At 37.0% G+C, this 144,179-nt stretch overlaps 2 protein-coding genes across 11 annotated transcripts; one reads left to right on the forward strand and one right to left on the reverse strand.

Annotated features, from left to right (window-relative positions):
* Positions 1 to 34,008: 34,008 nt before the first annotated feature.
* Positions 34,009 to 46,876, reverse strand: CEP44 (centrosomal protein 44). Of its 8 annotated transcripts, none has more exons than XM_038135317.1 (11): positions 46,748 to 46,876; positions 45,079 to 45,186; positions 44,333 to 44,480; positions 43,225 to 43,371; positions 42,259 to 42,366; positions 40,709 to 40,852; positions 40,139 to 40,348; positions 37,613 to 37,682; positions 35,611 to 35,738; positions 35,321 to 35,358; positions 34,009 to 34,524 (listed from the first exon to the last, which is right to left on the reverse strand). In XM_038135317.1, the coding sequence occupies exons 2-11, from the start codon at positions 45,165 to 45,167 to the stop codon at positions 34,416 to 34,418; spliced, it is 1,191 nt and encodes a 396-aa protein (XP_037991245.1). In that variant the 5' UTR covers positions 45,168 to 45,186; positions 46,748 to 46,876; the 3' UTR covers positions 34,009 to 34,415. The 8 variants fall into 8 exon arrangements, with proteins under 8 accessions (XP_037991245.1, XP_037991248.1, XP_037991242.1 ...); XM_038135320.1 differs by having other exon boundaries at positions 45,079 to 45,178; positions 46,748 to 46,875; XM_038135314.1 differs by having other exon boundaries at positions 45,079 to 45,221; positions 46,748 to 46,875.
* FBXO8 (F-box protein 8) lies at positions 46,799 to 66,385 on the forward strand. Of its 3 annotated transcripts, none has more exons than XM_038135325.1 (6): positions 46,799 to 47,091; positions 48,893 to 49,232; positions 51,417 to 51,543; positions 58,315 to 58,433; positions 59,880 to 60,076; positions 60,799 to 66,385. In XM_038135325.1, exons 2-6 carry the CDS (start codon positions 48,904 to 48,906, stop codon positions 60,984 to 60,986), a joined length of 960 nt encoding a protein of 319 aa, XP_037991253.1. In that variant the 5' UTR covers positions 46,799 to 47,091; positions 48,893 to 48,903; the 3' UTR covers positions 60,987 to 66,385. The 3 variants fall into 3 exon arrangements, with proteins under 3 accessions (XP_037991253.1, XP_037991251.1, XP_037991252.1); XM_038135323.1 differs by having other exon boundaries at positions 46,923 to 47,091; positions 48,896 to 49,232; XM_038135324.1 differs by lacking the exon at positions 46,799 to 47,091 and adding an exon at positions 47,446 to 47,583 and having other exon boundaries at positions 48,896 to 49,232.
* Positions 66,386 to 144,179: the final 77,794 nt, after the last annotated feature.

Raw genomic sequence — 144,179 nt, forward strand, 5'->3', positions numbered from 1 at the left:
TGTTCTTTAGTCCTTTGGCTTTGATGTTACATGAAAATTCTTGACCTCCTAGTGTATTTCCAAGAGAACATCTCATTTCTCCATCACATCACAAGTTCCCATCTCTTACTCAATTTTATTGCCTAACGATAGAAGACCGTTCTTTTTCCCAGGCAGAAGACACATTTCTAGTGCAAGATTGCCAGTGGCAGCATACAGAAACAAATTGTACCAGGTTTCTACTCTACAACCACCCTCAAGATATATCAGTGATGTTCAAATTATGCAACCTATTTGGCCATCATAAAAATTCTGAATTTATTAGATATTATTACACAACTTTCTATGGAATGTACTAGCAATATCAAAGTAGATTCCCTCACACTCTCTGCTTTATTAGTGAACCTGGTGCTGCTTCCTAGCATCGGACAACATAATTTGGAAGTCATGGAGACCTTCCAAAAATGCACATAATTTTTAAGGCATGATGTGAAATGAACCAAAAGGACAATTTAAATTTTTCCCACAGCCCTAGTACTCTGCTTACCTGTAAGAAGTCATGGCTTCTTCAAAGTAATCTCAAATTTGATTTGAAAAAGAAATCTGAAAAGCAGCTTTTTCAATGTGAATGTTGAGTATTTCCACTGGGAAAGCTGAAAAGAAAATTAAGCATTAAATAAGTTTAAATAAGCTTTAAAATAACATCATCCTTTGCAAACTCATGTAACTTTCTCCATCAAAAGCTTCAGAAATATTATTCATCGATATCTGATGTCAAGTGGATAAAATTTCTGGAGAAAAAAAATCATAGTTTTCAAAGAGTGTTAGGAAAAGTTACAGTGAAAAAGTGTTCTTGTATTGAGTGAGAAATAAGCAACCTAATAGAAGGATTTAGGTGAAACTTTGGAGAGAGTTTTAATTTAGCAGTTCACCTTAATACCAGTTTATGTTCCTCTTTTTGTTGGGTATTTTCATACCAAATGATTAAAACAGTAATACAGGATTTCAAAGTTAACTTTTCTCCTTATCTTTTGCATCCAGTCCTTCTGTGGCACTCCAGAAAAACCTAGGCAGACCCTACTGGGTTAGATCACCCAGCATATCTCCACACAGACTGGACTTTCCAGACAAGATTGTTTGTTCTACAAAAATCTACCATGTTGGGATTTCCACAACTCCTACCAAATGTCCCTTCATAGATTTCACTCTCAAGAAGATTTCGTACATTCAAATCTGAATTTTATTTTACAGACTCCATCCTGTTGTACTGGATTCCAGCTCAGTGGATTATACTAAATAATTCCTCATTGTTGCACCTGAACTAATAGTATCTGGACAGAGATGCAGGCCATGTCACAGCTGAGTGTCAAAAAAACAGAGATAGGAAAGAGAGAGGCCACCAAGTGCTCTAAAAGTAAAGGACAATTTCTCACAGTTAGTGTGAGATACTCTGGGAACCAGCACAGCAATGCAAACTTCCAAAATAACTGACACTGCCAACTCTTCTGTTTAATAAATAATTAGTAACTGACTAATGTACTTTAAATTTCCAAACTAATAGCACTGTGAAGACTTATTTCACAACAGAAGGAGGGGGAGTATCACGTTTACATCCTTTTCATGTGGCAGTATCATTTTATGCAGAACTAGATGAATAAAAATAGACCATATAAAAAGAATTTGAGCAGCACTGTTCAGTCTTACAGGATGCTGGATATCTACATTTTTTTCTCTGTAAGTATTTTGATTAATTCAGGATTCCCACAAAGGAGAGTCTTACTATGAATCACCACGAGTCTGGCTTTCACAAGGCCACAGGAATGTTCCCACTCTGAAATGCACATTTAATTGGGAGGCATTAGTCTACCGTTTAGAGTAGAAAAAAAACACAATAGACTCCATCTGCCTGAGAGCTCAGTATTAAATTGTCTTGCAATTTTCTGATCCTTTCCCTACCTTACTAGGAATCTGATATATCTTCAGCATAAAGAAAACTGGATTCTCATTTCTCCACCTGTTCTTCTTTCCCTTATTTCTTGCTCCATGTTCAACAATGTGGACTTTGTTGTGTGTATATAGATGTTCTTAATTATTGTCTGAGAACTGTTTATCCAGAAATCCTAAAATGGTTACAGTTTTTCCCATGAAATTATTCAAGATGCAACCTTTCCTCCAAGGAAGGTTTCCACCCCTACACAGAAGTGTAGTGGCACCTGGCAAACCCCGTTATTTCCAGATCATGAATGGGTTAAACTTTAATTTGTTATGATGGAGGCCAGTAGTGTAGAGTCATCCCACAATGAAAAGAAACACCACATTGCAACACAAAGGTCTCTGAACACACTGTACAATCGTCAGTGGATATCACGTCAATGCTAATTAAACAGACTTGAGTTCTTTTGTAAGAAGGTATGGAGAAAGATGCCTCAACCTGGGAAAACTGCATAGCTCCCTTGAGTAACATAAGGTTTTAGGAAGTATCTGATTTATATAACACTTACCAGTTCTACCTGAGAAAAAGAGAAGTGTTACGTGTGTGCATTCCAGTCTGAAAGAGAAAGAAAGTTAATCTGCTTGAATGCCACTGAAGTAACATGTAATAACTAGATAGTGTGAGAAATAAAAAATAAAGTACTTGTACAAAGTAGTTCATCTTCTAAGGTAGAAAGATTCCTAGTGCCTGTGGTGGATAGAAATTCACTAATACTACACATTATTGCAACAATACAACTCTCTTTTCTGAAGAGTTGTTAGACAGGACAAAACTATTGATTTCATAAAACCTGCAGCACAACAAAAAGGTAGCAATCACTCCACTGATCACAAAAGTATTGTTTTACATTTCTTTAAAAAAAATAATATTTACATGTTCTTAATTCCATCTGTCTCACAGATAATTCTACTGTGTTATCTTGTGGTAGCTACTCAAATGCTGTCTGAATATTTTCCATGCAAACAGATGTATTCATTGAAGCCAAGGTGTACCCACTTTTGAATAGGTAAGAAGGGCAGATCAAAAAACTCTTCACATGCAGCACAATACTCTCAAGTTCATTAGGAGAGAAATAGAAAAGGCCTTGACTCTGTGTAAGCACTGCTCAGCAATAATAAAAACAGTCCTGTGTTATCAACACTGTTTTGGTCACAAATACTAAGCATAGCACTACACAAGCTACTGTGAAGATCATTAACTCTATCCCAGCCAAAACCAGTACACTCACAAATATCAACAAAGTAGTGATCACAATATATAAAAATTTTTAGTCAGATATAGGTCAAATATGCAAGAGTCATCCCAAATCCATTTATTAATAAGGCTGTTACAATCCATGAAAAGGGGAAAAAAAATTAAGAGGAGGGGTAGAAGCAGCCTCTGAAATCACTATCTATTCAACATTTTTCACTTAAAGAAAGTAAAACATCAAATTCTAAAGGCAGGTGTGTACTTTACAGTAATTTTTAATTATTTTTTCATGTGAAAGCAGGCACACACAGACACAATCCAAACAGCTATCTCAAGGTTTCAAGCCAATCCTTTATTTTTTTTGAGAGAACTACTGAACATTTAACAGTGCACATGTTGAATTTGAGATATGTGAGCACAGAAAGAGATGACAAATTGCAAAATTATTTCTGAATATTTTCACCTTTGTACAGGAGAATTCTGTTCAAGAAGACAAATAGGAAAGCTGAGAAAAATGTTGGACATTTTGTGTGTGAATGGTAGTCTCAAAGGAGGTACAAAGTCAGTGAGAAACCGATAATGAAGAAGAGGAATTGGAATGAAAATTACAGGGTTTTTTCCCTCTTGATTAAAAAAACGCCAAAACCATAGCTTAAGAGCATGTATTGAAGATTAATTTTACAGACACTCGGATGACCGGAGTGTATTTTTGTTAAGGAAAGTGCCTGTCATATCTTTTTTTGTGCAGTAGGTGTGGGCCAATTTAAATGCCTGATACTAAAAAAAATTAATAAATAATTTTCAAAAAATCAAGGACATGAACAAGCATGGCCAGTAAAAGTATCATCTGTGTTTTCTCTCCTGCTTCTGTTTCTAAAAGAAAGATAAGTTATTAGTGGCCACCACGGTCTGAGGCACTGCACAGGCAACAAAAGCAGCAGTTGTACATTCATTAAATACAACAGGAAAAGATGACAGTTTGTGACACATCAGACTAGCTCTCACTCTGAGCAATGTGTTGGGAGGAACGGAATTCCCGAGGGCAGAAAGCTCTCTATCACACTGGATACCAATGGGAGTTTATCACTCTCAAATGGGAGTTTATCACTCTCAAGTGATACTCTCAGGTCTGACTCCAACCTGTGTCTTTCCTTTGACCAGACAAAACCAGTCCAAACACATGCAGGGACTAGAAAACATAAATGCTCTCTTGCAAGTGGCCACACCAGCAAGGAAGTCAGAGACATTGCCTGACAGCTGTGAAAAGTAAGCAGCACACTGTTTTTCACCTGAAGCAAGTGAGCTCTCCATGAGCTGAGCCCATGGTCAATAGATGGGTACAATTCAGCATTTTATTGTGAAGATGGCTTCAGGGATGCAGGGGGTTCAGAGTGACTGTCACAGAAGGCAAAATAGTATGAGGTCCCAATTAAAATGATTTGTCAGAGATGCAAGAGCAAGCACATCCACTATGTGGAGAGCAAATTCATTCTACAGTCCAGTGAATCTACATCAGAGTGACTTTTGTGTTATCTGAGTCATTTGCCACTTTAAATACTATAAATTAATGTAGCTGTTGTTCATATGCACTTAGCATTCAGAAATTTGAGGAAATACCCAGCAAATCTCAAGTGCAAAAGATCAGCACTAAAGTCTGTAAAAAAAATCTGCCGCAGTAGCAAAACCAGTGAGGTTTTTTTGCTGTATCTTGACAGTAGACAGCGCCGATATCTACAGCAGTGACAAATCAACATGCATAAGTCATTGATTATAAAACTGCTGCTAGTATGACATTCTCAGTTCCTCATGCTGCTTCCTCAGTATCTACAGCGAGTGCTGGTATGCTGCAAACAAAACTGAAAATGTCTATTAATGTTTATTAGCAGCTTCTCTTTATTTCAAAGGATGAATCATCTCTTGGCTCCCTGAAACTCTGAGTTAATCTTAGCCACTCCTGCACTGACTCATACTCACTATTATTATTATTATTATTATTATTGTTATTGTTAATATTATTGTGAGGAGTGCAGTGAGATACTCCAGTCCATACTACTAGTGCCATAACACGTGTGATTCATTCAGGGCATATTGCTAGTGAACACAGTATGATTCCAGGATGTACAGGAAAATGGAAAAGAAAAATCTGAAATATTAAATATATTTGTTAAAGGATTAACAACCAGACAAGACACTTGATAGCTCTCAACAATATATTGCTGTTGAGTCATTGAGATTGAATTAGAAAATAAGAGCCCAACAAAGTTCTAAGGAAACAGAGAAGGAAATCATTCATTTGCAAGCAGGACATAATCAGCCAGGAGCTTCCTCATTTGTTCTCTTTCTTTAAGACAAACAAGGGGAAACACACTGTGACCTTTAGAGATCATTTTCATCATTCCATTTTCTCCAGATTTTTGAAGGACATATTATAACTGTGTGCATACCTGGTAATAAAGAATGATGCTATGAGCCTACCCTACCATATATGAGAGGTGCTCATGATAAGATCCAGAGCAAGTCAGGATTGTCAGGGCTTCACACCAGTCTTTACAACTCCAGAACTACCTTACTAAAAACATGTAAAATAACAGGTGCTATTCCTTAGACCCGTTAGTTAAACACCGCTTTGCTTAGGATTTCAGGAACCACAGAAGCAAAAAATGCAGTAGCATGATCCCTTAATGGGCTATTTAGCTTCAGGTTACAAATCTCCTGCTGCGACTCCCATCAAAGTACATCACTCTCAACAGGTACAAAATATCCATGGCACAGATAACACAGCCACAACTCCTACCCAGCTCTAATGATTACACGGTCTACTGCCTCTGCTCTAAACTAACATCCCACTCCTGCAGAGATGGTTTCTTGGGTTTGCTGATATTTTTTGTGTTGGGATTTTTTCTTTGTTTTGTTTTTTGTTTTTTTTTAATTTGAGTGACATTTACATTTCCTGTTCCTCACGCTAAATTTTGCCACTAGGAAACTGAAAAGAGAATAATACATGGGTCCATCAATCCACAGGCTGGGGAAGCCATCTGAATTCAAACATAATCCTGAGCTTACTTAGACTGCAATGCACAAACCCCTTGGAAGCGTTATTCTAATTGAAGTGTCCTGAATATGAAAAATAACCAAATAAAATAACACAAGTCAAAAATTTGCTACTGAATTTAACAACAAGTCTGATTACCAGCCCTGATGGTTTGCCTGCATTATATACATTCAACATTCACAAACATAGCTATTGGAGAGGATGAACCTAATTTCTAGTAACTATCCCTCTTCCCTCTTGCGGTGAAAAGCAGAATTTATTTTATTCCAAGTAATTACCTTTATTAAGTCTGATGTCCTGTTCTGTGCAAGGACCATATGCATATTCTCTCATGCTCTAGATCACTCAATAGTCATAGAACCATTTAGGTTGGAAAAGACCTTTAAGAACATCTATTCCAGTCTTTAACGCAGCACTTCCAAGTCCACCACTAAACCATGACCCCGAGCACCACATCTACATTTCTTTTAAATACTTCTGGGGATGGTGACTCAACCATTACCCTGGGCAGCCTGTTCCAATGTTTTTGGTGAGGAAATTTTTCCTCATATCCAACCTAAACCTCCCCTGACACAACTTGAGGCCATTTCCTCTTGTTCTGTAGCTGATTACCTGGGAGAAGAGACTGACCACCACCTGGCTACAACCTTCTTTCGGGTAATTGTAGAGAGTGATGCCTTTTTCCTCTACCCCATATACCATGTCCCCTTTTTGAAAAGGCTCTCTAAGCCTTCATTCTTATCATTTTGTTCCAGTGCCTACTTTTTTAAACCATTCTGATGCCTCTTCCTTCTACTTACCGGTGTTTAAAAGTAATTTGCTTTTGTCCTTTGAAATTCATGTCATCAAAGCTCTTGGAGCTACTTGTCTGGGTTTTGTAATCCAAAATTCCTTTTACAAGCTCTTGAGACTGAAATGATTCTTTCCTTAGAGCACATAGCTTTCCCCTTCAATTTTTTTCATTCTGATGAAGCTTTTGTCATATGAGCAAATGAGAACATTTGAAGATAAATGAGGTAAATCTGGATTTACTCAATTTATCTGCCTTACTAATCTTAAAATTTGAAAATAAAACACATTTCTTGTGGTTTGTTTATCTTTTCCATCTAACTGCACAAAGCCAATAAAAATCTGTTCAGTCAAACTGAGCAAGAATTGAGGTGACCTTGACAATGGATCTGTAACAATTTTTTGACATAGATAACAATGGTTTTACTGACAAGACATTTAACTTGTGTGCAGTAATTCTCTGTAAGTGATAAAATACATCACTATCAGTGTTGAATGAGATATGAAAGGACAGCTTTAAGTCTGATTAAATTCAGTGGCCTATTTTAGCACACATAACTATGCAGGACTTGCACTTGAATGCTCTATGAAGTATTGACACCGATGTGATGAAGTAGTGTGTTCTGAAATAGAGAAAACTGAGAATCAAGCAGGCTGGCATTAAGCGTGCCAAGAAATTGGCACACTTTGTGACTCACCTCCAGGACGGGGCCTCATTGACCCAATAAGCTAAATGAGACAAATTGCTTTCAGGAAAAAAGTCTGTTCTGAAGGCAATCAAAAAAATTAATTTCCCACACAAAGTTCATATCAGCTCTTTCATCAAAATGCTGAGAAATAACTGAAAATCTCCTAGTATTTAACATTAATTCTCTCATCCTGACTTTTATACACAATACTGAAGCTCAACCCTTTCTGCGCCATTTCTCTATGTAAACAGTTTGCTCTGAATAATAAATAATCCTGTCTCCAACTTTTATATCATTTTTAATATAAAATCTGCTCCTTTTAAAGCTTTCACTAGGCAATGAAAGCTACCTCATTTTGCGCAGTATTCTCTGGTCTTAATTAAATTTAATTTTTCCTGTATTTAATTTATAAATTTTAATTATTTTCACTGGCTTACATACACTGGAATGCAAGGTATATGCTATGTATCATGCTTGATGTGTCATGTTTGGTTTGGCTAGCAATTTTTCACCAGGTAAACTCAATGTGGGTTTCTTATCTCTATGTATCTTCAATTGTAAATTCCTCAGGGCAGCGACTGAGACCTCAAAGGTAAATTTCAAGGTACTGAAATCTATTAAACAAACATTTGTACTTAAACTGTACAGTAAATTTCCATGACTTCACTGACAAACATATTACCAAATGCTTTTCAGTACAATAATTGTCAGTCAACTAATGAAATTCCTGAATATCAGAAGCTGATATAAATAGAAGAAGCATATTGAAACTGTATGATAACCTAGATAATGTAACACAAATCTTTCTGGGCACCAAAATAATAAACATTTATGCACAAAACCACTGGTTGTTTGGATTAATCAAGCTAATTTTATCTTCCATATGCTATCAAGTTGTTCTTTTCATCCTCAGTACAGTTGTGGAGACATCTAATACACAAACCAGCTGTATTGCTAATCAGTAACATACCTGTGTAAAGCACTAAAAGCCTCAACACTTCCCTGAAACCCACACAGACTTGATTGTGCCAGCCAGATAAGAAATAGGCCAAGAGGACAAAGATAAACTTGTTAGGCCTCCAAGACTGTAGAATAGATTTTGTGCACAGCTACAACACGGCGAGGTATTCAACAGAGATAAACACCATTACATTTTACATGGTGATGAAAGATGGTTCCTTTTTACTGAAGAACCCCTCCGTTTTTTTCCACTTCCCCATGGCTGTAATCAAATCAAGTTGTCGGAAGCCTAAGTCTTCACATTCTGGGTTTTCATTATTGCTACCCTCAACTTGGAACAAACCAACAAATTAATGGGATTTTAAAAAACAATTGAGTTTGTTACACTGCCAGATTGCATTGTGTAGCAATCATCTGGTTTGAATCTGGTTTGAATGCGATACATTCCTCAAAAAAAAAAAAAAAATCCAAGAAACCTTCTATCACTTTTACTTCAATGATAATTTTACAAAATGAAATCAAAAGAAATTGTACACTAGAGATTAAATGCGCTCTTAATGCCCTATTTGGAAAATGAACACTGACTGTGTTGTTTGTTGTTTGACCTTTATTCTTTTTCCAGCCTTTTCAAGTACTTGGGTAAACAGGTGGGGGGAGCTTATTTTATTTAAATTCCAGAAAATTAAATAACTTGTATTTTACAAATCAGATCACTTAACAGTGAATGCTCAAGCACTGTGTTAAAGCCAGCTGGAGCACTTATGAGTGAAAAAATTTTATTATATTGAATAGAGAAAGATATTACCAACTTAATTCCATAAAACCCAAGGAAGAGTTTCAAATCACAATTTCTATTATTTAAGAGCATCCTACCTTGCCTTTAAGCTTGTAACATGGACAGCAGTAATAACAAGTAGAGGACTGAATGCATTATGAGGCCTTTAAGAATCCACACACGGATAAATGGGTATCCAAGGAAAGGACCACAGGTCTCTACACACAGAAATTCTGACTATACAATAACGCACAGAAGTCTGTTTTCAAATTTTTGGTGAATGAAATTCAGCCAAAAAACTAGCATTAACTCTCCAGCTTACAAGATTCAACTTTATCAGATGTTTTCAAAACATAATATGCTCATTGCTTAGAGTGGTTTTGTTGTCTAACCACAAAACAAACAGCAAGAAAACAGTTAAATATATTTTAAATAAATTATGCTAAAACCCAGTGGTAATGGAAGTTACTGAAATTCTGTGTAACCCAGAATCTGACACACGACTAATAACTACACTAATACAACATTTAGTAATTACTTTGTAGTCATAAATGGCTAACTGACCACTAATCCTCTCTTGGGTTTTTCAGAACTATTTAACTCAGGAACGTTTAAAAAATGCACCTACACTGCCATCTTGTGGAAAGTATCTATTTTCCATTGATTGGCTTACCTGGATGAAACACCCCCTCTAAAGGAAATTTCCTTTCCTTTTAGTACACTGCTCTTACCTATCAGACAGGTAAACATTTTTATTTTTTAAATAGGTTAGGACAGTATCAGTTTAACTCCAACTAATTTTTCAACGTAACATAAAAATGATGAGACGGATTTTGCACCAAATTAGCACTTCTAAGATCAACTCAGATAAAACCAGCAACTCAGAGAGAAAAAAAATCATAGTACAGTGAATGCAGCTGTGACCAATTGGAATGTTCTCATTTTCCAGAACCCTATTTGTAAAATCCCCCTTTCAAACACATCCTCCCACCTACAATTTAAACAACACCTCTCAGCATCTCAAATAATGCCCCCAACAACACCTGTACATTTCTCACCCTTGGAGGAGCTGTCACTGAGCAGAATTCTTGGTCAGAGTGGGAATAGCTCCACTGCAAACATGAAGGAAGCATTTCATCACCCTTTACAGATTAAAACCTACTTCCATTCTACTGTAGGCTGTAAGAACCACAAGGCATGTGTTTTTCACTCAGGGGTGGTAAATATATATTAATCAGTTCCAAATGGTGTTATATCAGATAGACTCAGAAAAAGAACAACTTGTTTAATTTTTATTTTCATTATTTTTTATATTGAGATTGATGATCTTGTAGGGACCATCCATTAAAGTTAAAAAAGCAAAATACTGTAACACAGGATAGAAAACTGTGCAGCACGAACACTAACAGCAGCAAAACTACAGCTGGAATCAAGTCTGAAGTTTTGCAAGTGTGCTCTGATGCCTTTTTTTTCGGCTGTGAGTTTGATGTATTTAAAAAACATGTATTCCAGTCTTCCCCATTTTTATCTGGACCTTCTCCATCTTCAAGCAATCTTCCTAAATATGCTCCCTTATCCCTCTCTACCACACTTCCACAGACCACTATGAATGTGAATATGTCTCGGTGCACATTATATTCCCCAAACAGTCATAAAAATATATATTGGCACTCTTGTGCTCATGAAGATTATATAGCATTTTATTAAGAGAGTGTTCCTCCATGGTCCTCAGCAGGAAAACTATTGAATTCTAAGATCCTGAATGCCACAAAAGAGAAAATTTTGGTCCTGTTTGCCCCAAAAACACAAACAAGCCAACTTTTGTCCATCCTCATGCATGGAGCAGATAAGATTACTGCCCAAAGTGGGGTGGGAGAAATGGAAGATGTTTTACTTGAGGGAAAATTGCAACAAACAATAAAACCCTCCTTAGTTATGATGAACCATATGAGAGCCAATTAATAGGCCTACCCAGACCAGAGATAATATTTACTTCTAGAAAAGCAGAGAGATCTTCTCTGTTAGTAAGCAGAGAGTTCAAGTATGTAGCATAACAATTAGCTGCTATGACATAGTACTTTATGACATTAACAGTGAAAAAGAGACCTTAAAATCTTAATAAAATCCTGCCCACCTCAGTGTGATAGACTTCAGAATGAGAAAAACAACAATAAATTTTCTGACTGAAAGCTGTCAAGGCTTTTATAGTCAGAGTTGAATGTAAAATTAAAGTTAGAATCATCCTTATGACATATAGGAGGACCACATGCCTGGAGACAGGTGAAATTCCCAATCAAAAAAAATCCAGCTGTTTTTTATTTCAAACACACATTTAAAAACCAAAAACAAAACCCAAGAAACACCCAAGCAGTTCTCTATCCACAGCTGCTGGTTCAATAGGGAACTTCAATGAATCCATTTCTTTCACAGCTGCTGAGCTGAGCTGGAGCTTGTATTAGCAACAAGCACAATTCTATCAAAAATATTCTGTTTTTATCCTGCAAATATAAGATCATCTTCTGCATAGCCTATTAAGTTGGCCTGCCTGTTAAATTTGTATGTCTGTTAAAATGGAGAAGTTGATGTGCTTTGAAACCAAGTGGAAAGGTAAAACTTTTGCTTCCAAAGACAAGTACTACATTAAAGTTTTTAAAAACTGTAAAGCTGCTTAAATGTTTTTATTATAAGAAATCTCTAAATGGTTACTTATCTAGGGATGTGAATTAGTCTCTACACATCCTGGTCTTCTTCCAGTGACTTCTCTCCTCAGGCTCTTCTACAAGGGCAGCTGCAGCACCACGTTCTGGCCCAAGTCAAAAATTCTCATCTCCCCTGCAGCAGATCCAGTTGTGAGAAACCATAACAAAATTATAAGAAGGTTTTATGCAATAGGTTTACTTGCTTAAATAAATATTATTCAATTAATAATATGTAAATATTGTATAGCATGAAGTTATTTTTTCAGAGACATTTTGGGGAATGTATTGTGGTCCAAAATAAGTCAATACCCAAAACAGCCTGGGATTTTTGGCACGAGAGAGGAAAGTGAAGTGGAACTAGATTGTGGGGGAGTTTCAAGTGAAGAAAGAATCAATCAAGGTAGAAATGGGAGAAATTCTGAACCAACCTGTTTATTAAATTTCAGTAAATGGTAACAAATTAATTAATAGAAACATCCAATCTTTTGAAACAATGTATAAATGTATATCAATACATTTGGTCCAAGACCAAATATACTTTGTGTACCTTAACATGCCAGCTCTCTCTGTTTTGTCTTGACCAATGTATAGCATGCTTTAATATTGTACCTAAAAAAGTATTCATCAAATAATTTCCACTTCAAACACAGGACTTGGCACTATATAAGTAAGTAAGGAACATATGTGTAGCATACCAGCACAGAAAATGGTAGGTCTGCAAATCTGCACCATCCTCCTGATGGCCATTATTATTGTATAAGCCCAGTATTCATACATAAATATTTGAAGATATACTTTTATTGCCTTAAATCTGAACATCAGAAATCACTTTAATATTTCAGAGCTCTCAACTCAGTGTGTTTGAAAGGACCACGTCTCCATGAGCTGTTCAATAAGGATTTGATGTTAGTTCACAATTTCTGTGTATTATTTAAACATCCACCTTTAGGGGATTTTGTGCCCCTTTCCCCCAGAGTATACTTGCATAATTTCTCACAGATTCTTGGGAACTCATAAAAGTTTTATATATGCATGTCAAGATAAAAACACTTTCAGGTAAGTGAAAGTAGGGCCTGCTCTGAAAAGCTGTAGACATCGAGAGCTAAGCATTTCTGGGCTGTTCAAAGACCTTGACTTTGCATTTATTCCTATATGTATTTCAGGAAAATTCCTATGTGTTGCTTATATTAATAGAAAAATTATACATTCAATATCTTCAGCGCTATACTCTTGGACATTGAACAGCTTTTCAGAATGCAGAAACCAGAAACCTTCTTTAAAAGATTTATTTTTTTTTAAGCATTCCTCCTAAAAGTTCACTTTTGCTCTGATGAGGTTGATAAATATATCTTAAGCCTTCCAATTCTCTTAAATATTAAATGACTGTGGTGCCCTTTTAAGGAGAATTTGTACTGTTTATCCTGAGTCAGTGATTAGTGAACAAGACAATATCAGCACAGAGTTCAGTGGAGCAGTGTCAGCCCTTAAAACAGCAGTTATTCCTGCCTTTTCTGAGACTTCTAAATTAAAATTATTTTATTGGCAGTTTTCTCACAAAAGTTTCATTTTTGCACATTAAAAAAAATGCTTAAAATGTTCAAAACATTCATCAATAGTATAATTAAGTATATCCCACAATGTTAATTTATTTAGACGCCATTCAAAAGACATAAGATCAGAGTATTTCAAGAGTATTTAGTGCGCCTTAAATATTTAAAGTAACCAAGACAAAAGTTTTTAGACTGAAGTGTTTATTCTTCAAATATATTATTCTTTAGTCTTTCTACATATGCAAATTTATTTATCTGTTTATTTCTCTTCTTTACAGTATAGCCTGAAAAAACACAGAGAGCTGTGAATGAAAAGACAAGAGACCGAGCAGAAGTGATAATTCTGAATCACAATCAATACCCCTGAAAAAAGATTTTCTAGTGCCTCCCACCCTTTTAAATTTGGTTAAAATTTCTTGAGGTGTCCAGAAAATGTGTCAAAATACATTTATGTGTCTGTATCCCCAAAAGAAATTACAAATGTTCACTGTCTTGCTAATGGTCTTCTTTTGAGCCAAGGATATGCTCATGCAGTAGTGATACATATCAGATAAAAATATTGCATAAAAAAATAAACTAGTTTAATTAAGGATAGTACAAGAGCGCTGAAAATTTGAAGAAAATCCAGCAAGTCATCTCCTCAAATAAGAGGAATTTTAATTAATATACCCTTACATACCATTAACTTACTATGCAAGGAATGACCTGTCTTAGAGTTTTTTACACATAATAAAAGAAGGAGTTAAATCTGTGAGTATTGGTACTTAAACATCCCTATAAACTTGTGCAAGGCTGAGACGGCTATAAAAACTTCATTCATCACTAATAAATCACTCCCTTTCTTTATCTTAATAGCACCAGCATAAAACCAAATGATAACAGTTCCTGTCCAGATTTACAGTGATGTAACTGAGGTCAGCACTTGGATCCATATGTTTTAGTGTGTGCTTATTTCTATGCATACTTAAAACTATCAACCACACAGACCTAAAGAGGCTGCAAACAAAAGAGAGTAAAGTTCCACTTATAATTTGTCTGTATGCCCAATACAAAGCATCTGGGAACAAACAGAGAGACAGGTCTCTCTATAGCAGAGCTTGTTGGAACTTTATATTTAAAGCCATATACTGAGCAGGGGGAAAGGAAGTGCACAGTATAATACAAAATGACAAACTGACTTTCACAGCTGTCCTGCTCTGCCTCTGAACAGGCAAGTGACACTAGACTGCAAAACAAAGAGAGATGTGCGATTTCAAGAGGTCTGGGGAATAGAAAGCAGAAGACCCTGTAGCTCAGTTCTAGAAAGAAAGACAAACAGTCATATTGAACACAGATAGATAAAATCACTAAACACCACAAAACACAAAACTCCTTTGAACATGTACCAATCAATTGCAGAAATGCCATTGTTTAATTTAGCTGGGGAAAAAAAAAAAAGCTATAACATTTTGTTAGGAACACTGCATTTCATTTCACGTGGGACAACAGAAATAGGAGAGAGAAAGGGAAGGAGACCAAACCTATTTTTCTGTGTACTCTCTGGTAGGGAACTGGGGATGTGCCCTCTGTGTTACCAACAGAGATTGTCAAATCACATGTCATCTAAAAAATATTTGTCTTTATAGCTTATTTCACACTCCAGCACTGTACTGCCAAGTACCATAGGACATTTAAGCAGAACTTAAATGAAATTAAATTGACAACCTTCTAAGTGTTCTGGTTTAACACAAGAGAATTATTCTGGTGTGCCACCAAGAAGGTCCTTCTTCCATAAGTTTACTGTACAACCACATTACTACAATCAACAAATGCAGATAAGGTTCACAATGAAAAATGTGACTGACTGTATTATTACATATCAGATGTTAGATTCTAAGTTTGTTTTAATAGCATCTTCTTTTTTTTTTTTTTCTTTTTTTTTTAATCCACAAAGAACATAAGACAACAAAGCCTGGTGTGGAATCTGAAAGCACTCCTGGAAGGAAAGGAATGAACGTGAAATTACAATTTCTGGAGTACTGAATTTTGTATACATTTCAAAGCATCTTGTTTAAAGACATCTTACCCAAAACTTTCTTCACCTATCTAGAAAAAAAGTCTGTAAACATATCTTTCACATGTGGATAGAGAACAGCAAATTTCAATTGCTTTCAAAAACATTTTTGAGGATAAATTTTCTTTTGCTCTCAAGTTTACACACAGAACCATGGTATTTTCAATAGGTCTTTTATGTCTACCATGACTAGGCCACAAATTACTGCATAAAATGTTGTCAAATGGCATTTCCATATTTCTTCCCAAAATGCATTTTGTTTATAAAGAAAAATAGTCAAAAGATCTCCTAGCCCTCCAATGGTCCCCTCACCAAGCTGACATACACCCTTCCACACCAGTTTCTCCAAAGCTGGAAGGATTCCAGAAAGTCTCCAAGGACAGATTTTAGAAGGAGGTTCCTAGTTAAAATATTGGCAGCACATATATTTGTCTTTTTAATGGCAACCACTTTACATTGTTTAGCACATTTAGCAGGATTTAAAGATAAATTTAATATACTCACAAACTTTCAGAAAAAGCCTGTGAGGTGGAGGGGGAAAAAGTGGTGAGAGATGAAACATTTAGTCACTGCCAACAGGGCTTGAGCAAGCACTGCATGAGCAGGTGAAAAAAAATCTAGTGACTGTGAAGAGCTTGATGACAGCTCTGAGTCTGCTCCCCTTATTCAACTGTTTCTACTTATATTCACTTCTGCATCTGTTATATATTATGGGGTGTTTTTATTAGCAGCTTTGGATCCTCTAAAGCAGGTGAGCATGTGTTCAAAAGACAACTGAAAAAAATAAGACATTAGAAAGAAAACATGAAACAGTTCAGAGAAAAGCAGAACAAAGTGTGATCTTTGCAAATAAAGGCAATTTCATTTTAATTGTTTGTGCCATTTGAATGGAGAAAAAATTAGTAAAGCACTTTAAATTAAATCAGGGAAAGTCATTGATGCATATAATCTCTCTTGGCAAGGACTGCTCAAGAACAGCAAATATACACACCACCTGCAAGTGTCTATCATAAAATGATATACCTTCAGCAATTTTTCTCATTTTCCCATCCTTCTTTAAGCAATTGTTTACAACTCATTTGCTAATCTTGATTGTTTTCCTCTGTATTTATGTGTTGACAGAGGTCACAAGTCAGAAAAGCATTTGAGATGCAAGTGCATGGTGGCAGAGAGAAGAGTTCATTCCCCACAAAATGTCTTCCCTGAATATGAACTCTTAGGCCAAGGGTGGTGAATTTACGCTTTTGTTTTAAAACTGTTCTTGGAGGGAAAGTAAGGAAAAAAGTAACCCACAGACTGTATCCAACATACTTATCTCTTGGGTTATATGTAATTTGAGTTTTGTAGAGATTGTTTGTGTGTTTGGGGTTTTTTATCTACAATACCTATATTTTAATACCTTTATTGCTGGTTATGAAAATATGCAGCTTTACATTTGGGACTATATGCAACAGTATTAAATAATTTTTTTTTGGTACTTCTGAGACTACATAATTCTGATAGGAACTGTGAAGTACTCCACAGTCCAATAAATTGTAATTTCACATCTAAAAAGTTTAGAGGTGCTGCAAAACTACTTAAGCACTTGACCAGCTCCTCCCTCAAAGGAATACAAACATCTGTATTAGAGTGTAGTTACATGATTCATTGTCTTGTCTTCAGACAGTAAAGCCAGTTTAAGATGTTCCCATGCATTTCCTCCCTGACCCCAGCCATTCCTTGTTTCCTTTAAGCTGCTCCCTGAAATAAACCAATAATAGAAAACTCTCACAAAAAATAATAATCTTTAGTGCTTCAGTGTTTTACCTTCAGTTAAATGTCTCTCTCTATTTGTGATCTCAGAATAAAACACTAAGTTACAAGCACTTACTTATTAATGGAAGAAAAATATTTTTCTCTTAAAACACGTGTGGTGATGACATCTATAAAGTAATCCAGAGGAAATTGTCTGGGCCACAATGACCAAAAAAGCCATGAAATTCTGGTCTAGTCATCAGGAAGCTCTCAGAGAGACAGTTTACATTCCATTTGCTTTTCCCAAGACTGCTTACCTTGTAGCTGTACATATAATGCAATGAGAAGTGAAAAGCTTTGTGAAGCAGGAAAAAAAACACCAAATCACACTTCTTATAAGAATTATTCTATAGAATAGAATAGTTGGTTAAAACAATTCCTGAAATTAGAGACACATATTTCCATTCCCACCACTGAGAAAACTCCTACATGTCCTAAGCCATAACAGAAAAGGCAAGTCACAGAATCAGAATCATTTAAGTTGCAAATGACCTCCAGGATCACCAATTTAACTTTTCACTAATCACCACCTTGTCAACTAGACCTGAGCACTAAGTGTCACCTCCAGTTACTTGAACACTCACCACCACCCTCATGGTGTTGTGTTCCAGTGCTTAACAACCTTTCCCATGAAGAAATTCCTTCTGATGCCTCACGTTAACCTCTGCTTATGCTATTTGAGGTCATTTCCTCCTGTCCTGTCACTTTTTCCTTGGGACAAGAGGCCAACCCCCACCTGGCTACACTCTCCTTTCAGGGAGTTGTAGAGAGCAATAAGGTCTCCCCCTGAGCTTCCTTTTCTCCAGACTAAATAACTCCAGCTCCCTCAGCCACTCCTTACAAGAGTTGTCCTCCAGCCCCTTCACTAGCTCCATTGCCCTTCTCTGGACATGCTCCAGCCCCTCAATGTCCCTCGTGTTGTGAGGGGACCAGAACTGGACACAATATGAGAGATGCAGCCTCACCAGTCCTCCCCAGTGCAAAGGGACAATCCCTACACTGGTCCCACTGGCCTTACTTTTGCTGATACAGGCCAGGATGCCATTGAACATGAGCTCACTCATGTTCAGATGCTGTCAACCAGCATTTCCAAGTTCTTTTCCTCTGGGCAGCTTCTCAGCCAGTCTGCCCCAGCCTGAAGTGCTGCATGGGGTCATCGTGACCCAAGGGCAAAACCTGGCACTTGGCCTTGTTCAACTTCAGACCACTGGCCTTGGCCCACGACCCAGTCTGTTCAGATCCCACTGAATAACCTGCCTGCCCCCCAGCAGATCAATATTCCCTCAGAAATCAGAGTCACCCTATCCCCTCATCCAGAGAGATGCTAAACAGGACAGGCTCGGGGGAGGACAGCACTCATGACTGCCTGAAAACTGGATGCAGCACTATTCACCACCACTCTCCTCCTGACCATCCAGCCAGTTTTTAACCCAGTGAATTGTGCATCTGTCCAGTCTGTGAGATGCCAGCTTCTTCCCAGAAGAATGCTGTGGAAGACAGCATCAAAGGCTCTGCTGAAGTCCAGGTAGACAATATCCACAGCCTTTCCCTCATGTAATCCTGCCACCAGCCTTGCTTGATCAGTGCACTAAGTGGGCTCCAAGGACATCTATCAGACCAATCCCCAAGGAAATATGTGTAAATGACCTGGTTGGTTTTGGATAATGACTGGGTAAAAAGCTTCTCAGCACTGGCTAGAACTGGACAAAAAAAGATGTTCCAGTTTATCAAGCTTTAGATTATATGAATTTATATTTTAATATTTCTTTTGAGTTCTGGTGGCTCTTGAGAGACAACTTTGTCCTTAGGCATCCTTATTTAGGCATCACTTTGTTCAAACTACAGTCAAAAGTACAAACAATTACAACATTATAATGTATACTATCAAAATAATTTTGCACTAACTGCATGCTAGCATGCAGCTAGTGAGAAAGTTTTCAAGTGAAAATAGATTTTTTTTTTCATTTTTTGTCACTTATTTGGCAAATTTACAGATACCTCTGATTAAATTTAAATGGGTCAGATTTAACAAAAACAACAGTTTTCCAGCTGCTGGATGTGAGAGAGCTAAAACATTCAAACTACTGCCAGGTAGGGGCAAACTTGGATAGGGGCAGAAAGAAAACAGGTTGAGGAGACAGGATCATGTATAAATGAGTCATGGGGATTTAGGCAAGAAAAAAAGAGTGTATAGTCTGTTTAGATAAGATTTCTCAACTTTTGTTAGGTCATTCTAATACCTGACAAAATTTGGTTTTCTCCAGAACATATTTATTGAGGCAGACAAAAATAATGCATCACAGTACTGTCATGAAAATAAATGAAAATTCAAATACATAATTTTCATTTATTTTGCGGCCATTTTTAACAGGAATTTTTTTATCATTTTCAAGGAAGTTACAAAAGCAACTTTTGCTGACTCTCTTAATAGAATTTGCTTGCTCCTTTTGTGTAACCATAATTCATCACTTTCATTTTGAGGTGCAAAACATTTCACACAGCTGCAGAAACACTGGAAACACTTGATGCTTTCAAGTTCCTGAAGGTATTTTAAACAAGTATATCTCAAAATCTATTTTCATCGAGAAAAGATCTTGAATAGAAGACATATCTGTTTCCTATTCAGAAAGTAACCCATCTTGCTCAGTCAAAATATTCAAATCCATGAATGGACATCTCTAAATGGTGCTGTGGTGATTAAATCTACATTCTGCTGCATAGAAAGACAAGTGTTATATTCTTAGCAGATGTAGTGTTGGAATGGTTTTATATTCTTGAGAGAAATTACAGAGTATGAGTTATCACCCTGACTGAAGTGAAATGATACTGAATGGAGTGCTGTCAGTGATGAACAACAAATCCAGCTGATTGAAATTTTTTAAAGAAAACAAAAGATGGTATCATTTCACTATTTAACAGTTTGGAAAAGCAGGCTGGAGTGCTGAAACCTGCCAGAACTTCTGTAACTCGTGGCCTTCTACTATCTACTTTAAGCAAGGGAATTACACAGTGTAGATTATGGGACCTGAGGCTACACACTGTAATTTTCATCATCTCTGAGAAAGGATTTAAATGTGTGTACAACATTATGCAGACACAATTTTTCTAAATGATACAGCATATACAGAAGCACTCAAAGCTAGATGTTTTCAAATCCTGGCAGCTTGAAATCTAGATTTCTAACATACTGGGTCTGAATCTCTCCGACACAAGAAAAAGCTAACCAACGGGTAATTTTTAATGAGATATTTCAATTTAGAAATACATCCGTTTCAAATGTACAGTTATGTGACTGGTGTACATAACCTCTTAGGCTTTAGAATATTCACATATTATTCCAGTGAAATAACTTCTATGGGGACTTGAGGTCTTTGCTATTCACACCAGATCAGCAGCAAATAAAGAAGCAAACCATTCCTATAATGTCTTACAAATTTTTAAAGCCTGACTACTTCTTAAGCAAAGGAGAATAAGTAATTTCCCAAGAACAAATATTTAAACTTATTCCCCCTCCCCTCTCCCTTTTTTTTTTTGATATTTTAACATTAATATTTGAGGGGGTTAAGTTCTAGTCAGCATTGCATTAACTGTTGCTCTAACAAGTGTTAATGCAGTTCCTGCCTTTCCTCTAAAGAACTATAAAAACACAGTACTTTCAAAATATAGGTAAAGACATAAATCTTGGATCCAGGTGTTTCTGAATCACTCCATAATCTGAAATGAAACTAGTCTTGACCAACTCTGAATAAAGTTTGAATGCAGTACAGATTTATACCAAGCTGACCTACCTGAAGAATGAGTGTGTAAAACCAACCAAAACTTACTGACATATTTACTTTCTGGAAGGCATGTTAAATGAACTTTAATACCAGATTAAAAAATCCAGCTGTAAAACGGGTATGCAAACATGATTAATGAGTGTTGAACACCATCCAGATCACCTTCTTACTTGTAAGAACTACAGCAATCAAGAAAAAATTCCACCCTTAAGTAACAATTCAATTTGAATTAGAATTGCAGTTACTCTTCCATTTTAAGCCAATAGTTATTCTGTAGTTGCCATATAGCAGGAAAACCTGCTTAGTGAGAGAATAAAACAGTTTAGCACAACAAACATAAGCAATAACCTTTTCAATTATCATTCCTGAGTTCAGAGTGCACAACTTCTTCACTGCCAAACCTAACACAAATCCTTCTGAGTCTGTACCCACTAATTATGTTTCTACTTTCAAGGAATTTCTGAATGTCTCCCCTACCCCCCAGCCACCACTACCACTCACTAGAAAATCCTCCCTCATTATCTTGACTGATTGCTTCAATTAGTGAGCAACTCAGTCACTTACATTATGTTCTATGTTTCAATTCCAGGAAAGTAAACCTTCACTGATATACTTCAGGTTTATTTAATTAGAAGGAAAATTAACTTAAATGCTCTACAGACACAGTGCTGGGTTAGACTGCCTGAATAGTGCTGATAAACTGCTTGCCAAGACCTTCCCTGATCACAGATTGCTTTCTCTGGTTGACAAGAAGCCCAACATGACCCAGACACGTGCACTTGCCGCCCAGAAACCAAGCACACCCTGGGCTGCATCAAAAGAATTGCGACCAGCAAGCTGAGGGAGGGGATTGTGCCCCTCTGCTCTGCTATGGTGACATCCCACCTAGAATGCTGCATCCAGCTCTGGGATCCAAAAATAAGGACATGGACCTGTTGGAGCAAGTAGAGTGGAGATTATAAGGCTGCTCGGTGGACTGGAGCACCTCTCCTGTGGAGACAGGCTGAGAGAGTTAGGTCAGCCTGGAGAAGAGGAGGCTCTGAGGAGACCTTTAAGCAGCCTTCCAATACCTCAAAGGGGCCTGCAGGAGAGATGGGGAGGGACTTTTTGCATGGGCATGTAGTGACAGGACAAGGTGGAATGGCTTCAACTTCAAAAAAGGGCAGGTTAGATTAGATATTAGGAAGAAATTCTTCACTCTGAGGGTGGTGAGACACTGGCACAAGTTTCCCAGAGAAGATGTGGATGCCCCATCCCTGGAAGGTCGGGCTGGATGGGGTTTTGACCATCCTGGTCTACAGGAAGGTGGCCCGGTCCATGGCAGGTGGGCTGGATCTAGATGATCTTTAAGGTCCCTCAGGATTTCTATCTACATGGTTGAGAAATTAAGGATTCTCATTGTATATTCTCACTTTTCAAAAAAATATCCTGCCTTCTGACACCACAAGAGAGATCTACTCCTTAAGTAATTAGCAATTTAAACTGTTCTCAAGAGTTTCTAGATAGTGCTTGAAACAAAGAAGCAGGGATCCTTACAAAAAGGCTACAAGAGAAAACACAGGGCTTTTGTAATATAGGAAACCCATAAAATTCAAATTTGAATAACAAAATGGACAACAGTGTAAAGCATCTTCAGGTTCAGCAATAGTTTTAACAACTAGGTATTTACTTCAAAGCTTTTTAACAGTAGCACCATTTAATAGAAGAGGAAAAAAATGAGACAAAGATCATGTTTTCTGTGGGGCTCCGAGTTTTTTCTTTCCCAAGACAACTCTAAGATTCAGGTTACTATCAGTAGAATATCAGTAATTATAAGGTGACATCCCTCATGCACTATTAACAACTGTTAATGGCCTTTCTAATTCTTTTTCCAAGTAAATTAACTATCCCATCTCAAGTCAAGAGCAGCAGTGAGATTCCCTGTTGAGGTGACAATGATTATCCACTGTTTTGTTAAAAACAGCCCTTCACTTTACCCCTTTTGCCCTATTTGGAAATGCAATGTGACGTCTTATTTCTTAGCTCTCAGCTTTCACACAAACCTGAGCTTTGAAAAACTTCTAGAAGCATCTGAGTACCTAAAAAGGTGCGGAATCTAAAGGAAATAAACACATCCTGGGTCAAAGATTGAATTAGCAAACACGCACATTAAAGCAGAGGAAGAAGTCACAGGGAATATAATGGATAAATAGTGGAATATTGACCATTTTAGAAAAGGAAAGAAGTGGGTTCTGCTGGCTTGCTATAGTACATAAGTATGGAAAGAAGATCAGAAGTTTTCTACTTATCCTTATCTCAGAATTATTAAATGCTTAATTCATTTACAAGTGAAAACTAGCACTTTAAATTTGAAAAGTTTTAAAGAAAGGCACAATACATTCAGATGCAGAAAATTTTTATAATGGGAAGATAAACAGCAAGACCTAATGGAGAAGAGTTAATCAGACTGCATAAATTAGGTTGGACAGATTATTTCTATTGTCACAAATGTGGCCTACCAATATATCAAAGAAGTGCTGAAGCTTTGTCTAAGCAAAAGCAGTTTGGACCAGGTGTCCCTCATTATGGGTTTCTAGCTTAGCTGAGGGTTAGACCTCAAGTCTCTGCTGACAGATGTTTGAGTAATACTTTATTTGGTTGCTTTGCCAGAAAGGGCTTAAATGATTGCCTTTGCTGACAGGAATCTTAACATTAACTTGAATTTGCAGTGATACCTGTTTCTCGCAGGTCATCTGATGCAATTTTAGCTATGTGAGGAGCTTTGAATCTTCCTCAATTTCATCAGAGGTTTCTGTGTAGCCCTAAGGTCTCAGGCAGACAAGTTTTTAAGGAAAGGGCCAGAAAGGGCCTCAGAAACCCAAATAAAGAGGAAAAAATTCATGAAGTCTTTTATATGAAACAGACACCATGGTTAAGTGAGCTGAGTGGTCAGTTTAAGGTGTTTATCTTTTTAATGGGAGTCTAAATGTAAAATCATTACCTCCAAATTAAAGGTGTTATTAAGTACCAAGTAATAAGTTATGTTACACTACTGACAGTATGAAATTCAATTCCCTTTGAAGGATGCTGCACTCAAACTTAAAGTTGTGCTGCAATTATGTGATAGTTACGCTCATTCCCTAGAATCCATCAATTTTTTTCTGTGACAAATGTCTAATTTTCTTCATGTCATATAAACATTAGGTATACAATACCCTCAAAAGACTGAAAAGGAGAAGCAGAACCCTTCTTCAACACCTCCATTTGAATGGGATTTTTAGGTGAGAACTTCTTTTTAATATTATGCTTCCAATATTCTCCATCACAGGTCACATTTCATATAGACCTAACATGCCAAAAAGAACCCCATGTTTGACCTAAAAAAGGTAAAAAAGAAAGGGAAAAGATAAAGCTGTTTTGTTTGGATAAATCAGCAGGAACAAGAAAGAGAAATATAAGGAGAGAAGTCTGTAATTAAAAAGAGGTTCTGATGATTGTACACATTCCTGAATTTGGGGAATTTGCCTTTCAGACAATTCTCTGAAATTTCTAGAATGACATTTGGTTAAGGGTCAGAGAACAAAAAGCTGAAGAAAACTTAAAAGAGGCTGTTAGGACAAAGATTTAACATGTACTGCTCCTACTGTTATAAAGTAGAAATATCAAATCCAAATCTAATAATAAATGTTCTGGAAGGGATGGTTATCTTGTGATATGATCATTTTGGCTGATAATATTCAGGCTGTTAAAGTCAGAAAAACTGAAAAAAATATTTACTGAAAATACTGAACAAAAAACCAATTTGCTGAAATAGTTCAATGCTGACAAACATTAAACAAGATATATGACAAATCTAACTTTGCAATGTTAAGTTAATGCTCCCTATGCAAAAATGAGATACTGGATGTACAGTATCTCACTGCACAGAGGCAAAATAGCCCCTTTGGAAAATACCAGAGACATTACATTTTGAATCCAGGTTTCAAATAGAAAGCAGAAGACAAGAATGTATTTGTATGATTATACAGAATCTCAAGCTAACATCTACCTATCCAAATAACATTGGAAATACTCAGGTTCCTTTCCTATTGACCTGTTTGTGTTCTGCAAACATTGTTTTAATACTTGATGGTTGCTGTTTATGTATTTTGTCTCTACTGTTTCCTTCCAGTCATGCTATTTATGCAAATGTAGTCACAATCTTACTAGTGTGCTTATCTACATCTTCCATGGAATATTTCCCAGATTTACCTTTTCTAGACCATGACTTCTCTCACGGTACACATTCTGCAGGAGCCTGCACAATGTCCCCTGTGGACATTTTTGAAAAATTTTCCTAATTGATACAGAATCTCTACCAATAGAATGGAATGAGGTAACAAGAATAGCACTTTTGCCATGTACTTGACTGAACCTGTTAATTTATTCCCTCCCTTGCTCCTAGATCCACTGGAACACAAAATCCATCACAACAATAGTTGTCTCTTTCTGAAATTCAAGGCACAAAAGAAAGCATTAAAATACTATTTCAAGGCATAAAAGAAAGTAAAATACTCACAGATTGACCTGACTCAGTAATAAACACCATTAACAATTTCTTCTTTACTGAAGGAGAGAAAAATTGCTTAAGGGTAATGCTATTCAAAAAAAGTTAACACAAAGGCTTGGAGTAACAGATATGTTAAAAGCCATGTTACAATTATACAGCCAAAACAATATTTCTGACATTTCTAAAAGCTCCTGCTTTGGGATTTATTTTTTTTTAATTTCACATAATCACAAAATGAATTCTGCTATTCTGATTATACTAGAGTATGGGCAGTGTTGATATTTTTCTTTTTCAACAAAAAAAAATATATTAAGACAAAACTAGAAAGGAGAATCAGCTTTAGTATTGGTAGCAGTAGCAATGAGCTTGCTCTTCTCTCTTTCCCCAGATACGTAATCCAGAGATAAAACTGAAGAAGCAATTTCTGAAACAGAAAGCATAGCTTCAATTTGTAAAGAAAGAAAATATTAGTAGGCCAGATACAAGGAAGGGAAGTGAAAGAGGAGTAAAACTCCCTTTTAGCTACAAAACCCATTTTAACTCAACATGCAATAAAGACTAAATAACATAGATGCTAAATATAATAGCAAGAGAGCTGGAATCATGAGCAGTAATGCATTCCTCATTGACATCAAGAAAATCTTGCCTAGCAAGGGAGTAGATACACGTTTAGAGATCCAAGAAATGTAAGCCAGCAATTTCTACAGAGATTTTAAGACGATATTTTTTGATATCTTTTCTTAGACATTGGAAAATATTAAATTAGAGGGATTAGAGGGAACACAGACTCAATGTTACAAATAAGGGCCCACATCAACAATAAAAATTATTGTTCATGAATATTAAATTGAATTTTTCCTATAAAAAACCACATCATTTTGAAATATTCTCTCTATTGCAGGAAGCTTTACAATTTTAAAGATTAAAAGCTTAAGATTTTCATATAAAGCTTTATAATTTAACATCTTTATCTGAAATTCATATTTCTAAGCGATTGAGAAATTTTATGTGGGAAAAAAAGGCTGATTGTTAGATTATAGGGAAGTTTGGTGTTTAATCTTTCTCAAACACAAGGACCTTGTAGAGCACCATTGCTCCATTATTCAAAGTTGTTCTTATCTTCTCCATGACTCACAGAACTGCAGCTTATCCATTTCCTGATAAGACAACATTGGCTACTGTTATCTGGAAAAAGCAGCAAATGTCAATCTTTCATGAAAAAAATGCAGCTTAAAGACTAAATTGTTTACATTATAGTAGACGAGTCTGTCTACATTTTCCAGTAAAATACACCAAAACAGAAAATATGTATCCTACTTGATATGTTTTATTTAGGATCTCTTTCGTAAGAGTCAACTTTTAATTTTGTGCAATGACTAGCACTGGAGCAACAAAAAAGAATGACCCTTTACCAAATTGTCTGACTCAATGTTCAGATTTAAAAACGTTTGACTCTTGGGAATGGTCCTTTGAAGGGCCAGGATGATGATCTCTGTGGGCCCCTTCCAACCCAGGATATTCTGTGATTATCTTTGCTTGAACTACAGGCTTACTTTACATGAAAACAGGATATTATTTTGTAAATGACTCCAAATACTACTTCAATTTTTAACAGGAAAGCATTGACCCCATTTAAAAATAGAAATCTTGAGTTCAGGTTATCCTTACTTGATTTTACCATTTCTGTTAAAAACTAGTATTAATTATGTTTTGAATATTTTATTGATATTTATAAACATATTCATCCCTTCACTTCCCATAGATAGAAAAGCACACATACAACAGTCATGGTGGGATGCATGAGATAATTCAACTGCATAACACGAACACATTTAACTTCAGATCTCACATTCAGTTTGTGATGTATGTGCTGCTGTCCAAGATGTTAAGACTGGAGTCACCAAACTAGCCCTGTTATCAGCAAGAGCGCAGAGATTGGCGTGTTCTGACTCACAAACTTCCTGGGTCCTGCAGCCTCTGCTGACCTCAACATTAGCCCCAGCAACAAGTCAGGACCTGAGCTCCTCGAGTTACTGATAACTTAGGAATGCTCGCACAGGCTACAGTTAACAATTTTATTTACATGGACTTAGAGTGATTGCCTGAGCTACCATATGCTTCTGAGTACAGCTGTGGTTTAAGTGCTCACATTAAACCTTACTCAGGTAGACAGAAAAAAACACACCAGTCATTCTGTGCTCTCCTGCCCCCTAAACATTAAATACACAAGCATAACAGAAATACTGTTAGCATGCCTGATGGGACTCAAGTGGTGATAAAAACGCAAGACACTGTAAATGAGGAGCTAAATGAGTAATCAAGACAGCTTAACTTAGGCAGAAATTTTAAGTTAGCTATGTGCTGAAGCATGCTGCTGAGGTCAGTCAGCACAGGTCTGGAAGGTCTATTACCTAAAGCTCAAAAACCCTCTCTGACAGCTTAACCTGTCAAATTAAGTTTTCACCTCTTATTTACAGGTCTGTGATTTCTACAAGGCTCAGGATACTGTCACATTCCATCTTCTTTTATTGATTAAAGGTTTATGAAATTATTTGCTGAAGCAGTGTTGCTGTCTATCCTGGTTCCAGCCAAGACAGAGATAATTTTTTGCAGTAGCAGGGAGAGGGTGTGATTAGGACACAGAGGTTATTCTATATCACCTCACCTCATTGCTAAGGGCAGGGGAAAGGGGCACTCATGTCCAGGGAGAAGGGATTCCTTCTAGGCTCAGTGAGCATTTTGCATGGAATCATGCTCTCTTTTGAACTCTTTAGTTATTAATCCTTTTGCTATTACTGTTTTTCTTATCTCATCGTAGTTTCTAGTAAATTGTTCTTGTCTCAGTCCATGATCTTTGCCTCCAGTTTTCAACTCCATCCTACCCAGCAGAAAAGGGGAGGGCAAACAGGGAGAACGAGCAGCAGTGTGGTTTTGGAGAGTCTCAGTGGAGGCAATGAATTGGAGAATACCATTCCTAAACCAGGACAGCTTTAATTGGTGCCCAATGTACGGCATGAAAAGTTGAGATAACAACAGATCTGCCCAGAGGAGGTCAGAAACAATTTTGATCCAAGCATTTGTGAATTAGGTATGGAGCCACTGGTCACAAGGTTGCTTGGTCTGTTCATATGGGTACAGTACCTAAATCTGTCTTATGCAGATGACCACCATACTACAATGTATTTTTCCTACTCATTTAAGCTGTTTGAATTTCAAATGGTTCTCAACATGAGTATGCTTTTAATTAAGAGCACCACATTGGTATTTTGTTCTGCTTGGTCGTCAGACACATTATATTCTGAAGATAACTTTTAAAGCATGACTTAAATAAAATAGGTCCTGCTGATACCCACTTTTGGATCATCCAGAGCCTTTTCCTGCTTCCCTTGTAGCTCCATTTTTATCTCCTCTGCAGGAATTTCCTGCAGACCTTACTTTAATAACCAGGAAAGTCCTCCAATATTCTGGGTTTTGGTATTTCAAGGCTTCACCTCTATTAGGACTTCAGTTGCTCTTTACTCAAGGCAACTTCTCTCCTTAAGCAAGAAGGGATTCACAGATAACTTATCTTTATGTATTGCTAAGGTGAAACTATACCTGTACAGCAAAGCTCACAAACCTTACCAGGACACCTACAGATCATTGCTGTTGCTTGTACTACTAGATCCGTATTAGCACACATTTATGTCAATCTTTAAAATGAGGGCAAAACCATCAGAAAACTCACTCAAAATTCAAACACTTATCAAAGACATTCCTGTAACAAAAATATTTTCACTCAAGGCTGAAGCCTTTAAAACAACAATGAAATAACATTAATTAACAGTACCTTCTCAATCACTAGAAAAATTACCTTTTGTTCTTTCCAAGCTAAAGTAACATAACTATTGTATCCATTCCCTTGTATATTTCATATTCAAAAAAACTTATGGTCAGTGCATCAACACAATCCAAGTCAATTTCAAACAAAAATATTTACATTTTGAGTATGACATTCAATCACAAAATACTTAGAGCAATATATTGTTTGCTGGTATATCTTCAGGAAAAAGGCTATATACAATAAAGAGAATACAAAAATATTCCAACAGTGATACAAGGAAAAACCTACAAAAAATTTGAGTCACTGATCTTAAATTGTTACATCTCAGCTTAAAATGGAACTTGATAAAGTATTCAGGCTAGTAATCTTCTACCATATCAGCACCTATTTTTCTGTAGTTCACACAAAAGCACAACTACTTTAACTAAAATTATCACAGCTGTCAACCACTTTTATAACTACAAGAAGCTGGACTCTAAGTTACCACTAATACATAAGCTCAAGTAGGTTCATGAACTTATCCTTAGTTCCTTCAATAGGATCCAACGGGATGGTTTCAATTACAAGAAAAAAACAGACTACATGTTTTTCCATTGGCTTTTTTCCTAAGTAATTCTTAAAATAGGCATAAACAATGAACCAAACCACATCATACTCAAGAGAAAAACAAGGGGAATCTCTTAATTTTGCAGTTGGAGCAAGCAGGCAAAGAAATCACTATCAGTGTCTTATGCAACAATACCGGGACAAAGACTATGCAACGCCAGACCATCAGTCAGTATGCTAGGAAAGGCAGGGGGCATTCTACTTGATCACCTGTGGAGCAAATGAACCCACACTGCTAAAAATAACTGAAGAGTCTTCCTGCATATTGCAACTTGCTTATATTGATAGCAATGAAATGCTTCAAAATCTATTAACTATATTGCCTAGTTTATTACTACAGTTAAACTAAGGTTGTATGGATAACATGTTTCTTATTTTTATAATACAGTGATTGCCTGTGAAATATTTAAAATGTGTTACATATTCATACATATTTATTCCACAATATGAAAGATTACAAAGAATATTCCCCAAAATATTGGGTTTGCATTTGCCTGTATATTTTAAGGTCATTTTACACAGCAAAGAACAGGCTGAGTTTTTCAGGTATTTTTTAACATATGAAAAATATACCTCGAAATCCAAGAAGACTGGCCAAGGGAAAATAAAGAACAAAAAACAAAAGCACATGTAATAAACAGAGCCATTTCAGCTCCTGAAAAACTGACCCAATTCCAAATTGTAGATTTAGATTTCCTTTAATCCTATTTTCCATGTTTTTCTCAGGCACATGTTTGCCCTTTCATTCAATCAATTCAAAAATACACTAAACAAGCTTTCATGAATATGTACATTGGGACTTTGCACAGGGACTTCTTCACTTCTAGCACTCTGCAGACTCAGAGAAAGATATCTTTCAGCAGTAAAACACCAACTTGATCCATTTTCTCTCCTCTTGAACACTTACTTGTTCACAGAATGGCAGGCTGCTCCAACTGAAAGTTCAGGCACAAACACTTGTATGCAATGTCATAACCTGATCACAGAGCTGATGTGAATGAGGAAAAAAAAAACCAAAAAACAAGACCACCCAAAAAAATACAACCAATACCCCTCACTATTTATTTTCAGAAGGGTATATTTAAGTCACATCAGTTACAAAACACAGTTGATAACACAGACAGATGGGAATGATCAGCATTGGGAGGAAATCCCTTAAGCTGCCAAAAACTTCAGCTTTGTGAAACTATTCTCAGCATTCATGGAAAGTATCCAAGGCTCTCTAACTCTTAATCCCAGTTCATATTTCAACATGCACTCAATGCAGTGCAGCAACGCCAGGTAAGAGAATAGACACGCAAGTGTGAAAGTTTATGAAGACCTAACAGTATGTTTTAGAAATAGAATTTCACCTTTGATTAAAATACCCTGAGGCATAATATTCTTTGACATTGCTTACGCTAAAAATTTATCATTATAAACCTAACACTGGAAAAATTATATTTCTATTGATTTTGAGTCTATCATCATGTGATTTTGCTTCACAGCATAAGTTTTCTTTAAAATAACTGCATAGGGAAAGGGGAGAGGAAAACCAACTCACAATGCTGCATTAGAACATCAGTGCTCCACACTACTGCTAATTGTTGTGAACGTGTAACTAGAGCACTTTGCTCCTGGAGAATAAAAAGCTTCACCACTTCCAAATCAAGCATCTGCTCTAGATTGTCTAAAGAGAATGAGTTTTGCAACAACTGACACAGTATTGTTCTATCAGATAAGGTCACATTGCCTAAACAGAGATACTAAGTTTACTAATCCTCATTAAATAAGCCATAGGATGCTCAGGGGAAGGAATATCACAGTTTTGGAACAACTTCTTTTCCCCAGTTGGGTCACCCTAGTTAAAGGCGTTTTAACCACTATCCTTGTATTGACTGCTCATCTGGCACAGGTGACAAGAGTGCACCATCCCCAGTATCCTACAAATACCACAACACATCTCTGACACACAGAAATCTGCCTACAGATCACAGGAGCAAAATACTATCATTAAACCATTTTTGCAGATATAATACTTTTCCTGAGGAAGCATAATTTGCTGTCTGAGGATTGTAAATTATTTTCACCACACAGAGTTAAAAAAGATCCTTAAAAAAAAAAAAACTGAAACAGAAACTATAAGTGGCATAAAGTGTTTGAAAAGATAACTGTAAACAATTAGCAAATAAATAATTTTAAAGTAGACTATATTACAACTGCAACTGTTTGCAGTGATGCCTAACTTGTCAAAACAAGTAGTTGATAGAAAAGGGCTGTTTCAAACCCTGTTCACTAATGATTAATACAGAATTTTAGGCATCTGTAATACAAAGTAACTAAATAATTTCCACAATTAGTAGCTTCTAATATATTTTAATCATCTTACTTTCCCGTTTCTCCAGAAAAAAATTTACTTTTGCAAGACAATGATGCACTGCTCAAACTTCAGTTTGTCCATATCCTTGATTTTACCTTTTCAGTACTATGTATGTTGCTGGAAGAAGTAAATAATTTAACAACTCGGGATTTTCAATTTTATAGCACTAAATAGAGATGATATTGAATTGCACATACAGAGAAAGAGCTTTTTCTAACACATGCCGCATTCCCCAGATGCATTCAATAAGTCTCTGTAACTTGAATCAAGTATACTGACTTCACATTTTTGCCATGACATCAATAAACAAGTCAGTCCTCTCGTTCCTGCCACAAACTTTATCAAATATCACAGAGAATAAAGATCTCACTGAACATAAAAGCACCTCCGACTTCAAGGCAAAGAGGAAAAATAAGAGAGAGATAATTCAAAATATTTTATCATAGCAACTTAAAGCAGACAGAAATATTAATTTTTACTTTTTTGATGACTTTATAAAGATTTCCACAAGATGGTGCTGTAGTCCTAGTTTAAGACATTAATCATTCTAACATTTAGAAGGCAACCTCATTTCATTTCATTGTTAGAATAATGAGCAGTGATTTGCAAGGCCTATTTTCAATTAAGGAGCAAAACACATTCCTATGAGCCAATCTTTATAGATTCTTTTATTTTTATACAACTGAAAAAGTAAGTCCAATCACAGAAGTCTAAAAACCCCAGAACTAGTTTATATAACATAACAGATCGCCGTAAGCTCTTCTGTTTCTGTGTAAAATAAAGTCCATTTATATACCATTTGGTTATAGAAAAAAATCATAATTATTGTAAAAACATAGAAATCACTTTTTAAAGCATGTCAAACAGCTGCAAACTTCATCTGCAAACTCTGCCCCCCAAAAAATTCCGACTGGTCTGTAATATTAAACACCAAAAATCTTTTAAAGTGAAGTATTAAAAGACAAAGGAACCTTGATATGATAGGCTACCAATTTACAAAAAGCAATAAACAATTAAATAAATCTAATCAAGCCTCACACATCTTTGGTTTGATCATATGTTTATGGAAGTCTTACATCTACTTAATGTCTCTAAACAGAAATCTTAATATGGCCTCAAATAATGAAAATGTTGTGTTTCTTTGTATACTGACTGGTCTCCATCTGTGCTGCTGGTCTTAAAATGTGTTGGGTAAGAGCACTAAAACACTCAACACATCTCTTGCAGTCAAAGTCTGCGGACTTACTTGCACATTTTTGTGTTTAGGATCAAACTGACCCCCACTTGGTCAGTGTTAATGGAAGCCATAAAGTGTTGCTGCTCTCCAGCTCAGCATGAAAACTTATATTTAAAAATAAAAAAATTAAAAAACAGCAAAAAAGGTACATATTTGAAACTGTGTATGTAAGTTTTTTATTAAGACTTATTCAACAGTACAGATGGTAAGATGGTATGTAAGAATGCCTCTTGGGTGTAATATGCAAGTTCCAGCTGGAATGTTTCCAACAGGATGTAAACCACAGTCCTCAAGCCCACACTTTAAAAAACATATTACTTAGCACACTGCTAACAAATGTCAACACAAGAATACACTGCTGTAATGACTTCAATTTACAAAAGTGCAAGGGGGGGGGGAAGAAGCTATTTGAACAGTCTTTAAAACCAAAAATTGTGGTCATGGGGAGGGAAATCAATACACAGATGCATGAGTAAAATATTTATTCAAAGCAGTAACAGCAGTGGTGATCATTACAAATTCAATATATTAAAAATTTAACACTGTACAAACATACAGATTATTTCTGGTATCCGTAAGTCTGCAGAGACCAGGTCTGAATACCTGTGCTTGCAGGTATTCCCAGAGGTGGGCTTGGTGTTTTGAACAGTTTGAAGGTTTCTTCAATTCTGAAAATAAATTTTGTTTACATACACTTAATAAAATAGGGTACAAAATAACTGACTTGCTTTTAACTTCCTAAATATCCAAAATACTAATAAGCAGCATGATCCCATACATTTTCTCTCATCCCACCCTTTTCCTCTGCAATTGGTTTCCATTTTAAATGCCTACCATATATCAATAAACCTCAAGTACACAAAAAAAGAAGTAACCCACACAATGAAATTAAAATCACAGAAAAGGCTAGAGCTTTTTATAGGCCACACACTTAGAGAAGAGAAATCTCTTGCTAGAGAAACATGGTAAAGTAACACATTTCTCTTTAAGTATAATAAAAATATAATAAAAATTTTATTTTAGATCTCAGAATTAATATCAAATATATCTTAATATAGTTATTATAATGTTTAGGCTGAAATTAGCTTTACTTTTCCTTAAATAATAAAAAACAGTTAAGATAGCAGGTATTTTTCAGGAAGAAAAATTGCAAGTACCAGGGAATTTCAATCAGGAAATAAATAATATTCCTATTTCTTATCAACCAAATTCTAAACACTCTTTACTCTCTAGTTAATATTATTAAGAGTGCTTTCTATTGCTTTTTAGAAACCAAAACAGTGACTCATCCCACAAATACAAAACTGTAAGTGGATTTATTATCCAGTAGAGCCATAAGGAAATGCCACACCTGATGTACAGACCTTTGAGGTTTGGAACACATATGTACATTCTCTGTGTGCCTTAGTCCAGTACAACTCCCTCCTGGGAAATAAATTCCTGCTGCCCTTTCCTATTACTTACATTTTACTTATCTTTTCCATTCTTTGTCTTATTGTCTCCTACAATTTAAAAACAACACAGTTAGTGAACTCTTCAAAGCTTACATTCTTCAGATGGACTTTCAATTTAAATTCAGAGAAAATGTGACTTGAAGCACTGTTTACAAATGAAAAGTATTTTTATGAGACAGACCTAGATGTAGTTTTGCATAGTTTCCTTGTTTTTCTATCAGTATATACAACTGAAACCAATGCTTACTTGTTCTCTTGACCTCAAAGGAAATCAACTGAGCATTCACCAGCTTTACTTACCTTTGAAATGTCTGTCAGATCATGAGAATTAATGGTCATGTCTTTGGGAGATTGGTCTGTGGATAACAGTGAACTGCATCCAGACGACAGAGGATGACTCTCTGGCATCTCCTCATTCCTCTCTGTATCTATAGAGAAATGCTCAGTTTTATGTCACCTTTGCCTTTTTGCTCTCTTTTGCAAGGTCAGCTATCAAATAACGTGATTTACAGTAGGTAATAACAGAACAGAATGCATTGTTTAGAGAGGGGAAGGAAAAAGCTACTATGAGAGTCCAAAATAGGTTTCTAATTTTTTTAAAACAAGTGCAATATGACACTATGTATAATACATATAATATACAAAAAGCACATTCTAAAGATTACTAAGAAGATTATTTTCTCCTGATCAGAGTAAAACCAAAGCTTATGAATATCTGATTACAGTGCCAAACCTTTAATAGTAATATCATATAGTTTACATAATTTTTATCATAAACTGCCTGCTCGAACATGTCTTTGTGCTAAGTAATCTGTCTTATAAGTAGCAGAATTACTGTCTGGTTTTTTTTTCTTTTTTATTTTCATTTGGAAGCTGTGATAGTTTTTGTAATTTTAGATTACTATTGTCAGGGAAGAGAACTTAGTATCTTGAAAAAACACATGTCCCCATACTCATTTTTAGTAAAGTCACCATCTATACATCATACCTTTGGAACAAACGTATCTAGATTATTTTGTATCTAAAATTCATATTAAACTGTTTTTAAATACCTAAAATTAATTTTTTTTTAATTTGGTACAGCTGTGATTTCTGAAGAGTGCTAGAAACAAAAAGAGCCTGAAAGGATTCCAAGTACTATACTCTCAGATAAAAGAGTTAAGACTGTCCTCATAACTTTTATGCCTAAAATTTCCTGAATTTTAGAAAAGCAGGAATAACAAATTCAGAATTTGGGGAGTCTGAAAATTCTCTTTTAAAAACCATCTGCCTGTTTACTTACTACAAAATCCTCAAGTGTCAGTAACACACCAATAAACTTATCACAGGAAGTAAACATGCTGCAAGCTTTCTGAGTCCTGTAAAATGAAGGTCCCACTTCTGAGACTCCATGATAGAAACAAGCTTTGACATAACGAAGAACTGCCTTCCTAATTTCCATGGAAACTGGATTACTAAGACTCCTTTTTAATTACAATTCAAAAGCCCAACACTGGACAAAAAAGCCTAATATATGAGAAAAGAAAATAGAATATCCTCCCTACCACTGGTGATAGGAATAACAGCTGTCACAAGGGAAACAGGCCAAATCAAGGAAGAGAACAGAGGGAGCTGAGAGAGCTAAAGAGCTGCCATTGAGGAAGACAGAAGAATTACTCATGCCCTGAGCAGTGCTTTTAACTTCTTTTCCACTCAAGTCTGCTTCGTTTACTTCTTGTAAGTTATCAAAATTAAATGGAAGTTGGAAATGGAAGGAAAAAGATTTTGACCTTCTCTTCAAAACAAGAAAGTTTATCAAAAACGTCAGTTGGACAGCTGCTAACTGCTTCAGAGATGAAATATAGAAAACATTTAGTAGTGAGTTGAAAACCAACAAAGATTATGAATCATGATTTGTCTGAGCCCCAACAAAGAAGAAAATAGCAACCTAAAAGATATTAGCGGCAGCAAAAATAACTCCATTTGTGCTTGAGAACAGCGCATTTTTAAAACATGATTATAACTGTTTTAAAGTCCAGATGGTAGTATTGTTATTCACAGCTTTGGTAACAGAACCTTAATTTGCATCTTTGATATTTTAGTAGCTATTTCAAACTATTACTTACTATGCTACAGCAACTAAATCATCTAAACAGTAAGTTAGAAACATGAAATGATGAGGAGGTTAACTTCTAATCTGCAGTATGGCTTTAAATTCAGAGGTCACTAAATTGCAGTTACCGACTTAAACTATTTTAGTCAAGGTCAGCAAGAAATGTTTAGCATATTTACATTAATTAAAATGAAAATCATTAATACTCACCAAGGGAAACTGGAATGCTACTAGAAGTTCTTTTTTGATTTATATTGCTGAAGTCTTTAGGAAAGTCTCTCTGAAATATAAGTTTACTGCATTTTAGCCATACACCCTGTTTAAATAATCTTCTGCATGAACAAAAGTACATATAAGTACTAGGTATGTATGTATTTGCTTGCTACACCATCCAGGTATGTTGGCACTGCACAAACATCTTCACAGGACTAAAAAAATTCAACATTTCCATAAATGCACTTCACCAAAAAACTAGTCTATTAATGGCTTTTTTTTTTTTAATATCAATATTGCTGCTCATGAAGAGGTTGAAACCAGGCCAAAATACAGTCCACATAACTTAGTTGAGCGGAATGGACAATCAGAATGTTCTTAGCCTGTACTAATCATTTCATCTCAACATTGGTTGCCATTAGCTTAAAGTAAGTATGCCTTCTTCTATCACTGGTTGATACTCAAAAATAGAGTCCTCAGTCCTAAAAAAATAGCCTATAGGCTAACTGAAATTCATTGCACCTAAATGCTTAGAACCCAGAAGGCTATTTTAAGCTGGTTTCCCAGGCTCCTAAATGAGAGAGGGCTCTTTGAAGAAACATTCTCTGTTTAATTTGATCTAACTTTAAAAAGGTTGCTCATAAGCAAGGAAACAATAGTATTTTTGAGTTCAACTTTTTAATTTCAAAGTAAAAAAATGAAACACTCAAACAACATTTAGATTTTTTTACCAATGAGTTATCATTATGATTTGACATCTCAGCCTTTAAAATATGTCACTTTATATACTGGAGTAACTACATCAGGTACAACAGGGGAATACTACACCCAAATAAATGAATGAAGGAGAAAGAGTAGGTATTGTATGGGAAAACTCTGGAAAAAACTGTAATAATCTCTATCTCTTAAAAAATACAAGAACAGAATCTGCACAGACTATATCTGTTCAATTCCTTTCATTGAAATGAATTTGATAGCTTTCAGTCTTTCCCAGAGCTTAAATGCACAGCTGCTGCTACTTTGGCAACAGCAAAAGACAGATCTTAAGAGCGTTCCTGGTATGTTGGCTAGATGCCAAAAATTTCCTGTAAAGTGCAAGAGTAAGAGAGGAGTAATTCTGAATTGTTTCTGTATGTGTGAAGCACAACTTGATGCAATTTCATCAAACAAAAAAGCAGCAATTCTGTGGCCCAAAGGATTATTTCTTAGCAGTTTTCAAATGTCTGTTGCAAAACAGTTAGCTTTGAAGACTATGTATACATATACATAGTCTTACATATTTGGATATAGAATGCCACACAGAAACTATAACTGAACTTGTTTCTGCAGGTGAATTCTTTCAGTAATATGCAGTACAGAAATATAATTATCACTGGAAATTTCTGAGTACTTTTTGAGAGCATTTTCCAAATACTATTCCAACCATATGAACAACTGCAATAAACATGTTAGTGAAGCAGTAATAAACCAAATTTACAAAAACAAAAGAACAAGTCTAGTCTGAAACATGAGCTTTCCCGTGCGCTACAGTAATTTCTTGAAAAGAATAAAGAATACATTTGAAACAGAAGAAAAACTGTCTGTGGCTGTTCACTTGAAGGCCTCTTGAGACTGCTGCCAGAAAAAAAAAATCATTATCATAGGTAGTATTATTTGGACACATGTCTACTGATCCATAAGAATCTGATTTCAGATGGTAAAATCACATGAGCTACTAGAGACCTAAAACTTTTTTTAAGTGATTGAGAATATCTATCTTTACCATTTTAGCTACAGCTTTTAGAAATAACCTAGTGATCAGTCTGAACACCTGTCTATTTCAAGACTCTGAATAGCCACTACACTCACAAGGCACACAGTAAAACATGTCTTGTATACAAGTATTAGCAACATTTTCAAATTTGTGGGGTCAACAAAATGCACAGAGCTCCTGATTGTGAATAAATTCAACAGTTTTACAACTGAAAACAGTTTTACAACTGAAAAGAAAAATGCAACACCAATCAACTATTTTCCACAAGGATTTTCAACTTTTGGAAAGCATCTGACAGTGTCTGAAGGATACACGAGATGCATGAGAGAAAAAAATTTTTGGATCACATGATTAATTTCAAAGTGATGCTATGGTTCACTGCAACTCAAAATATTTACATGTGTACATATATCAAAGTACATAATGTGCACACAAGAACCTTTCAACAGCATGAAAAATAACCCAGTCTTAATGCAACAAGAGGCTTTATTTGCTATGCCAAATGTAGCCACATCACAACTCTAAGTGCTTTCACACATTCAAAAATGCAATGAACATCACTGACAAAAAATAGGAAGTGGGGGAAGAGAGTGGGAATAAGAGAAAAAACCCCATTGATTAGAACATGCTTCATGAACAGCACTTGCACTCAGATGGTACCTTTAAAACCAGTGAAAAAAACACATCAGGAGGCAGGGAGGGCAGAAACAGACCAACAAGATTGTGTTTGGGCAATTTTTGTTATAGAATTAAACGAGAAGTTAACACACCTTTCTGGATTGTAACAACAGTTCTGTTTCAAGAAGCAAAACTCGATTCAGTAAGTTATTCCAGTCCTTCTCATCTATGATCACCTTTCCTTGCAGCTTCTCTTCTAAAACTTGGAGCTTATCTTCCATCCAATCTAGCTTATGAAGCTTTTCCTGGAGATCTGCAAGCTGATTCTTTAAAAACTCAATTTGTGAATTTTCTTCTATGACCTGAAAATACCGATAAGAACATATCCTCTAATTTCAAAACAGAAACAATTCATCGTTTGATCAAACAAATTAAGTGCAATCTTCAAGCTCAGTAACCACATCCTGCTACATTAGAAAATTATTTTTCTTCCAGAATTAGCAAAATATGCCTACTCAGGGAACACAGCTTCCAAAAGCTGTTGACAGAACTGTGTCTTGAAAGAGACAGTACAATTTAACTGACTTTTCCCTTTTCCAACTTTTTCAATACATTTATTAAATATCAGCTGCATGCTCCTGAAGTATAGATATAATGTAAAAACCTTTATCCCTTTAGATAAATCCTGTAATAAAGGGACATCTTAAAATAGAAGTTCTTACTTGTTCACAATTAACTTCCACAATATCATGATCTGGGCACAATTCTTCCTCAGTCTCTCCCTGTGCTGGAAGGGGGAGTGGACAAAGATCACCACTAACTTCATTTCCTGAGTGCCGTTCGACTAGAGGCTTCTTTTGAGTATGCTAAAAAAACAAACAAACAAACTGCTGGTGTTATTCATAACAAGAATATTTCAATTCATTAGCCAAGTAATAACACATAAGACTTATTATTTCAATGTTTATTTCAATCTATCTTATCCCAAGTGGTTACAAAATACAGAAAGCAAGAGCAGGCAAGAGTTGAGGGAACTGTAAAACAAATTTGCATGCACTTTACCATATATACTGTGTACCTTGTCTCCTTTCCATAAACAGTAATGAAGACATGAATGTCCTCCCTTAATTTAAAGGTTGTTAGATTTCTAAGTGTGGACTGGAAAATGTGTCATTACCTACAGTGAAATACATATGTCTAGACAGTTTCAACATCAAAATCATGACTAAAACACTAAGAACAAAAAAGGTTTAACTAGGAAGATTAGAATTCTTCCTTTTTCTTGACAACTGTCAGCAAAATAGCCCTATAAGATACACATTCGTTTCCTTTGAAGGCTACCCTTAGAGAAGAAAGCAAAGAGAAATTTTGCAATTCCTTCTAGGTGGATTAAATCTTATGACACTATCACAAAACCAAATACTTAATGATTAAGAATGCACAATTACTAGCCCTGTGCAGCATCTTAACATGCACAGATTCCTCAATGTTTTAGTTAAGCTGAAACTCTCCTCTACTAGGGAATTCTTAAAACACACGTACCTATCCCATTCAGTGCTACTATTAAACAACTAGAAGAGACAGAGAAGCCATTCCAAATACATTCTTCACAAAGTTTTCCTTGATAAAAGCAGTATTTTCCTTACAAGCAGAAACCACCAGCTATTAACAGGCAGTCATAGTCCTAAAAGTTTTCTACCATTTTATTTTGCATCCTTTTAGCAGATAGTATCAGGAAAGCTGCCTCCTTCACATGTCAAGAGTGGCATAACGCATAGACATTTTTTACTTAATGCATAATCATTTTACCTTTGTAAAACCAAAGCCAAAAGGAATGCTTCATTATGAAAACTTCCTGAACAGATTCAGATAAAACACCAAACAGTGTTTTGAAAGCTGTGTTGAAAACATGTGCTAGTCCAAGCACACTTCACTCTTCAAACACGATTCAGCTTCTTTGTCCCATTGTATCTTTTTTCATTGCTCTCCCTTATACTTGATGTAATTCAAATATAGCACAAACAACAGCACTAGGTCGTTATCAGCAAAGCTTTGAGATCAACTACTCAATAAAAGAGAGGCAACATCCTCTGTATTTCAGCTATTATTTCAGCCAACCACACTTTGGGGAAAAAAAAACACCAGCCCACCTCAAAACTGGTTTGATTAAGTATTAAAACCAAAACAACAGCAAAAAAATTCAGCTGAAGAGCCTGACTTACTATAAAGAAGATTAACCTTTAGACACAAAACATGAAAATTATTTTCATACCTGTTTGGAATTCAGAGCACTGCGACTTGGATCAGCAAGACCTTTACCACAATTTGACCATACTTCAAATTTAAGAGGTCTGATTTTTTTTCTCGTTTGGGATTTAACCTCCAAAGTGAACAAAAGAAAATAACACAGGACAATTTTCAGGATTCCACACCCCACTTTCTAAGACCATCACTGACTGACAGGAGTATTTCATGGCACCCCCACACAAACACATTTAAACTTCTGTAGTACAATAATGTCTAAAATAATGAAATAAGACCCAAATTTATAAAGAACACAGATCCAGAAGTAAATGCCATACTTTTACACTCATTAATACCTATGCTAGGTTGCATCAATAGATGGTTATAAATAGAAAAGACAACTTGCACCAGAGTTGAAAGTAAAACAAATATTAAAAATGTAGTTATGTCTTCAAAACTGACAAATTAAGTATGCAAAGTTCGGAAGACTTGTTAAAAACTCAAAGGAAACAAAATCCTGTAAAATACAAAGACTGGAAATTCCTTTCATTAAAGCAGAGACTGATACACCACACACTGATAAAAAATAATGCCATTACAAGTATCATTGATGAAAATAATCAGATTTGAGAAACAAATACAAGCGTCATTTTTCAATTGTTACAGAAATTCAACATATGAGATGATTTTGTTTTGCCTTTAAATTTATCTGAGTTTATTAATTCACATGTTCACTGTATCAAGAAGTGTAAAAGAATATACCACTTACTGTAAAAACAACAATTAGATTTATCTCCATTCTAATTTTTTTAATACTACAAAGTACTGGCGGCTTCATGCCTTGAATGAAAGCATTCAAGCATCTTACAATTAACTTTCCATTACTGGTCCATGAGCAATGCTGCATCTTCAAATAGAAGCTGAAGACCAGTTTATCTGCAGCACCAAACATCTCAAAAGAAACTTATAATGAAGGTAACCATTTGATCAGTACCTTACTAGAGTTACTCAACTCCTTATGTTTCTTCACCACACAGTTGATAATGTCACAAACAATTTGCATTTTTCTTTCCGCAAAGCCAACCTGAAGAAACTGCTCTTTTGTTAAAATTGGTTTATACTGAAATTGATCTCGAAGAAACTGCAACAAAATAAGAGATTACTTCACTTTATAAACCACCTCACAATTTGCTGTAGAAATGGCATGCCCATATTCTTATTTTACTACAATCTTGTCTTTCATTCTGCACTTCAGCAGTTAAGCCTTTTCTCATTTGATTATTTTTATATAAATCAATAAATATATAGCTGTTTCTTTTAACTAGGCCTTAAACATTTCTCCTCTTTCACTCACATCACTCTTGTAAACTTCAACTCACAGTCTTAAGATTCAAGAAATAACTGACTATAGAAATTAACACTAAAAAAACTTAAAGAGCTTTTCAAGTGAATTTACAATAAAAGGTTACATTAATCTCAGCAAATACATCAGAGGGCTACATAAGGCTCCCAAAGAAGCCTATAAAGCAGTCTCTCAGATGGAAACTAGTCTGAATAAGCCACTATTTCTTAATTCATCATTCCACCTTTCATAAAAACTTGCTTTTGTATATTTTAAGGATAGTTCGAAGTTATTGTCAATCAGGTAAGAATTTTATTCCGATTTATAAAAGGTGAATATTTAACTTTATGTTTTAAAATGGCATAATGTTTCAAAATAGTTGTATTTCTAAACTGTGCTTACATTACAATTTTTTGAGTTCCTTGTGATTTTTTGGTGGTTGATTTTTGCCAAGGTCACTTCTATAAATCTTTTTGTCCCATAAAAATTTCTGTGTCCTTCAAAACTAACATCTAACAATACTACTGATTCTGCAAATGTCTCAAAACTGAGGTTTGGCTACCACCACCCATCCTTATTTTCATTAAAATCTAAACACTTGCACACAATGACTTACTACTCATCTTAAATCCTAACAGAACTGAAATTCATGTTCATTTCCAAAAACTTTCACTTTCCAGTAAAGCTCATAGCAAATGTTTAATTTCTGTGAAGTTGGACTCAAACCCATGTTTCCTTAGCAAAGAACATGAAGAGATACCTTATAAACAGCCTCAATAAAACGCAAGTCGCTCTTGGCTGTCAGTTCCACATCGCACTTTACCAGAAGCTCTGCTATGCAAGTTGAAAAAGATGTAAAACAATAGCTGATGATAGGTAAAAATGCAGCTGGATCACCCTTTACCAACCTATAAAGAAACAAAAGTATTTTACACAGCAGAAGTTACATAACAGAAGCTTTTCATTACATGAATTCCAACATTTAACTTGAAAGGAATAAATACACAGCAGGTTATATCTAAATATCTTTCATTTTAAGGCTTTGTTGTCCAGGCATCTCTCATTCAGCCATCTTTGCTGTTATCTGTAAAATGCTAAAAAAAATGTTTTTGTGATCTACATATAATTTAAATGTTGTTAAGTCTAAAGCCCAGTTCAACATTCAGACCATTTTTTTTTGTTTGTTTTTAATCTTTATAGAATGAAATTTCCTGAAGGAAGTTTTGCAAGCACTTTTGAAGAAATCCGAAAGGTGAGATTAACCAAAAGAAAGACAAGAACGGCAGAAGAGGAACAAGACAGAAATACAGCCCAGGATTGTGCTAAGGATTGCTTAGAAGAGCAAAACTGCATTCTTTTACATTCCAGTTCGCACAGACCACACCCAAATTTCCCAGTTATGTTCTGCTTACTTATCACTGGGTGCAACGCTAATACTTATACATATCGTGTTTACACAACTTCCTGTCATCATGTATTAGCATAAGTTTTCACACTGCCACTTACACTGTATAATCCACATCTCTTGGATAATTTAACAAGCGAAGTCCTTGTTCTATTTTTCTTAAACTTCCATTTAGGTCTCCTGTTGCCATTATTCCAAATCCTATTCTTCTTTCAGATTATGAAATAAACATTAAAAAGTACATCTGTTAAAAAAAGTTATTTACACAAAAATTACAAAATGCAATAATCACTTAAATTCAACTTTCTGCTAGAACCTGGGAGATAATTACCTGCCACTACCTTCACTAAATTTGTTTTCTTGCTACAAAACAAGTATTTTGAAGCCTACCAATGCAACCACTGAAGAGGCACGGTCACACAGCCTATAAATGAAATGATGGTCTCAAGAAACAGTTAAAGCTTCCATTTACAGCAGGCTGGGTTTGTTGTGGGTGTTTTTCTTCTTGTGCTTCTATGGTGTTTAATCAGCAATCCTCAAGATTAGGCTCTTCCCATGTGTTCTGCCCTTGTTAAAAGGATTTTCTTCCTACTTAATCATCAGATTCCTTAAATTTAATCATTAGGTTCTGGATTATTAGTTGCACTAAACATAAGTCCACAATACTTACTTTTCAAAGCTTGGAAGAATGTAACCAATTATTTGGAAATTGAGGCAGCTATTCTTCCTGCATTATGTTACAATTTGATCCATTCTATGGTTTGTGAATTTAACTAGCTTTTAAGACAAATCTCAAAGAATATGACATAAAACCGAAGCTCTAATCTGCAATGCAAATACTCACAGAAGACACTCTCATAGGATTTTGTCTAATCATATATAGGCTGTTTCCCTACAGTATCAACAATCCTTTCTTCTTACACCAGACCTCTGGATGTAAAAACTGGAAACTACTGTCACTACAAAATAGCTTAAGAGACCATAAAAGTAACAGTCAAGCTGACAGATAATCTTGGGAAGATGAATCCAGTAAAACGGGATTTTGTCTGTAGAAATCCTGTAATGTCTGTAGCAGAAGTTACAGAGTGCTAGCTATCAAGAATAAAATCGAGTACAACAAAGCTGCAAGACACAATAATATAGAACTTTTAGCAACTGGCTCAAAGAACAACTCTCAAAACTCTGTATGACAGTCAAAGGATCAATGTAAAAAACAGAACAAAAATATCAAAACAAACAAAAACTAAAAAAACTACCCTACGCAAGTTACCAAGTATGGTAACACCGTAAACGCTGTCTTTTAAAGGCCCAACAGCCCACAACTAGACTTTTGATTTCTTCCAACTGAATCTAGACTCTCCTGTTGCACAGCGCTGGGAGCTGGGGAAAATCGCACCATTAACGCAGAGCTGCAAAAACATCACCGACAAATACGGGACTTCGCTGCCGCCGTGCCAGCTGCGACACCCTCGGCGCACAGGCCACTCGCACACCAGCGAGCGGCACAAGGGACTGCGCGTCCTCGGCTGGTTGCCCTGGGCACCAGCGGAATAAAGCGTCTCCCAGTCAGGACACGGCAAGGCGGGCTGCGGCAAACTCGCCAGAGCGGGACCGGGGCCGGCTCCCCACCCGCCTTTCCTCGCCCTTACAAGAGCGGAGACCGGGCCCTGCCCAGAGCTCGCCGTCTCCGAGGAGAGGCAGAGCCCCGGGCTAGGAGCCGTCCGGCGCGGCGGGGGCAGACCCCGCGCCGAGAGCGCTGCTGAGGCTCACCCGCGCGGCGGGAGCAGCGCCGTTCCCTGGCAGCGCGCCGGGCCCCGCGGCCGCTCCCGGAGGCGGCGCAGACCGAATCTGCCGCCGCCGAACCCGACGGGCGCTTCCGCTCCCCGCGCGTCCCTCCCCGCGGACGTCACTTCCAGCAACAACAGCGGACGTCACGGCCGCCCGGGCAGGAGTCGGGGCGGCGGGCTCGGCCTCCCTGCCGAGGCTCCTTCCCTGGGCCCGTCCGCCCGTCCCCGCCGCCAGCCCCGCGCAGCCCCTCCCGCCCGGCGCGGCCCTCGCACGCACGCAGGCGGGCCGGGCTCGTCGCGGCGGCGGTTGGAGCGGAGCTGGCACAGGTAGGGCCGCGGGTGCCCCGGGTGCGGCGCGGACGGACGGGCGGCGCGGCCAATCGGCAGCCGGGGCTCCGGGAGCGGCCCAATGGGGCCGGGGGGCGGCACCGCCGGGCCGCGACCGCCGCTGCCCCGAGAGCGGGGCGGCCGTGCCCGGGCCGGGTCCTGGAGCCGCTCTGCGCGGGGACGAGCGGCTCGGGGGGCGGCAAGGCTGCGGAGCTTCTCGGGACGCGGTGCGGCCTCGGGCGGCTTCGGGCCTCGGCTCCCTGGAGCGGCTCTGGGCCTGCGGGACGGGCTGTGCCTCCAGCCGCCAGCCTGGTTGCCCGGAGTCGGGATTGAAGGGTTTTCACGTTACGGGGAGGGACCAGCAGGCCTCGGTTGCAATGTAGCTGCTTTGAACGAAGCTTCAGCTTCGATAGGCTTGCATCGAAGGAAGGAAGGTTGTCCTGTTGGGATAATCGTGGCTGCAAATCAGCAGCAGTAGGGCTCACTTATAAGGTGGAGAGTGTTTATATCTAGAGTGCACGTTGTCTTTTATTTAATAAAGTAGAATCCAATACTAATGAAGCATTAATCTAGATTACTTTTAGTATCCTATTGTGCTTGTCAACACTGCAAAAGAATTTATTACACAGTAGCAAAGTAACATGAGGAAGACACAATTACAATTTAAATCAGACTTTGATAGATAGCAGGCAGAGCTAGAGAAAATCAGCGATTTATAAACAAGCTTGATGTTATTTTTACTGTGGTAGCTACTTCAGCCACGCTTTCAAGAGGTTTCAATTGATAGATAAAATTACATTATTAGACGTTTGAAAACATGCATTTGAGTGGTATACTGAATCTGAAGATTGAAAACATGGGTTCAAAATAATTTTAAAATATAGTCTTTGACGCTGTTACTTTAAAGGCTTTGTAACAATGGGTTTGCTCATCTTTTGTTATGAAAGCATTCATCCTGGATTATTACAAAGCTGAAAGTAATTACGTGATTGGGAAAACTATATGTGTTCTAACAAATGGCATATAAGCTGCTGAATAGCTACACAAATAGCAGAGCTTGTAGATTTTCAGCAGCTGGTTCTAGACTTTCTCATTTTTTAATGAGGTTTAAATTCTTTCTCATTTTGTTTCTTCTGTGAAATTTCTTCTGTTCGTCCTTAAAATAGCAAATATGTGTTGTTGGGGTTTTTTTTTTTTTGCATTACAAAAAGGCTTTTTATACTATTTCTGCAGTGATTTTCTCTGTATAAGTGTGTGAGTATCTTATTATCAAGGCTTTATATTATGCTGCTAGGTAAAAAAGCTTGAAAAGATACTTATTCTCTTGTTTCTGAGCACTCATAATCCTTACTGCATTATCACTGAAGTCATTAAACCTTGTTTCAGTGTCAGTCACTGTATTATCCAATCATTGACTCCAAAGTATCCTTCATTGACTCTAAATAAGGTATTTTTATGAAATTTTGAAGGAAGTCTGAAGATTCCAAATGTTCTGAAGCCTAAGGTTTCTTAACTTGCATGCTATGTAGACAATATTTTGGTACTCTTTGAAGAAGCTTATTGTTAATTTTGTAGGTCTTCAATCATGGAAACTTCTGGAAAAAAATCTAGGTTTTTTTGGTGGGTGTTGTCTTCAATATTTTTTCAGTTGCCCTATGAAGACTGATTACCTGGTCAACATAACTTTGCCAGAACTGTCTTTCTACCTATCAGATCAGTCATAAAATGTTACTTATGTTCTGAGTCTTCTTACAGATATTTACAAATAGCTGTCAACGTCTAATTTGGATTTTATGTCCAGCAGGCTCGCAGATGGGTCAGGGACTCTGGAGAATTGCTAGAAACCAGCAACTGCAGCAGCAAGGATACAGTGGACAAGGCTATCTTACCAGAGAGCATGGTAGGAGGATACCTGCTAACAATGTCTCCAGTACCAGCCATCGCAAGCAAGCTCAAGGAGGCATTGACATCTACCACCTGCTGAAGACAAGAAAATCTAAGGAGCAAGAAGGATTCATTAACCTGGAAATGTTGCCACCAGAGCTCAGTTTTACCATTTTGTCATACCTGAACGCAACTGATCTCTGTCTAGCATCATGTGTCTGGCAGGATCTTGCTAATGATGAGCTCCTCTGGCAAGGGTAAGCACGAAAAAAAGAAGTATCACCTGGGCATTATAAAAAGTATTAGATTTTAAATTTGCCTCAGTAAGTGCTTTTTTCTTTCTAACCTAGCAAAGCTTTCCTAAGTTAAATGAGATTTATATAGAGGAAACATATATTGTTTAAAAATGTGTTATTCTGGATTTCTGATTAGTATGGGGTGTTACTGAAGATTACTACATACACAAGCATGCTTGGCACAAGTGTACATGTGTGTTATTAAACACCTGGTAAACACTGAGATAGCATGGGGTAAAAACAGGGGCTTGTCTTCGCTTTTGTATTAGCTCAAAGCACATCTCAGGTGTTTGTATCATTACTTCTCTGAACTTTGAACAGTTGTCTAGCTTAAGCAAGCAAACCTATTCAGCCAAACTTCCAAAGGAAGAGAAGTGAGAACTCATCTACTACACTTGAAGCAAATTAGGTGTATCTTTTTTGGAAGATGGTTGTGGAGGGAGAAAAGAAAAGGTCGTTTTTTCTCAAGTGAAATTTCTTCAGCCTAACACTTGAAACACGTTTATGTATAACATATGCAGAATTTTTATGCCTGGGAAATAAATAAAGGAACATTTTTAAGATAAAATAGTGTAATATCAAAATGTAATTAACATATTCTTTGGTATTTTATGTTTTACAGCACTAGGAAACACTCATGAAATCATACTTATCTTTAGAGTACATAGTCAGCAGAACTTGTAACTTCTTTCACAACATTTTCTTCTTCCTTAACAGACAGTATTACTACTGTAGCAGTTGCGTTGCTGTTCAGGTTGTTTATTTATCTTTCATTATGCTCTACATCTCTTCCTCCCCAAATCTGTTTCCTTGCGTAGCTGCATTTGAATTAAGCAGGTTCCCTTCCTATCATGCTTTTGAACCTAGCAAAAGGATGACGCAGCATAACTTCTAAGTGACAATTGTTCTGCTGTTGGGGACTGTTCTATTGACGGGAAACAGGAATTTTGGAGAAGGATACCAGTAAGCTTCTAAGTTTACCAATATGCATTGTACTGAGCTCCGTTCTTGGTATCAAACCCAACCTAAGTACAAATAAATTCCCTAGACCAAGCTTGAAGATAGTAGAGCTTCTTAATTACATGCAGTATATATTCTTAAAATGTGGGGTGGAAATAAATATTTTCCTTTTAAGTTCATTCTGGGAAACAGTTCAACCATTTTTTGTGCGATCTTTCCAAATAATTCATTCCACATTCATACCACATTTCTTTTGGTAATGAAGATGCATCCTGATTTAGCGATAAATAAAAATCTCAATTTGCATAATCTCTGTAAAAATCTTCACTATTCCACACGTGTAAGGGTGCATTTAAGCTTTGGCAAGTACTGTGGTTGCAGTTCCAAATTCAGTCCAAATAAGACCCAGGTTCCAGAATTGAAACAGAATCTTTGCCATGTCTCCAGTGACTACCTGCTGGGTCCTAAACATTGTTCCTAATTAGTTACAGGGCGGGTGTGTTGAAGCAGAACTACCAGTTCAATAAGGAATCTAGAGTGTGCAGAAAGGGAATTGCAGATGGTATCATCAAAGAAACTGAGATGAGGGACAGAAACTGATGAAACTGATAGGGAGTCAGGGTGGAATAAAAAGGAAAGAAGCTCAAAAGTTATAGAAGGTAGAGAGGGATGGGACTGGATCTAGTCATTAGGACTGGCCAATTAGGACAAGAGGAAGAAGAGTTGGGTGAAGAAGGACAGATGGGGAAAGTGCTGAATTAATGGCATAACTGTGTGCAGATACAGTGTCCAATTCACTGCACAACTGGAGCATAGGAAAAGAAACAGAATGTTCTAATCTGTCATAGTACCTCAGGAGAACAACTTGTCGCTGTTCTCCAGTGTTCAGGTTCCAGGAGTGCCAGAGGTCTCTGCTGTGTGGTTGTCATTGTGATGCCACCTACTGGGATATGTTTTGATGTTGCACTCAGATACACCAAAACCTGTATGAGAAGAAAACATTAATAATGTAATTGAAGATTTTAGAAAAACATGGCAAAAAGACTTAATAACTGTTACAACAACCTACTTCTAACTTTACCTATAGCTCAAGTATTAGTTTGGGGTGTTGATTACATTTTGTTTCTGTAAAATCCATGAAATTTGGAAAGGAATTTTTATAATAGATTAATTCTATTTTCATAGGTTGTGCAAATCCACTTGGGGTCACTGTTCTATATACAATAAGAATCCGCCTCTAGGATTTTCTTTTAGAAAATTGTATATGCAGCTAGATGAGGGCAGTCTCACCTTTAATGCCAACCCTGATGAGGTAAGTGAACTGTTGCTGACAGTAATAAACAGTTACAATAATTGTGATTGTTTTTTCATAATTATAGCCATAAGAAAACAAAGCTTAATAAGTGTTTTTTTTTACTGAGCTACAGCAGTATTCTGGTCTTTTTTTTGAGTATTGTACCTGTGTACATCATTTACATGACTTGACTGTTAAGTGCTCTGTACACTTCTGTGGATGCCAGAAATTGATAACAACATATTAACTTAGCAACGAGGCAAATATTCGAGCTGAAGAGACAGTGGTGAATTGTAAGAGCATAACAATGAGCTTACATAAATTAAAATGTTAATGTGCAGAGTATGAGTTTGGTTCACTTTAGGCAAAGCAGGCAGGATGAGGTATAAAGTCTGATTACTTCTATAGCAATCACATTTTCTTGTAGGGGATTTTCACCTATTTCCACTATCAGGGAGCAGATCTTGAAATATGAAAAAGATCTACTGCTGAACTATCCTGAAAATCACTTTGATTTAATTTCTGTAGGTGTTTGTTGTGCGTAATCTTTTCTTATAGGACAGCATAAATTTATCTTCAAAAAAAAACATCCCTTGTCAGACCGAAAGGTTTCCATTTATAAGTTCGTGTAACTAACTGGAAAAGTCAGTTTCTGCTTTCAGTCTGTCACCTTTCAAGGAAGAAAACAGTTTGAGACTAGACAGCTTTTACCTGGGAGATAGACAGCTAATGCCCAAGTGACAAAGAGAGTCTTTTGTGTATAAAACAAGAGTCCTGCTTCATATTTCCTAGGAAAAGAGTGCACACAGTACTGAACAAAAATGCTGTCAACTTCCTGCATATAGTTAGACATATACATGGAAGTGATAATTGAATAAATCCCAAGTAGAAGAAGGGTTGAGATATGAAAAGAAACACTTCTAGAAGCAAATTTCACTCCGCTGATATGATACAGAAAGTGTGAATGTGTGATGGTGGGGTAAAATAAATAAAGCAGTTCTGTGAATTATTGCAATAATGTAATTTCGTTTAAGTTCTTGCTTTATCTCATATTCTGCCTGATTAAGAGACCGTTACTTTTATTAGTCACAAATAGAGTATTTTGCAATTTTTCTGGTAGAACTCTGCCTTGAACTCTGATACACAGCATCAAGACATCAGCACTTGGCTACTTGAGTGATTAGTATTGTTTTTCTGCAGAATTTTCACAAATTTAGTAATAAATGTGAAAGCTTTCAAACTAGATGCAATATTTAGGTAACTAACGTGTTTTCAGTAATACATCAAGTATATTGCTAGTAGCATTGTCCATCCAAATTTTTCTTTGTATTTCAATTTTTTTAACATCATTTTTTCACTTAACTATCTCAGTTTATAATGTGCCATTATATTTCAACCTTATTTAAAGTAATCTTGGTATCTTTAAAGCATGTGGAGCCTTCAGAAAAGGCACTTAATAGAAGATTCATTATTTTTAAAGGCAATTAAGATCTGCAAATTAGAACTAACTTACGGCATACTTAAATTAGGTATTAACTTTATTTTGCTACTCTTGCTTCTTCATTGTGGTTATATTTTACAATAGAAGTACAAATACTCTGCTTCAATGAGAGATGAGAACCTCAGGGTATCTCCTAAGGGCTCTGTTCCTCTCTCCCTGTGGAGCGCCATAGCCTGGTAGGAACCATTCAGGGCCTGAGTTTCAGGAGAATTCACAAATACTGTTGCTTTTACTGTTTACAACTGTGATATTGGCAGAATTATAAGGACACTGTGACTGGAACATATGATATGACATTCCACTGTTACAAATTGTGTCTCCGAATTTCCTGCCAAACTCTGCTTTACATTTGATAACAGACCTGATCAAATTACTATAAAAATAGGAATACTTACAGCCACAAGAGCAAGATTCTCCAAAGGACACCGCCCATGTCATGAAAATGGGTAACCAGGCTCCACAGCAACAGCTCCAGAGCTAGCGGTGGCTCACGGGGTAGGGAAGAGCATCTGCACACTTTGTGGTAGGATTCTCTGGTTAGCCATTGTTGTGTGCATGGTGTTGTGATATCTGCTGTAATTTAACGTGTTGATTGTGTGCATGAGCTTGCATAAGTCATAGCAGGTGCTCACATTCTGCGTAAAAGGATGTGCCTAAACACATGACATGTAATCTGAAAAAAAAACCTCCAGTGCATGTTTGGGTTGGGGTTTTTGCATTGGTTTGGGTTTTTTTGTTTCGGTTTGGTTTTCGGATTTTTTTGTTGGTTGGTTGGTTGGTTTTGTTGGGTTTTTTATATGGCACCACCATTGTGGACAAGAGTTTGGAACCTAGTTTTTGTTGTTTCTTTGGAGAGAGGGGATAGTTTAGTGTTAGTATTAGCACTTGAATACAAATATGTTGTTTAATCTGCCTACCTGATTTTTGCTATATTTTATTTTAAAGAGTGTATGGTGTATGTGAAATGTTTCTCATGCAGTGCTCATTTCATCTCGTGTGCTTATAACTCAAAATTTGTAAGCAACCAGAAGTTATTTCCCATTGCTTTGTATCCAGTTTCTAACTCCCTACAAAATATTTTGTCAAGTGTATTACATGGATCAGTGCTATGTAGCTAAAGTTGAAACTAAAGGTACAAACAAGAATCTTCTGGTCAGGAAAGAAGTTCTAATTTTTTTTTTCATCCTTAATGGTTCTAACTGATGTATTTAATAGGATTTATTTTTATGGACCTTGTGGAATCTGTACTGCACCAAAACTGTCTGTCTTCAGTGAGGTCGGGATTTCCTTTGCATAGCATAATAATAAAGTACAGTAAGACAGTGCTTATACTAAACCTGTCCTTCCACTATTCTGGTTGTCTCATTCTGCAAGCTGCCCTTAGTTTTTGACATGGAGGCCAGGTTTTTCTGACCTTTTCCTGGTTATAAAATGTTAGCCACTTGTGTAAAGCTATCTTACCTGACTTCTAATTATAGATAGTCTGTAGATGATAGATTGTTTACTGTGCTGTATTTCTAAGCAAAGTTTTTGAAACTTACCCTATTTCATAGTCATCTAGCCAGTTTTGAGATGCCTTGATTTATCAGTCTGAAGAATATTATAAGTATATGTATGTTGTAGAGGAAAGAAATTATTTTATGTGATTTATCAAAAAAGTTGGAAAGGAACATTGAGCTGCAACCCTTTGATATTTCTACATTAAAATCAGAATGGTTTAATGTAAATTATTAGTTATCGATTCTGTGTAACGTGAAAAATATTTCCGCATTCTATTTGCAATTTCTGCTATCCTGTTTGAATCACTGAGACTGTATTTTAAAGGCATACAGTGAAAGAGACGCTGTTTGATATGTAGGTTACATATTGTGTCCACATTTGTCACCAAATTACTTGATTCATAACTTAGTAAAACAATCATGAACATTTGTATGATACAGTATCTCATCAGTAGTCTGCATTGTTCCAGAAGATGCACCATTAGATATATTGAGATAGTGTACTTCCCTAGAAAAATGGGAACAATGATACCACATGTCTAATTATTATTTACTAATAATGTTAGTGTTACCTAGAATCACCAACAGAAGTTGAGACCCTACTATACTAGATACTGATTCCAAAATTTCTGTGCCATTAACGTAGGATACGTCTGGTTTGTTTTGTGTGCATATCTAAACAGAGGTGCCAAAGGCAGCTACAAAAGTTTTAATGTTGACTGCTGTACTGAAGTGCTCTGAAAGTACTCTTAGCGAAGAAGATAGTCAATGCAGAAATGGAATCAACACTGAAAATGAAAAGTTTCCTGTTTTAGAGATCCTGTATGGATATAAACAAATCCAAAAACTATTGGAAACAGGTAGAAAACAAGTAAGGATTGTCAGTGCTGTAATAGAATAGGCTGGCAAAACAAACATTGTGTGCAAGGAAAAAAAAACAACTGTAAAAAATAACATACTGAAATACAACAAATGTTTTTTGTTGTTATTGTTAGTCTATATTTAAAGTTGTTGTTTTCGTGTATAATTTAAATCAACACTTCCATACATTAATACTTTATCAAGAGCTGTCTGAGATAAAATTCAGAGATAACATGCTTGCTACAGAGGCAAGATTTAAGGCATCCTTCCTAATTCTCTAATCTAAGAATATTACAGTCCTCTGAATTAGAATTAAAAAAATACTGTATGTGCTGATTCTGCAATGTTTCCCAAGTGTTAAAAAGGCCTTTTCAGAGCTGATAGGTCATGGCACAGAATAGCCTACCTGACTGCAGTCAAATGTTTCCTAAGAGAATCGCCAGCTGACTGATAGGTAATCTTAGCATAGGTTTTAATAGTGTGTAGGGCTACCTACTTCAGCTAGTATATATGCCACAAGTGACCATTTTAGCAACCAGAAGTGATTTATTTGAAGCAAGGGTTTTGAGAGGTTTTCAAGGTAGTATTTATGGTGTTATGAAAAACAGATTCAATGACATGCTGTAAATCTTGTAAATAAATTTCATTTGCTGTGAGACAAAATTTAAGAACTTAAAAGAGAAATTAGGCTTCTACTGCTGCAAAGTATTTAATTTAGGATGAAATAAAAAGCAACTAAAAACCATGGCACGTGGTGAACTATATTTCTATATTTTATTTATACCCTGTTTACTTGTGAAGGAGCTGAGGAAAATGCATTCACAGGGAAAGATATTGTCAAGCGTTAGATGTGGTAGGGAGAAAGGAATTAGAGATAGAGAATAATAATGCAAATACTTTGTAGCCTGTCAGATGGAGATCCTACATTGAGTTGCGAGCTAGTGCATGAGAAAGAAACTGCAGCATTTACTGTCACAGAGAAACAAACAAATCTCAAAGAAGGTGTGATTGTCATCCTGCCTCTGCTATGTCATGCTAGGTATTTTCTGCATGTGTTGCAGAAGTGTTTGTTAGTTGCAGCAGGAATGTTATTCAAGACTTCTCCACCAGGCTTCAGTTTGTATTACCTTAAGCTAATACTTCTTACTGGAGCAAACACATAATTCTCATTAACTTGGGATATATGTAAAGGAGATATTCTGCTGCTCATCTTACATAAATTGCCAAAATCATTGTTGTTGTCTCCCATTTTTAATTTCTTATTTAGCTCTGACTCAAGAAAGTACTGAACGTATTGTCCATCCATATTAATGACAAACTTAAATATGATCTAATTTGTACTGAAATGCAAGATGATAGAGCAATACATGTTACGTTGGCATTCTAAATATAGATTTTTCTTAAAATTGGGGCATAACACTGCTAGATTTTTTTGTTTTACTTACCTAAAAACCTTTATGTTTTTAGTTATTTTTATAAACCATTATTTTAACAAAATAAATGTATCTTGATTAACTGCTGTTTTCTATAAATATATAAGCAAAAGCTATAGACAGGTAAAAATAGCTAGTTAATACTACATGTGTTTCTTGGGTTTTAATTTGTGTTCTTAAACATACATTCTAACTATTTTCCTGCTTTATGCAACTAAGACTTTGCTTTATGCAACTAAGACACTTCACGAAATGTTCCAAACCTGCACTCAGTCCTTTTTCACACAAAATTCAAGAGCACTGGGAAGTTTAGTTTATACACTGAATGACAGGTTGCCCCTACATCTTTGTAGCTGTAATGTAAACTAAAAGGGCAGACTTAAAAAATATAGTGAAGTTTGATATCAGAAGATTTATGAAAAAATATTTCAGAAGTATCTTAAAGGTGATTTAGGTTGTGGCCTTGGTACATTATTCTTTGCAGAAATGCACTGTCCTACTAATTTTACATTTTATCCTTATGCTGTAGTCTAGATCTATTGTACTTAAGTATTGCAACACTTCTTGGTAACAAAAGCTGAGAACTGCTCCCAGCCCCTGCCAGATTGAATCAGAAGAACTTGGTTAGTTATTCTCAGGTTTAGATTTTTGCTGTTGGAAAGTGTGAACATTTTTTAAATCCATTGGTTGGGTTTTGATTTCTGAGATTGTAAGGAAAATAGTTTTATGCTTTGGGATATTTCAATGACCAGAGAGAATCCAGAATATCACTGAAATACTTTAAATTTGCTGTGTTTATTCTGTAGGAAATGTGTGTTTGGTAAAGTAAAATTCTGGAAATTATTTCTATAAATTATATGCAATTCTGTATTTTTAAACTGTTTTTATGTTAGGCATAGTGTTCTTATTTATGTGTATGCATATTTATATATGTTGATACTTACCTATGCTTTGAAATCAGTGTGCTTGTGTTTATTTGCATTGTTACACATTTAAACAAATGCATTCAATGCATCTATTTGAATGTGATACATTGTATACATGTGAGAACATTGCTGTTTTAATGAAAGATTTTGAAGACTAAACACATTATGGCTAAGATTTTCTTATTTGCAAAAGTTATGAAATTACCAGTTATGGTCCCTGGAACATTTTAAATACTATTACAATAGTATGAAAAGCAAAATACTGATATACACTCTAAATAAATTAATAAAGAACCATCATTCTCATTATGGGGTGCATAATTCCAAAATTTTCTACTATGACTGTATGTAAAATCTCAACCATAACACTAAATTGTCTCTTGGCATTTGATTTATAATTTTAGCATGTATTCTGCATGTTGAAATGTGATTTAGAGGAGGAGGAATCATTCTGAAAAACAAACCAGTTAATTCGTAGGATTACATTCCTATATTGTGAAGTACAATACTTGTTCCTAAATACATTATGAAGATTAAACATATTTATGTGTACATGTATTTTATCTCAGGGAGTCAACTACTTCATGTCCAAAGGCATACTAGATGATTCACCAAAAGAAATAGCTAAGTTTATCTTCTGCACAAGAACACTTAATTGGAAGAAGCTGAGAATCTACCTTGATGAAAGGTAATTAAAATTTCTTTTAAGACATTTTCTAATAATTTTCAATGTTCAGCCCCATTTAACAGTATTTTGAACGTAGAGGTGCCACTTCAATGATGTAAAAAGGCAAAAAAATGCAGCTAGGTAATGGTTCTTCTAAATCTGAACAGTTATTCCATTCAAGTATTTATGTGACTGTAGCACTTAATAAGAATCCTCAAAAATAGCACCTATAAATGATAAATCTCACATCTTCACAAAATCTTATATAGATATTTTGCTGCTTTTTTTGACTTGACAGGTTTTTTTTTTCCCTTTCTTATTCAGAAAAAGTAATTATCACTTTACTAAGGGATGATAGCTTTTTAACTAATGTTGAATCATCTAATTATTGCTTGGTTGTCTGCTATTTCTTGATTGGAAGTTGCACACACCTCCTGACATGGAAAGGAGCAGCCTCTTGGAGACATCAGGAGCTGCAGAAGGGAACTCTCTCTCTGCTGTAGCCTGCTGTTCTGTCTCCACAGTGCTTTTTCATACCATCATGGTTGGGGCAGGACAGTATCATAAAGGAGAATTGTCACTGCTCCTGAATAGGACGATCAGAGGGCCAACAGCACTTCAACAGGAATCCTGTCCTGCTTCTCATCCTCTTCAGCCTGTACTACTAAAGGAATAAAAGGAGTCTGTAATGTTATCACCACTGGCAGTTCTGTGCAGTAAAACTTCAGATTTATAAATCTTTCAAACCATAATAAAAATACATGCCATTTAATGGATGAGATTGCAAGTTAATGTTAGTGACTCCTACTGCCATATATCTTCCCTTCATAAACAGAGTATGATCAGACACTAAAAATAAAAACCACTTTTTTAAATGTTGAAACTCACAAGCAAGGTAAAAATCAGGTTAAACATAGGAAAGTATTCTTAGGTTCACTTCAAATTTGCTTCCAAATTTTTTTCTACTGTCTTTTGCACATCTGGTAATATAGGTGTGGTCTGAATCTTTTATATGTTTGTGTTCAGTGCAAAACACTTGAGAACATTGCATTCTGATGGACTTCCATGAGCAAATTTTGCCTAGTTGAAGCCTGGTTTTAACAAGACAATCCTGTAACAGCTTCTATTTAAGCATCAAAATGTGTGGCACTCATCAATCTATTCCCTTTACTGTATTTAATGGTTTTGTCACAGATTAAAGGAATCAAAGCCTCTATGTAGACCTTGATTGAATATATGTACAAACTTTGAGTTCTGATTCGTGTATGTTTTACGGTGTTTGGCTACAAATAGGCAAAGAACATGTGTTTATATTATCTTTGTGCTGTTAGTGATAATTTTGCCTTTTAGCAAAAAAAACCCTCATACTATTCTAAAGCTTTAATTTTTATTTTTAGCATCTACACATTTTCATATTCAAATAGTTAAAAGAAACTTTTCTAATCATATGGGTTTTTGTTCTGCCAGGAGAGATGTTTTGGATGACCTTGTGACGCTGCACAACTTCAGAAATCAGTTCTTGCCAAATGCACTGAGAGAGTTCTTCAGACACATTCACGCTCCTGAGGAGCGTGGGGAGTACCTTGAAACTCTCATAACAAAGTTCTCTCACAGATTCTGTGCTTGTAATCCAGATTTGATGAGAGAGCTTGGCCTTAGCCCTGGTAAGCACAAATGAGCAGTCGATCAGTCTTTGTACTTCTGGATGATGCTACTGTTTCTGATAGCTTTAAAATCAGCACCTAAACTTGTATATCTGAAAGTACAAAATGGTTCAGTTGAAAAAAAAAAACAAACAAAAAACGTACAGATGCTTTTTTTAGCTGATTAGTTGGGTTGATTTCCATGGTATCTTTCTTCCATTTTTGTGTGTACTTTGAGCTTTTTTCTTTTCTGAAGTTCCTCTTGTGGAATCTTACACACTTAACATTTTACCTTGTGGATAGTCTCACAGAAATGAAAGGGAATATTGGGCCACATTCAAGTTAACAAGCATTTCTAATTGGTTGGAGGAGGCGGTTTTCAGCAACTTATTGGAACTGCTTACATATTTAAAAGATAAGATTTTGCAGGATGTTGGCTTTAGTTTATACAAACTTGAAGAATCTGTTTAAATGAAGATGTATAAAGCCCTTAGTGGCTTTTGGATTATGTTGATACATTAAGAGATTTGTAAATTCTTATTTGGCAGTGGGCTGACATTGTTACTTTGAAAGTTGCTATATTAAATTTTATTTCTATGGATACCCTTCTGAGTAGTTGTATGTATATATATATGTAAAATTGTGAGCCTAGATGATAAAGACCATAAGGTTCTTAGGGAAAAATACTTTTAATGATCATAGTTCTTTTTTAAACTTTTTTTTATTTATTCTCTCTTGTCTAGATGCAGTTTATGTACTGTGTTACTCTTTGATTCTACTTTCGATTGATCTAACAAGCCCTCACGTGAAGAACAAAATGTCAAAGAGGGAATTCATCCGAAATACGCGACGAGCTGCACAGAATATTAGTGAAGATTTTGTAGGGCACCTTTATGACAACATCTACCTTATTGGCCACGTGGCTGCCTGAAAGCACAATTTGCTAGCACTTAAAATTTGTAATTTTCAAAAACTACATCAATTCAAGATATTAATTATTTTGTAGAGATGGGGGTTATTTTAGTGCTGGTCATTCTAACCTCTGTATGCAATCAAAGTTTGTGTGTGTAAGTGTGTGTATGTGTAAACTACCTTTTCTATCTATTTACTGTGGGAACAGAAGGATTTTTTTTCATAATTTTTTTTTAGTTTTGCACAAAACAATGCCATTAGTCTGACACAGCCATTTATGAATGTTAAACTGACATTTCAGTCTAAGCTGAAAAAGTGGTGAATTTGTGCATTAGATCTGCTTGAAACTTTAATAAGTTCATTCTTTTTAGAATACCATGTAATGTGTATATATTTAACTAAAGAGATTTATAATCATAATTATTTTATTGTAAAGTATTTTAACTAAAATTTCTCCTTTTATCTCTTAAATTAGTGTTTGACTTTTCGTTTGCATTTTTTTACAATGCTAACTACCTCAGATACTTAAGTTAGAGGAACATTGATCTGAATACTACAATAAAGTTTATTCTAGGACATGCTAGAACACTTGTAAAATATCTAAGCTGGTGTTTTATACTATATTTATTAACTTGAATTAGCATGTTGCCAATCTGCTATTCACTCAGTTTTAAAGATTACAGGCTCTATTTTAGATGAACCCTGATGCCATACAGGGTTAGCCAGGGGAAATGATGCGGTGTACAAAGTGGTTTATGTTGTTTACATACAACCTACTTTGCAGATACTGGTTTTTGGGAAGCAGGGCAACTACAATCACCTGTTCAGCACAGTAAGCAAGAAAAAATTTGAACAGGGAAAGTGGTAGGAGTGAGTAACGTGTTGCTGCTTTCAACTGGTTCCCTCAGTCTAGAAGTGTCAATGATGGAAATGCCTTGGCAAATGTATACCAGATGACTCGTTGCTAAAGCTGTTAAAAACTGACAGTGCAAGATTAGAGCAGTGACTGTGCAGGATTCAAGAGCTGTTTCAGAGTCAAATACTGAATTACTTTCCAAGTCGGTCATGTAGCTAGATTTTAAACAGCTCTAAATTTGTGTGAATACTTCAAAAATTACTTGGTCAGGTTGTGTCTTGACATTTTCTGAAGCATGGAGAATATTAGCAGTGGAACTGCATGTGCAGGAATTGACTGAGGATTTGCCTAGGTTTTGTTCAGACAGCTCTAGGAGCAGTTGACATAACATGTGGTTGAAGTAAGAGCTGCTCCTGATTATGTTTGTTTACATAATATTCAGCTATCAGTAGCATCTGGATACATCATGGTAACAAGTACATTTCTTTTTCCCTACCCTACCATGAGGTGATGTGGGAAGGTATTCTCAATCTAAAACAGAACTAATCTGAGTTTTTACATAGAAAACCTATTGCAGAGCCAAGAATTTAATTCAGGAGTGACCCCTCACAGCCATGCCCTTTGCCTATGCTACTGCTTTCTGTTTAGCACCTAGGGAGTGTTACCTTTGTTTTAGATGTGAGAAGGACAGTCCATACAAGGGCTATGTAAATGAAAAGAAGAAAAAGATGTTGCTATTACTATTTCAAGTGTTTATAGCTCTGCTCCACAAACCAAATTGCATGCAAAAAAATTACTTTTTTATTATATTACCTTTTATCAAGTGTAAATGCCATTGCATTTATGTAGCATACACAGCCAAAGCCAGGAACCAGCAGTATTGTGGCCATGTTCCAGACAGGTTTACAGTATCACCTGCCTTGCTCAGGATAACTATTCCTCACCCAGTGTTGTTTCATGTATTGCAGAAAGTCCAAGGATGCATTCTGCAGTGGTTAATTAATCTCAAACACAAATTGATAGTGTATGGTACAGTGGGGAGCTTTGTTTAAGGCACAGGTGTCTGCTCCTGTATTACAGAAAAAAAAAATTGAAAGCTTTAAATGTAATTTGTAAGACCAGTTATAAAGGACAAGTGTCTCTGGGCATTTTAAAGTAATCTGAAGTGGAGACAGCAGAATATAGTTTCCTAAGAAACACTCCTCTAGGGTTACACATTTTAAAAGAAGAATTCAGTGAATTTTGAAATTAGAATTTTTCTTGTTAAAAAATATATTCTTCTCAAACCACAAATGCAGAGCACGGTTTAATTCTCTTCTGACAAATGCTTAGGTTGACATTAGCGATACTGGTTTTGATTTTGCACTAGTAAGAGAGTATGAATTGTAAGTCTGCATTTCTCCTAATTTCCAGTTACCCTGATACAGTACAAAACCTTCAGACAGACAGAACATGTTTTTTTTCTGGAGTAGATGAGTACATCTATTAGCAAGGTCTAGAAAACTTCTAGGCCAGTGTAGCAGCCAAGAAGATAAATCAGAAACAGAATGATACAATTCAAGTTTCCATAAGACAAGGCTAGGGCAAAAGAAAACAAAACCCTAATGACATGCAGATAACAGCGTCTGATCTTCACAACAGGATTTTGAACAGTGTTAGAGGATTAGCACCCAATTCATGCTGTACATTATCTTACTGACTCAGAGAGGAGCAGAAAACAGCAAACCCAACACGCCAAGTGTGAATTCCCTCAGAGGAAATCATGAAGCAACTAATTAATACGGACATGTCTTCTGTCCTTTTTCCAGTTTGAGTCTAGCTTCAAAGTGGCTGAGAAGTAATTTTTTGCATTTAGACTTCATAGACTTTACATGAAGTTAAACAATTTTCTGTTGTAAAAGGGGAAAAAAAGTCTTAATCAGGTGTAATAGTACTCTTAAAAAGTGACAAAAAATGTCTTGGTTGTCCTCCAAAAACTCCTTTAAAAACAGTTTTGTGCAGTGTTTTCAATGCACTCATTGTCTCCACACACATTTTAAAATAATGATACTTCATTGATCCATGTGTCACTAAATGATGTGATGTGGAAACAGCTCCTTGATCAAGCACTTCAGAAGACTTAGGCAGAGGATCTCAAGCCAAATTACATGAGCATGATCGTGCTTATAACTGTGAAGTGTTTCCCAAGCTGTTGTGATTCCACCACTGCATGTCCTTTGAACTTTGGCCATGTGGTGTTGCCTTAACTCTTAACTGTATGCACTCTACACAGCACTGAAGGAAGAAGTGAGCATGCAGCCCATCCCTCTGCACTCACTGTTCTGTCCTAAAAGACACTAGAATTTTTCTGAATGGCCATTTCTGAAAGTTTGGTAACTTCAGTAAAGACAGATGTGACAGAAGAAAAACTTTTCTGTTTGTCTTGGGAAAATGAGTGTACCTGTGTCCATGTAAATTGTCACACAAATGCAGCTCATGTTTGCTTTTATATGAAGTCTGAGGCTCTGATAGCATTTGTTGAAGGAATATGGCATATATTAGATATTCACATAGCTTAGCTATAGACAGCATCTGATATTATCTGTTTTGTCAAACTCTCTTTCTGTCTAGGATACTTTCCATTCAAACTCTAAACACATTTATACAGCTTTGACTTTTTAAAATAAATCAGAGCTGCTGCAACCTACAGCAACCCGAACAATTCAAGTTAGAGACATGTTTGTCAAATTTAAAGCAAGTGAGAAATTTGCATTCAGGAAAATAATTCAATTTGTTCTCTTTAACCTTTCCCTTTCACCCCCAACACTGGAAAAAGAAAAAATGTAAACAGTTTCAAAATACAGCTTTAAGAAAATAAACTGACTAGCTGGGCAAATAAATGTTACTATTTCTTCTTCAGTATTCTGCAGTTTGTTAATGTTCTTAACATAAACAAGTTTATCAACAAGGAATTGCTCTTTTTCAAAGTGGTAATACTTTCGTTTTCCATCTAAGGATGTCATTGTGCAATCTGATACTGTTTATAGCTGTTTTTAGAAAACAGGTAATATTTTAAGTGCTTAAGCAAAATTGAGGTATACCTCCTTGATCATGTTAAAATGTCAAAATTATAATAAGTATTTGGGAAGTCAGATTTACTTGCCCTCTATTGAATTAGGATTTTTTTTTCCTTTTAAATTATTTCATGGGTGTATTAAAACTAATAAACATTGGGGCTGATGACTTGTTCTCTGCCATTGTAAAATCTCCCACTCTTAAGCTCAAAAGCACTATTAAAGTGGGCAAAGAACAGATTCTGTGTCTCACATCAGCATGTTATGGTTTCATTTTGCCTTGAAAGAGAAATACAAACTTTTATAATCTGCATTTAATAGTGATTTTAGTAAGATAAAATTTTATGTGATAATCTAATATTATTTATGAGATGTTTAAAGTTCAGACTTGCCATGTGTAATTAAATCATAATCAAATAGCTGGGAGTATTTACAGAAGTATGTCTGTAAAAAACCTAAGAGAGATCACATTGCTTCTTTATCACCTCAGTGTTTTTACTAATATTAATGTTAGTAAATTAAGTTTTCTTATTCATATAAATATGCTTAAAGAAAATATTTAAATTGAATACTTCCATTTCCTATGTGAAATTTACTTGCAAAAACAAACTTTCTGTACTTAAAATATTAGAAAAGCAAAAAAAACTTCAATTCATTGAAAGAAAAAAGAGGCTCTTAATTTTCAGTTGTGTGGTTCACTCATAGACCCTAACAGAGAAAGCAAGCAAAGAGCACTTTTCTGATTCTCAGCAATCAAAAAAAATGCATTTTTTAAGCCTAAGAATAGTGTATGTGTACCTAACAGAAATCAAGCGTGTTTTGTGAAAGCAATATGGTCAGGATGCCAGTTATTTTCAGAGAGAGTATTCATTTGTAAAAGTTAGCTTTCTTCTTGGCAGTGTTGGAGTGGAATGTTGGATTTAATTTAAAATGATTAATGAGATTTTGTCAGACTCCCTGCCTTTACCACCGCTGCAGTTTGTCAGCACAACAACCTGGGAAACCCGGACGCCACTCTGTCGCCCAAAACTGCTTTCCAGGAAAAAATAAACCCGAGTAACTAGTGCCAGGTACGTGTCGATGGTATTGTCTTTCAGCTGTTGAAAGTTTAACTCTAAGCTGGGACATTTACACATTCTGAGGAAGTGAACCTCATTTGTTATTTCAGCTCTGTTTTTGACAGTGGATACCAGTGTGAACTTAAATTTTTAGAGCAAGCATAGCCATTTTTTTAACCTTGTGGAAAATCCTATAATCCATGCAGAAGAGAAAGACTTTAAAAGGGAAAAATATGTATCAAAGCTTATTTAGCTACGTTTTTCTGGAGAAAGACCATCCATTCAATCTGAATACTGTATTCTGTTAGGAGGAGCTCATCCTTTGAGCACTGTGCATGCCAGTAGCTTGCTGAGTGGTGAGAAATGTTCTGTTGGACTTGAGACAGATGCATCAGTGTGTATGCCAAGAGCCAAAATCTGACAAGTTTTCAATACTTCTCATATATGACCATAACATAAGCAAATGAGTAACTCTTTTAAAATGTAAGGTTGGCATTGAAAATTATTTACAATTTGTCTTCTTTGCATTCCTTGTGGAAGTTTGTTCTGTTGGTCTACAGTTTGAGCATTGTGTTTTCTTACATGAAATACTCAGCAGGATTATTTCAATTTCAAAAGCAGCCTTCCCCTTCTGAGAAAACATGCCTTCCTGTGCTGTGTAAGTCCTCCTGCAGACACATAATGCTGTATCAAAATACTGACCTTGAATTCACTCCTATGGACCCCTTTATACACCAGTTCTATCCATTAACTCAGCAGACAAAAAATCCTGCAGGCTTCACAGAAATGTAGGTGGTGAGAAAGCATTTGTACTGCTCTGCTGCACGAGGCAGGACGTATTCCTTTGAGGGGCATGATGGCACATGTATTCTTTGCATTACTTTTATCTTAGCTGTTTTTCATATGTTAAAAAAAAATTCACAACTGCAGTTTCTCTGTCTTCATATCCAGAATTCAGGCTAATTGTCATAACTTCATGTAACACAACTGAACTAAAATGTATTTTATAACTGGAGAACTTCTTGAGTTTACTTGCTTTCTGCAGCATTAATCACCTACTGATTAATGACAAAACAAACAAGGAAATCCCAGAAGTTCTTTACAAGTGCTAAAGAAGTGCATCTCTCAGCGTGCTTCTTAGTAACAATCAAGATGCTGTATTTTTTCACATTAAATGTAACTTCTTGTTTCTATATTCCACTTAGGAATTTATGTCAATAAAAGTATTTATTACTGTTCCACACTGTCTGAAGTCTGACAGTACCATTTCTGATTTGTACTAGCAAAAGCTGATTTTTGGGGTTTTTTCCTCATGGAATAGCAGAAAAAAATTAAATACTCAACATGAGTAAATACTCATTCATCTATTACTGCAAAAATACAATAATAAATGCTTGAATCTTTTTTTCCATGTAAATAAGGTTTAGATATGTAATAAAATACAGAAGTCACATGATTAGTAATCAGCTTTTGTTAAATTCTTTTTCAACTTTTTAAAAGTAAAATATGATCTCCCTTTCTTGGGATTAAGTGTTCACAATATGTGTAGTGCTGCATAACATACGTTGAAAATCACACCACTTAAAGGGCTAATTTGAAGATCTAAAATGGAACATAGACATTATTCTGGCTCCCTATGTATGATCGATTTTATTTGAAATCATAATGACTCTGAAAACTATTGAAAATTAAATTAGTGATATTTAACAATATTAAGTTAAATTGTCAGTCATAAATCAAGATGTATAGCCTGAGTCTAAAGACTCAAATTAGTAGAACAAAAAAAAACCAAAGAAATTTTCTGTGATAAAACTTCATTAAAGCTAAAAGTTGTTGGTTTTAATATAGATCAAGACAGCAGTTTTGAAGAGGTAAGTTGGTGGTCTCTGTAAGAGGATAGCAGGTCCCAGACATATTCATACCTCATCCTCCCTCTTTCTTGCAGTAACATAACAGCTTTTCTGCCCTGCCCAATATATCTGTGCCCCTCCACAGCTGTCCGCAGGGAAACAGAGCAATCTTTCTTTGCAAACTATAATTCATCCCCACAAATTAGTAAATAGCATGTTAATCTTGTTATTTTTAAAATATAAAGTGTTCTCTGTAATGTCTTCACAGTGGTTAAATAACAGAAACGAGAAATTAGCAGTTAAGAGGTACTCCCAGTGAGCATCAGAATTTTCTAAGTACAGACAGTTCTATCATACAAAAGCAATAGAAAAGGAAGCCCATGTTGCAGTGTACAGTTTTATGTCAATAGCTTCAATCTATTCCAAAACCATCCGCTAATTAATTTCATGCTAATTAATGATCTTTAGTCTGTTTTAGAAGTTGTTCACCATGAATTTGAACTAAGAAGAATTTTATACAGAATATGAGATAATACTTGGAGAAGCTTATCTGCATTTTCCTTGCCACACACCTAACAAGTTACACCCTAGTAAAGTTGTTGCCCTGCCTCTGTCAAAAGCAAATTGGTAACTCAAGGGAGGAGGTTCAGGATATCATTGCATTGGAAGAAGTAAAGGTTTAAAAGTATCTTTAATGACTCACTTCCTAACAGAGCCATGGTCAACACGCCGGTAAGGTAATAGATGTCACTGTGTTACCAACTGAAACAAAGCAGTGCTCTCACATCTTCTTGGATAAAGTATTCTCAATAAAGAAGAGGAGCCAAAAGCAGGCTGAGACTTTGGAGGCTTCATGCTTACTACAAGTAGTGGTAGTAATACTGTTGCTTCATACAGGTAGTGCCAAAAAGCATTTAACTTCAGAGCAAAGAGAATCAGTCAAATTCAATGATCATGATGCAAAGGAGGTCTGTAAAATAAATAGCAGAGTCCCACCTGTACAGGTGCAGCAGTATATTGGTGTGAAGGAAAAGGTGTCTCAGTTTTAGTATGTAACTACATATATTAGATTATAACTATAATTTTCTCAAGCAGTGATTAAAGCATCCATTTGGCTTCACCCCCTTTGCAGCCAGGCCTCAGTACACAGGTGTCCCACATAATGGAGCACAGGAGAATTTGTGTGTTAGTGGGCTGATGAGTTAACCTGTCTGCTGTGGCAGGCGCATCTCACAAACAGCCTTTGGTGAATCAGTAACATTGTAAAACCTTCTGGAAAGACATTTGTCACTTGCCATATTACAAAGTGTAGATGGAATACTCAAAGGCAGAAGGAAGCCAGGTTATGGTGTGGGAAGGGGTGAGGTGTTGGTACTTTCAGTACATACGGTATATTTCTATCCCCTTTTCTTTCCTTTTCACTTTCTTCATTTCCAGATAAGATTGTTTATATTAGCCTTAACAATCATTTAACCCAGAATACAAAAAAAAACCACAACAAAACAAACTGAATCTTTGAGAGTAAAAAAATGTTTGATGTGAGCTTTCACAGTTTTTTCACAATATTAAAATAACATCAAAATTATTAAGTATTTACAGAGTCTTCAGATACTACTTTAATTTTTATATTTTATATGGTATTTTAACTGGAGATTGTCAGTTAATACATTTATCACTCATTGTGTCAGTCCTACACAACACAAATCGAGGCAAGTTTTGGTGAAAGGCCTCCGTAATATATCACTATGAAAAATAATATATTGGATCCACAGGAATAAAGCAGTAATTGAAGAAGCATTCATTTATATGGTGATAAGCATAATTTATTATATAAAAATGAAACTGCCTTTAAACAAGTGAGTGATCCCATCCATTTTAAACACAAGTCCTTAAAAGGGGAAGGTCTTAGATGTAAACCCAATCCCTGTTCTGCTGACAATACAAATCTTTAAACACATTAAGTTTTTGAGAAGGCAGCGACAAAATTTTGCAACTATTTATATCTTCAAAACCCAGTCAGCTTGGAAGGTCATCACCAAAACCCATTCTCCTGACATGAGTAGTTTTTGGCTTGGGCTCCTTATAGGATTTTTTTTGACACATAACCCCAGAGTGAAATGATCAAATATCAAGTTTATTCTTGATGTGAAAACAACAAATGCAGTAATTACAAAAAAGTAAAAATATTCCTGACAATAGCTGCATAGAGGCAATGTAGTCACAATATCTGTCCTGAGCAAAACCTACACTCTGGTCCTCAATTTTACAAGCTTGTTTGGCAGGTTTTACCAGCTGGGAAAAGCTCCTCTTGATGCTTTCTCCTAGAGCACAGCTTCTGCTCTCTGAGCATCATTGCCCAGGCTTTCCTCAAAGCTCACTAGGCAGAAGGAGCCACTGTTTTGGATCATAGCAGCATGAGAACACTCAGTTTCTGCAGTACCAACCAGTCCTCTATTTCAGTGGAACTCCTAATTTACACCAGCACAGAATATGTCCTCCTCTTGTAAGTCCAGAAACTTGATTATCTTTCTTCTATCTTGATGTGCAACCATTCTTTCTGCAATACTGGGATATTCAAACCTGTTGCACCCTTCATTTTATGGATTCCTTGTTCACACATGTCCTTCTGCAAGAAAAAGTCTCAGTGTCAGAGAGACAAACTCCATGCTGTGCAGAGTTCTTATTATCAAAAGATAATTTAAAAAACCAAAACAAAACAACAGTGCATTTGCAAGGACCTATCCCTAGATACAAAAATATGTTTCAAATTAAGACTAGAAATGACTGCAACATAAAGAATACTTTGCTGACTAGAAAATCTGGTAAACCCATGTCTTTTACAGATATATCTATTGCATTGTATTTTAAAGTGGTCAGGTTTCATGTTTTCAGCCACATATTCTTGAAATTGTCTCTCTGACTACAAGCATAATATTTTATGTTTTTTATAAATCTTTTACTTGCTTAGACACTTTTTTCTCTTTTCCAATGTTTCTCTTGCTGATATTAAAACATATAATGTAACATAACTTTCTAACAATACCTTCTACTTTTCCACTGTGATTTCCTGACTTGTCAGAATCTTTCTAGATACAGTTTCCCTGAGGCTTATAGAAAAAAAAAAAAAATTGTAACTGCTCCAAAATTGACAGGGTTTATACGTATATATTTATGCCTTGTATATATCCTAGGCTCCTGGTCTGCTTGCTTGCCGGCGTGATTCATTGACTGTGTCCTGAAAGTTGTTTATGAAAACCGGCAGGCCCCGCATTGGTACAGATCTGCAAACGCCCCAAGAAAACCCAGCGCCCGGTGATCTCGCCGTTGGCTCTATTCCTGCAGCCTCAGACAGGAGTACTGCCACGGCGCTGCTTATAACCAAAGCCGCCGGCGAGCTGCCCTTCCTCCTCCTCCTCCTCCTCGCCCTCCTCGCCCTCGGGCTGCAGCTGAGCCCCGGCAGCCGGAGGGGTTTGCACGCTCGCGGATGGCGGCAAAGCGGAGCGGCCCCCGGGGATTGCCAGGGCGACCCGGGAAAATTAATCAGCTTGTCCTTGCTTAGGCTCCGAGGAGGCGGGGGGATGGCGTGGGGGGGGAAGTGAGATGGGTTTTGTTTTTTCGTCTCCTGTTTCAGGAGGGTCCCCTGTTCCCCCAGAGCGACAAAGGGGTCGCTGCACAGCCGCGTCACCTGGAGCAAAATAAAATGAATACAAGTAAGTTGCCCGCGGGCTGAGAAGGCTTCGTCCAATGCTTTATTTATGTTAGAGCCCCGCCCCGCCCGTCTCCACCTGCCCGGCCCAGGGCCGGGAGGATCCCTGCCCTACCCCCCCTATCCGGGGGTCTTTTCCATGTGGATCCTATTATCATCATTTGCTCCTAGTATAAGGGGGATTAAGGCGATTAGAATGAAAATAATTAAATGATTTTTCAATTCACCCCTTCGTGCAGGGGAAAGAGAGGGAGAGAGAGAGAGAGAAGGGAATCTATCTGGAGAAACAGAGATAGGGGCTGTGATTCCCTTTTAGAAGGGGTAACTTTAAAAGGAACGGAAGGAAAGGGGGGAGCCCTCGCAACTGTCAAGTGTTTTCCAAACACCAGATTAATGCTGGCCAGACCTTTGCTGCAACGTGGCCCTACTGTTTTCAGATAGGTTTTCCAACCAGTAATTGTTAAATCTCAGCACCGAATAATGAAATCAAAATAAAAACAAAAACTTCTCGGACTCTTTGGGGCTTTGTTGTTATTTTGGAGGTAGGAAGGAGAAAAAAATCTTTTGGGGATGGAGTAGTTTATTTCTTTGATGGCTTTGTTGTTTTTGTTTTTTTTTTTTTCTGTTACAAGTGGAATTCCTCTATTTCATCATTTAGAATACAGCCATATTCCTGATTAAAGAATTTAAACATTTAAAAATAACTGACGACTTTTAATCTGATAAAGGGATAATCGTTTCGTCAGCTTATCTTCTTTTTCAGTGAAAATACTCTAATAAAACTGCTTATATCCATATGCACACAGCCACACTTTGTGTTCATTTAGGTATCTTTATAAATCCGTACCTCAGTATTTACTGTTTTCGTTTGCACGGATAAAATTTAGATATTAAACCCATGTCCAAGAAAAGGCAAAAATTCAAAGATAATTAGTTACAAGTGCCTTTGCTTTCCTCTCTTTCTCTCTTCCGCCCCCCCCCCCCCCCCCCCAAGGTAACCTAAACATTCCAGAGTATAACAAAATACAGTTGTCCACCTGGGGAAATTCGCGTGACATATTTTCAAAGACTAAAGGAGATCTTCCCGAGGACAGGGGAAGTTGCTCTGACTGTCGCGCCATCCGATGTTGCCAGCTGTGCCTCGGTGCTTGCCAGCCCTGCCGCGGGGCTGGCCGGGAGGCAGGACAGGGACTGCCGGCAGAGCTGCCTCGCCACGAAACCCGCCTCTGCCATTGCCCGGAGAGGCAAAGTCACTGCAACCAGTCTATTAACTTCAAATGGGCAGAGACGGCGACAGAGCGCATCCCTTCACAGCTTACAAGGAACTAAATTAAAATCTAAGCCCCCTGAAAGGAGCGCTGCTGCTGGAGGAGGAAGGCGAGCCGGAGATATGCAGAAAATGCGAAGTTTACAGCCCTAATGCCTCTGGTACCTGAAGGCACAGCGCCGGAGTGGGTAATTCCTTTCACTAATTACTTGACAACAAGCAGATGAAAAAGAAAATCTTGTAGGAAGGACTTCAGGATCTGCAAGAGAGAATAACATTCCTGTGCTCCTTGCATACCCGAAAATCCTAACATAAATATTGTGGATGCTCTGCTCTCACCGGCTTTAAACACGTCTGCCCACAGGCAACGCTGCGGTTTGGTTTTAAAGGTTCTTCTGCATCTGGAAAATTGCCCTGCGGGGTGCTGTTATTTCTAAAATAGTAGATCTTTTAGGGTAAAATTTAAGTATAGACGTTTCTTTGAATCAACGAGGAGGAGAAATCCCGCTTGTTGTCAAAAGTTAATTTTCAGCTATTAGAGAAGTTTGCAACTTCAAATATTTTTCTTTCCTCTATAAAGGTTGTTGGCTTCCTTTCATAGTTACTAAAAAATTTATCCGTGAGATCGAAGGCTGAAATCCGGCATTCATTTGGCACTAACTCCTTTAGTAAATACTTGTTCCTACCGCTTAGCGCCCTTTGCCCGCTGGGTCTCGCCGCCAGCCCGGCAGCGTAATTCCTACCCGCCGAAGCGGTCATTAATGCCAAACCTGCGGCTGCGAGGCGCTTCTCAGTTACCAATAAAACCTTTACTGCGACTCGCCTCGAAGCGTCTTTAGAGAGCGCGCTTGTAGGCGCCCGGTGCCTGAGCGCCGTTCTGCCTAATGCCTGCCTTCCTGATCGCATTACCGGCCGCTCCCCCGGTACTATTTATGGGCAATAAAAGCTCCCGCAGGCCCCGGCCGGGCCGGGCTCTCCTCCGGTCAGGACGCAGAGCAGGTGACCGAACTCGAGGTTTTTCTTTTTGCCGGCTTCAATGCCGAAGAGAAAATTCCTCAGCTTTCCTCCCTTTCATTTCTTCACGAAGTCACGCATGGAGCTTCGGAGGGGACGCGGAGTGCCCGCGGTGGCCGGCAGCAAAGGGACCGCGGGGCCGGGCAGAGCCGAGCAGAAGGAGGACGGGAGGCGTCCTGCTGCTCCCCCGCCGGCGGGGCGCGTCCCCCGCGGGACACACAACTGGCGAGGACCGGGCGGCGGCGCTCCCCGGGATGCCAATGGCCCCCTCCCCACTGCAGGTCCGTGCCGTTCAGGAAACGACGAGGAGGAAAAAAGAGAGAGAATGAAAAAAATATACTTCTTTTTTTTTTTTTTTTTATCACAAACACACGCACGCAGGAAAACTCCCACAACAAAACAAACCACCAGTCCAAACAAAAAGTTCCAAACAACAGAACCCCAACAGAGACCAAATCTCATTTACCTTTCGTGGCCGGGAAGGCTGCTATGGTCCTCCCTTCTGGCGGAATGGGGTCTCCTCAGAGATCCCCGTCTCGTCCGCTCCGTGTGTCCCCGAGAAGGACACGAAGCGCGCGTACCCGCGGCGGCCCCGCACACGCTCCCCGGGCTGGGGCTCGGCCCCGCAGCCCGGCCGGGCCCCCCGCCCCCGCCATATAAGGCGCTCCGGGAAAGCCCCGCAGGACCCAGCGGTGCCAAGCGCTGTCCCCGACACTTCGTGTCACCCAACCCCGCCTCAGCTCCTTAAACGCGGGGAAACCCTCCTTCTCCAGCCCTGGCGGGTTTGGTCTGTTTTCTGTTTTGGGGTTTTTTTGTTGGTGGCGCGTCTCTCCGCTGGGTGTAGGAGTCAGGCTGGATGGAGTCCTCCCTTACACGGACATTTGATTTAAATCTGCCTCCGGGAAAATGCAAAAAAATATCCTCATAGGGAGGAGGGGGGGGAAAAAATCAAAAGAACACCCAATCCCAAAGCTGACAGGAGCTACAGACACCAAATACGTGTAGGGACGGAAAAAAGAGTAAAAGTAAATAAATCTCGGTTACCTAATTGAAAAGCAGAAGCGAGCCCTTTGTGTACACAGGGCTTCAAGGAGAGGAAAGCCAGAGTACGGGAAAAGGGGGGGGAGCTCAGGGGCTCTCCTTGGTCCTGCCCGCGGGAGATTTCCCTTCGCCCGGCCGTCTCCCCCATCCAAAGACAGACAGACAGAAAGAGGAAAAAAATGTTTGGAGAAGCCCAGTAACTGGGGCGAAAGGCTGAGCGGCGCGGAGACCTGTCCCGCTGCGGGAAGGGAGTCAGACTTGGCCGCGCCGCTGGGGAGGAGCGGGAGCGGGAGCGGGACGCTCCTGCAGCGCCAGGGGCAAACGGGCAACGAAACCGGGAAAGTGCAAACAAACCTGGTGAAAAGATACCGCACTTTTGGAGTTTTTCTTTTTAAATGAGCTGCCTTGGCTTCTCTGTGTAAAAGACAAAGGATCAAACAGGGGCTCCAAAACCAGTTATATTTAATTATTTGTGGACAAAGCTGAAACTTTGTCAAGCCAACCTAATATGATAATTGACTGAAAAAAAAAACTCAAGATTTTTTAGTGTCTCAGGTTCAACCACAAATTTTCTCCCTGCGTTTATAATCAATGCCAAATTATTCCCCAAATGTACAGGATAATGAATATGATCTAACCCTTTCCTTAGAAGAATTGTTTGAAGAATTTAGCTTTTTAACTTGAGGGAGTGCATAATACCAAAGGATGCTCTGGACACATGCTTTTATGTAAACACATGCAAATCAATCTTATTCCTTCAGTTAATCCCTCTTTCACCCACAGTAATAACAACTGTGATTAACAGCTCCAATTTTCTATCTCTTAGTGATCTCCATATAAAAATATACTGACGATCTGCAGTTTGCAGTTTTCAGTTCACATGCAGAGCAACTCTGCAGAGCAACATTTCTTTTCTTGAACGTGACCTTTCAGGTGCCACTCTCCCTGGTATCAAGGGGAGCCTTTCCCCACCAGTCCCAAATTTGTTTGCAAGAATTCAGCCTCTTCTCAAGTCAGCCTCTTCCTGGACACTGCTTCCAGCATCATTTCCATAAAAAACATCAGGCTGGTAACTCCAAAGACAGTAAAACCTGTTCCATTAATCTGTTTCAGTCAAGAAAAAAAAGCAGTCTGTTAAAGGATCCTGAAACTAAATGTACACATATGCATATTTCTAGCAAATATCAGTACTTTTTCCGATACCTCCATTGTGCATTGTGGATGCAGTTGGAAGTGTCTTTCACAACTGGTGTGGAATATTCTTGATGTGCAGGTGCATATCTGGGTTGAAAAGGGCCTGTTTAGTGTTACCAGTGCCATCTAGCACTACACTGCTAATCAGATGTTGCAACTGCAGAAAAGCAATGGCCTCTTAGCTTACTCTAGGCCATTGTCTGAAAAAATTCTTCAGAAAAATAACTATCACCTTTGCCTACTGTCATAATTTCCCATCATCCTAATTTTCCAGCTACCAGAAATAGCCTTTTGAAAATGCAGTTTTCACGTAGAAATACAAAGCTGATAAGATAATAATTTAAGAAGGTAACTTAGTATTAAAATAGATGTCCCCCCTCTCATGAGATCTGGAATCAAAAATATTTAGGATGACTGCTTAAAAAAATTTATAATGTTCTTATTTCCACTTTTAAAATTAAATCATGGATTTAATTTTTAGTGAATTTATAAGTTTTGTTATGGAAATGTTATCAGAACTATTTGATGCACAGACAGCTATAGCCTATAAGAGATCCCATTGGTGACTTCCAGTCCTCCTCAGGGAGCACAGCAGCAGCTTTTCAGTAGTTAGCAACATTAATCAGTACTCTACATCCTACAGTTTAAAGCAGTGAATAGGTAAGGTAAACACATATAAATCCTCATGTCTTAGAGAGAATTCTTGCATTAGTCTGTCATATGAAAGGGCAAGAAAAAGAAGGGGAAGAAAGTGAAGAAGGCGAGGCTCTATTGTCAATATGAAAAGTTTCCACACTAGTCCTAGCACTGGGTGGGAGAGCAGCTGAAGTGGGTCAGAAATAGCTGTTTGGGCAACTAAAAAGGGCAACAGAACATTCACAGCAAAAATTTTATGCCTAAGAAGAAGTCAAGGGAGAAGTGGCTACTCATAGGTAATTGTAGTGTCAGTCTGGCAATCCAAAATCCTTATGTTTTCCTCCTATTTTTCTGAGAGGCCAATCAGATTTGCCTTAGGTCCCTGTCAATGGCCCCAGGTGGTCCCTTACTGCTCTGTGTGGCACAATGACAAATCTGGGCATGGGACACTGCAGGAGGTTTCCTGAAAAGTCAGGAGTGGCTTTTACAGCTGATTTTTAAAGATAATCTGATCTGCTGCCTCACCTTGGTACGTTGGTTCCGTTGTGATTTCTCTTCTTGCATCTGCACTACTGAATTATACAGGGAAAGAGAGATTTGAGAATTATGACGAAAACCATTTTAATGGCTAGACACTCATTGTTCTCATCTCCCTGAAGTCTTGATCGGATACAGCGCTTACTACCAAGATACTGGAGGGCTGATTCCTAAAATGGTACATAGGAATTTGCAGAATAAAAAAGCACAGACCTGCCCTCCATGTTTACACTGGCCAGAGGGTTGTGTTTTATCACCTAACTTCATCCCCTCTCTGGACACATACTTTCTGCTCTGAGGGGCAGCACTGACATTTCTTAGCCAAACTGAGACCCCAGTTCATTGCCTGATGTTATGGTGCTGACAAACCCAGGGGCAGCTACTTCGTGTTGCGGTATGCAAAGTGGAAAAGCAGAGCAAAAGTGAGGCTGTGTGTGCCAGAGAAGGACTGAGGTGCTCTGTGAGTGTGGAGCTGTGTGAAAGCTTGGGCAGCACCAACAGCAGCTGGACAAGAAATTGTGGCCCTACTTTTGGAAAGAAAAGGCAGAGTGCCAGATGGCAGTCAACCAGAAGAACTGAGATCTAAACAAAAATCTTAAACAAAACAACAAAACAAAACAAAACCATATATAGGCAAGAAGCATTTTGGAGTAACACAGATTTCATTAAGATGTATTAAAGAAGAAAAAAAAAGTAGCCTGTGGTGTCTCTTGCTTTTCCAAAGGGCACATTTTACCAGATACCTGAAACAAAAATACCATAAAACATTACCTAGCTTATTCAGAAAGCCACTAAGGAAAAAAAAAAAAAAAAAAAGCTTTCTTCAAGGGGAGTTTGATGTGCTGTTTAGCCTGCTCTGTCATTTTTCTTGTCTCTCTTCATAATCTCTATGCAACCCAGAAACAGCCAGTAAAAAAGAGAGACCCTCTGCTTGTTTAATTACTTCCTGAAAATTTGACAACTACTACTTCGGTCTCATTGGATAATCTACTTTTAAATTACCTAGTCTTTCAAAGACAGCATAATTTGAGTACATTTACTTCCCTAGCTATACATCATGCCTATCAAAATTAAATGCTTCCAACATACCAATGCACTGTTTTAACATTTCACTTCTGTAATACATTTAACAGTAAATTCAACTTTTTAACAGATTTTCATACCTTTAGCAGTAAAGCACAGCTAGAAGTGGATTATTTTTATTTCTGATGACAAAGTAAAATTATGTAAAAAATTATAGCAGTTTATAAAATGCAAAACTTGGTGTCAAATTTTGTGGCAATTAAAAGGTTTTTCTTTATTCTTTTTAAAGACAAAACCTATTTTATTAGTACAACTAATTTCTGAACAAAATATGAAGTCAGGCAAAATTCCCTGAGTTTGCATTTTTGCTCTACATATAATCAAAATTACAAGTGTTATCTCAAAAGAATTCATATGGTTTTCTTCTGAATTTTTTAAAACTTCTTTTTCAAAACAATAAAATTATTTTCAGAAATTTAGAATAAACCGTTCAATGTTCTCCTTTAACAGACTACGTAACTGCCATTTTAACTGGTGAATATGTAGGTTTTTAGAAATTCTGTTCTCCTGTGATCTGTATGATTATTTCTGCTTCTTTATCAGAAAACCAAAAATGATCTTAACAACATGTATCGATTCTCACCAAAATAGGCAATAAGCACGTCTTGGGGGTGCGGTCTCTGCAGGCTGTGTGTGTTTGCCAAAGCTGAAAGACTACCCCACACAGCACTAGGATTCCTCCTGTAGAGAAACGGGAAGTGAAAAGCAGTCACAAAACCAGACCTCTCCCCCAGATATTGACATCGCTTTTGAGCGTTCCTCTCTCAGGAAACGCTGAATTTGAGGTTGTTTTTTTCTTTTCTTTTGTTTGTCTGCAGTGACACATGTCAATAAGCCCTGTTTTTAAATGAGAGCAGTTTTAATTGCAGGAGTGCATGCAGATCTCATGGTGGATCCTCTTGGTATAGGCACCACATGTGTGTGCATGCATGCAAGCCAGAAGACTGTCTACAGCACATGTGCAGGTCAATCCAACATGAGCAAAACCAAAAGCAAAGGAGGTAAAGAAACAGCACGTAAAAAAAGGAAAAAGAAAGAACCCCCCCCTTGCTTCTAAATCATCACAAAGACTGCAATATCCTGTTATCTGTTGTAGTAAATTCATATACAAAAATAAAGAAACAAATGTTGCCCTTCTGTGAAGGGAGACAATAAAAGATTGATTCTTCAAAAAGGAAAAAAAAAAAATCCAAACAGAGGAGAGAAGAAATACGTTGTTTTAAGCTATACTCAAGAAAAGCACAGACTGACTGACATAATATTTAAGCAGCCCAAACCTCCTGATATTGTCTGTTGGAGTTGTCTTATGGAGTAAACACTACAGACATGAGATGAAAGGCAAGTAAAAGCCTATGTATATCTGGTTGCCACTAACCTGTTTCTAAACCATGCCACTGACCTAGTGAAGATAAGATTTCTACACTGATCCTAATTTATATTTTCCTACTACAGAGCTAAAAGGGACTAAAAAGCACCAAACAAATATACTTTTTTGTGGACTCCATAACAAATGCATTTTATCTTAAAGAAAGATTACTGCTTACCAAGGATTAGTCTTGATTTAAAATATCTATCCTGAATGCCTCCTTAATTCTGTTATTAGGGTTACATAATTGTAATTAGATAGATATAAGAAAGGCAAAAGTGTCAAGTTATAACATTAAATGATGATAAAACAGCGACACCACTTCAGACACCAATATTTTTTAGTTTAATGTCAAGCAATTAAAATCAGTTACCTACCTGTTTCTACAATTCAGGTTTCTGATTTCATTGATCTACCAGCTCAATTCCCTCCTCTCTCATACCCTAAACACATTTACATGTTCAGGAAATATTTAAAAAGTGACAAATCTTATTAAAGCTCATGAAACTTTCAATAAATACCATATAAAATAAGAAATAGTATGCACAAATACTTTCTCTATTCCAGGATCACAGCAAAATGTGCAAAGTGACGTGCAAGAAAATTTTTAGGCACTATTTAGAGAACTCACAAGAATAATCTGTGGAAACGGGAATATTTGGAAAAATTGACGGTAATCAATCATGAGTAGACTAAGAAGTTTTAAAAGTTAAGGCTGCTGAACAAAATCATCAGAGGTATATGCCTGTGGTTGAACTCTCAGGACCTTGTTTAGCCCCCAGTTGAAGTCTGGCCAACAGCTCCCAGTGATGTTAGTGGAAGGTGTCCTGCACATTTGAAAACTGCAATACTTATTGAACTGCCCAGCTAAGGTGTTTGGTTAGGCAGGGGGCACACTGAAGGCAGGGAGTAGCCCTCCAAATCCTAATATTTGCACACACACTTTCAGCGTAGTTGGTCTGCTCCCATGCATAGTTGATGCTATTTTTCCTGTGGGTAGCACAGTAACAGTTTTTATTCCTATATGTTATTCAATGGCACACACAGATTGGCTCTGCTCCCAAACATTTTATTATTTTTGTTTTATTTTAACGCGTTCATCAACCTAAGTTGATACATTAAAAACCACAAACCAAAACATGATCATTTATTTGAATGTAGGGGATTTTGATTGTAGTTAGTTGATTTTGCATAACTACTGTCAAACTTAGAAAATAAACTTCAAATTTCTGTGAAAATTTTAATTATGCTTTTTATTTATTTATAAAAGTATTTTACTTACTATCCCAAGTTTGCATATTATTTAAGGTCAGAACAGTCACAATAGAATTAAATCACTCTTTTGAATGAAGCCATGCTCATCCAATGATTTATAAAAACGGATTAGATCTTAAAAATCAATCATTATAAATGAAAGAATTCCAGGCAACATCCCACCTGGAATTAATATCTAATTAAGTCCTACAATCTCTAAAGGAAAATATAAAACTTCTTAGTGACTTATGCACTGTACCTGGCATTTTCAACTTTTCTTATATAGATGCTTTTATATGGTAGCTGTCACTCAAGATCTACACTTTGCTTCAGTATCAGCTATCAAATTCATGTTACACTGGATATTCCTTTAAAACAATAACTAGCTAGCCATTCCTAAACTTCTGGTCCATCTTAAAAAGCTCGTACTAAAATTGATTTTCCTGTAGAAGTTTGATCCAGAAATTCTTATAAATACCTGAAAAGATAACTTGTTCTGATAGTGCTTTAAATTATAAATAAATAAAAGTATAAGTGGACATTTCCTTTCTTGTTTTTCGTATGGTCTTGATATTTTTCTTGAAGTGTGAGAATGTTATTTGCTATCCTCTTCTTAAACCACATTTCTCTAATGGGGCATTGCAGGGCTGCTGCACAACGGCCACGTTCCCAACATAAAAACAATTTTGTCCATTTGAGATCTGTCCTTATTTTGTGTACACTCCTGGGGGCAAGGCCCAGGTGTGAAGCCTTGCTTTAGTGAAATGCATTTCCCAATGATCCTGACAGAGTTTGCATTATGTAAAGATAGTACATTTGTAAGAGATATAAAGTTCCTCTAGAAGCAGAGTGCCATGAAAATAGAAACAACTCAGTTACTTTAGTCAGACAAGCATTTCTTTATCCTTAGAAAAATAAAATAACTTTATAAGTAAATGTAATAAGCTCTGTCCAATATGGGGTGATTCTTTGACAATCTGCAATAAAAAGCCCATCGGGTGAGGTTCCTCTTCCCCTTAAGGAATTTCTTTTTACTTATTTATTTTAGACTTTGAAAAAGGGTAAGAATTATTTTTTTAAACAACTGGCTGCTGATTTAAATTAACACTGTACATTTCAATTATTATCAATTCATCGGGGAGTCAAAAGAATTGGTATCTTTTTAATTAAAATATTTTTATCAGATAACCTAAGCCACTAAGGCCATATATTTGATTTTAATTAAAAAAAAATTCTGCTTGTGATCATTGTTCAGAATTAATATACCAAATAAAATATGGGAAGAAAGGAGGCAAAGGGAGGTTATATAGTGTTACCTGATAAAAGGAGACAGTAATATTTAAAATGAGGTAAGTGTTACACCGATTTATGATGTATTTTATCTTCTAGAGAACCCCTAGTTTATCGTAGTGTCGTTCAGTTCGAAACGTCAGCTGTATATCTTTCTGCTTTTGAATGTAACTCTAGGTTGAAAGGAAAAGGTTTGCAGTGATGTGATGTATAAGCAGATCAAAAGCTTGGCGTTTTTTCTGGGATAATTCGCTTTGATACTGAAACATTTTTGTTGTCATAAATACATAAATATTATAAATAACTTATAAATATCTTGAAATAATATTAATTAATAACACTTAACATGCCTCTCATCTTCACGGTGCTGTACAAACACCTATTAATCAGAAAGGATGAAAATGTTCCTTTTGTTTTAGTTCCCACTCAAATTATCCTGTAAACATCCTCATCGCTGACCCAGTAAGCACCAGAATTTGTACTTTTTTCTTTGTTTCAAAACCAAAATAATTATCTTCATTCATACTCTGCTTTCCTTTGTATCCATAACATATCTATATCAGGAGCCCTTGCCAGTACCAAAAAAAAAAAAAAATCTATCTTTTTAGATAACAGGGTCAGGCAAATCAGCCTCTAAATGCCACACTTAATCTAATCACTGGAAAGCAAGGTAGCAGCCCAGCACCCGGCTAAGCTGGGTGTGACACAGTGGGGGAAGCAAAGGTGGCACTTGGCATCAGCTGCATGCTGGGCACAAGATGAAAATGCTTTGCCTTTTAAGGGCACTAGTGAATGCTGCATTAATAATTTTTTTTAACTAAATTTATGTGCTAACCAGGATTCAAGAGCTGCTGTGACTGAAGGAGGAAATACGCCACCAACCTGCAGATAAGCAGGATTTAGCTTTTTTCGAGGCAGTAGTTCCTGCCTTCCTTTGGCTTCCAAATGCCAAAGAAGCAACAAGATGTTACTTCTTGGTAAATGCTCAGTAAATACACTGTTGGTTCTCATCTCCTAGGATCATACCAGTTGATCATTTACCATTCAAAATCACAAAAATAATGGATTTCTGGTCCTATTGCTTGAAGGCATTTAACCATCCCATTTCTCTGTGCATACCCGTATATCCAATGGAGACTACATTTCATTTTTTTTTCATAGATTTAGTAGTAAACACACACTCTGAAGAAATTAACTGGAGGAAAAAATATGGTCTTCACTTGTACTGTCAGTGAGTTACTTTGCTTTTTGTAAGCTAAGCCAGTTCCCCTGAGGACCTTTGTTTATTTCCATTTACAGAAATTTGTAGGAGTATGTATAGTGTAGTCTAAGGATTATAGCAGCCTGACACAATTGTCAGCACAATTTATTAAAAAGTGCCAGCCTGAAGTCCCGTGATCTTCCACTTTTCGTCTTTAGAAAACAACTTTTGGTCTTGTTTAGAGTATATTTATTCATTATACTGTTAATTTTTTAGCTCTTGTAGCTTGTTCCCAGAGTAAATGAGATAATAGCTATTTTAATCTATAAGCCATTAACATATTTGCCTCACAAGACTCCAGGGTCTGGGCTGTATATTTCAGTGTTAACATCTCGGATGTAACTACAAGAAAATAAATCATTGTTAAACCAGAAGGATTTGGTTTATTTTCACTCTTAAAAAAAAAAAAACAAAACCAAAACGAACCAAACGAAAAAGTCAAACACACAAAAAGAATCCACAGAAACACCAACAATAATAAAAAAATCCCACCACAAATTTTTCCCACTAAGGAAAAGAAGAAACTTGCATAAATCTGCCAGGGACTCAGCTCACAATTTAAGCTCATCCTGGTGGATAAGGAATTAATAAATAACTGTTGAGCACTCACATACATTCTGGAGATCTAAATTAACATAATTTTGACAGCAGGGTTTTATTTATGCATATGCAATCCCTTAGCTTCTCATTACATCAACTCGTTGGATCCATTGGGCCCATTCCAAACCAGTCAAATGCAAGAGGGTCTCCTATCAGATTAGAGTGTTTTGGGTTTGGCCTGTTGAAGAAAACGGGTCTTGAAGACATTTTCAGACTTTCTCTTGGACAGGCTCAGATACCTTGGGAGTTTGGAACAAATTTATGGATGCCACTTTAGGCTTTAGTTTTTGTCTGCTAGCTTTCCACTGAACGGTTTTCAGGTTATCATCTGAATCATTTACGCACACACCCAGGCAGATGCACGTACATGGATACACACAAACATGAAGAGTGTGAAGACTTATGTAGAAAATTAAGCATTTGCTTTTCTGATTCCATGTCATGAGTCTGAAAAGGAAAAAAATATCTATTTTCTTTCAAAGCTTCCCAGGACACAAAAGATTCTTGAATGATCCAAATCAGAGCAGTGACCAAGTTCATTACTGATCTGACAATGAAACAGAAGGCATCCCTTGAGTCTCCCTTCAGTGGGTCCATGTTAGAGAAGCATCACTTTGTATTCTGTTCACTAAGTTTCTATCAAGCCAAATATATATATATGAAATTGGCAATACTCAATGTTTCACTAGCAACAATTTACAGTTTATCAAAAATATTTAAAAACACTGAAACAATAAAATATGTCTTTGTACAGGAGCCAAATTACAGTATCTTTCCCTTTCTTTTCCTCTTTCAGAAAAAAAATTATGATTTTCTGAAACACTGTGCTGCCCTGGTGAAAAAAAGAGAACAAATACCCTGACAGGATCTCACTTTTCCCTTGTTCACTGTCTTAGCAAACTGACCCTGGAATTTTGGCAGCTGAGGTATATGGAAAGGAAGTTTGCAGACAAACCCCTCTTTTACCAACAGGAGTTGGGTGGAAGACAAATTTGCAGGCCAAATTGGTCCTTCATAATTGACTGGGGTGTACAAATTATAAGGGACTCCAACATGCACATCAAAAGACACCATGAATCACCAGGGACAGGGATAATTTACCCCTGCACAATTCTGAAAGGAGAGTTTTGACTGACTTTTACATTTTACCATAACATACTCTTTCCCTTGTGTTTTTTACTATTCATTTACTCATAGCATCCTCCAAATCAAAAATCCCGCAAGCCTCAGACATTCAGCACTACAGTAGCTGTCGTCAGCCCCAACACTTTATCACCTGTGCTTTACAGAAGGTGAACCTGGAGCACAGAGTTTGCCATTTACCACAGTCCAAGGAGCAAGTAAGAGACCTAAAAATAAAGTTTCCTCTCAAGCCTCCTGTAAGCAGCTGCCAGGGCTCTAGGTGCAGATCTATATTTTTCCAGTCACAAGAGTGTGCCCTTAGAATCAGAGGGCAGCAAAGAGCCTTTCTCATTTAAATCCATTCCAAGAAAGAGAATCTTTGACTTGTTTGCTATGCTTCCCTTGACATACTGCCTCCAGGGCAATGTTCAAAATGACCTTACATAACAGTTTACATTCATAATCCATCACTGCAGAGGGAAATCAAAACAACAGACTCTTTCCCGCTTCATTATGAAGGGCTGCTCTTGTTCTATGTTGTGTCCCTGGGAAAGAACCAGGCGGATTAGAACCATGAAATACACAGAACACCTCCACCCCCAAAAAATAACCCTTGTACAACGTGCATTTGTAAATTAACCACACCTTGGCAATGTGCATTTACAAAGTAGTTGCAAAAATCAAGTGGCTGGAAAATTAATAAAGCAACTTTTCTTCAAAACTTAAAGGCCCCTTAAGGCTTATTTGACAAATCTTACTGAAATACCTCAAGTATCACTTTTAGAAGATTGTAAATATTAATGTATGCACATATTATGCTGGTTTTGTACGTAAAAATTACATCTTTTTTTAGCAAAGACTGCAATTTATACAGATTTCTTTTCTCTTCCAAATTCTTTCTTTGCCTCTCAACATAATATTTCAGAATCTTGCAAAACAACGTTGTTACTTACCAGAACAGAAGAAATCTCACCATCTCTTGAGGCTGACAATGAAAGCCCCCTTCATTTTACTTGTCAGTCCAATTAAAAAAAAACATTCTTACCTCAAAAAGTGGGTGAATAAACAAACATGACACAGCAGGTTTAGAGATAAGAACTCAATGAATTGATAAAAGCCTTGAATTCTGTAGTATTTTTACTATCACCAGATCTAAAACAATTTTGCTAAACAGCTCCCCTTTTTTGGTAAGGGAAACAAGGATGGAAGCTGTACAATAACCTTCAGTGCTTCTTGATAAATAGCAAAATAGCTCAGTGGAAATGTTCAACTTCTCTATGATTAAAAAACAAACCTTTAATGTAGTTTTTGTTTACTGTGTCATAAGTGCAGCGTTGGAAGTTGTTGCCAAAGAATCATTGGAACAGGCATCACTAAGGCAGTGTCAGCCAGCCAGCTCTTTGAAAATGATTCAGTTCCCCTAGTCTTATGACTAAAATAATATGCAGTGGCTCCAGCCTGAAGCCTGGTTAATACATCTGTCCAGAACACATAATTACTTGGTCATAACATTCCCCCGGCCACCAGCCAACAAACCAATCAGCATTTCTTCTTAACTCACTAGAATTTTTGCTGTGTCAAACTGTTTGATCTCTAGGTAGTAAAAATGCAAAAAATGGAAGGACACTGCACTGGAAGGTTTTAATTTAACATAGTTTCTCATGGAAATTAAATCTGAAGAGAAACATGTTTTTGTTGACATTGCTAGAATGGAGATTTTTTTACTCTGCTTCAGGAATGATATTGACATATTTATCTTGCAGCTCTTTTTCTTATCTCTTCACCAGCTAAGATTCTGAAATGTAATCTCCCTTTCATTAATTTCTTTCACAAAAAACCTCATGTTTATGAGAAAGTTAAATGATACCAGCAAATTTAACGGGCCACTATGTGTGCAACTATCAAGTTATCAACTATGCTTGATTGTGTATGCTGTGCATGGAAATGAAACTGAAAAGGTGAAAAAGTCTGTATTTACACAGATACTACTATGCACAGTTCTCTAAACTATATTTGTAAGTGCATTTGTTTAACTTTCTGAAGCTTGATTTTGTAGACTCTGATTATTTTGTAAACTCCTGAGGTGCTTTGTACCTATAAAAGCCTTATATTTACTTCACCAGGACACGGGATCAGGAGAACAGTAGTGTTATACTTGCTTCCTATATCACATGCCAAAACCACACTCAGGAAAGCACTCCATGGACATTTCAGAGTAATTCAATCTTTTCTCTATGCAGATATGGTATTTCTAAAGTAACAAAATAAATTGTTACATTTCCTACTGTGAACAACTTAGGCATCCCACTCAAACATGCAGCCATAAAGAAACTACGGAATTTCCAAGTTCATACTATATTAATTGGCTTAAGTGCTGTAGTTTCACACAGTATCCTTTTTCTATTAGTGTCTCTAGACAAAAAAAACACCTTTACCTCATGGCCAATACTGAGACTTAAAGGCAGTACAAGAATACAAATAAAGAACTTAAAAATTTCTGTTATAGCTTTTCTCTCCCTAGATCACAGAAGGAGGAAGGACTGGGAGAATCCCTCTTTCAAAAGGAACTAGGGTGTGAATGGAGTTGATCTTCAAGAAACTCAGTTGCTTTCCTGTCACAGGCTTTGCTGTTTATTTCTCATTAGTATCAAATCTCAGATTCAGCACTTGTCTGTGCAGAAGGGGAATTTAAAACACCCAAACAGCATATTTTGAATTCTTGGCATAGTACAATACAGGGGTAGTTAAATATTTCAAGGGTCTATACATATATTTTGTGAGTGTTAATAATAGTATAATGAATTTCAATATTAATAAAGATTGCATGCATTTAGATGAAGAGAATCTGTGACAGAACTGAAAAATTTTTAATTATAACCAAAGGATGCCAAGGAACGGTGGGGTTCTTACCATGTGTGTCAGCTTCTACTTGAAATCACCCTTACTTTCCTCTGTCTAAACTTTCAAACTATTATGGGTAAGAGCAAAGCAAACTCTTCCCAGCAGCTTGAGCAAAATGGGAAAACTTTTTATAACATTCATGCTTCAGAGGATACTTAGAAAATATAAAGGCTGGTGTCTTAAGTTTAGAAATGCCACAATAATACTGCCTAAATTCATGTGATCTACCCATATCAGTTGTCTCTTCATGCAAGTGCACTTTTATCCTGCTTTAATTCAGTGATCTTAGATTTTCAAGAGGATTCCTGTGTTATTTGGTGAAATCATGATACTGCATTTTTTTTGTCTTCTGCATTTATTTTATCTTTAACCATTACACAGAGGCATGTTATCCAGCCTTGCTTTAAATACAAAGTTATGAACTTCACCTATATATACCCACTTCCACCTTCCTCCCTCACACCCAGCTTAACAGAGTACTTTGTAGATTTATTTTCATGCTACCTTACTATTAAGAACCAAGAAATTATTGGATTTTTTTAATTCATGTAGAGGAACAAAAATTCATCAGGAGAAGTCATAAATTTGTAAGACAATCTTCACATACATAGTAGTGTGAAAAGTTTGACTATGTACACAGGTTCTCAATGTCAACACTGAAGAGTTTCAGCAGTAGTATTGAAGGCTCAATACCCCTGCAAAACTGGCCATAGGTCTTTCATATTATTTAAAATAAGAAATTATGAAAATTAAGTAAATAGCTGAATGAGAATACTAGCATTTGTATGCTTTGCTGTTTTCCTCATCTACAGAAGCGAAAACATCCAAAAATTCTTGCGTGTCCCCTAAATATATCTTGGCCACTTTTACACACAAAATGTCTAGATACAATTTTTTTTTCCTGAAAAGTTTGTTGCTCCTCAAAGCATCATAAATTTTCAATAAATCCCACCTTGCCAAAACACCAACTAACTACAGGCACAGAGGTATCCATTACCTTCTCCACTAGCAGTGAGGAGAGGCACCTGGAATACAAATTCCCCTCTGGAGATGCCTCTCAGTCAGTTGCGCTGTTCAAAACTAACATAACTGAGGTGAGGTGAAGGTAACATTGTCTCAGCTAAAGTTACTTCAAATGAAAGAGTTAATTTCCATCCTTATGGGGTGGTGGGGTGCATCCAGACCGACATCTCATGCTTTGCTGAAGCATGACAACCACAGCAATCTCCCATCTCTCTCTTTCCTCTGCTGCCACTCTTTGCAAAGGCAATATTTATCCTTCTACTCAGAAATGAAAATGAAAGCTGGTGTGTGACAAAATGTACAGTATGATGCAAAGCATTTCATGTCATAGCAAAAGCAGCTTAAAGCCAGCATGCCAGTGATGATATCATTCATAGACAACAGTTAATTTGGAAAGTGGAAGGGAGAAGCCAATATCTCTAGTGTGATGTGATTTTGTACTGAAAAGCCCTCACATAAATGCACACGTGCACAGGAATGGAATTGAAAGCACTTAGTTTGGGGACTGAACACTAGAAAATGTTCAGCTGGGAACCATTTTCCATTGGTTGGTAGATGAGATAATTGGGTTTATTCTTTGTTATTGAACATCTAATAACATTTCCTGATTTTTGCAGTCTTAAGCAGCAAGCTCAGTACTAAGAGCGCTTCTTATCCTCCTGGAATATTCATCTTTTCCAAAACATTTATCATAGTTTGCTCTGGTTAAAAAGAAAAATCTTACATTACTATTGAATACACCTTTGACTGAATCCAGGCTACAATGCAATAAGTAACTATGTATTCTGGATGAACTCTAAAGGGCTTCTTACAGTTATATATTCATCCCTTCATCAAGACAATCCACTGTACTTCAGGCAGTATACATATATTGCAGTCTGTGTATATAGATGCTGTATATATTACTGCTTCCTTAAAATAACAAGCAGAGTCATGAGAAAATATAAAGAATAAAGATGAAACACATAACTGCTTAGTTTAGAAATTAAACATAAATTAAGGTGGAAGAAATTCTCATTATTTACTTAGGGCCTGATCCAAAGCTCTTTAAAGTCAGTGGAAGGAACATCAACCGCACGAGGATTTAAAATGTGACACTGCAGTCGAATGCTCTGAAAAAAATGTCTGGGAAAGCAGCTCCACAAAAAAAGCCTACTTAGAAGTGGGGAGGGAAAGGGCTTCCTGGATTATTTTACACCATTTTTACCTGTGGGACAGTCTTGATCTCGGCTTACAAGGACATGCAGTGCTTTCTTCCATCCGTGCAAGAATGAAGCATGCTAAAACTTTGTGGCACTGGATCAAGTGTAAGAAAGGGCTAGAGCAGGAAGTAAAATACCTTGGGTAATAGTCACACGAGTGCTGCAACTAGAAGAGGACACCTCAAAGCAGCTCTGTCTGTGACCTTTAGTGAGGGAGAGGCATGGTCTATGCCCATTCTGCAGCTCAGGGCAGCAGTCCATGCACCACAGGTTAGGGAGCACCGCTGGCACACTGCATGTGACAGGAAGCCCCAGCTGCTTTAACCAGCGGAGATCAAAGAAACTGATAGCAACCAAAGAAAAGTCAGTGCTTCTCAGGATTTCCAGCATCCCCTCCATTACTATCTAGCATTTCCACTGGTACTAAACAGTGCATCCAAAGTGCAGGATGAAACTTTTGAGTTTGGTTTTTCCTCCCAAAGAAATTTGGTTTTCTGGCTCTTCTGCTTTTCTGTCTTTCTGCTCATACGCTTGTCCTTTGAGAATTTTAACTGAAGGGTGGGTTCTCTCCACTAACAAGTCCATCTGTTATTCTGACTGGGTATTAAGTTATCATTAAATTTAGCACACCGCAAGACTGACATTCAGATATCACTTTTTGAGCACAGACACCATGGAGCACCCACACAAAACACCTTCATAGACATTTTAATGTGTTGGAAAGCACAGAGCATTCCATTTGAATTCCAGGACAGAGAAAATCTGCATTGAATGTAACACACTTGAAACTAAGTCTCCAAGAATGCACAAGATTATAGGATGGAGACAGGTTTTCACATACTTTTTCCTGTTCCACATCTACGAGAGTGTGAAAGTCAGTGCTGAATAGTCCTTAAAAAATTCCCTCAAAGCTTTCTTCTCTCTCACCATTATATTATTTGCTTCATGATTCTTGCAGTCCATAGCAATCAAACTAGTATAACTTACAGTTCAGTGAGACCTTGTATAGTATGTAGCCTTTGTCCTAGAATTCCATCAACAGAAAGTAGGATAAAAATAGTAGTAGGGAGAGCATTGATTGAAAAAGTCTGGTTCTGAGTAATTGTCAGAGAATCACAGAATTAAATCATTAATAAAATCAACTTTATTTTATAAAATTATGATACTAAACTTTTCCTGCTCCGTTTTGGTTGTAAGTCATCCAAGGAAAGAATAAAGAAGGAATTTAGTGTTTGCTTGTAAAATCACTGGAAACAGAAACCTGAGCCAACTGAAGTTTAACAGTAAAGAAATTTACTCACCACCACATTGCTACTGTTTAATTGTTTATTACTTTGAAAATGTACTCCCAATAGTAACATTAAAATCTGGTTCTAGGCCAACCCAGGCACATAAGGTAAAGCTGGAAAATATCCAGTTAGTTTACAGCATCACATTTTGCAGTGTCAAAGCAGCAAAAATTTCCTTTGGATTCAAGGGCATCATAATACCCTGTTAAAATTAAATGCTGAAAATATAAACAGACTTAGATAATTGTTTCTCTTTTCTTTTATGTTTAGGTTCATCATAGTGGAAACAGCTTCCAATATATGGATAAAACTAAACAGACGCAGTGATATTATTCTGGGAAAACAAACTCTTACCTCCAAGATCCTGTGCCCACCCTGCTGAGTCAGTTGAGAAGTTCAGCTGATTAAACTTCAGAAACCAAATTTTAAAAAAACTTCCAAAAAAATGTCATCAATGCAAAACAGGTGTGGGGAAACAACATTCACATAAAGAGCAATTTTCACAGGAAATGTAAGCTGTTTGACTGCCAATTCTATTTATGGCATCTGCAGGTTTCTCCCTGTTCCATTCATACTAGAAGTACCAAGATTAGTGTTTGGTTGCCCAAATCAACTCCATGCCTTTTTGGAATGTTGTAAAGCAGTCTCCTAGGAGACAGCTGTGACATTTCCCTCAGCTCTTGATCTCATAATTCTAGTTACAAACAGAAACAAAGACAATGTTCCTTGACTCTGGTAACAATTTCTTCCCCAAAATGCTGGTATTAGCACCTCCACCATTTCCCTACACTGCATCAGAGCATGGTGGCTTGTAAACTGTGTGAAGAAAGCAAGCCGTTCGTCGGACATCTATTTTGCTCCCAAGTTAAAAAGTGTCTTAAGGAGTTCTTAGTGTAATATCATGTTCTGCAGTGTATTTCATTCAACATATAGGCTGGCAGACATTCCTCAGTACTTTTCATTGAACTATGGCTTCAGTTACTCTCAAAGAGCTTCTCTATTCAGCTTCTAAATCTTCCCATCTGCCCTAGAACAAAAATCCCAACACAATACTGAAATAAACCCACAATCACTCTGCAGGATGATTGCTCTCTTTCCTGAGCTGTTGTCACACAGCTGAGAGGCTGGCCAGTGCACTCCTGGGAGGGGGCAGTGCCATCCCTCAGACCTCAGAGGTGAGTCTGCATTGAAAGCTGGGCCAGAGGAGCTCACCCAGACTCGCAGAGCACTGCGCATGGAGGAGCACGAGCAGTGCTGCCAGCAGCCATGCTCTGCCCCACAGCAATGGTCACCACTTGCATCTCACCCAGCACCATCGGTGCCTGAGGCGAGCAAAGGCTTCTACCTGGTCTCTGTGTCCCTTAGCATGGTATGATACAGCCTTATCCTAAGCAGTGAGACTGCTTCTTTTCTATGGCTTAAATTGGATACTGCACTCTGTTTGTCAGCCTGTGTCCTAGCATGCAGTCTGTGAGGAGAAAGAAACTGCATTCTTTTGTGGAGGGCTAACACTTCTTTTCTAATAACTGCTAAACTACAAGACAATGTTATATTTATTTTCAAGCCATATTATATTTTGTGAAAGAACTTGACATTTTTCTTAACAGCATTACTAGACACATGGCATTACATGAATGGAATGTAAATACATGCAATTATTTTACCCATTTTTTAAAACAATAATATTCTGAATGATCTCAAACTGCTTTCCAAACTGATCTATGAATAACATGGCTTAGCTGCTAAAACCACAGAAGAAACTCCTGTACCACAGAACGGACTAGCACAGGTTTCTTTTCCTGGTAAAGTGTGTTTGTTCTGTACTATCAACAAAATATTTTTTTTCACAGTACTGCACTCTTAAGAATACATTAGCAAAGACACAATCTGACTTCCAGCCAAAAAGCCCTTCAAGCCATTTAGAAGGTAATATGGTATTTTCCCTTGGTTAATACAATATTTAGGGAGAATGTTATTCAAAAGGTATCAAGCAGGAACAAAGGTCTCTGCCTTGAAGTGCCAGGAAATCATGATGGTATTAAGAGAAATTTAACATTTCAAAATGCTCCATTAAAATAAATTCCTATAAAACTGTACTTAGAATTATAAGTATGGAGAAACCATCCAGAACAGAACACAGAAGAGGACTGACAGAAGAAGTCCACACAGCATCTGCTGATTTTACAGAAAACCAAACTGAAGATTCAGGAATAAAGGGCAAAAGCAAGACAGTTTATGGTGGAATAACAAATATTGCAATATTTGCTGGGAGTTGCCACTTTAAAGCAAAAATGATTTAATTTTTGCCTGGATAAAGCAACTATCTTTGCAGAGATGTATCCTCGTTTTTATTTACCTTTCAAACACACAGATCAAAAATCACAGTCATACTGTTCATGCATGGAGTTTGGTAAAACTGCCCAAGAAAGTTACACAGACTGATTAACAAACATATTCCACTGCTGTGGCAGTTCCAAATGGCTTCTGTCCTGCTGTAAATGAAGATGTTTAAATCTGTTCTAGAGGGGGCCAAGGAGTCACCCAGTGCTGATGTGGAGTCCTAAAATTCTTGTTTTCTTTCCTACCTTGCATAGGTATAGAGGTCAGAGGCTGAATTGGCCTGCAACATAGGGTTTTAGGCTTTCTTTTAGCACAACATCAAATAATTCAGATTTTAAGAAAAGAGAAAAGTACAATTTCAGCTGCTCTTATAATAATCTCATTTCCTAGTTGACAGGCACTGAAAAAATCTCCAAAAATCAGATTCCATACTACTGCTGTGTCATGCAGAATGCTCCAGATCAGAATACAGTCCTGTAAAGAGCAAAGATCAAAAATAGCAACTTTCTTTAGATTCAGTGTGGAAAGCCACCATACTTTATAGATCCCAAAAAAGCAAAAGGTTGAAACAGAGTGCCTACCTACAGGCAGGTAATGTTACAGGTCTGGTGACATGCTGAAATGTCAGTGCATGCTTGTGCACTTACTTGTGTCAACCTTTGAGTTTGCTACTCGTATGATAACTGGCACAAAAGGGACTTCAAAATTGTGATGAATTTTACTTTTATTTATATATGATACCCATACTTTCCTGTTGTTCTTATTTACAAGATACACCTCTGTTCCTTCTGTGTGCTTAGCATAAATCAAAGATGCCAAATGGAGGCTGAAATGACACAACTGAGTGCTGAGACATGAAAAATGCATTCTAATATTTAGCCCTGCAAGATTTTGTTCCATCCAGTTTCATCCACAAAGCAACCAATGCCATGAATTTAGGAAGTGACTGAAGTTACACGTGAACTCAGGGCAGTTGCGGTCAAAGCGGAAAAGGAATTTTCTGATGCCACATCCCTTGTGTAGAAGGCACATTTATCATCTGCCTTCCCCTTGAGATGCACTGTGTCTTTGAAAACAGAGGAAAGTACATTTATAAATGTTGCTGTAAATAACCTCAGCCATTCTCTTTGCTGTTCCTTAGCAATGAATCCTATTTTGATACTAAATTTAAGCAAACTCATTAAGGGAAGAAGAGCAGAGTACAGCAGAAAAAGTAGAAAGTGCCAAGTTGGATGAAAACAATTTGAAGTTATCTTTCTAGCTTAACTCAGAAAATCAGAAACATAGTTTAAATCTGAATTTTCTTAACAGTATTAAGCAAAGATAAAGAATTCCAAACAAAACCACAGAATATTAGAGACAGACATTCTAAGATGCATTTGCTAAGCTCATACACACACTTCGTGCCTAAAAGCTCTCATGTTTACACAGATCATGACAGTGCACACTCCGCACATAACAGGAGCTAATTTTTCATTTTAATCAGCCAACACACAAGATAGAACTCCAAAATGACAAGTTCATGTGGGGTTTTCAGTTGATTTTTTTTGTTTGTTTTTGAGTGGGTGTTTTTTTCATTGTTTTCTTTGTTGTTTTTGTGTTTTGGGGTTTGTTTTGTTTTGTTTTGGGGGGTTTTTGGGTTTTTTGTAAGAAAAGAAGACATATCATTTGGCCAAATATTTCTCACATGAAGAAAAGAAGACCATAAGAAAGACTTGGCTAGGGAGGTAAATAAGGCTTTTTCAGCCTCATTAAAGTCAGGTGCAGTTCACCCAAGATCTTAATGCCAAAGTGGTGTTCTAGAATAAGTATGATGCACTGGACAACAGAAAAGCATGATTTCCAGGATGTAAATAGAAATTAAATCCTGAATATGCTGTTGCATGAAAGAGGTCATTATGTTATTTATGAGTTTGGTTCATAAATTGATTTTAGTATCAGAATTTACTATGGAAATTAGAATTATGATTGAAGAGTTTTGAAGGAAATACATTGTAATTCTATGAGGAAACAGACATAATATTTGCTTCATCTTGTTGCTTGCATAGGGGGGTCTCAGGTATTTTTCAGTAAATATGCAGTTTGGCCAATGGATTAAATAATTCTCTTTTTTTTTACTGTAAATAGAAACTTATCTCTAGTTGAGACAGTCTCTCCTCTTTTTTTTGGTCCTTCAAATTCTTTTTTTAGTTCCCAAAGATTAGGACTGGTTTCAGTCCGACCTTAGGAGAACCCTTTCATGTTACTTGTTTTTGTATGCAGTAATTACATAAAGATTTTCTCAACCCTTGTCCACTGATACCTAAGAAGAATTAAGAGCAGCTGAGCAGCTTTTCCATGATGGAGTCCAGTCAGCTGTTCCTGCAGACCACTTTCTAACGTTTTTTAACCTTGTGTCATTCAGACTTCCCTCTCCAAACAGATTCATTTCAGTAAGTGGCTCATTAGCATCACACAGGAGAAGAATCCTTACTTTTTTTCCTTTTAAAACCACCATATCCTCAGCTATCTATCTCTGGTGTTTGTACTGATATTACAGCCACTTCAGTAAATTGAAGCTCTTCCACAGATCTCTACTCCAAATCAGCGCCAGCCTCAATTCTTTGGCTGAGGCAAATGCCAGACATTGTTTATACAGTGGTAATCAACATGGTAAATTTAGAATATACCAGAATAAATTATGATAAATTTGCTGCCTCAGGATAAAGATAACATACGGGTAGAGTCAGTGGTTATCTCTTAAAAAAAAGGGGAAATTGATGAACAGACATTTTTTTTCCTTCCATGCTATCAGAATAAATGGTTATTTTTCCCCTCTGGGATTTGTAGAAAAAGAAGATGGGACATGTGGATCTCATGAACTCTGATGCTAAATACAGCTACAACTTTTGAAAGACTCTCTTCCCTATATTTCAAGTTGAACTCCATGTTCGTTCCTTAGCATTAAGAGTTGCTTTCTTCCTTTCTTTTTTTATCCCTGTCATCTCTCCAGAGGTCAGGAAATGAACTGTGTGTCATCAGAGAGCAAAGCAGTACAGAACCCGGGGGGCCTGATAGCAATGGTGCTTTTTTTCCCTCACCTCTGCAGCTTGACTTGCTGTTCCCAGAGTGGGTTTCAGAATCATCCACTAGTGAAAAATCAGCAGTGGTGTTGGTTTTGGGGGTTTTTGATGTGTAATACTTTTTTCACCTAAGAAAATATAATTTTTAAAAAATCCATAACACATCTCTTCACTCAGTGCGGGATTTCACTTCACTTTCCTTCTAAAACTTAGTGCTTGAGAGCTTTTTTTAACAAAGTTTATTTACCTGGAGATGAGTTTCCAGAAAATTTGTATTCCAAATGCAAACTGTCTTCAGAATAGACTGACATTTCTCTCTCTGTCAAATACTTGTGGAGGGCCCAAAATTTGTAGAAGCAAAAACACATTCTTGTGCCTAGCATGTAACTTTGGCAAATCATCTGGCTAATGAAGGCAATTAGGATCTAACCAAATCCTAATCTACTTGCAAAGCATGGCAATCTTTTTACAGATATTAGCTGTCTGTAGCAGGACATTTGTGTAAGTAAAACACTGCAGCTAGAATCCACACACAGTGAGCACACAGTCAGCCTTTTGTTAAACCAGCAGGCAGAGTTCCATTTCTTCAGTTTCATTTTCCACTTCTGCACTTCAGCTCCACCTCTGTCTTTCAACTTCACCAAACTTTAAGTATGTGTTTAAGTCCAACAGGCTTTCATAGGATTTAAATGCATGCTTTGCCTCACCAAGGAGGAAAGGGGTTACTCACCTGCCTACTCACTTAGATTATGCACTTTGCAGGATGGGAGACTACATGTCCTTTTACATCAGTACTGAGAGAAGGTGTGATGGTGGATAACAATTATTTGTCCATTCCCTGGGTCATAGTGAGGACAACGAGCAGGTCTCAGGGTGGTGAGGCAGCAGATCCTCCTCTTCATCTTCCTCTCAATATCTCTTTTGAGCAGGGGCTATCCCAGGCAGAACCCAAATGAACTGCAGAAACACTGTGCTCCCCAGAGCTACCTAGGAGATAAACTACACACTGCCATTTGGTAGCACAAGCATCTTAGAAGCTGCTGTTTTTAGAAGCTGAATTTTAACTTCTAAAATGATAGAAAAGAAATAAAATTCCAACACCACGTCTATTTTTGTTAAGTAAAATAGTCTTTCTCATTTTCTAGAATATCCTAAACCGTGAAGAAAATTGCTGCACACAACATGGTATGGTTACTGCAGAAAGGGTGTCTGGTGAGGACCTGCAGAGGAGCCAATCATGTTGCTGTGCAGAGAGGCACAACTCCTGAACTTGCCTGAGCTCACCCAGAGGGCTGTGGTGCTGAGTATCTATACCCATTGCAACCCAGAGACTCACAAAAACCCATCATCAATCACTGAGCCTGTTGGAGAGCAACTAGAAGCACTTACTTCTCAGTATCTCAGACTTCTCAATCTTTTCCCACATGCCTCATTCTCCTTTTTGCTCACTCGCTGCAGACACACAAAACATCCTAACGTTTCAGAAAGATATTTACAATCTCAGGCATCCAAGTGACCAGCATTTCCCTGTGACCTTCTCACCCCATCAGTGAGCTGTCGAGCTTTTCTAGGTTATGTCCTTACAGAAATTTTTCTTAGGCTGCTGTGGCTTAAACAGAGTCATTCCAATGGTAGCACATGGAAAGTTTACATCTGTCTGGAGTGTGACTGCTCTGTGGGAGCAGGATACCAGTTACCTGGCACAAGTGCCTAATCATGTAAAGCGCAGTTTAATCTGGCAGCGCCGAGCACTTGGGAAACATAACACATGACTGAGCTGTAACAATAACTTCACATTTCCATTGATTCTTGTCTTTAACCAGGGAAATTTTTCATTTGGCTGCCACCACTCCTAAAACTAAGGTATTTTTACTTTTCACCATATTGAAGCACAACAGATGAGTTTAAAGGCTTGAAAAAGGCTTTTTCTTGTGTTAATTGAGAAAAAATACCCTAGTGTTTGGAACCTATGTTTCCCATTAAAAAAGAAAATAATCAGAAACCCTCCCCCAAAAACAGTCAACCAACCAAACAAAAAACCCCAGAGTTTAAATTTACTCAGAAAAATAACTGAAATATTATACAAATAAACCACTTAGAGTGTATTTCAAAGATGGTTGTTGCATTAGCATAAGCAGGACATTCAGCAGAAAAAAATGCCTCTAGTGTGAATAAAAAAAAAGGGAGCAATATGCAAAAATCTGATATGAAATGTATTTTCTTACTAAATTGTACTGGAGTGATGAACTTTGAAACACTTGAAGAAATAATGCAAGAGAACGTTGAAAATTTTCCCTGTGAACCGTGAATTTTGACAACCTTTTCCTTATATAAATGTTTATGTAAATACACATATATCTAGGAAGATAGGTCAATTGCATTTAAATAAGAAACCTGGAATTGCAACCCACTGGTGGCTCTTACTGGCTCTACTTTCCCTGAGGAATTGCTGGAGATGTTGCTGTTCCTAGGGACATCAGCTTAGCTCCTGTCCTGCAGCTGCCGAGCAAGAATGGGTGCAGGACTGGCAGACAGCCCTGCAAGATTCCCTGGAGTGTACTGTCTCTTCCATCACCTGGGTTCATTTTTTAGGGTAGAATCATTGCAATTGCTCATTCTGCAATTAAAAGTTTCAGTGTGAGTAAGCCACACTCAGTTTGAAGAATGACCACTCACATTGGTTTCCTGTTCTATTTTACTGCTTGAAACGTGGCAGTGACTCAAAGCCTAAACCCAGCACGGGGCCTCCTCAACTTAACTGAGGTAGATCCTCTTGTGGGAGGACAGGCTGAAGCTCCAACAAGTTTCAGTCTTTCCGAGGGATTTGCAGAGACATAAGCCAGGTAAGTGCTTTGCTCTTCCTAAATACCCTCCACAAACAAGCACAAGACAGGGAATACAGGTGCCACAGAGGAGCAGGCTATTTTGTAGGTGGGCAACTGAGGCAGAAGAGTATTTTAAAAGTACCTTTTAAAGTGCTTTAAAGGTGTTGAAAATCTGAGCCTAAGTGACCTGGTCAAGGTTACAGAGGGAGGCTCTGCCTGAGCGTGAAAATTAATGCGTGTCTCCAAGTTCCATGTCAGGCTCCTAGGAGTCCTGTTCCCAGCCAATTTGTGCATTAAAAATATTCAGAAAAGCTTCCATTTGTAGGAAGTCAAAGTATGAGATGGGCAGTTCTTGTGACTGAAAGACATACCAAGTCCAGGGGAATGAATAATTCACCAGAAAAGAGAGAGTTAGCTGCATATTCAAGGAGTAAAAATAGAGTATATATCAAAGCCTTCACACTTTTTCCATTCTGTAGTTTGCTCCATACTTTTAAAATGTGTTTAAACTGAGTGACCACGTATGCAAAGGAAAACTTTACAAGCAGATAAGTCTTCTAGAGCTGAGTGTCTGCCAAGGCAAAATGTGTGGTTTATTTTAAAAGGAGGAGTGGTTATCACTCAGAACACACTATTTCTGTTGAAGGAGTGAAGGCAAAAACTAATCCCTATGATTTTTATTTGTCATTAAAATAGAACTTTCAAGAAATAAAATCACTTTTTTTTAGTGTATAGTGAAATAAAAAAAAATTGCAACTTTTTATGGAGGAAAGTTTTTAATACAAGAGGAAGTATATTTTGAAAAACTGTTTCATGAAGAAGTGAAACTCTGATACAAGGAGCTCTTACATACAGGTGTTATGTATTATAATCTACATTACAGTACTGTACTATCCACATGAGACCAGGTACAATGAAAAGCTTCTGGACTTTATTCAGGTTTGCGGGTTTCAATCTAATTTAATTTGCAGCAAGTCTTACCTCCATTGACATGAGTACCTCCACTGGCTTCAGGGAAACCACAGACTTTATGGTGGCATAAGTATGAGGCAGTAAGACTCTTACTCGTTTCTATTTTAACTCTCAGATGTCAGCATGCAGGGGTGAAAGACCATAAAATTTTTATATTTACCATTATCAACAAAAAGTAAAGAGAACTGAAGACTTTATGTTTCTTACAGCTTATCTCAACACACCCTGTCACGACCAACATGGAGTTCTATTTCTTTATAGAAGAGTATAAGTAGGTTTTGCTCCAGAGATAAAAATGTATCAGTTAAACAGAAATCAGCGAGACCTTCATGAAGGAGACTAAAACTCAGGCAAGACAGAAGCAAATCAAATCTATATAATCTGTTTCAAAAAACAGCAACAACAAAAAGCACACTTGTATAAACTTCTCTTTTTCAAAGTCGTGTTCATTACTAAGTTACTGTATGGTTCTTAATTTATGTCAGCTGGGGGATATCTTAGTTACTCAAAGAATTTTTTCTTCTTTTTTTTTTTTTTTTTTTTTTGTCCATATAATGAGGAAATTTAAATTCAAGCTTTCCTTTTTGTTATGTCTAAAAAAGTTTAAAGAACTGCACCTCTCTCTCCTGTCAGCTAACGAAAGCATTTGCTCCTTACAGCTGAGAAGCTTTCAGGAGCCCGGGCCAGCGCACAGGGCATGGGAAGGGCGCGGGAGCCACTAGGTGGCAATAGAAACCCCCCAAACAAACTACTCCTCCTCCCAGTTTTTGTGCTATCCAAGAGCTGTTAATTGCAGCTGAGAAAGTGTTGAATCGAAAAGAAGCAAACAAAATTTCATACTGGTCATTAAACACCCAACGATTTTAGTACAATTTTCTGTGGGATTAAAAGGAAATAAGTGATTTATCCCTGTATTATATTAATTTCTCCTACTTATCTTCATATTTTCTCCCAAGATCATTATTGAACATGTCATGCAGTAAAAGAAATGTTTTCAATTATGATTTCAGCATTATTGAAAAGTTTGTGATAATTTCAGTTGTGCTTAATAAATTCTTCACTCTGCCATCACTATAGAAGTCTGATGGCTGAAATTATTATCTTCTCAATTTGGAAAGAATTATCGGGCTTAAACTACTATTGGCTTATCTTCTGATTGTATCACATACTTTTTTTTCTCAAGTTCTAAAATCTTGGTGATCCTTACAGGAGAATTAAGAAAATTATCCTCCAAATTAGTTCTGAAGTTTCATTTCAAAAAGTATCTTGAATTAAGATATCATTGTTTCAAATTCAGTACAAGTGTGTCTGTGCTGGAAAGTTCCTTGTTTGTATGTGTGCACCTCACTACTATACTAAAAATGTCGCACTAGTAATTTTCAAAACTTGTGCTTTAGCAAAGCTAAAACTCACATCTTAATGCTCATGCATATCATAACAGAATTAGGATTGCAGAGTCCAGACTGCAAAAAAAAAAAATAAGTCTATGAATTTTTTGTTAGATTTTTGGTGTTAGAAGCCTAGATTTTTCAATCTGAGCATCTCTTCAGTGTTGCTCTTGTATATAATTTTCAAGATTTGTTTCTGTATGGACAACAAAACCTCCTGCAGTGAACTCTTCCTTGCCATTATCACAGTGTTCAGCTGAGCACTGAAACTGATTCCCCAAAGTGCCAGGGCTGCATGGGCAGGACCAGCGCTGCTTTCTTTTCAGTGATGACCACCGGTGCTCTTGATTTAGCCTTTTTCTTCCTCCCTGTTTCAAGGAGGAGGGGGGGATCTGTGTATGTAGTGCCATAAGACATAAAAAAGAAATTTAGAGGAGGCTGATTAGATTTCTGTCCCTCCAAACCCCTTTGCTCCCCAGCTCTCACTCTTTCCCCTCTGCTGCGTCTCCCTTTGCTTTGCAGCGGTGGGACCTTGGGGTTATGTTACTTGTTAACATCCCTGGATGCCAGCATTTCTCCAGGGGACTGCCATAAGGGAAGGGAAAGGGTAATAAAACTAAAATTCAGCTTGAATTAAATTTTAAAGGAGAAAAGCTGAAAAGTAACTGCTCTTTAGGTACTCTGCTGCTGGAGGGTTTTCTTAAATGAGTCCTAACAGACACAACAAATTATCTCCAAGAAAATAAATGCACTGTGGAAAAACTCAGCCTGCCAGGAAACATTCTTATAATTTCTTACAGAACAAGTTCATCAGAGCACAAATCCAAACATTCCAGTCAGGGAAAATGATGTGACAAGCTCAGGTGTCAATTGTGCCAGAATTTCACACACTAAATTAATCTCTAAAGGGGATTAAAAAAATATAAATTATCAACTATTGAAAAAATTGAGTCCAAATCTGGATTTTGAAAGTTCAGCCTGTGTTCTGTTTACAGTGCCATTTATTTTAAATAGAAATACATATTTTATTAATATTTTTGCCTACAGCTTTGGAACATTGAGAAGCAAAATTAAACTCATAGCAAAATAGAAATATATTCATAGATCTACACTTGAACACTGCCTGACATCTGCAGACTTTCACTTAAAATTATGACTAAAAATATACCTTTGAAGAAAATCTGGTTTAAAATTTGAAACCATTATTTCCCTACCCTCAAGTGGTACAGTCATACACTTTTTATTCTTTACCAGAACAGTTAATTCTAGGGAGGCTCTGAAGGTCACATAATTGAGTGCGTCATACTTACCTAACAAAAATAGGTAAAAGGATGCAGTAAGCATAGGTATACCATTTTGTTTCCAAATATTTAAATAAAGTCTGAAGTGTTCAGGGTATAACTAATTTTTCTTGTAATTTTCTACATTTAGCATTAATAAACAGAATGCAAGAAAATGTTTTACATATCCTTCCTGCCACTTCTATTTTTGTTTAGTCCCCCTGGTTGCTCAGGTCTTGTGGTTATGGAAATATACATCTAGGGATGCTGGTTTTAACCAAGGCAAAAAAATTATTCATCAAAGTTACCGTACAAGTGATGAAAATAATAATAAATTAAATGCTAGAAATGTTGTATTACTGATAGGTTATCGAGACAAAGAGTAGCAAAACCCCATGAAACCAATATTTTCTCAGATTTGCATCAATCAGCTTAAAAATACACATATCTGACAAGTGGACGACAAGCCACACAAGGAGCTCTTGTAGACAAGAACTCATTGAAGTCTTCAAACAAGCTTGTAAATTCACTTAAAGTGTCACCTATAAACAGCCTTTGTTCAGCCCATGATCCTCTCCTCTGTCTGGGAGCACAAAGTAACTGACCCTAAGGAAAGGAAGCTTCTGGTTCTTAAACTGAGATCAGCTAACATATTGTTAAAAATATCTCATAATTATGCCCGATCCACAACTCAAAGAAAGAAAAAAGAGGAGCAGGATACTGCTGACCTTTTATAGTAGCATCTCTTTTCAAAATGCTTCAAAATGTAGAGCCTATTATCTCATTTGCTGCATTCACTTTGTTCTCTACCAGAGCTCTTGGAGAAATTGGGGTAGGGGGAAATAAATTCAAGTAGTTCTTCATTGTTTCATATTTAATCACTGTCCCGGTAGGAATTCATTCTTCCCCAGAATGGCAGGAAAAAAAGCAATGGCAGGAAACAGAGCAAGAAACAGAGAAGCAGAAGGAGCAGCTGTTCTCCAACCATCATGCAAAGATGTTTCATCTCTGTGACAACTGGAGTGATCTCAGGTTAGGAAGTACCTTCCTTCCGCAGGTAGGGATGGTGAATGGGTACTTGAATAGTCCCTCATGAACAGAAGGTTTTGTCATAGTGTTTGCAGATCCAGCACATCTTCCAACATCCAATTTTATCAATTTTTACCCAGGTTATTGCATTTTCTGCTCACCCAAATGGTGAGGAACTTTCTAATTTGTGGGAGACTCCTGTATATGTTTTCTTGCTGATAAAGAAAAGCTAACAAAACCTTTTGCTAAAGTGAACTAGCTCACAGGAGGTAGGATAGAGAAGGATACTGAAATCTGAGCTCTGACCAGCTAAGTAGAGCAAGATTCCCAGTCTATAGGTTTTGATACCACAAGCTGAGGGAGTTTCAGAGGTGACTGCCTCACCTACCCACCTCCTTTTCTGCTTGAAAGCAAACCTTCCTCAGCAGAGCCCCCCTTCTCCACTGCTGCAACTCACAGCCCATCGTGTCAATTAAAACTAAGATCAAGCTGGTAGCCAGCTCCAGCACACATCCCTGGAGTTTGGCTGACAGCACTATGGATTTCATAGGACCCCCTGGTGTGCCCTTCTCTTTAAATTTAGAAATTTAAATTTAGAGAACTCTTTGCTGTTTAGAGGGTCTTAAAGGTTTTGGTTCCTTTCCATTAGAGTCTGAAAGTTGTCATAAAAGGGAGATGTGTTCTGGAAGGAGAGGGGTACAGGTGGTTTTCACCCATCTCCTGAAGAGCGTTTTGCTTAATGCCCTCTAACCCTGCTTTTGCATCTCTTGAAGTTATTCTTGGAATAATATCCTGGCTGCTCTTAAAAAGGTTTGTTATGTTCTTCTTTGCACTCAGTATAAAACAAAATGCACTTAACATTTTATTCTATTTTAAAGTTTATTAATTTATTAATTTATTTCTCACCCAGAAAACATTCAGAACATTTCTCCAGATATCTGTTCAATCTTTCATTCTGTTCTTCAGGGCTGGCCCAAATAAAGTATATGCCTTTTCTTGAATGATATGACCTTTAGTTCCCACTTCTTCTCAAACACATTTCTTTTCTGTTTTGATTTATGTGAAAAGTAATGGAATGACAGCTTCCAAAAAAATTATCCAAAACCTATTGTAAATAAAGATTATTTTCAGCTAAAGAGCTTGAGTGCATTCTTTACGTTGTCATTCCTATCTAATACAGTTCTTTAAATAGAATGGCACAGTTGCAATAGAAGAACAACTAAAACATGTTTTTGGTTTTCTGTTTATTTTGGAGTGAGCAAGACTTGGGAACTTATAGAAGTTCAGCTATGACAAAAAGGTTGTTTACCTGTGAAGGAAAGCAGACATTTAGAAATAGTTCATCATCAGTTTTAGGTAACTACTTTAGCTATTGTGGAAAAGCTAAAATCCCACATATACAGCATTCTTATCATTTATTTTTGATGATGTACCCATTAAGAATGGTTTCACATAGTGGTAGAATGTATTTCCTGAAAAATACTTTTTGAGAAAGTTTTGGAGAGGAGAAAATGTTAAAGTACACCCTCATCTAATACAGATACTTTCCTTTGACCAGCTTTTCATAGTTCTTCTGGCTGTTTTTGGCCTGATATCCCTTCACATACAAGTCTTGAATTTTGCATCCTCACAGTCTTTGGTGCAGTCATGCTTGATTTACATCACTTGAGACCAAAGGTGGATACCTGGGTAAAATCCAGGCCATGTGGAAGCCAGCAGCAAAGCTTTCACTGACTCTGACGGGGCTAAAATTTCATCCTTTTCTGTTTAAACAAAGGCTGTCCCCTGCTCCAGCTACCCCTCATACCCCAGAGAAGCTTTAGCACCAGATCATCAGTTTCACAACAGTTTCACAAACTGAAATATTCTGAAATATTTTAAAAGTGTAGGGATAGAAGGTGAATTATTTAAAGATATATCAAGTAAGTATGAACTGAACTTTAGAAAGGTAACGTTTAGAGGCTGGCTGTATGGAAAAACATCCTGACTGTACATTAATCAATCCTCAATAGGAATATGAAACAAGGCCAACACTTTCAAGCTCAGATGCCTAAAGTTCAAGTCAAAAACCACATTTAGGAATTTGGGTTTAAGACTACCTGGCTTGAAAACTGTAGTTCTAATCTGAATTTCTGTCTTCGTGTTTTCCAGTGTACTTCACGTTTTCCAATGTACTTCACAAGCTAAAGAAAATTACTGATTTGACTGAACTCCTTACATTACTATTTCTATAATTTCTACTATTTATTTACTATAAAATAAATGCTGTAAGAGAACTCACATGATTTAACAGGACTTTCTCAGAAAATTGAATAACCACAACTGATTCTCCAAACAACAACAGGCATGCATCAGACTTAGGAAAGTAGATCACTGCTGGGATAATACTACAGGGAAGCAGGAATAAAGGAGAACTATATTGTCATTAAAGTTTTACTTTTAATCTTAGCTATATAAAGAAACACAGAACTTGAAAGCATTGTGGTACTTCTCTGGAATTATGTGTCCTGATTCTTGAGAATAAATACTATTTTATATCTCCTTTTAAAAATATATATTAAACATATTGTCATAATACACTATATTAAAGACATTTCCCATTTTAATAATAAAAATAACTCATATTAGTTTGAAAGTTGCAAGATGTTAACATCAGATGGGAAGCAGTTTAAAAGACAAGTGCTAAAAATAACCTTTAAAATACTGTGTACATTGATGTTTCAAAGATGAGTGTAAGTTACACTTGGCAAGGGTGTTGGATCCTTTCATACACTGGATATGTTTAGCTTTGGTATTTTCTTAACAAATGGTTAGTATTGGGCCCTATGTCCCTGGAGGAAAGACATCACCCTACAGTGACATGTTTCTATACAAACATACTCAAACCAAGGTCATCACTCACCTTCCTAAACCCTCAGTAACATAGGCCAACAACTTAATTTACAGAGAGAAGCTGTATGAAGTGTGGAACTAGCGGATCCCAGGGTCCGATCAAGGTCTGCCACTGAATTAAGGGAACAGATGGAGTGGCTCAAGCAGAGAGGTTTTTTTTTTCCTACTTCACCCATATATTTTCACATCCATCCCTAACTCATGCTTAACCCTTTCTCATCTAGAGAGGTACATAAGCCAAAAGACTGCAACATCAATTCACTTTACTTCCACACAAGTCCTGACATTGTCTCTAAGTTGGTGCCCAGATACAACAATGAATTCACGCAACTTCATGACAGTCTGAGACTCTGACCTCCCCATTATAATTTGCAGAATAGCTTCCTATAAGCAAACCTGCCTGCTCAGAGTCTCTTAATCAGATCTTAAAAAGAACAACAAGATCCAAACCAGATACAGTTTAGCCATGATTTAGATTCCTCCCTTTGTCTTATTTGTATCTGTCAGGTATATATTTGAGTTTCCAAACTATGTGATACTGCATGTTGATGTACACTGGTCACTACTTGAAAGTGAAACTATCAATCTGAATTCTTTTAAGTTTACCAATTTTTCAAAATTATAGCTACTCACAAAGCGAGACCGGAAATACATAAACTACTAAAACCATATTTCTTACGTCCAACTATAGCTAACACAAGTGTCTCTTCCCACAAGAAAGAAATTAATTTACTCAGTGATTAAAAATACACAAAATTGAATGGGTTTGTCTTTCTCAAATTGAGTTTTACTTTTACCTTTAACACTAGATTAAACTGAAAATCAAAGTTGCAATTTGCCTGTTCAATAAGAATCAGTTATTGAGGTGGGTCAGTGAGTTTTACGCCCTAACACTGAGCACAGCAACCTCAGCAGGTTCACTAGATATAAAGGAATAAATTCAGATTTACACTTTGGGTAGTTTGCTTGATCTTGGCATTCAGCATGCCATAGCTTCTCTGAGGAGGATTATATTATTTGCTCAGAAAATATCAGTGATATATAAAAACTCCTTTTGTCTTCTGGCAAGGGACTGCAGTCTTTCGCAGCATCAAAGAGAATTCTGGAAAACAGAATTCTGTAAATAAGCAGGTAAATATGGGCCAGTTGCTACCTTCTTGCATATGTGCCCTTTCACAGGAAAGCCTGGTGGTATAGACTTACAGTGTCTGATTGCACAGGAAAGGAGGGGTTGCCATGTCTTTCTTTTATTCCTGTAACATCTGCTACTGGTCATTGTTACAAGCACAGGCTTAGATCTAATCCAGAATGGCTATTCCTATGTCCTATAACTGCCTTCATAAATGAAAGCCATAGCCTTTGCCTCATCATTATTGTTAATTATGAACACCATTTAGCATTTTTATATAACATAGGATATAGTTATCTGAGAATTATAACATACTTTGGAAATTGCTGGAAATTAACATTGTTGGAAATTAATTTTGGAACATTTAATCAGTCTGATGTGCTTTACAAAGGGACATAACTCTTCAGTCCTGTCAAATTACTAATTGTCTCAAATTACTTTGTGGAATTACTCAGTTGTGAACATTTGTTGAGAAATCAGAGCCCTGTCTATCTAGTATACATTATAAAAGATTAGTAATTTGCATTGGCAATTGTCAGACATTCCCCTCTTAATTTAGTCAATATTTCCACTGGTAAGGAGTTATTTACCTCTCAGGAACTGTACTTCTTTGAAATGTGTTATGCACATGTAGTCCATTCTTGGACTGTACGTGCTCCCTGTGCCTGAGCTAGCCATGAGCACACGCACAATAAAAATGGACTCCATGTGGACAACCACTCAGTGAAGAGAAAAAGCTATTTAGGTAGTAAAGTCAAGGAGCAAAAAATTAGGAAATGCCAAATTTACTGTTGTCTGTGCAGTGGTGACCTTGGTGGAGAAACGTATTATTTACTGTCACAGTGCAAGAAGTTGAATTCCCTTTCCCAAGTAAAGGAACAACCTCTATCTTCTAAATGTCTTCTTGCCAAGTGCTGAAAATACATGTGGCTCAGACAGTGCCAGGAGTAGCATTTTGAAATTACTATTGCAAACTCAAAGGAAATAGCTTGTATCCTGTGGGGGCAGGGGATAAAACCCCTGGAGTAACTTTCACTCCCTCTCTATAATTTATGTTGCCTTGATTTGCATTCTGTTGTTTTTCAAATGCATAAGATTCATTTTATATGGCTTTTCCTTCCTCGCATCCTGCTCACTAGCTTGATGATCTGGTGCATTCTCATCCACTGAAAAATAGGTTCTCTGGCAGGACAGTAACAGGCCTCTCTTTATTCAACAGAATACTCTTGCTCTGCTCTACTGAGTGAAGCCCTTTTCTAGATAGGAGGCAGTTTTTTCCACATGTGGCGTGTTTTCTTCTGCTCCATGTTACTAGGATTTTCCCCTCTTAATCTTTAATTTTTTTTTGCAAAAATTTACCCAGTTTTTACTGAATTAATATCCCCATCTCCCTTTGCTTAGCTGATTCCCTCTACTGCTTGCTAGCTAAAATTTATCTAGTTGCCTTTCCTTCTTCCTTTATTCCCATGCCTGTCTGTAGCTTCTTGGAAGTCTAATATTCTTTATGACAGCATCAACATAAAGAAGCTAGGGTGCATTTCTCATTTACTCCCTGTTCACCATGTGATAAACACAGTGTGGAAACAAGTCAGTGGTAATATCTGCCTTGCTACACTGGGTTCCAGTTCTCTGGCAAACTTCCTCATCTTCAATTATCTTTATCATAAAATAGAACATCCATATATAAATAAATATATATTTTTAATTTTATATATATATATATATATATATATATATATATATATATATATATAAAATTGGATATAAAAACAGAAATAACAATCAGACTTCTTTTAGAGTAGAATACTCTGAATTTGGTCATAAGAGTATCAAGAACAAACATTCATTCTGTGTCTTGAGTATTTAAAGAGAGAAGAATGCTTAAGGCAAAATTGTGATTTATCATAAAAATGCAAATAATCTGAACTTTGTTTTTTTGTAATTTATTTTCCTGTCTTGAGAAAAGTGTCCAAACAAATAGATAGGAATTATTGTCATTCTGAGTAGAAACAACAGTCCCAATCCCTTGCGTATGCTCTCTTTGTGTACCCGGTGACATCCACTGCACAGAAATTCACATGCAGAGGCCTATGATTCATGGTCAGCTAAGGCAGATGCTTGAAAATGCCATGCAGCGCTGCCTGTACTTGAACCAAGGACATGTATGAAAAGCTTGAGCACAAGATGAGATGTTAGCTCATCCTGTCCAGCTATATAACTCCTATTTTGGAAGGCATTGCATTTCACTCAGCTTCTTCTGAGTGGAGTGCAATTTGAATTAAAGCAGCTAATGTTTTTAATTGGGATACAGCCCCCAAAAAGTTGACTGGTTTTGGCTTAAGCACAGCAAGAAAACAAACAAATGCAGAAGGTACCTGTTCATACAACCACTTTGCCTGCCAATCTTTTTCTTTTTTTTTTTTTTTTTTTTTTTGTTGTTGTTGTTGGTTTTTTTTTAATAATACAGATTGAACATTATAAGTTTCTCATTGTGGGACATATTCTTTGTAATACTTTTATATTTTAATTTTTAATACATATTTTTAAAGTGGAAATTAGGACGCATTTCAGTCTTCCATGATCAATATTGTCTCTACACGTGAAAAAATTGAGTAGTTCATTTCATCACATTGTTGTTCTCAGAATATTTTTTTTGTACTCATTTTGACTCCCAAATCTTTTTTGGGAACCACTGTTTTTCAGTACATAATGTCCTATTCTGGAAATATGGCTAGTTGCTAGACTTTTCTTTTAAATTTTGCACATACCAGTGCATTTGTATTGTGCAAGAAAAACAGCTTATAGAGAGATGTTTAGCAACCATACAAAAATATCTCCAGCATGGATAAAGAGAAGTGATTTTTTTTCCCCCTGTAATTTAGGGCCTTTACTTAATTATTTAACAACTATCTGGCCATCAACTTTTAATTGGGTAATAAAAGGCCTTTGTTGTCACCTTGTGAGACTGTCACTGGATGAAATAGGGGTTTTAACTCTGAGACTTTAAAAAAGGAAGAAGAAAGCAGACCTAGACAATCTTATACTACTCCTGTGACTATTGCTTTTCATGGAAAATTCACCAGAAGACACAGCTAAGATCAACAGACACTGGATTTTTTTTAATTGTGACATTTCAAAATAGTCATATTGAGTGTTCTTGGGGACAGCCAAACAACCAAAGGGTCCAGTCCTGGGGCAATGTGAGTTCTCAGCTAGTACTGGAATCCAACTAACGAAGGGAGCAGTGTTTTTTCCTAGTTATGGCTTTAAAGTACATTTATCATGCAGCTTATACTCTGGCAGAGAACCCATTCCTAATCTGTTTTAAAACAAATAGATTGTGTACAGCTGTCCCTATATCCAAGGCAAAATGATGATTTAATGTTGATTAAGAGAGAAGGCCTTTGAAGTGAGTGAGGCAGGAGCCCGTAGTATGTCTCTAGTGATCATTATCAGTCTTTCCCTGAAGGGTGACTTGGTGCCAAAAGCGCTTTCCCCAAACTGACTGAGGTGGATTCAGGAGCAAATGCTTTGTAAATTTAAAAAGACCTTCTCATTTGCAGGCCTCTGATGTCTTATTCCTTTAGCTGTATTAATGCTTGAAAATAAGCAGATGCAGTCTTTTTCACCAGTTAACTACAAAAAGGGGCAAGGTCCACTGCTCCACGGCACTGTGGGCATCGCCAGAGGAGCAGCCGAGCATGTATCCTGCAGTAAAATCAAAGAAGAGTTGCTGGGTTTGTCTGTTTTCCTTTTTTTCAAAATTTTTTTCCCCACATGAACAGCTGCTTTAGCAAAAGAAAAAACATTTGGATTTAGCTTTTTACAGCTAAACGCTTTTGTGAATAATTGTCAAAAACATACAAAAACGTTCTCTCTCTCTCTCTCTCACTTTGTCTCACATTGCTGGCCAAACACCAGTCACAGCACGAGTGAGTACATGGGCCTGCACACAAACATTGTACATTATATACACATACACACTCAGGCTTACCTTGCCATCTGAAATGAAACCACTGGCAAGTCATTCATACTTGCATCATATTCATCTATGCATCTGTCTGTGATTTGGCTAAAAAATTCACAGCACCGGGGACAGATAAGAGCAATCCTGTGTTGTTTCATTCTAACAGCTGTAAAAAATGTAATTCTCATATAGCTGAAGGGATGACGGCAAGAAAAGAGAGACAAGAGAGAAACTGTTTCCTTAACTGACAATTACAATTTTCAATCATTTAGAAGAATGCTGATTTTTTTCTCATCCGAACAAAAAAAGGAAAAATGGATTAATAATTAACTCCAAGTCATGGGAGTCTACAGTTTTACAAAACCAGAAAGCCATCCTCGCCTGTTTATTTCTTAGCATTCCATAAATAGTCATAATGTATGCTCTGCCTGAGCTGTGCTTACCATCAAAGACTTCATAGCCACTATTTATAGCATCCTCATTACTAACATACTTTCTCAAATATCATGGTACTAGGTAAAAGCAAAAATATGATTTCAAGCATACAGTGCTCTTCTGTAAGAATAACCAAGGCACTTTTTTCCCACTGTCTAGAAAGAACATTTTTCTATTGACTTCAGGGGAAGGGTGGGGAAGGAAACCAATCCTTTGATGGAGAAAAGTTTTGTATAATTGTCTGTAATTTAAAAATTATGTAAATGTTTTACTGTGACAGCTGCCAGATTGACAATTCTGGGAATTTAAGTTGAGGGCAATAGCATGGGTTTCTCAACATTGCTCCATTATTGTGTTGCAAATCATGCCAGGAGGGAGATATGTCTTAAATATACATAACCAAGTGCAGAAGAGCACTTCTAGACCCATATTGTAAAATCTTAATTCTTCCTCAACCTCCTCCCTCCCAAATAACCAAAACCAGACAAGTTTTTGGCTGGAAATATTTTGTTTAGGGGCATTTTCATGAAAAGTTAAAACGATAAACCATAGAAAAATATTTTATATGAAATTTTCAGCTATCCATATTTTATTCAAAACTTTTCTACAAAATCTATAGACATAAAATTTAAGCTTTTTTCATCTCTTCTCTTTTTAATGTGACTGATTTTTTGGCTTTAGTTCCTAATCTGTAGCAAAAAACATCAAAACATGGAAAAACTTGCACTTTAATATTATTTTCACATTGCCTTTCGCAGCAACAATTTTGTTAATGTCTGGCTATTCCATGGCTGGGTAAAGTGAGACATGGGTAATACCACATCAAAATCTCTTTTGTGACAATCTCCTGTAAAACCTACAATTATAAATTTGACAGCTAAAAGTTTCAGTGGAAGCAGAATTGCAGTGGAAGGTCAGATCATTTTGCAAGCCTGCTTAATCCTTGACCTTGCTTAAACTGATGAAGGTGGCAATTAATCCCAATTATTGAGTTCAGTTTTGTGCAGTGTACAATATAAAATTTATTTAATGAAGTTTGTCTGATAAATTAGGCCTAGATTTAGTTGCTGACTGATTAGGCAGTGTCTCTAGCAAGGTGCCATTATTAGATTTAGTAAAGGGAATTATCTGCTTTAAGTACAGATCCTGCTGGTTATGGAACGGCAGTCTGTAAACATGCCAGTCAAAAGTGGGGTTTTTTTCCTTGAATCTTTTTTCACCAAAATATCAGGACTTCTTTAACAATTCAGTGAGAATGTTGATTTTGACATTTTCCATTGCTTGCATGTTTCTGTTTTGTTCCAGAGGGCAATAAAAATGAATGACCTGCAGGTTTGAGGTTTGTTTCTTTTCAAAAAAAAGTGACACTCTGAAAAGCATCCACAATTTTGGAAAAAAAAATTAAAAATATGTAAGAACAACATAATAACTTAGCTTTTCTACTTTACAGATTTCTAGTAATTAAAGACATATAGAAAACCCATGAAGTTATTGTTTCACCATCAAACATAGTAAAGTATCTTCTGTAGGTCTAAGGTATAACTGGCAAAACTTAACAGAAAGACCTCAAACAAAAATGTTTCAAGACATAAAAATGGGAAACCTTCAAACCCTCTGCAGTTCTGCCAAAAGCCCTGACTCTGCAAAAAATGCTTTTGCCATTTACTGCCTTGATAAGTTCTCCAGCAGTGGGGGGACTACTTATCATAGTAGTATACACAATTCTTAGATGTTTAGTGGAATAGACCTTAGTGTCCAGACATTTTTCTAAACCTATGTTCAGACTCCGTTTGTAACTTTTATGTATAATTAATTTATTTTAGTCTATTATTTTGTTTTCATGTCTGCGGCTGAGGAGCTTCTCATTCTCAAATTTCACATTTCTCAGCTTGTTTTAAAAAACCTCTTTTTTAATGTGTCATAGTTGTTTAGTATTTTAATTATCTAAGTAAGTTTTGGGTTAAAAATTGGTCCCATATTAAGCCTATATGGTATGCAAATTAACAATACTTATTTACAGAGTAGACCCTCACAACAGTAAGAACAGCATTATCACACAGAATAAAAACCCATTTATCTTATTTAAATACAGCTTAAAAAGAAGATTTATTCATGCTTAAACTAAAAATTGGCAACTTTGGTCTCTAAGAAAAATACCTGAACAGATCATCATAAATGGCATGAATGACAGCTCTATGCTTTAAGCCTCCTGTTACTGCACTGTCTCCTCTGATGTTAAACTGACTTGATCTAATTTTTGCAAACCAAAAAATATGATATTGTTTTTCCACGCGCAACTGAAAGAGAAGCTCACTTTTCTAAATAGCATGGTTTTAAGATCTCAGCAACCAACATTTGAAGGAATAAAATTAATTAGATCTACTTATGGAAAAAATATGTGATCCGTTCTTTAATAAATTATTGGCCAACATTATAAGGTTGACAACAGGGTCCCTCATGGCCAGAGAATCAACTAATTTCTGAATTAATTAAAAATGAGTAGAGTGTGGAAAACTCTGTGACCTTCACCAGAGACTTCAGTTTCTTTCAGGGAAGAAAGACACTGAGAATGTCAGGCATGAATGTTAACAGCACAAATAGAAATTGTTATGAATCCTAAATAATTAGAATTAATGTGGGACCACCATCAACAAAAAACCCAAAAGCATACATGATTGTACAGAGTACATGACTGTACTCTGACTTGCAGAAACTACATAAAGCAATCACAAATTAAATGCCAGATGATTGTGTGAGTCTCCTGAGAAAGGTGGAGTGTAGAATTTCATGCAGGATGGTCCTTGTCCCATTCTCTAAGTTATTTTTATCTCCATTTTCTCTTTTTTTCCCTTTTGCTATTTATAGTGTCCCAACAATACATCTTATTAACAGAATTTCAGCGATGGCTTTGCTGCTAAGTAGAAAACCACCTAAAATAACTTGAGATATTATTCTATTAACTTCTTTCACTCTATCTGTAGTATTCAGAATACTACTAATAAATCTGGAAAAATAGGCTGAAGTACGTTGGTTACGAACCAGTTAAAAAAAATGAGCCAAAAATAACATCTGCACCAGCAAATCTGCACTGCTTAGCATACGGTTTTAATTTTAAAATATTTACTCCTAAATTTTGAGAGCTGTGAGAGCTTTTAGATGTGTGCTTCTCATTAAAAAGATGCTGGCAGATAGTGTAGGCCAAATATTGGCTTCAGAGGAAGAAAGGTTTAGAGGAGACCTAATATTAGACCACATTTAGCCATGGATTTTTTAGGCAGAAGTCTTCACTGAGTCCTATGAAATCTCATTTCAAGACATTAATGTTAATAACTGAACCTCTCTCTTGCATTTTTGTCAGATAAATGTTTAACTATGGTATTAGCTGGGATTTGAATATCATCTGGTAATTAACTAGAGCTAGATCAGTTTATGGTCTAGTTTAAGCTCTTGTTAGATGTTAAAAAAAAAAAGTCCTTTAAATGCAGCATAAGGTATTTGAGTTTTTAATTACTGATGCTGGCAAATAAGACTGACTGTTAATTTCCTTGACTGTGCCCAGCCCTTCTAGAGAGGTGGTTATTTCTAGAGGTCCCAGATGTAAGAAGCAGCACAGTTCACTGTGAAGGGGAACAGAGCAGTGAGACAGTGCGTCCACACCAGGGGTAGGGCAGGGACACCAGGTGTGAAAGTGCAACTGCACAGCTATTTGCATCTCTTATTCCAAAGCCAAAACCAGGACCCTTTCTGGTAGATCACAAGAACCATCTTTGACAGTGTCACTCGTGCCACCAATGTCTTGACAAGGATACATCTATTTGCTGTCTGTTGCGCCTCTTTCAACATCAGAGAATTTGGGGCCTTATTCTGACATGCATTTTCACAGTGTCCTCAGTCTCTTCATGACAGTAATGAAAGTCATCCAGGACACTCCTTAATCTTCCAAGAGATTCAGCCAAACAGGCAATCCTGAAATATTTCCCATTATAATTTGCCCTTGGCTTAAATGGCTACATTAAAGGCACGTTTACTTTAAAAATTCCTTTGAAATACCTAACATTTGTGTGCTGGGTTGCTGCCTGCCTGTATCACTATCTTATTATTTTAAAACATCTTTCTCATTAAAAGAAAATACAGGAGAAGTAAAAACAAATTGACAACACAATAAAAAGATTTTATGTGATTGGCTAAATTTAAATATTTCTGCAATTAAACGTTCCTAAGTTTTGATGATTTTGTTTCCTTTGTTCTGTAAATAGTATTTTCCACAAACTGCATAAAAAATTATTTTTAATTGTCCAGTGAAAAAGCCATCCAGCAACAGAAAAGACTACATCTGCTTCAACAGCAGACATATGAAACCTGTGTGACAAACACAATCATTAAACAATCTGATTTTCTTGTTGGGAGGGTTTTATGCTGTTGGGTGTAGTATTAAAATGTAGAATTTGATAGTGTGTCTTAAAATTTTAATGATGTGTTCATGAATATAAAACATACTTCCATCAGTGACTTTATGACTTCTCCTCTGCATAATTAGTGGTATCTGTTTTATGAGCTTACTGTTGTTGCCTTGATCCCATGAAAATGTGAAACCACTGTAATAATTTACACCATTCCAGGGCTTCAAATATACAAGCTGGAATTTCTTCCTCTTTTCTCCTTGCATATACCCTTTCATTTATCAAAACAGAATATTATGTGGCCTTCTTGAAAGCTGGGCAAGGAAAAAAAATTCAAGGACAACAATTAATTTTAAACATTTGTCATAACAGTGTATTTGTTGCCTCACTTAAATCCATGTTATCTTCTGTTAGAGAGTAAGATGAGCTTCTTACTGCAAAGTTGGTAAATTTAGGTGAATTCAATCATTGCGGAATGTGGGAAAAATGTGATTACCAGTGGGGAAAAAAAACCTATTCAGATGATAATTATTCTATGATCATAATCAGCTAACTTCTGAACTATCATTTATTGTGCAGTCTGTCTCCATTCTTCCTCCTCCAGACTTCAGCAAGCACTGGACCCATATAAATAAAGTGTCTTTGATTTGTGAAAAGGAACACGGCATTATGTTTAGACACTTAGACCAAATATTAGGCAAAAAAGGCAGCAGTTTCTTCTTTGGTTTCACATCTGTAAATCAAGGCTGATGCTGGTTAAAACAATGATGGGTTATTGTGGCATTTAACAGGGATGACTAATTAATCTTCCTCTACTCAAAGAAGATAGTGAGGTTGGGAGCCATATTTGCAGACATGTATTCTAAATGAACACACATGCTCCTGGAGGTTACTGAGAACCAGAAAATATGTCATTGTCAATGTTTTGTGCAAGGACCATCCACAGTCTGATTCTGAGCTGTTACCTTTCAGAAACAAAAAACAAAAAAACAAAAAACCCAAACAAACAAACAAAACCCAAAAAAACCCCCAAAAAACCCAAAACAAACCAACCAACCAACCAAAAAACAAAAAAAAAAAACCAAAAAAAAAAAAATCTAGGGAGTTTTGTAAACATCATTCACAAAAACAAGCAAACAAAAAAAGAGGTAAAAATGAATGCTAAAAGTAGATAAAGCCTCTAACAATGTCTTGAATGTTTTGGTAACAGTATTTACTATAGCCCTGGAAGCTAGCTGAGTCTCTCATCATTTGAACAGCAACAGTTTGCTATTTGTCTAGGGAGGAGAAACATAGATAAGAAAATGTACTCAGTGGAAATCAGCCTTTCATTGAAAATTGTGTAAAGAATAAAAACCAATTTTACTGTCTGCTAAATGAATTTCCTTCTAAAGAACAATGATTTGGTCTCTTGAATCAAGGGAGGTTACATCTTCCTCTGGAGGTTATAAAAGGAGATGTGTCGTTGTCCTAGGTGCTCTCACAGGAGTAGCACTTCTTGCTACACCTTCTAATATTCTCTTACCTCTTTAATCTAAATACAGTACATCAGGTTTGAAAAGAAAAGTCATCCCACTGGAAAACCTGGGCATTAGAAGAATTAGGGCACAAGGCATATTGGGTTACTGCTCAAGAGGTGATGTAGCCTGATAAGCAAATAGAGTCAAAACAATCCACTCTTAAAATCAGATTTGTCAGGAATTGTTCATTCAAAAAAAAAGGACAAACACGCCCAACAAACCACAAAACATGTTGTTCCAAATTTCTTTATGATCTGGGATGGAAATAAATATCAGTTTATCAGAATACCTCAAGGGACCAGAGCTTCACTGCTCACTCAGTTACAATGCAAACAAGGATTCAGGTCCTGCTTATCTCAGCTCTTCCCTTTTGACAAACATCAAGCAGTCCTAGCTGAGATGCTTGCTTCTCACTGCTTTTCAAAGTCTGCCACAGAAAGGCTTATCTCTCCCTGCTTTTGCTCCCTACAGCATGGCTGGGGAGGTAGAACTCTGATTTAAATCAACCCCTTTGCTACAGGACTAACTAGCTAAAGAGTTAAATCAATCTCAGTATTATAATTCTCTAAACCAGTTCCAGTTTTGCACTCCCTATTTGAATTTTACTGGACTTTCTTCTGAAGAACATTTCTTCGTATCTTACTTCAGTGGGAGGTTATCTCTTTCCTTTGAAGGTTATATTGTGATTGGCAGAGGGTCAGGAAACTTCAGTCACATTGGCCTGTTACGGAAATACTTTGAAAAATAAATGTGAAAGACAAATGTTAAGTAAAGAGACTCCTTAATCAGCAACAGGTCCCTAAGACTTCAGACCCAGTGAGGTATCCACAAAAGTTTTGTTTACACAGTTTATTAATACAGATATTTGGGGGCAAGGGGAGGTTCTCTGTTGACTTTGATAGTCGAGCTTGAGATATACGCGAGGTTCACGCTTTGTTGGCAGGATGTTCACAAAGTAACAGGCTGAAACACAAACTCACTATTTGGCCTCTGGCAAATTTCACATACATTAGAAGACTTTTGTTATTAGACAGTCCTTTGGGATTCTCCTAAGCTTTTTCTTGCCTCCACTAAGCTTGCTAAAAGTGGTATTCTCTCACTTCATGATAGAACTAGCAAGATCAACACAGTACTTCAAATATGCTCTCACAATACAGAAGGGCTAGGATTTCTGATATTCTATTACATTTTAAAATGTTACAATTTCTAATTTTACTCTCAATTTTTATCTACACATATTAAAAGGAAGTGAGACAGAAATTTAAGAACAAATTCAGTATGCATTATATGATATACAATCTAAGTATATATAATTTTGTTTTGAAATGTCTGAGTGGATCTTGCACTTTCTAATTTATAACTCCAAATTCACTTATAAGTGGATAACAATATTAGAAATATTATAAATAATATCAAAGCTGGCTAGAAACCTATTGTTTCTGGATAAATCCATTTTATTCTCACCAGTAGCAAAGCGAGCTGTGTGCAATCAGCAGAAGGGCATATATCCCTTGTATTTAAAGCTTGAGCTGTCGTTATTTGATTCAGTTGACCTTAATAGTCATGTTTGCAGGGAGTCCAATTAGCAGCTGGTTGTAACATACTGTACCATATGTGCTGGATCTCTAAGGCTCAAGTAGGAGCTTAAAGATGGGGGTCAGGCCTAGATGTCATTTTATGAAAATTAATTTCCTCTAGGCATTTTAAAAGAAAAAAATAGTAGCAAACACATTAGAATTATGCTGCCTTTGTGAGAAATGGCAATTTAAGCAGCAGCCCTTGCGTTTCACTTTCAGTAGGTCTAAATGTTTTATGGCACTTTGTAGATTTTCTTCATATTTTCTTCAGTATCCCCCACTGCTATAGGGTACACTCAGCCCAAGCGCCATGACCAGGATATCTTTCCTAGCACTGGTGCTTTGGAATCTGCATAAATCTAGAACAGGAAGTTAAACCCCTGTAAAGCACAGATTTGGACTCAATTAATTAATTCAACAGCAAAATGTGAAAAAGATGTTCATGTTCTTCCTGGTTTCATCTACTTACTCTCTCAAACCCAGTTCCAATTTATTGCCTGCCCAGCTGTGCCAATGTAACTGTTTATATGGTTCTGCTCTATGTCATATCAGTGACTGGTATAAAATTATATGAAAGACCCAAAAAAAAAAAAAAGGTAAAAAAGAAATAGTTTCCCCTTCATCTGACTTCCACTTTTTTTTTCTTTTTTTTTTATTTGGTAACTGAACAATCATTTTGGAAGAATTTTCAAATAATTTCCTTTTCTTGTAGCTACATTTCCATTTCACACTTTTAGTTAGTGCTTTGCCTTATTTTTCTCATTGCACTCCACTATTTGGGGATTCTAATGAGACGAATAACACACTGGTGAAATTTCAGCACTATCTATGTGCAAAGTCACCCAGGTTTGTTTGCTTTAGATGTATTTTTAGGCACAGACAATTGAGAGAGACTTCCTGACCTGCAGCTTCTATTCAAGCAGAGATCTCACCCTGAGGCAGGCTAGAGAGGGAATTTGCTGTGGTCAGGTCAGTTGTCTGCCCAGCTCTAGCCTCTGGCACCTCTGAGTGCTCAGCAACAGGCTTAGATTTAAACCTAAACTTAATAGAGAATCATCCTCTTCACAGGACAGACTTTCATCTTCTTCAGAAGGGATGAATGGAATTTATTTATGCCAGACAAGACTTTATAGTTTCCAAAAAGAAAAGTGTAGTACTAGGATAGGGAAAAGCTTTTAATGGTTAAAACCACTGAAGTTCTCATTCTGGTTGTGATTCCGTTACCCTTTCTCCCTACCATCTCAGCAGGTCATTAAGGTTCATAAATGCACATCATGTAGCACCAGGGGACTGATGGAGTGAATGCAACTCCACACCTGCATGGCTCCCAGCTGATGATGATGATGATCTGCCCCACACACCTGCATGGTGGCTCAGGCAAAGAAATGCAACTTCTCATCCAAAACTTACTAAATTGGTTGTATTTGTAAATAGCTATACTGGCAAAATGAGCTTTTCAGCACATGCTCAGGCCTTTCAGAGGTGGATGAAGAAATCAAAGATTCTGGGAGCACATGGAAATTTACTCAAGGCATGAAGGAGTCATGTCACAGCACTAGGGTCCAAAACCGGAAAAGGAGTCCTGGACAGCCTGAATAAAGCCTGGTCTGCCAGCTGAAGATTTGTCCTGTGTCTGAAGGCAGGAGACATGGGAAAAGGAAAATAAAACTTTCAACCAAAGTATGTGATCAGTCACCTTAAGAAAATGTAATTGTCTTCTAAAGGAACTTCTACTGGGCAAAAAAAGTAACATAATTTAGAAATCCAGTCCTGCATAAAATTAGAAGAATGAGGAGGAGATGCATTCCTGCCTTCTATAGCTTCTTCCTGAATGATAGGTTGATTCCAGATTGTGAGCAGCAGTATGCAACAGAAGGAAAGCAGCAGGATTTTGGTTGTAATGGAACTGTCTGAGAAAAACATAGTACATATATATGTTCCTTCTCTGTGTGGTGCTTTATGCATAATGAGACTTTGACACCAATTCCTAAAAACAGCACAAAGTCTCACTGTAAAACTTTTTCCCTTCTGATAATGTGTTTGGGGGTTTTTTATCATCTTTGCTAGGTTTCATGAAGCAAAAAATATCTCAACAAAGGATTGAAAATAATTTGACCCAAGATTAATCAAGAGAGGTTTGGAGTAACTTGTGACATTATTGCACAGAACAACTGTCTATACACACAACCATATCCCTTTCAGACTCTGTCTCTTAATAAAGGGTTTGAATAACACCAAGCCATTTGAACTCTGCAAAGGTCAGACATAGATATCTGCTGATTTACATGCTGTAAAGAGAAACTGAGGCACAGGGCAGGACTTACTCTTGTTACAATGCTTTTAATCCTGCTTTTTTAATGGTTGCTAATAAAGAAGGCATTAATAGCAGCATTTACATTCCTGTTAGAAGGAATCTGTGAGTCTTATACAAACTTAAAAACTTTTGTTTCTGTGTAGCAAAAAAAAAAATCGTAATATTATCTGGAAAATCCAAGCAGGATTGAGACCAACATTTTCTAGATCTTCATATCTTCTATGAGTAAACCTGACTCCAGGACTTCAAGCTGTGGTTAGGATACTACCTTCTGGTAGTCGTATCGATGGAGTTGCTAATTTTCCTGTTTCCCAAATAGTCCCAAGATATTTCAATTTGTTCATCTTTATTTTCTTCTCCTATTAAGCAGTTATCAATTCAGTGATTATTCACAGAATAAACTCCTTTGAACAAGTGGTGACAAAGTCAGTCTGGAGATGAAGCTGGGTAAAGGGGAAGATCAGACAACACTGCCAGCCAAGTAACATTATATTCAAGTCAGTTTTGGTTTTAGGTGCATTTAATTTGTAGTTGCAGCACAAATTCTGTGGTGTTTGCAAGGTGGCCAATGATGGCTTTGCAGACCTAAATTCCAAGATATCAGTACAAAACAGAGATCTGATTTTAAACACTGTTTAAAACCATAGAGAAGTCATCAGTGCCAAAATATATGTTAAAACATGTGATTCACAACACAAAGCAATTGACAATCTCTGTTGATACCCCAACTTTAGCATGTGTAAATATGACGTTCATGCTCAATCTAGAATAAAGATCTTTCAATCTCAGGACATTCAGACCTTCCCAATAACCAAGTAGCTAATATTTGTCTCAGGCATCTTTTTAAAAGTTTCACAACAACCTGAGCTCATCTCATTGTTGTAAGAAACCAGATGAGTTTCCTCACTTGAAGTCGAGGAGAAAATATAGTCACTGCCCAAACTCTTACAATTTCCAGATGTCTATTGACATACTACCCAATCTTTTTCTTGACATTAAATCTCTGTGCCTGAAAAAGCTAGGAAAAACAATGTAACATATAGCAAAATCTAAGACTGTTTTGTTGTTTGTTCAAACAGTGCAATGTATATACATTATATAATAATATATACACATATATAATAATATATGTACATTATAATTGCATATATACATACACACAATCATATATATATATATATATATCACTTTCATGGGAGTGGCTGTTTAACTAAAGCAGACTGTACTTCTCTGCTTTATTCTATTTTTTTTCCCATCATAACATAAGAAGTTTAAATCATCGTCACTAACAAATTTAAACAAAATTTTGTGAATAGGATTATGAGGAATGACCCCAGCACTTACTGATGAACATTAAATACTGATGCCTTCTATGTTTCACAATATGGCTAGAAAATATGTGGAGAAAATAATTTATCTGTTTCTCAATTTTCTTAGTGTCTGATGCTCAGAAGACAAATTGTTATAGAACTTGATTTCATGGATTCCTCACAAAACTTTTTTATTTTTTCATTCATATGAATAGGTTAAAGTGGACTAGCCTTTCTTGACTTGTAAAGAAAGAAATAGTAATCTGATTTAAGAAACAACTGTACTCAGCTTAACATTATGGGGCAAATTCTCCATCAGTTATTTACACTTTTATCAGTGCAACTTTTATCACTTTCTGAGCAAGCATATGACTCTAAGCACAGCTCTCACGTTTCAATTGCTGCCAAACACACATGGGCACACACATACAGGCACAGTCCTGTCCCTTCCCCTTAGTTCAAAGCTAGGAAGGAGATTGTTTTGAGATTTCAAACACTTCCCTTGCCTGACTCAGAGCAAGAAGTTGAAATCTCAAAATTTTTCTTCTATGTGCATTTAAAACAAAAGCTTGGCTTGAGTTAATGAAAATACTAATTTTGTAGGATTTTTATTATTTCCAGATACTGATATTTGTCCTAAAATGGGACAGAAAAAAAAAAAGAGAGAGAAAATGACATACGTAATTTTCCCAGAGGTTTTGCTTCTTTGTTTGTTATAAAAGTCACAAACTGAACCAGATAATTTCTGTGGTTTTTATTTTAATACCTTAGCACTTCCTTCTAAATGAGTCTAGTAGAAAATCCTCTGGTCAGCTGTTACTCCTCTGTTACATCAAAACCCAGAACTGTCATTTTTTGCATGGCAGGGATTAAAGCTGGTTTCTCTGTTGGTGCTGGGGCGATGGAGGCAGCAGGGAAGTGGTGCTATGTGGTGACTGGAGGGGAGAAGGCTGTAGTCTCCATCCTCTTCCATGTCCTGCTGCCAACTGGATGCACAATCTTCAGCAGACTGTGTGGGTTTCATGCCTAAAGGATAACTCTGGATGTTACCAGTGTTTTGCTGAAACAAGGATTCCTATTGTCCTTTGACAGCATAATGCATTACACTGTCTTTCACAGTCCTTCACAGTTCAGGAGTGTAGTTCCCAGGGGTTATACTTTTCTGTCCCTGGTAAAAAATTACCTGGGCAGAAATTTGTACTCCGGGTAGAAGTATCCTGTGTTTTCAAGCATGACAGGAACGAGAACTTTGAAAAGCACGTTGTATCAGTGCTGCTGCACAATCACTAGCATGTCTCTGAGCAGCAGCTCAGTACGGGTGGCTGACTTCCCAAAGTGGCGACCATTGCCACTTGTCGACTGTGCCGAGAGAAGTGGCTAAGCAGTTCCTGGGGAAACCAGGCTGCTCAAACATACTGCTTAAGAGACAATAATAATATCCAGCAGCTTGGCTGCCTTCGGTTTGCATGGACCTCTCTGATAAAATCCTGTCAGACTGAAGGTGAAGACTGTGGGGATGGCTCCCTGTTTTTTTGTCTTGTTAATAAGACCTTTGGATCAGTTACACTTATTTTATGTTGTTGTGCTGGGTCTTAATTTTTTCAGGAAATATAGGCTTGAGCAAAAGAATCTGGCTCTTCCACACCTCTTAAAATATTGCATTTAGAGAACTTTCCAGTAAAGGAATGAGTGTTGTCAGCTAGTTAGCACAAGTCAGTGGAAAAATCCCTCAACTCTGTATAGGCAGAATAATTACACACAAATGCATTCGGAAATCCTATGGAAAATGTAGTCCAGTGACCTGGCATGGTTACAGCACAATTTAGCAAGTATGTTAGAACAAATTACTCCTTTTAACCATAAGCCATTCTGTTTCACGCTTTTAATGAAGGCCTGTGCCACACACTAGAATACTTCTCACCTCATTACTACCCATAAAAAGCAATGATCCATTCAAAGGCTCCTCATATCTCCCAAATGAGATGTAAAAGAGCCCACTCTTTCTCAATCTGGCACAAAAGAGAACGGCTTCTTACTTCAGCCTTTGATGTTGATCATTAGGATGTTTACTAGATAAAAGAACTGAAAAATTTATCTGTGTAACTTCACTGATGTTGTGTGTTAGCATTCTGCCTGCTGGCTCCTGGCTCCCTATTTATAAATGTAAATCCCTTGTTGCTGTTTAGGAAAGGAAAAGGGTTTCAAGATTTCCCCAGAGCAATTATTTTCCTCTCTCTGTACATGCATGTGTGTATTTATATATAAAAAGTATAAAACAAAAGGGAAGAAAAGGGTTGAGAGAGAAATATCCAGTAAATGTGAAGAATATAATGAGGCAGTAAAAGAGAAACTATGGACTGAATAAAAACTAAATGTGACATGCTGTCTGATAAGCAAGTTTTAAAAAATTAATCATGTGTAAACTTAAGCTAGTTATTGCCCAAACACGTGTACACATACCACACACGCACTGCGTGTAGTTGTGTGTATTTAAAAATGTAACCATTTTGCTGCCAAAAAGATGTAAAGTTAAAAAAAAAGAATAAAAAATACATAGTACTATAAATAGCATTTTCTCAAAGAGGAATGTTGTTTTTTTTTTAATAAGCCCATATATATTTGGCTTACTAAAATGGATGGGCAATGGTTAGAGGAGAGTTGAGCTGTACCAGTATGATACTTAGATGTGCTATTCTTGCTCTGTCAGTGAGATGACCCCACCCCAAGTCTGTCACCAGAATTGTTTATTTAATTACTTTCTGATTCTGCCAAAGCTGGCTTGGGGAGTTTTTAGCTAATAAGGCTTTTCTTATCAGAATTATGTCCACTGAACCAAATGAGAACCACAAGCTTTTAAATTCCACCAAAAAATATGAAAAACTGAAATGCCTACGGGCTTGGTAAGGTGGGACACCCCTTAGCCATGTGATGCAGCCCTAGACAGATGTGTTGTGCATCAGTAAGACTTATGCAGAAGCTAAAGGCTTCATCTCTACCAGGCACTGGGGATCTAGAAACACACAAGAGTAAGATCTGCCATCCTCGTTGAGACCAGCAGTTTGTTTAAACTAGTATCTTGTTCCAGCCAACACAGTGTGTGATACTTCAAAGTAACATGCAAACCACCCCACAACCACCAAAAGTAATAACCAGCCTGTAGGAAAAAAAGTTTCCCTTTTAATCTCAAGCAGCTAGTTATGCCAGGAGGCTTGAGCATTTTAAATCCCTTCTATCTTATCCTAGGTAAGTATTAATGTTTTATTATCTGTACAAATGTCTAATCATATTTAAGTTCTGGAAAGCCTATCTTTAAAGTGTTATAGCAGCATTAACTGATCATCCCTTAAAAGGGGAGGTGGGTAAGTATACTCTTGCCATCTCTCCCTCTTCTTAAATATACAAAAACTAAAGTATGGAGTGCCTCAACTCTGTGTTCAAGCCAAACAATGACTGGATATAAAATCTGCAGTTAAAATACTGGAGTTCATGATTCATAGCACTCATGCATGCAATAGGTTTCTAAGTTGGCATGCATATTGCTCACATTTATCTAGGAAATTTGAAGGCAATATTTTCTTGATTATTTTCGGCTTATCAACAGATTTATAGCAACTTGTTAATAATATCATTTGGTTGAGGTCAGACTATTACATTTTGGCATCTTTTTTTCAAAGTAGCCTAGATAGACTCGATTAAATCTGCGATGATTCTTCACAGTTTTGGTACAGAGAGCATTAAAAAATAAACAGACAATAAATCAATACAAGGTGCATTGAATTGGTACTGCCTTTTGTTGTATATCTCTCCAGTGACTGTCACAACAGCACTTCTGTGAGCTCAGAAACTCTGTAAATTACAATAATAGAAAAGTAAGCATGAAAAATAAAAAGCACCCACCTACATTTTTAACAAATATGCTCAACTCCTATTTCTTCAGTGCTTTTTCTGAAGACAGTATTCATTCACCTATGGCAAAATCACAGATAATGATATCAAACACCAATAAACACTTAAGCTATACTGCTTCTAAATTAAATTCAGAAACATGAACTTGGCTTTAAATATTTTGAACCTTGTTTAGCTGCATTAAAGAAATTACTGTACTCAAGGAAGGTCAGAACCTAAAAGTACTTTTACAAGTATGTGGCCTTTGGATAATGGATGTAGGGCTCTGTTTTATTTGGAAGCCTAAATCAAAATCACTCATATACCTGGTTAGATGTTTATCTATCTTGAAAATAGAATCCTACCAGTAGGAATTAAGTGGGAGGAGGAAGACTGTAAGCATGGTGACAGTGTTATTCAAACTTCTCAGTATCTTCCTGCATGCATAAATTTGACTGTTGTTTATCAATACCTTTCAGAAATAGTTCATAGTTCTTGTTAACTTCAATTGTTGATTGTAAAACCTATCCAAAAACATAGGAGAACAATTTGATATGCCATAAATTCTTCTTGATGCCAAACACTCATGGCATTTACATCTGCGTGAAAATTTACATTTATTTCATAATCTGGTGGTAAGAATGCAAAAGGCACAAATAGCACCAGAATAAGGCATTTCCAACCACAATTTTCATTCACTGATAAAGTTTTAAAAACCCCGAAAGCCAATACAAATAATTGCCAGTGCTCCTCTCTCCTTTTGCTACCAGACTGCAATAAATTCTTAGATCAAGGTAGGCTGATGAAAAATGTTTAGGGGGGGGGGAAACCAAATAAATTCCTTTCGTACTTTATCGTGGTTCAGTGCTATAGGTTCCCAAAACCAAGAACTTTTCATACTTGTTTCAAAACCAGTACATTTAGGTCTCAGCCTATCTTTTTTATGGCTGACGTGTGCATTATTTTGTAACAAAGAGACCTGTCAGCTGTATTGGGCTGTTTATTGCTTTGACAACTTGATTTTGACTTTTTCTACATGATTTGCCAAGATTAGCTTTTATTTACAGGGGCTTATGTTCTAAGATGAGGTGAAAGTAAGAACACCAAATATATCTTTTTCCCTGACATCTCCAATAATTTTACCTGGTCAAATGTTTGGATACACAGAGCTGCAGTAAAAATGCATGATTAGTACACTCCCCTGTGGATTATGAACAGAAAGCATGTGTTGGGCTTACACACAGACGGTGATTTACTCACAGTCACATATGAAGGTATTTGCTCTGTCTCTCCCGTGTCTTTAGTGCCCTTTTCTCATTAAAGAAGACAGATACCAACAGATAATGAAATGAGTCTGTTCTGCAAAATACAGATCTGGCTTTTGAAACAAACATACTGACCGTGCTAGAAGGCAATTTTCAGATCCTGCAAGAGAGAAATATGTTGTTTATTTGTGACCATTGCTACATGAAATATCACAGTGATGGATTTTGTAGTATCAGATAAAAGTATTAGCAGAAATAATTCTGTAATCTATTTTCAGATAATGGTTTTGAAGTCCCACGCATGCCATAAAATGGTAATAGCTGTATAACTATCGGTATGAAGCAGATTTTAACAAAAGCTAAATAGAAATTCCAGTTCCATAAAAATACACAGTTTAAATTCAGAATTAAGAACCAAAATGACTACACAAAAACTATTCAATTCATCCCATCCTCCAAGAGTGTAAACAGCCAGTTTTCATGATGAATTTCGTTATTTTAAAATACATGTGCCAAAATGATCTTTTGCATCATGTCCCTGTTTATCACAAAGCTGCTCACTCTCACTTATGACACAGCAAATGGAATAACATAGTAATTTGAACAAATGCAGCTCTTCCTGAAATGTTTTTTAATGAGTTTCATCGAATGCATGGATTTACTTCGGTCTTATGAGCTTTCCAGTTTGGCACACGGCAGAGGGGCTTCCGTGAAAAGCCTGTGGGATGCAGGAGGGGATGTGAGTGCCTCAGTAGATGGCACCCTTCTCTCTGTCTCAGAGAAGGAGCCTGCACTCAGCCTCTCTGCTGCTGCCCATCAGCTCCCACGAGGAAAAAAAGCCAGAAAGCCACATAAACAAGGCTATTATGTCTTTTCAGCAGAAGGGGCTGTTGCTGGGGCTGGTGCCGAAGGCATGTCCTGCACTTGATGTGCAAGCCCAGTGAGAAATCCCAACAAGGCCAGCGAAGAGTCAGTGGAGATCAATCAGTGTGACTGCTCACAACATGGGAAGTTAATCACAAGGATCAGCCCTTGTTAGAGGCATCTTTGGGGCAGAATGGGGTCTAATTATGGCTATAAAGCATGCAGCACATAGCTTATACTTAAAGCAGGATTTAGTCCTTATTCAGTGATACCATTCTACTCTGTAAAGGCTACTCAGTACCACAGATTGAAGATGGCAATACAGCAGTTGTTTGCTGCTTCTCACCAAGTTATTGAGACAAAGATTTATCAATGTTCAAAGGATATCTTCTACCAATCACCGGATTACTGAACATTTGAAATTGGAATCTCTTTAAGCAAAGATATATTAAGAAATAAAATAGATGTGCAATTTGTTATCATTTGTTTCTGTTAGTTTTATTGCAGTCTTCATGTATCAGTCACAGGTTTTTTATCTGAGGCACTATATAGCTAATGCCTTCCTGACAGAGGTATATAAAATAATCAATAGTTTGTGATCATCTGGTTTTAGTAATAAGTGCCACAACAGTTTATATGTAAGGCAAGCATATTTTCAAACTAAAAAAGAAGCACTTTTGGGGCAGTATTTTCTACAGTCATGAAATGTCTCAAGTGCTCTGTATTCTGGCTTCTTTCTTTGATCTGTCTGCCTGGGTCAGAAAAGCTTCAACTGGAGCAGATCAAAGAAAGCCTGAGCAATGCCTCTTCCTCCTGAACTTCTCCCTCCTTCATTTCCCTCTGCTCTATGGTACTGGAAATCACATTAAAAAAAAAAAGGGGGTGGGAGGGGGCAATATAAAGCATCCCTCTCCTGCAGGCCACATCACCTCCAACCTCAAGCATAGAATTTTATGTCTTCGTCAGGCAGGATCATCAGACCGCCGGGCTCATTCCCACTGCAGGGCTAGCACTCAACAGGTTATGCTGGGCTTTGGACACTGGGTGCCCGAGAACACACGGGCCTCCTGCACTCACAATTCTGCACCATTAGCAAGGCAAAGCCATTGAGTCAGCAGGATCACCCACAGGCACAAAACTGGCTATATGCAGTGGTCAGTGTGAGACAGGAATATAGCAAATGCATAATGTCTGTTCAAAGATCCACCTGATGGGAGCACTGGGTAAAAAGATGGTGTGTGCCAGCAGTAAGACAAACAACCCACAAAGCAAAAGACATTATGCGAATGAAAATGGGAAACGACATTTTAAGCAATTGAAAGAGCTCGTATATCAGAACGGCTTAAAAACTCAGCTCTGTATCTATGAAATAGACCGTGATATCTGGTTATTTCAGGAAAAAGAAAAAATAATTATAAAACACTCTGAATTTTTCCAGTTAAACAGCCTAAGTAACAGTAAAGGTTTTCTCATGTAAAACTTCTAGCAGAAATCAAGTCAGACATATCTTGGAAAGGATAGGGGAATACAAAAATCTTTAGGCAAAAGAAGTTATATTTAAATGATTATTAGAAATATAAGGGATAGAAGACAATAGACTTGCTGAAAAATACACTTTCTAGAAAACATTTTAAATAATATTTTCAAATAAAAAAAAGAAGAGTCATGCTGACATTTTTTAATATTTTCTTTTCTTACTGCCAAATAAAATAGAAGTCTATTTAAATGAAAAAAAAAAAAACCCACAATACTGTCAAGGTGCTTCAGATCTGTGAAAATCACAGAAAATTTTTGTGATATACCTTTAAAATGGCTTTGCTCCAGTCAGTCTGATAGCTTGACTGCTGGTGATAGATACCAGGTATCTCTTGCTGGCAATTCCCCAGCTTCAAGGGAGCACCAATGTGATATGGCAACACAGGGCAGATGTGACTGCTGGGCCAGCAGGGAAGCAGTTAACCATGAGAGGGGAATTGCCTGCAGGAATGGGAGCTGTTAAAAGCTTTCCCACTACTTTACAGAAGAGAATGCAGAGAAACTGAGGTTTCTTTTGCCCTGCCAGTATTGGAGGCAGGCTTTCTTTACACTGGCAATTGGTTTCATTTCTGTGCATTGTTTTTAAAGCATCCTTCAATAGCAATGTAAAGAGAATTTATAAGCAATATTTCATATGTATAAATCATGCAAAAAACTGAGTTAAAATTACTTTTTCTTTTACATTAAATTTCAAATTTCAGAATACATACATATTTTAGGAATCCTCCTAAAAATTATGTTTAGGAATCCTCCTAAAATTATGTGTTATGCCTGTGTGAAGTCACTGGGTCAAACTCTGCTTCTCTTCATGCTGTTGTGAATATTGGAACGTTCCATCATAGTCAAAACTACAGTTTGGTACATTCTACCTCTGCCATTTGCTCCACACAGATACTGTGAGATTAAACCTCATTAAGCTTGTAGCTTTGAAATAACTGTCAGGAAGACACAAATTGCAAGTACAGGAGTGAAATTGCACTCCATAGTGATATAAAAGCTATTCCCAGATGTTTCCTTTCTGAAAACTATGTGGGCACCTCTGGCCTGGGAAGATTAGACTTACCTGGATGTCAGATGACCAGATGGGTGGTACTTGGGCTGATATTGTTAATTTTTGATAAACTGATAATTATTCTTCTCTTTTACTAAACAACTTTGTGCTGGCTCCAACTTTCCTTCGTCTGCAAGGGATTGAAAGAGGTTGAGTGTTTCCATGTCCGATCTGAAATATATTGAAAAGAAAATTCTGTGCTTGAGTCTATCTAAAAGATGATGTAGGTGAAATACTTGAAAATTCTGAGAATTGTATCTACATAAGGGAACCCAGGCTCACTTCCATTGTACAAATTGCTGTTTTATAGGAGCTTTTTTCTCTAAGAGTTGTTCCTTCTCTCTAGGAGTTATTTCAAAGGACATAAACTGCAGTGTTTCTTAGAATAAATTTAACAAACAACATTGTGACATCTATGGAAAGCGTGCCACTGATGTGAAATTTCATTTCCATGTAAGAAATAATATGTAAATCAAGATATGATTGATTTATTTTGACTCTGAGTAAAACCTAATAAGAGAGAGAGAAAAAGAATGCTCTATAATGATCACCTAAAAAAAATTCCACTGAAATAATTTTGTTACGTGTCTCTTTTCCACTTATTTCAAATCCTGAAAACAAAACTTACTGTTTCCCTTGATGCTTAAATAATTATTTTTTCTGTTTTGATGATACCATTTAAAGGCCCCAGGAAGATTTTGCTTACCATCAGCATTAATGACCTTTACCTACGCATGACAGAGTGGTAGCAGATGTCTGAACACCCTTATACTGGATATGCAAACCTAATAGTAGGGAATATTCCTTACATTCCTTCCATATATTGAATTCAAATTTATATGCACCCAACTGGAAATTGAGGGATGAGTCATGATTTTGTTGTTATCTCAGGTCTTTAAAATTCCACAAATTTCTGTTACAGCAACACTGTGCTTATTGCACCAAGCAGCCAGCACATAAAATACTTGAACATTACAGAGAATAAGTATATGATCCAGAACACCTCATCCTGGTCCATAGCTGGGTTCCTTCTTCCTCTTATTTGATTTCATCAGTTCTGCAATTCTACATCTCTGGTGGCCGAAGCTCACCTGGAAAATATCGGGCTGCTCAGCGGACAAATGAGATGGGGGCTTGAATCTTCTCAGGTCTGGGATAGGTGACAATCCAGTTCTGTCCCTCTGTAAGTGCTCTAACCTCTCAGTTGAAGCTAACAAGGGCGTTTGGGTACCTTTCTCTTGCTTAGGGTGGTTCTGTTTTCTAAACTTAAACAAGTGACAAATAAAGATACAAAACAACTTTCAGAAGCAGAATTGCAAGCCGCGTTTTGGGGATGTCCCACCGTGTGGCTCCAGCACTGCTTTAGCTGCACACTTTGAGCCATTATGACTATAAAGAGATCCTTTCCTGAATTCGGAATAAGGAACCTGCTTCTCACACTTCTGAGCAGCTCAAGTTTTATACACAGCATGGTGACACTGCTCCCTCAGAAGTGTAATCATGAGCTCTTTCCCAGATACAGACCAGCTAAAGCTGCAGGGGACATCTGTGCCACTTCAGGGAATGAGTCCTTAAACGAGAGGACCTGAGAACGCACTTTTGAAGTGTGCATTTTTTTTCTGAGAAGGAAACCTCAGAGATGATTTTTGCAGTTTCTCTGGGCTGGTGACTGGTGTGTCACCAGGCAATTAAAGTCTTTTATCCTCACATGTTAAAGTAATTTCTATAGTTCAACAGTACCACAACAATTCAGACACTTAGATCCCAGTATGCAGCGTCTGAGAAGCCTCAGCTCAGGCTGTTTCACTTGGGACTTTATGCTTTGTCTGCTGATTGGTGGAAAAAGGCAGGCAGGATCTTGCACCCTTTCCAGCCCTAACTACTTGCGAATGCAGAGAGTGCCTTTGATTCCCAGCGTGGGTCTGCTGCTGCCATTGTGTATTATACAATAAACTGTTTACATAACAGCTTTTTGTTACAGGTTTTAAATCTCAGGCTGCCAGTGTGAGGCAGAGGTTGCCAGCTGGCAGACACAGAGGTGCTTGTGCTCCAACTGTTGGAGGTAATTAACAGCCCAAACTGTCAGAAGGTGACAGCCGGCAGAAAGTTCCTGCCCTGGGGTCACAGCTGTATTCCGGCAACTTGCTTCTTGATTTACCAGTAAAACTAATAACCTAAATAATATTGGTATTAAATTATCAAACAAGGGGGACTGAGCCCAAGTTATATTTTCTACTCTCAAATTAACTGACAAAGAAAATTAGCATCAATATCTGGAAGCAAATAAGTAAGATTAATTACTTTGAGGGGAAAAATTAGAAAAAACTAGTCCACTGAAATTTGGTGGATATAAATACTAGGATGGCTGCAGACTATAATGCTGTTGGGTACACATTTTCCTGAAATTGTAAAAAATTAAACAAATATTTAGCATTAGTAATCTGAGAAATTATTATCAGCCACAAACTTTTAATCAGTGTGGCTTTTGTTTTTATTATATCCTACAGCTACGTTCATCTACTGTAAGGTGGTATAAATTGGCTTGTGGGAAACTATAATGGTTGATGCTAGCTGAATATTTGGCAAAGATATTAATTTGTAAATACAAGAAATACAAGTTCTTCAGCAGTAAATTGGCTCTTACAGTGGTTTATTTTGTGATCCCAAGAACTTTTAAGATATTTTCCTGTATCCTTGAATGATAGCCAGCAAAGTAACACAGTGATATTTTCCTACACACAACTTCACACAGACATACATATTTGAGAACTAAGTTCCAGTTGTGCTGTTGCTTTCTACCCAAACTTTAGGGGTTTTTTCTACCGAAAATTAGGCTCTTCCTGTTTATAAAGTGCTTTGATAGGCAAGAAAAAGAAGTAATACTAACAAGTAAAGTTTCTGAAATGATAATTATTCTAAGTAGTAACAGTAAATCAGAAACAAGTGGGAATTTCAGGAAGGAAACAAAAATGCTTGAAGACAGTGCCCATTAGAATAGGCAAAAAAAAGAAGCTGAAGCTAAAGCTCTGCTTTAGTTTGTCATTATATGTCTGTCTAAAGTGTGAGTCTCTCATGCCTTGGAGCCTTGCCTCCTTCACTGTAGAGCCTGGAAGGCACAACAGTTCCCTCTTTCCTGGTGTGGGTGTCCTGAACAGTCAGGTTCAGGCTATTGGCAGTACTCACCTCTCAGCCCAGGGATGCGGATGGACTTCCAGACCCCATCATTCAAGGTATATATTGAAATCTCATGAACACGTGATGCAATCTACCAAACACAACTGCTCCATGGACAGGTATCCATCCTGAAAGTGAAGGTTTCCTGAGAAAAACTCCACACTTCTCTTAATTTTCAGAAGGATGGGAAATGGGAAGGAATTTTGCAGCATTTCCTGAGAATAATATAGATGTTTTAAATAGCTGATGTTTTTCACATTTATGTTGTTCACCTTCACCCCTCCTTTTTCCTCCATTCTCATGCACCCTTTGGTAATATCACACAACTGTATAGGCAGAAGATTTCACTGAATTCTACAGAACCTCATAGAATTTAATTCCTTGATATTACCCATATCCTAAATTTGCTGCTGTTATATGCTGCAGTCATTTCTCCTTTCCAACACTGCCCTGGGCCTTGGACAGATGACTTCATAACTGGCTCTCACTGATGAATGTTGCCCAGAGGTTCTGAACAGGTAGATCCTCTCCTCACAAATAAATTTTCTGAGAAACAAATTATCCTGGCAGTCAACAGGGATGAAAGGCCAACAGTACCGTTAACAGTTCTAGATAATGCCAAGATGGATAAAATGTTTAGTACTCTTTTGATTCATGGTTCACAAAAAATAATGATCTGAGATCATTATAATTTTGTGATTAGCATTGAAAGCAACAAGGTTAAACTTCAGTCTTCAGTGAGTTACATAGGACTTCACAAAGATATCTAAAGGGGAACTAAACTTAGAATCATTAGAAATCATTAGAATTATCAGAAATTAGAGAATCTGCAGAGGTCAAGGTTCTCAAGCACAAAAAAAAAAAAAAAAAAAAAAAGAAAGAGAAATATACTGTTTCTTTCTAAAACTGGGAAAAAGTACAGCCAAGGAACCATGTCATGACTTCAGACAGTTGAAAAACTAACAAAGCATCTATTTCTAAGTACTTAAAAATCAACCACTGAAAAGTAACAGCCAAAAGTAATATACTGCATCTTCACTTATTAAACAGTCTATTCTGCTTTGCATAAATATTCTATATTCCAATAAATATTCCAATAAATACTTCATTGGAAACAAACCCAACCGAACAGGAAAATAACTTCTTTCCTTACACCTCTGTAACAAGGGTGCAGAAGAGACTGGAAAGCAGTATGTTGAAAGGTGGTATCAACAAGAGTTCTACTGAAATCTGTCTGGAGTCTGGTACTGTGCAGTCATTTCATTAATGCTCTGGGCAGTACAACAGGCAGTAAGTTTATTAAATTCTTATATGATAACCAGCTGGGAGGAATGCAAGCATTTTTTGAGGACAAGGTTAGAATTCAAAATAAGGAAGACAAATGGCAGAAAGAAGCTATAATAAATAGAAAGCAATTCAATCAAGGCAAATAAAATATTTAAGTAGGAACAATCAGCTTCACAAATACTCTCTGAGAAATGTCTTGACCAGATAGCAGTCCTACAGAAAAGGATCTGGATGTTATAGTGCATCACATGAGTCACAGGTGTCTTGACACTTCAATAAAGAAAGCACCACAATGGGAAGTAGAAAGACAAGAGCTGTACGTACAGCACCAATTTTGCAATTGTGCTGTCAAAACTGGACAAGGCTCAGCACAGAACAAAACAGATGATTAGACATCAAGTAAATGTGAATTTCAAGTAACAAGAGCTAAAAATTAATAATTTTAGAGGAAAAGAGACACTAAGAAATATGGCATAATTATGTAGAGGATTCCTACAAAGAATAAATTATTCTGCATGTCTACTATAGAAAGGAAAATAATTGGATTAATTTGCATCAGCAAGAGTATTTAGTTTAGAACTTTCCTGCTAAAATATCTTGAAAGAGTACTGGAGTAGATAGTGGAATAGATTACATGAGGAGATTGTGGGGTCTCTGCTTCTGGAATTTTTAAAGAATAAACTAGATCAGCTTCTGTCATGAATCTTTTAGTTCTAGGGTTTTTTTTATAAATAATTTGGACACCAGACTACACGACCTCTAAGTATCTGTCCTACCCTCACTTTTCATGAAACTGGGTCTATTAACTAAGAAGTTCAATGCATGTAGCAAATATGTGAGATGCACAATTTACTATCCGTATTTCCAATCAAAACAAGCAGTCACGTGAATTCCCACTGGAACTGCAAGAACTGTGAAGAGTAAATTATACTCAATCCTGGATTATGAAAAGGGATTGCTCCTCCAAAGACCTTGAATTCTGTAAAATGTGAAAAAGGCAGCCAGAACAAATTATAGGGCCAAGCCATAATCCCATCACAGTCAGCAGCAAAGCTCTCATTGATTTCAGAGGGACTGAGACATGAATAGCCTTTTTTTTTTTTTTTAAGATCTGTTATTCCATAATGCCACATGCCCATTGTTATTAAATAGATATGTGTATGTGAAAATGTTTCATATTGATATTTTGTTATCAGATTGTTATTTGGTGGAATTCAGTGTGGCCAGTTTAACAAACTAAAATGCTACTTGTCAAGTAAATCTATCTCCAAGAAATATTTATGAAGAAGCCTGAATCTGAATTCCCTATTGCCTTTATGTCTTTACAAAGTCTTACAAATGAGGAAATAGCACCAAAGATCTATTAGTAATAGTTATTTCCTAATTGCAGTGGGAAGCATCCTGCATGTTTAAATAAATATTGTTAACTCTGACCTCTTGGTTTGCCAGGACTGATAAGACAATTGTTTGACCTATACGAAGCACATACAGTATGCATGGGCTGAAAGCAGCAGGAAAACAGGAAACAATAAATCAGAAATTAGAGCACTGATTGTTATAGCTAATTACATCAGACTTCTGCTTAATTTCTCACTCTGTCATTCTAACCTGATTTTCTTGCCAACAGACTTTGCAAATTGCTGGTGTCACGTACATACAGCATATAATAATCTTTAGTTACTGTGATTGACAAATGAATGAGAAGAAGAACATAGTTTATTATGGAAGAATGAGCAGTGACACACACCAGATACCTGCTCAGATGCTTTTTTAATTCACTTACCTAGATATGCTGCATGATACACTTTGCCAGGACCACAGGTTTGGCATCACAACATCATAATTGAATTTGTGTCATAGTTTGATAATGCTGGACAAAGAAGGAAAAATAAAGCTATAAAAGGAGAAAAATGGCATAGATTGATCTCCACAGTAAGAGAGATAAAGTGGTAATGAGAAAAGTTAAATCAATTGTGAAAATAATATGCTTAGAATAAGGCATATTAATCAGCATGTTTATTCTTGATGTTATTTTCCTCATACTGCACATCAGATAACATGGTGTCCTTATTATTGTGTCTTTCTACATTACCACACTTTCAAAGTATAATATCTTTCTTTGTCCTGTTTCATCCCTGCCATCAGGGTCTTCAGATGTCTTAAATTAGCATAGACATTTTACTGTAGCTAGAAATATTTGGTAGAACATAAACAATTAATTTGTAGATATCTAAACCACAATTTTGCCCTTCTGATCCAAGTAAAAAGTCATTAGCATGCTTGTTAATGCACTTTCTTTCTGTGAGATGCTTTTCTTCGGAGCAGCAACTTGCTGACATTGTTTTGAGAGGTCAGGGCACACTGTGTCACAGGTAGTTTTTGATTGGGAGAGTTGCAGCTTTCACTTTCCTCAATGTCTCTTAGACTCCCATCAGAGTGAACTCAAGGCAAGTAGAGCCAAACAGACACACTGGAGAAGCACCAGAAGGATTAATATTATATCATCATTGCCCTTAACAGTCTGTGCCTCGTGTATTATGTATTCTGAAAATACCCATATGATTTAGCAAAGCAACATCTGGTGAAAAAAAAGGAAAGGACTCCAGGCCAATGTAATGTTTTATTCATGTGGTGTACCCATATATCATATTCCTTAATGTTATTTCGAGTATTACAAATTATTTTCTCCACAACTGTTGTCATGTCTGCTTCATCCTATTCTTTTGGGATTTTTATTTGTAACTTTGTAAAGGTCAAGGCCTAGAAATCAAGCAAAAAACCAACATACTGATGTTTTTAGCTATACATCTGCAGAGCTCTTCCATTCTCTTTCCAGAGGGCCATCACATCGCCTCAACTGACTGCCATGTTGCAAGTAGCCAATATCGGTCTGCAGGGCTTGTCAGGTTGTGTGACTTTCTAAGTGTTCTCTTCTCTCCTGACTAGTAATCATGAAACTGTCCTTTCTTACAAATTTCCAATCACCAGCAATGGCATCATGGTCCTTTACTGCTCTCCTTCGGAGTCAGTTTTTGGACAAATATAAATCATTATGTGTTTCTATATGCAATTAAAGATTCAAATATTCAAGCTGGGGTTTGTTTTTTATTAAGTTATAATATTTTACAATCCATAAATATTTGTACTTCCAAAGCATAACACATTTGTTTAGCCATTTCTGCCTATCCTCCAGATTGGCAATGGAGATTACTGGTTTTTAGAACTGCTCTGTCCCTTTGCCTGATTTTTCCTTTCGTATTGATAGATTGATGGGCTTATTTAAAACTAAAAACAAAAATCAAATATTATGTTTTAATTACACACAGAGAAATAGATTTTCCAATGTCAGAGTAAATATAATATTTAATAGGCATTAAAACTTTCTGGAAAGGCTTTTGCTTTACCTATAATGATAAGGCAACTGGCTTCCTACAGCAACAAGACAGTGGCTTTATCACTACAGATAAAGCAATAACGCTACATGACAACACAGCTTTCTGTTAGTTGTGGTGGGCCACATTAAAACATTTTATATTGTTGGGGGAGCCAGCTGAGCCAGGGATACCCCCTAGTCTTTCAGCAATGTAAGTACCAAGACAGAAAGCTTCTCCAGCTAGCAGTACAAAAAAATTAGGAGATAGTAAGAGGGTAGAAGAAGCCCTGTAAAAATTCCAGTTACTTTCTGATTTCTCTCATGTTATCTTGTTGAATTCCTGGCCTTGTTTCGGAGAAAGCCAGTTCATCCATCTCCATATAGAAGACAAGCACAGTTGTGTTTGCAGCATTGTTATCAAAGAGTAATGCATGGATAATGCAAACAAACAAAACCTAATCCAAAGCTATTTTTACTGCAGCATTAAAGCTAGGAAACCTGCTGATTACCTCTTGTTATGCACGGCAGCTAATGGGACTAATGATATATATGAAGCATATTCTTAAAAATATGTGATACAGCCAAGCTTCTTTTTGCAAATGAGTGGGTCCATATCCCCTCTCCATTGGTTCTCTTATCACCAAGATTTAAGTACAGCAAAATCCTGTTCCATATTTTGGCATGAAAGGAAGACAGAGAGCAAGCAAACTTTGGGAAAATAGAAAAATTTCTTGTAATGAAGTGTCTGCATAGAGTAGGCTAAGAGATAAACAGGGGGAAAGCCTTTAAAGTAATTCCACAGAAATATAAATATCAGACGTGTTCCATTATCTTTTTCTAGAATAAAATAATCTTGAAGCATACAGCAGGAAAGCAGTTTAATATTTTTCTTCATAACAAATAAATTTTCTCTTGGAACTTGATCTAATAGCATCTTAGTTGCTTTTCAAAACTAAAACAATTAATGAAAACTGAGGAATTCATATATTTGCCGTATTTTTCTGTTTGTTGTGTGGTAACTCCCACCTGTTTGCCTCTTACTATAGATTTTGACCTTTAACACACAAAAATCTGCAATCTGCCCGTCTACATCAGACTCTGTACAGAAGTCCTATAAGTAGACCACCCCTTCACAGGTAAGGAAAGCCATTAAACCCTGTGAATTTTCACAGTGGATAAACCTAGATTAATTTGACCCAGGTGTTTGTCTATTAGTGTGCATGGGAACACTTGCAGTGTCCCCTAGCTCTTTCTCCTGCGGTGGTCCAGCCTTAGTACTCTCTGGACTCTAATCTAAACCATGTAAGAGTCCCAGCTGGCGCAGGACTTTGTAGACAGACTCCTGTTATGCTGTTTGTGTCACTTTGATGTATTCTTTTGCTTTACATATGAATACTTGTAGGAGTAGGAGGAAAACATGAAGAGCCATGTGCTGGAGTTAAGTTACAAATGCCAATCCCTTATTTGACTTTGCAAAAACAAGTCCTTGATTTTATGCTGCACATGAAAAAGGAAATGTCATTACAAGCAATGCGAAAATTTAGAGGTAAATCTGTCCTCATTTGCACCTCTGCAACCCTTGCTGAAGTGAGGTTATTTGAGCAGAAGTAAGAGAGGTCTGAATCTCTCCCATTAGTATTTATTTGCATGTAAGAAATTTAGTTTAATTTATATTTTATTTTAACACCAAACAATTAAACGAGCATTAATGACTAAGTAATTGGATGCTAAGTGATTATGTGTATGGATGTGAGAAGGCCAAGATGCCCATAATATAAAATGAGGTATTGTGTTTTTAAAATTCCATTCTTTCAGCTCACTTTACTAGACTGAAAGAGGGAGAAGAGTAACTTCTGCAGGTGATTAATAGGTAAAAATGTGAATTGCCCCACATACCCCAAATTTGTGCAACTGAAAATGCTTCTAAAATTAAACATGGCTAAAGTATAGTACATGACTAAAAGGTGTTCTCACATGCCTGGCCCATGGGAGACACAATTATATATTGGCAAGATTGAAAATAATGTGCATAGCAAAATTTTTCATAAGGGTAAGATGAATCTACAAGGTCTGATTATCCTCTCATAGCACTACAGATTGGCAGCTAATAGAATTAGGCTTGTTTTAAACATGTATAACTGAATTGGGCCCTGGATAATCAGAAAGTTGGCATATCACAGACCAATTTTTTCGTTATGAATAACCCTGTGGAAATCCAGGGATACATCTGGAAATCCACATTGTAAGTGAGATGAGAATCAGGCCTTGACTGAAAATTGTAACTCGACATAAACCAAAAGAAAAGACAATCTTTTGAGTCAACTAAGCTGAGCTTGCTTCGTCTGTCAGATGCATAGCGAAAAGACGGCTTATATCCCTTGGCATAGCAATGTATAATAACACTGCAGTTGCACTTGTCTTAAGACTGTTTATGAAGATGTAATGCATACCATCAAGACTCACATTTTGAGCTAAGTTTGAGACCATGGTAACATTATTATTAATGGTACAGAACAAAATTACTCAAAACCACAACGAGAACTATCTCAGTTATCACAAACTCAACCCGAGACTGTCAGAATGGTAAAACTTAACCACTAGTAGTTAAACACAAAGCTAGTAATCAAGCAGTGAGTAACATTTCACCTAGACCAATTAATGATGAAAGCTTCAAATGCCTCTAGACTGCTGCATTGTTAGTAATCAAATTCAAATGTATAAAATTGTTTATAAACAATGGAGATGTTGAATGCAAATGGATTTCAGGTACGGCACGGATCAGCCTCTGACTGCAAACATTGGTTTAGTCCCATTTTGAAGCATTTCTGAGGAGCCATTTTTTCAGGAAATGATAAGGGAAATTAATGGTTTTATTTATATATCCTTGATTTTCTTATAATTCAATCTAATGCAAAGGAAAAAGCAATCTTTTCTACCTGATCTGAAATGCTAGTACCCAAAGAGATTTGTATTCCAAATTTATACCATCCCTTAAGTGAGATGCCTCATCCTGCATTGAAGATAAGATTCCAGGCATTGCTCAGATACTTGGGTATAATTTATTGTAGCCACACAAAAGTCAGATCTAAATCCTTTTGGATCATGACGCCACAAAACAGCAGTTCAAAGTTCAAAGAGGGAGGCCGACAGATGCAATTAAGTTATCACTGTTGGGATAACTGTAACCCTTCCTGTGCTTTTAGAGCTTCTGGGATCCCGAAGACTGTGAAATTTTAGAGAAAAAAATTTAAAAGTGCATTCTCCCCAACACTACCTATATTTACATTGCATAAATCGCAGCAGTTGGAATAAAATACATCCAGTGAATTACTTCCTGCCACTATGGAAAAAAAAATCCAAAATCTTGTTTCCTGATGACTACAAACTTCTCTTGACAAACCTCCAGTGCCAAATGTGGTTTCCATTTACTGTTTTGGGATTTATTTGTCTATGCCAAAGTTCAGGTGTGCCAGCTCTTTGTAATAAGCCATTTGGATGAAAGCTTGGCTAGCTCAAAGGATTCTGATGTATTTTATTGCTGCCTTTTAAGATTATTGTTCAGAAATACCAACTCTAATTTTGAAATCAATTAGCCATGCAGTCTGATGAGGTGTTGGCCCAGCTCAGGTTCACACCCGCTGTCCGCAGATTATTGTTAAGTTGAGTCAGGTCCTTAGAGCTGCTCTGTGTTGCCGGCATCTGGTGTACACATGTTTGATGTCCTCACAAAATGA

Source organism: Motacilla alba, chromosome 4, assembly GCF_015832195.1.
Source record: "Motacilla alba alba isolate MOTALB_02 chromosome 4, Motacilla_alba_V1.0_pri, whole genome shotgun sequence".
In the NCBI taxonomy this organism is placed as follows: Eukaryota; Metazoa; Chordata; class Aves; order Passeriformes; family Motacillidae; genus Motacilla; species Motacilla alba.

Excerpts from the sequence above, each read along its gene's own strand:
- CEP44 (XM_038135317.1), bottom strand. The coding sequence starts at position 45,167 with ATGGCAACAGGAGACCTAAATGGAAGTTTAAGAAAAATAGAACAAGGA. Across the intron at positions 44,481-45,078 it reads AGAGATGTGGATTATACAGT|GTTGGTAAAGGGTGATCCAG; the intron begins GTAAGTGGCAGT and ends GTTTCTTTATAG. Across the intron at positions 42,367-43,224 it reads AGTTGAGTAACTCTAGTAAG|GTTAAATCCCAAACGAGAAA; the intron begins GTACTGATCAAA and ends TTCACTTTGGAG.
- FBXO8 (XM_038135325.1), top strand. The coding sequence starts at position 48,904 with ATGGGTCAGGGACTCTGGAGAATTGCTAGAAACCAGCAACTGCAGCAG. Across the intron at positions 51,544-58,314 it reads TTAATGCCAACCCTGATGAG|GGAGTCAACTACTTCATGTC; the intron begins GTAAGTGAACTG and ends ATTTTATCTCAG. Across the intron at positions 60,077-60,798 it reads AGAGCTTGGCCTTAGCCCTG|ATGCAGTTTATGTACTGTGT; the intron begins GTAAGCACAAAT and ends TCTCTTGTCTAG.